Below are 144,179 nucleotides of genomic sequence, written 5' to 3'. Positions count from 1 at the left end.
GCAAGGCTGGCTCAATGTATGCAATAATCAGTAAACGTAATCCATCACATAAACAGAACCAATGACAAAAACCACATGATTATCTCAATAGATGCAGAAAAGACCTTTGATAAACTTCAACACCCCTACATGCTAAAAACACTCAATAAACTTGGTGTTGGTGGAACATATCTCAAAATAATAAGAGCTATTTATGACAAACTCACAGCCAATATCATACTGAAAGGGCAAAAGCTGAAAGCATTCCGTTTGAAACCCAGCACAAGACAAGGGTGCCCTCTCTTACCTCTCCTATTCAACATAGTATTAATAAATGATACTGATCAGGGCAATTAGGCAAGAGAAAGAAATAAAGTGTATTCAATTAGGAAGAGAGAAAGTCAAATTGTCTCTGTTTGCAGATAACATGATTGTATATTTAGAAAACCCCATCATCTTAGCCCCAAAACTCCTTAAGCTGATAAGCAACTTCAGTAAAGTCTCAGGATACAAAATGAATGTGCAAAAATCACAAGCATTCCCATACACCAATAACAGACAAACAGGAGCCAAATTATGAGTGAACTCCCATTCACAACTGCTATAAAGAGAATAAAATACCTAGGAATCCAACATACAAGGGATGTGAAGGACCCGTTCAAGGAGAACTACAAACCACTGCTCAAGAAAATAAGAGAGGACACAAACAAATGGAAAAACATTCTATGCTCACAGATAGGAAGAATCAATATTGTGAAAATGGCCATACTGCCCAAAGTAATTTATAGATTCAATGCTATCCCCATCAAGCTACCACTGACTTTCTTCGCAGAATTGGAAAAAACTACTCTAAGCTTCACATGGAACCAAAAAAGAGCCCACATAGCCAAGACCATCCTAAGCAAAAAGAACAAAGCTGGAGGCATCATGCTACCTGACTTCAAACTATACTACAAGTCTACAGTAACCAAAATAGCATGGTACTAGTACCAAAACAGATATATAGACTAATGGAACAGAACAGAGGCCTCAGAAAAAAACACCACAAATCTACCACCTTCTGATCTTTGACATATCTAACAAAAACAAACAATGGGGAAAGGATTCCCTATTTAATAAATGGTGTTGGGAAAACTGGCTAGCCAAATGCAGAAAACTGGCTAGCCAAATGCAGAAAACTGAAACTGGACCCCTTCCTTACACCTTATACAAAAATTAACTCAAGATGAATTAAAGACTTAAACGTCAACTTAAAACCATAAAAACCCTAGAAGAAAACCCAGGCAATATCATTCAGAACACAGGCATGGGCAAAGACTTCATGACTAAAACACCAAAAGCAATGGCAACAAAAGCCAAAATTGACAAATGGTACCTAATTAAACTAAAGAACTTCTGCACAGGAAAAGAAACCATCATCAGAGTGAAAAGGCAACCTACAGAATGGAAGAAAATTCTCGCAATTTGTCCATCTGACAAAGGGCTAATATCCAGAATCTACCAGGAACTTAAACAAATTTACAAGAAAAAAAAAAAAAAACAACTGCATCAAAAAGTGGGTGAAGGATATGAACAGACACTTCTTAAAAGAAGACATTTATGCGGCCAACAAACATATTAAAAAAAACCTCATCATCACTGGTCTTTAGAGAAATGCAAATCAAAACCACAATGAGATTTCATCTTATGTCAGTTAGAATGGCGATCCTTAAAAAAGTCAGGAATCAACAGATGCTGGACAGGATGTGGAGAAATAGGAATGCTTTTACACTGTTGGTGGGAGTGTAAATTACTTCAACCATTATGGAAGACAGTATGGCGATTCCTCAGGGATCTAGAACTAGAAATACCATTTGACCCAGCAATCCAATTACTGGGTATATACCCAAAGGATTATAAATCATTCTACTATAAAGACACATGCACACATATGTTTATTGAAGCACTATTCATAATAGCAAAGACTTGGAACCAACCCAAATGCCCATCAATGATAGACTGGATAAAGAAAATGTGGAACAAATACACCATGGAATACTATGCAGCCATAAGAAAGAATGAGTTCATATCCTCTGCAGGCACATGGATGAAGCTGGAAGCCATCATTCTCAGCAAACTAACACAGGAAGAGAAAACCAAACACTAAATGTTCCCACTCATAAGTAGGAGTTGAACAATGAGAACATATGGGCACTGGGAAGGGAACATCACACACTGGGGCCTGACAGGGCATTGGGGGCAACGGGAGGGATAGCATCAGGAGAAATACCTAATGTAAATGACAGGTTGACGGGTGCAGCAAACCACCATGGCACATGTGTACCTAAGTAACAAACCTGCATGTTCTGCACACGTATCTCGGAACTTAAAGTATTAAAAAAAAGTTATCCATATTGTTTCAATGTCTCATTTTATTTTGCCAATGTAAATTTTTTTTGTATCTCCATTCTCACTTGCAAAAAGAAATGTATATTTATTCTGGGAAATGAAACCAATGTATACAAATTCAAATACACACAATTAGCAGAAGAATTCATCACAGTACATGATATTTTAAAGAAGTAAGTTTTTTTTAAGGGCTTAAAATAATAGTTTATGATAATAACTAATTTAGAGAGTGACATAAATGACCTGATTGAGCTGAAAAACACAGCATGAGAACTCCGTGAAGCATATACAAATATCAATAGCTGAATTGACTAGGTGGAAGAAATAATATCAAAGTTTGAAGACCTTCTTGATGAAACAAGGCATGCTGACAAGATTAGAGAAAAAAAGAATGAAAAGGAATGAACAAAGCCTCGTGAAATATGAAACTATGTAAAAAGACTGAACCTATGATTGATTGGAGTACCTGAAGGAGACGGAGAGAGTGGAAACAAGCTGGAAAACACACTGCAGGATATTATCCAGGAGAACTTAACCAACCTAGCAAAACAGGCCAACATTCAAATTCAGGAAATACAGAGAACACCACTGAGATACTCCACAAGAAGATCAATCCCAAGACACATAATCTTCAGATTCTCCAATGTCGAAATGAAGGAAAAAATGTTAAGGGCAGCCAGAGAAAAAGGCCAGGTCACCTACTAAGGGAAGCCCATCAGACTAACAGCAGACCTCTCAGCAGAAACCCTACAAGCCAGAAGAGAGTGGGGGCCAATATCCAACATTTCTAAAGAAATGAATTTTCAACCCCGAATTTCATATCCAGCCAAACTAAGCTTCATAAGTGAAGGAGAAATAAAATATTTTCCAGACAAGCAAATGCTGAGGGATTTCATCACCACCAGGCCTGCCTTGCAAGAGCTCCTGAAGTAAGCACTAAATATGGGAAAAAAAAGGTACCAGCCACTGCAAAAACATACCAAAATATGAAGACCAATGACAATATGAAGAGACTGCATCAACTTGTGTGCAAAACAACCAGATAGCATCATGATGACAAGAACAAATTCACACATGACAATATTAACCTTAAATGTAAACGGACTAAATGCCCCAATTAAAAGATGCAGATGGAATTAAAAAGTCAAGACCCATTGGTGTGCTGTATTCTGGAGACCCATTTCACATGGAAAGACACACATAGGCTCAAAATAAAGGGATGGAGGAAAATTTACCAAGCAGATTGAAAGCAAAAAAAAAGCAGGGTTTGCAATCCTAGTCTCTGATAAAACAGAATTTAAACCAACAAAGATTAAAAAAAAGACAAAAAAGTCCGGGCGCAGTGGCTCACACCTGTAATCCCAGCACTTTGGGAGGCCGAGGCGGGCAGATCACAAGGTCAGGAGATCGAGACCATCCTGGCTAACACGGTGAAACCCCATGTGTACTAAAAATGCAAAAAATTAGCCGGGCGTGGTGGTGGGCACCTGTAGTCCCAGCTACTCAGGAGGCTGAGGCAAGAGAATGGCATGAACCTGGGAGGCAGAGCTTGCAGTGAGCCGAGATTGCGCCACTGCACTCTAGCCTGGGTGACAGAGCGAGACTCTGTCTAAAAAAAAAAGACAAAGGCATTACATAATGGCAAAGCAGTCCACAAGAATAGCTAACTATCCTAAATATACATTCACCCAATACAGGAGCACTCAGATTCATAAAATGAGTTGTTAGAGATGTAGACTCCCACACAATAATAGGTGGAGACTTTAACACCCCACTGTCAATATTAGACAGATCAACAAGACAGAAAACTAATAAGGATATTCAGGACTCGAACTCAATTCTAAATCGAGTGGACCTAATAGACACCTACAGAACTCTCCACCCCAAATCAACAGAATATACATTCTTCTCAGTGACACATGGCACTTATTCTAAAATCAACCACATAATTGAAGGTAAAACACTCCTCAGCAAATGGAATAGAACTGAAATCATAACAAATAGTCTCTCAGACCACAGTGTAATCAAATTAGAACTCAGGATTAAGAAACACACTAAAAACCACACAACTACATGGAAGTCGAACAACCTTCTCCTGAATGACTCCCAGGTCAATAATAAAATTAAGGCAGACATCAAGAAGTTCTTTCAAACCGATGAGAACAAAGAGACAATGTACCAGAATCTCTGGGACACAGCTAAAGCAGTGTTAAAAGGAAAATTTATAGCACTAAATGCCCACATCAGAAAGCTACAAAGATCTCCAATCGACAACCTAACATCACAATTAAAACAGCTAGAGAAGCAAGAGCAAACAAATCCAAAAGCTAGCAGAGGACAAGGGATAACTAAGTTCAGAGCAGAACTGAAGGAGATAGAGACATGAAACACCCTTCCAAAAAAATCAATGAATTCAGGAGCTGTTTTTATTTTTTTTAATTAACAAGACAGATAGGCCATTAGCTAGACTAATAAAAAAGAAAAGAGAGAAGAATCAAATAGACACAATAAAAAAAGATAAAGGGGATATCGCTACTGACCCCACAGGAATACAAACTACCATCAGAGAATACTGTAAACACCTCTATGCAAATAAACTAGAAAATCTGAAGATATGGATAAATTCCTGGACAAATACACCCTCCCAAGACTAAATCAGGAAAAAGTTGATTCCTGAATAGACCAATAACAGGCTCTGAAATTGAGGCAATAATTAATAGCCTACCAACCAAAGAAAGCCCAGGACCAGGTGGATTCACAGGCAAATTCTACCAGAGGTACAAAGAGGAGCTGGTACCATTCCTTCAGAAACTATTCCAAACAATTGAACAGGAGGGATTTCTCCCTAACTCATTTTATGAGGTCTGCATTATCTTGATACCAAAACCTGGCAGATACATGACAAAAAAAGAAAATTTCAGGCCAATATCCCTAATGAACATCAATGTGAAAATCTGCAATAAAATACTGGCAAACAGAATCTAGCAGCACATCAAAAAACTTATCCACCATGATCAAGGTGGCTTCATCCCTGGGATGCAAGCCTGGCTCAACATATGCGATAGTAAGTAAACGTAATCCATCACATAAAGAGAACCAATGACAAAAACCACATGATTATCTCAATAGATACAGAAAAGTCCTTCAATAAATTCAACATCCCTTCATATTAAAAACACTAAATAAACTAGGTATTGATGGAACATATCTCAAAATAATAAGAACTATTTATGACAAACCCACAGCTAATATCATATTGAAGGGGCAAAAGCTGGAAGCATTCCCTTTGAAAATCAGCACAAGTCAAGTATGCCTTCTCTCACCACTCCTATTCAACATAGTATTGGAAGTTCTGGCCAGGGCAATCCGGCAAGAGGAAGAAAGAAAAGGTATTCAAATAGGAAGAGAGGGAGTCAAATTATCTCTGTTTGCTGATGACATGACCCTATATTTAGAAAGCCCCATAGTCTCAGCCCAAAAACTCCTTAAGCTGATAAGCAACTTCAGCAAAGTCTCAGGATACAAAATCAATGTGCAAAAATCACAAGCTTTCCTATACACCAACAATAGACAAGTGGAGAGCCAAATCATGAGTGAACTCCCATTCAGAATTGCTATAAAGAGAATAAAATACCTAGGAATCCAACTTACAAGGAATGTGAATGACCTCTTCATGGAGAACTACAAACCACTGCTCAATGAAATAAAAGAGGACACAAACAAATGGAAGAATATTCCATGCTCATGGATGGGAATAATCAATATTGTGAAAATGGCCATACTGCCCAAAGTACTTTATAGATTCAATGCCATCCCCATCAAGCTACCAATGACTTTCTTCACAGAACTGGAAAAAACTACTTTAAAGTTCATATGGAACCAAGAAAGAGCCCGCATTGCCAAGACAAGCCTAAGCAAAAAGAACAAAGATGGAGGCATCATGCTACCTGACTTCAAACTATAATACAAGGCTATAGTAACCAAAACAGCATGATACATGTACCAAAACAGAGATATAGACCAATGGAACAGAACAGAGGCCTAAGAAATAACACCACACATCTACAACCATCTGATCTTTGACAAACCTGACAAAAACAAGCAATGGGGAAACGATTCCCTATTTAATAAATGGTGCTGGGAAAACTGGCTAGCCATAGGTAGAAAGCTGAAACTGGATCCCTTCCTTACACCTTATACAAAAATGAATTCAAGATGGATCAAATACTTAAATGTTAGACCTAAAACCATAAAAACCCTAGAAGAAAACCTAGGTGATACCATTCAGGACATAGGCATGGGCAAGGACTTCACGACTAAAACACCAAAAGCAATGGCAACAAAAGCCAAAATAGACAAATGGGATCTAATTAAACTAAAGAGCTTCTGCACAGCAAAAGAAACTATCATCAGAGTGAACAGGCAACCTACAGAAGTGGAGAAAATGTTTGCAATCTACCCATCTGACAAAGGGCTAATATCCAGAATCTACAAAGAACTCAAACAAATTTACAAGAAAAAAACAACCCCATCAAAAAGTGGGCAAAGGATGTGAACAGTCACTTCTCAAAAGAAAACTTTTATGCAGCCAACAGACTATGAGAAAATGCTCATCATCACTGGTCATTAGAGAAATGCAAATCAAAACCACAATGAGATACCATCTCATGTCAGTTAAAATGGCAATCATTAAAAAGTCAGGCAACAACAGATGCTGGAGAGGATGTGGAGAAATAGGAAGGCTTTTACACTGTTGGTGGGAGTGTAAATTAGTTCAACCATTGTGGAAGACAGTGTGGCAATTCCTCAAGGATCTAGAACTAGAAATACCATTTGACCCAGCAATCCCATTACTGGATATATACCCAAAGGATTATAAATCATGCTACTATAAAGACATATGCACTCGTATGTTTATTGCAGCACTATTCACAATAGCAAAGACTTGGAACCAACCCAAATGTCCATCAGTGATAGACTGGATTAAGAAAATGTGGCACATATACACCATGGAATACTATGCAGCCATACTAAAGGATGAGTTCATGTCCTTTGCAGAGGCATGGATGAAGCTGGAGACCTTCATTCTCAGCAAACTATCAGAAGGTCAGAAAACCAAACACCGCATGTTCTCACTCATAGGTGGGAACTGAACAATGAGATCACTTGGACATAGGGTGGGGAACATTACACACCAGAGCCTGTCGGCAGGTCGGGGGCAGGGGGAGGGATAGCATTAGGAGAAATACCTAATGTAAATGATGAGTTGATGGATGCAGCAAACCAACATGGCACATGTACACCTATGTATCAAACCTGCACATTGTGCACATGTACCCTAGAACTTAAAGCATAATAAATAATAATAATAAAGTCAAGAAACAATAGATGCTGGCAAGGCTGTGGAGAAATAAGAATGCTTCTACACTGTTGATGGGAATGTAAATTGGTTCAAACATTGTGGGAGACAGTGTGGCGATTCCTCAAGGTTCCAGAACCAGAAATACAATTTGACCCTATAATCCCATTACTGGGTATATACCCAAAGGAGTATGCATCATTCTACCATAAAGACACATGCACAGGTATGTTTATTGCAGTGCTATTTACAATAGCAAAGACATGGAACCAACCCAAATGGTCATCAGTGATAGACTGGAGAAAGAAAATGTGGTACATATACACCATGGAATACTATGCAGCCATAAAAAGGAATGAGATCATGTCCAGGGACATGAATGAAGCTGGAAACCATGATCCTCAGCAAACTAACACAGGAACAGAAAACCAGACACCGCATGTTCTCAATCATAAGTGGGAGTTGAACAATGAGAACACATGGACATAGGGAGGGAAACAGCACACACCTTTGGGGAATGGGGGGTGACAGGAGGGAAATTACATGAGGGTCAATAGATGCACCAAACCACCATAGCATACGTATACCTATGAAACAAACCTGCACGTTCTGCACATGTATCCCGGAACTTAAAGTAAAATAAAAATTAATTAATTAATGATGCACTTTTTCATATCTTCTTGGTATGTATAGAGAGGTAAAGTTTTGTGGTCATTTAATTTCAAGTTGCATGGATGCTGCTCAGAGAATCTGTCAGCCAAGATCTCTCCCTTCTGATGAGTTAGGTAGACAGAAAAGAAAGCTTTCTTTAGAGGCTATGAGAGGAAAAGAAGAGCATTGTCCTGTTGTAGATCCACAGTGTCCTCACAAAGCCGGCTGTTTGCACACTGCTGGACCAGCACATCCTGTCTGGAATTTTGAAGGTCTTTGCCCTAAGAATCTTTTCAGTTCCCTACATTGCCCTGAATCTATAATGCCTGATGTTCTGAAATCATGGTGTGAGATGAGTCTCACCGATTTTGTGCTCTTAAGATTCTGGTTGAGGAAGTCACTAAGTTCTCTAGGGATATAGAAGTCTGGGAGAAAAGTATCGTGTGGAAACCTGCTTATGTATGTCTCTCAAAGTTCAGGGGCAAAAAATCAGGCTTGGAAGCATCACAAAAATTATTTCTAATAAAATAACTGTACCCACTTACACAAGTTTGAAGGACAATAATGCATCTTTTTCTTTAATCACCTTAATTCAATAAAATTGTAGTTTGTGATATCCTCATCTTTAACTCTTTTATGACATTACCATCAGTGATAGAAACAAGAACTAGAATGCTTCTGTTACCCCAAGAAAGCAGGACATGGAAAAAAAAAATCCAGATGCTTAAGATTGCAGGCTTAAAAAATTCTTGTTTACATTTTAGCGTGTAGTTAGCTTCTGACCACCTTAATTTAAATAGTATCTTTGTGGGGTAGAAAGAAACCCCAGGAATTTTGGTTAAATACAGCTCAGTTACTATAGAAGATGGTCATTAAATATTTTATAAGGTATTTTATGTAGCATGTATTTACAAAGGATACATACAGTGCTACTTAAGAGCCCCTATTATGTACACAAAACATGTTGTTGTAGGATGCTATGTTCAGATCATAAGCTACAGCCTAAACGTCTAAAATAATTAAAATATCCAAAATATATTTAATGGTGTGATATTTAGGACTGTGTAAACACGTAAGAAAGTGTGCTTTGGGCTTCCAAATAATCCACTATATTAAAAGCTACATTCTAAAACAGTGAACAGAGAACTCTGGAGTTCTGCTGTCACAGTAAACCTGTGACATATGCAACTAAATCGAACACTCCAGGTCAGATATTAAATGATTAAAACATTTACAAAATCACTTGAAAAAGAACAAATCCATCACATCATTATGGCTAAGTTTACTGCTTAAGAAGCAATATGGCCGGGCGCGATGGCTCACGCCTGTAATCCCAGCACTTTGGGAGGCCGAGGAGGGTGGATCACGAGGTCAGGAGATCGAGACCATCCTGGCTAACACGGTGAAACCCCGTCTCTACTAAAAATACAAAAAATTAGCCGGGCGTGGTGATGGGCGCCTGTAGTCCCAGCTACTGGGGAGGCTGAGGCAGGAGAATGGCATGAACCCGGGAGGTGGAGTTTGCAGTGGGCCGAGATCGCGCCACTGCACTCCAGCCTGGGTGACAGAGCAAGACTCCATCTCAAAAAAAGAAGCAATAGCACCGCTCTGCATACAGTACCTCAGAAAACCCAGTGCTAAGGAGGGAAGCTGTATTAAGAAGCAAAAATGCAAAAATAGCAGCCTGCTTATTTTAAAAATTATAACATACCCTCAGGTGAGTAGCTTGAATTTGCCTCCCGGCAGAGATTGGATGTGGAGGAGAGCTGAGTTGGGAAGCATTTTGGCTGCAAGTATTAGAGATTCTAAATTTTTCTCCTGAACGGAAAAAGTTCATTGTAAGCCCACTGAATACTGTGCATCTAACCTTGAGGCAACCTAGCAACAGTGACATCTAGTGGTCACACTAATTGCATCTCCTCACCTCTCTTCCTCCCCAAACCCTTCCCAAAAGAGTGATATCAGAGTTAAGCATTTAAAGTTGAATCTCTCTGCTAATATCTACCCTTAAATGTTCTTTCTGGGTCTCTAAGTTGTTTCAAATACAAGTATTGATAGATCAGGACTAAAATGTTCAACTGAGTCTTTCTTTGATTTGTATGAAAGTCACCTTGCAATATAGCAAAAGAACAATCGGGCCCAAATATTAAAAAAAAAAAAAATGACAAAACAAGTCTGACAGCCCGAAGACCTTCGTCATGGGTAGAATGCTCAGAGTTGCTGTGTCCTGCCCCTATACTCCATCACACAGAAGGCTGCCACCAGACTAATCTCCCCAAATGGTAACTGTCATCGATGCTTCAGTTGTCCCCCAGCTGCCCACCACATTGAATTCATATGTACCTGCCTGGCTTTCAAACCACTCATAAGAATCACCCACTGTACTTATTTCTCACAATTCCTCATTTCTCTACTCCAGCCAAATTAGTTTCTTTTCTGTTCTCTGGATCCATCATAGTCCTTTCTCTTTTCTTGCCATTTTTCCTCCTTTTCTCGCTCCCTTTCTTCTCTGATATCTATTTTTCAAAGCTCTTTTTAAGTTCATCCCTTCTACGAAGCTATATCTTCATTATTCCTCAAGCCTATGCCGACCTCTCATTTCTCTGAATTTCCATTTCACTTACACTTAGTACCACACGGTGAAGCATTAAATGGCTTCACTGGTGTTTCATGCTTCTTGGTCTTGTCTCATCTGCAAGTTTTAAAACTCTGCCAAAGCAAGAGTTGATATCTTATGTCTTTTTGTATTTTCCATAGTCGTTTATTTTGTTTGTTTGTTTTGTTGTTGTTGTTGTTGTTTAAGACGGAGTTTCGCTCTTTCACCCAGGCTGGAGTGCAATGGAACCATTTTGGCTTGCTGCAACCTCCACTCTCCAGGCTCAAACAATTCTCCTGCCTCAGCCTCCCAAGTAGCTGGGATTATAAGCGTCTCCACTACCACACCTGGCTAATTTTTACATTTTTAGTAGAGATGGGGGTTTCACCATGTTGGCCAGGCTGGTCTTGAACTCCTGACCTCAGGGGATCCATCCACCTCGGCCTCCCGAAGTGCTAGGATTACAGGTGTGAGCCACCGTGCCTGGCCCATAGTTTTTAAATGATATAACATATGTAAAACAAATCCTCATCTAAAGCATTCCTTAATCTCTCCTCAAGTTTCAGTGGAACAACTCTATCTCTTCTTGTACAACTAGTTGCTGGACTCTAGTTTTTAGTAACTGTTAGTATAATGTTAAGCTGAGATACGAAACAATAAATAAGCCTTAGACCAACTTGAGTTGTTGTAAAAATGTATTCCCAGAATATTTTCTTTTTTTTTTTTTCTTTTATTATTATTATTATTATTATTATTATTATACTTTAGGTTTTATGGTACATGTGCGCAACGTGCAGGTAAGTTACATATGTATACATGTGCCATGCTGGTGCGCTGCACCCACCAACTCGTCATCTCGCATTAGGTATATCTCCCAATGCTATCCCTCCCCCCTCCCCCCACCCCACAACAGTCCCCAGAGTGTGATGTTCCCCTTCCTGTGTCCATGTGTTCTCATTGTTCAATTCCCACCTATGAGTGAGAATATGCGGTGTTTGGTTTTTTGTTCTTGCGATAGTTTACTGAGAATGATGATTTCCAATTTCATCCATGTCCCTACAAAGGACGTGAACTCATCATTTTTTATGGCTGCATAGTATTCCATGGTGTATATGTGCCACATTTTCTTAATCCAGCCTATCATTGTTGGACATTTGGGTTGGTTCCAAGTCTTTGCTATTGTGAATAATGCCGCAATAAACATACGTGTGCATGTGTCTTTATAGCAGCATGATGTATAGTCCTTTGGGTATATACCCAGTAATGGGATGGCTGGGTCGAATGGAATTTGTAGTTCTAGATCCCTGAGGAATCGCCACACTGACTTCCACAAGGGTTGAACTAGTTTACAGTCCCACCAACAGTGTAAAAGTGTTCCTATTTCTCCACATCCTCTCCAGCACCTGTTGTTTCCTGACTTTTGAATGATAGCCATTCTAACTGGTGTGAGATGGTATCTCATTGTGGTTTTGATTTGCATTTCTCTGATGGCCAGTGATGGTGAGCATTTTTTCATGTGTTTTTTGGCTGCATAAATCTCTTCTTTTGAGAAGTGTCTGTTCATGTCCTTTGCCCACTTTTTGATGGGGTTGTTTGTTTTTTTCTTGTAAATTTGTTGGAGTTCATTGTAGATTCTGGATATTAGCCCTTTGTCAGATGAGTAGGTTGCAAAAATTTTCTCCCATTTTGTAGGTTGCCTGTTCACTCTGATGGTAGTTTCTTTTGCTGTGCAGAAGCTCTTGAGTTTAATTAGATCCCATTTGTCAATTTTGGCTTTTGTTGCCATTCCCAGAATATTTTCAAGGGAACACCAACATAGAATGAATTATTTTACAAACATTAGATACTATGCAACAGAGCAAAATGACTAAATAGTGTGCAAATCTCTCTTTGTATTTGAAAAGCTCTATTTCCTTTCCTTTAGGAAGATCATCTACTATCTACTCCAAAAATGTTATTCTATATCTGTAACTCAAGTTCTGTTCACTATTGTTTGACGGCTCCGTGCTTTTCAAATCGATGGTACACTATAGTGGATTATCTAAGGAACACTGAGTGCCAAAATAAATTCCTAGTTTCTATTATGTTTTAAATAAAGGGAACTTACATATCAGAATTTGGATAAATAATATTTAAGATTCTATTCCATATCCACTAAGCATTGGCCGGGTTAATACCATATTGGTTAAGATTCAACTGAAGGATTGAATTTTCTCCTGGTCACCACGTTTTTAAAGAGACAGACAAATTGGAGAGAGTTCAGAGGGGAAGAACAAAAATGATCAAAGGTTTGGAAAATCAGCTCTGTGAGGAAGGGTTAAGAGAATCAGGCCTGTTCTGCCTAGAGAAGAGAGAACTGAAAAGGGCCATAATAACTCTCCAAAATACATAAAAGAATGTTTCCAGGAGGAAAGGGACCAATTATCCTCATTAGTCAACAAGGACAGGACTAGGGATAATGGGACTTAAGTTGCAGCAAAAGGAAGAAAAAAAAAGATTAAATATTATGAAAACCTTCATTTCAAGGCTAGGCCTAATGCTTTTTCTGAGTTAGGGATAAAGAAATCATCCCTCTGTGATGATAGGAAAAATACCAGAAAATTATCAGAGAAAACCTTGGCAACTCATGAATTATAAGGAAAAAAAAGATGGAATTTTGATGTTACGCTTAAAATGTGCATAACATTCTCCACTCAAACCCAATGAGGTAGTTATTTTCACCAAAAACCATAAAAATACATACAGAACACATAAACACAAAGATGCACAAACAAATCACAAATGAAGAAAGACAATTACCTATTCCCATACTCTCTTGGCTTATCTTTCACAGGATTAATGCATAAAATAGGTTTTATCTTAAAATAATAAAACATTAGTGCCCTTTGTTCCTTGATTTAATATCGTCATCATACTAAAAAGTGGTGGAACTGATAGAGTTTTAAATACAGATAAATCAAGCATGCATAAAATAATGATGGAGTGGAAGAAAATATAATACATCTGAAAAAAAATCAGCATTCGTTTGCATATGATTTGTTTTTGTTGCATGTCATTTACCTTGGCATTTTCTTAAGGCCCTACTTCTCTGAGAATGTGGGAGTTATCCAGTTGAGTGCATTATCTTCTTTCCTTTCTATCTCAGCACAAATCTGATTGTCAGTCTCCATTTCTCCATTGCTTTCTTCTCTCAATGCATATTTATTGACAACCTGCTGTTTGACCAGGAACTAGGCCAGTGTTTTCACCCACCTTTATTCAATCAATCATTCAATCATTTAGCCAATGAATACTTATTGAATGTCTTCCATATCCTGGGCACCTTGATAAACACTCTGGCTAAGGCTGAGGACAAGACATATTTTGTCCCTGCCCTCATGGAGTGTACATTTTGACTTAAACAAATACATATGATGTATGAGGAGTGTTGAGGAGGGGAAGTAAAGGGTGCTATGAGAGTACATAGCGGGAGAACCTAAGTTAGTCTAGGGAACACTGCCTTACAAATGAAAGTTAGCAGGTAAATAGTGGGGTGTGGGTAGAGGAAGGGGCAAGTATTCCACGTAAACTGGTAGATGAATAGCATGTGCAAAATTTCAGAAAGAAGAGAGACAGCAATGGTGTTTATGAATTTATATATTTTATGAAATTACCTTAACCAGCCTGTTTTATAAAGTGAGATTGGGCAGTACAGTAACTATGTCTGTACTTGGAAACATTGAGATTATAATATTTTTCATTTTTAAGATGTCAGTGATTATATGATGAACTGCCATTTTAATCATAGTTTTTTGGGTTTGAAAAACACCTCTACATTAAAATGGGAAAATAATATGTCTTGAATATATTTGCACTTGGTTTTACAAAATGGGATCTTACCATATACATTGTTCTAAACTTTATTTTTTGGAAAATGATCATATTTTCATTATTTGGGGATAAATTTGATTTTCGGACACAAAAATACTCATTTGGCACTTGGTCTTTTGATGGTCAAAAACAAAATCAAGACTAGCTAATTCTAACAGAGGTTTTACACAATATTTTTTGCACTATTCCCATAAATGTATAGCATCTTGAGATGTGTAGTTTAAATGCTATTCTTTTGGATTTATTCATTTTGCTACTGCTTTTCAAGGTCTATATAGTTACATTTTGATATTACAAATAATCTGGAAAATAAAACATTTATTTGAAAGTCTCTAGTGAAGCTAGAGGAATTTTGTTTCTCAGAAGATCATCATGAAAGGAGGGCTGATTGGGCAACAGCTGAAATGGACATAGCCACTGCTTTATCAACTCCAAGTCTTCCTTGCTCCTCTCCATCAGAGAGTCCTATGTTGAACTGGCCTGAGGGATTCAGCTCTCAGTTACAGGACGAAGAAGAAACCTCAGAACACTGAGACCACGAGGGAATGGCTCCTCAGTTGTAGACATTCTTTTTTATTTAATCAGGGTAATATTTTTATTTTTATTTTTTACTTTTTTTCATGTTTCCATAATTTATTGGGATACAGGTGGTATTTGGTTACATAAGTAAGTTCTTTAGTGGTTATTTGTGAGATTTTGATGCACCCACCAACTGAGCAGTATACACTGCACCATATTTGTAGTCTTTTATCCCTTGCCCCCCTCCAACTCTTCTCCCCAAGTCCCTAAAGTCCGTTGTATCATTCTGATGCTTTTGTATCCTCATAGCTTAGCTCCCACATATCAGTGAGAACATATAATCTTTGGTTTTCCATTCTCGAGTTACTTCACTTAGAGTAATAGTCTCCAATCTCCTCCATGTCACTGCAAATGCTGTTAATTCATTCCTTTTTATGGTTGAGTAGTATTCCATGATATATACCACAGTTTTTTTATCCATTTGTTGATTGATGGGCATTTGGGTTGGTTCCATAATTTTGCAATTGTGAATTGTGCTGCTATAAACATGCATGTGCAAGTTTCTTCTTTGTATAATGACTTCTTTTCCTCTGGGTAGATACCCAGTAGTGGGATTTCTAGATCAAACAGTAGTCCTACTTTTAGTTCCTTAAGGAATCTCCACGCTGTTTTCCATAATGGTTGTACTAGTTTACATTCCCACCAGCAGTGTAGAAGTGTCCGCTGTTCACCTCATCCATGCCAACATCTATTATTTTTTAATTTTTTTTATTATGGCCACGCTTGCAGGAGTAAGGTGATATCGCATTGTGGTTTTGATTTGCATTTCCCTGATCATAAGTGATGTTGAGCAGTTTTTCATACATTTGTTGGCCTTTTCTGTATATTCTTTTGAGAATTGTCTATTCATGTACTTAGCCCACTTTTTGATGGGATTTTTTTTTTCTTACTGATTTGTTTGAGTTAGTTGTAGATTCTGGATATTAGTCCTTTGTCAGATGTATAGATTGTGAAGATTTTCTCCCACTCTGTGGGTTGTCTGTTTACTCTGCTGACTGTTCCTTTTGCAGTGCAAAAGCTCTTTAGTTTAATTAGTTCCCAGCTATTTATCTTTGTTTTTATTGCATTTGCTTTTGGGTTCTTGGTTATGAAATCCTTGCCTAAGCCAATGTCTAGAAAGGTTTTTTCCAATGTTATCTTCTAGAAATTTTATAGTTTCAGGCCTTAGGTTTAAGTCCTTAATCCATCTTGAGTTGATTTTTGTATAAGGTGAGAGATGAGGATCCAGTTTCATCTTCCTACATGTGGCTAGCCAATTATCCCAGCATCATCTATGGAAAAGGATGTCCTTTCCCCACTTTATGTTTTTGTATGTTTTGTCTAAGATCTGTTGGCTGTAAGTGTTTGGGATTATTTCTGGGCTCTCTATTCTGTTCCATTCGTCTATGTGCCTATTTTTATACAAGTATCATGCTGATTTGGTGACTATGGCTTTATAGTATAGTTTGAAATCAGGTAGTGTGATGCCTCCAGATTTGTTCTTTTTGCTTAGTCTTGCTTTGGCTATGCGGGGTCTTTTTTGGTACCATATGCATTTTAGAACTGCTTTTTGTAATTCTGTGAAGAATGATGATAGTATTTTGAGGGGGATTACACTGAATTTGTAGATTGCTTTCGGCAGTATGGTCATTTTCACAATATTGATTCTACCTATTCATGAGCATGAGATGTGTTTCCATTTGTTTGTACCATCTATGATTTGTTTCAGCAGTGTTTTGTAGTTTTCCTTGTAGAGCTCTTCCAACTCCTTGGTTAGGTATATTCCTAAGGTTTTTTTTTTTTTTTTTTGCAGCTATTGTAAAAGGGGTTGAGTTCTTGATTTGATTCTCTGCTTGGTCACTGTTGGTGTATAGAAGAGCTACTGATTTGTGTACATTAATCTCGTATCTGGAAACTTTGCTGAATTATTTTATCAGTTCTAGGAGCTTTCTGGAGGAGTCTTTAGGGTTTTCGGGGTAAACAATCATATCATCAGCAGATAGTGACAATTTGACTTTCTCTTTATTGATTTGGATGCCCTTTATTTCTTTCTCTTGTTTGATTGCTCTGGCTAGGACTTCTAGTACTATGTTGAAGAGGAGTGGTGAGAGTGGGCATCTTTGTCTTGTTCCATTTCTCAGAAGGGATGCTTTCAACTTTTCCCGACTCAGTATAATGTATGCTTTTTCTGCATCTATTGAGATGATCATGTGATTTTTGTTTTTAATTCTGTACCATATTTATTGACTTGTGTATGTTAAACCATCCCTGCATCCCTGGTATGAAACCCACTTGATCATGGTGCATTGTCTTTTTGATATGTTGTTGGATTCAGTTAGCTAGTATTTTGTTAAGGATTTTAGCATCTATGTTTATCAAGGATATTGGTCTGTAGTTTTCTTTTTCGGTTATGCCCTTTTCTGGTTTTGGTATTAGGGTGATGCTGGATTCATAGAATGAATTCTGGAGGATTCCTTCTTTCTCTATCTTGTGGAATAGTGTCAAAAGGATTGGTACCAATTCTTCTTTGAATGTCTGGTGGAATTCTGCTGTGAATTTTTCTGGTCCTGGACTTTTTTTGTTGTTGGTAATTTTTTAATTACCATTTCAGTCTTGCTGCTTGTTATTGGTCTGTTCAGGGTATCTAATTCCTGATTTAAGCTAGGAGGTTTGTATTTTTCCAGGAATTTATCCATCTCTTCTAGGTTTTCTATTTATGTGCATAAAGGTGCTCATAGTAGCCTTGAATGATCTTCTGAATTTCAATGGCATCAGTCGCAATATCTCCTGTTTCGTTTCTTAGTGAGATTATTTGCATTTTCTCTCTTCTTGTCTTGGTTAATCTCGCTAATGGTCTATCAATTTTATTTATCTTTTCAAAGAACCAGTTTTTGTTTCATTTATCTTTTGTATTGCTTTTTGTTTCAATTTCATTTAGTTCTGCTCTGATCTTGGTTATTTCCTTTCTTCTGCTGGGTTTGGGTTTGGTTTGTTCTTGTTTCACTAGTTTCTTGAGGTGTGACCTTATAACATCAGTTTGTGCTCTTTCAGTCTTTTTTCTGTAGGCGTTTAGGGCTATGAACTTTCCTCTTGGCACTGCTTTTGCTATATCCCAGAGGTTTTGGTAGGTTTTGTCATTATTGTTCTTCAGTTCAAATAATTTTTTAATTTCCATCTTGAGGCTGGGCATGGTGGCTCATGCCTGTAATCCCAGCACTTTGGGAGGCCGAGGCGGGTGGATCATGAGGTCAGGAGATTGAGACCATCCTGGCTAACAGGGTGAAACCCCGTCTCTACTAAAAAATACAAAAAATTAGCTGGGCGTGGTGGCGGGCGCCTGTAGTCCTAGCTACTGGGGAGGCTGAGGCAGGAGAATGGCATGAACCCGGGAGGCAGAGCTTGCAGTGAGCTGAGATAGTGCCACTGCACTCCAGCCTGGGCGACAGAGCAAGACTCTGTCTCAAAAAGAAAAAAAAATTTCCATCTTGATTTCATTTTTGACACAATGCTCCTTCAGGAGTAGTTTATTTAATTTCCATGTATTTGCGTTGTTTTGAAGGTTCCTTTTGGAGTTAATTTTCAGTTTCATTCCACTGTGGTCTGAGAGAGTGCTTGATGTAATTTCAGTTTTCCTAAATTTATTGAGACTTGCTTAATGGCCTATCATGTGGTCTATCTTGGAGAAAATTCTATGCGCTACTGAACAGAATGTGTACTCTGAGGTTGTTGGATGAAATGTTCTGTATATATCTGTTAAGTCCATTTGTTCCAAGGTGTAGTTTAAATCCATTGTTTATTTTTTGACTTTCTCTCTTGATGACCTCTCTAGTACTGTCATTGAAGTACTAAAATCTCCCACTATTATTATGTTGCTGTCTATCTCACTTCTTAGATCTATTAGTAATTGTTTTATGAATTTGGAAGCTTCAGTGTTAGGTGCATATATGTTTAGGATTGTGATATTTTCCTGTTGGACAGGAATATTACCATTACATAAGGTCCCTCTTTGTCTCTTTTAACTGCTGTTGCTTTAAAGTTTGTCTTGTCTGATATAAGAATAGCTACCCCTGCTCAGTTTTGGTGTCTATTTGCATAAAATGCCTTTTTCCACCCCTTTACTTTAAGTTTATGTGAGTCCTTTTGTGTTAGGTGAGTCTCCAGCAGATAGTTGGTTGGTGAGTTCTTATCCATTCTGTGGTTCTTTATCTTTTAAATGGAGCATTTAGGCCATTTACATTCAACGTTAGTATTGAAATGTGAGGTACCATTGCATTCATCATGCTCTTTGTTGCCCATGTATTTTGTTTTTGTGTGTGTGTTTTAACCTGTATTTTTTGTTTTTTTAACCCGTATTTTTGTTTTACAGGTCCTGTGTGATTTATGCTTTAAAGACATTCTGTTTTGATGTGTTTCCAGGATTTGTTTCAAGATTTAGAGCTCCTTTTAGCAGTTCTTGTAGTGGTGGCTTGGTAATGGTGAATTATCTCAGCATTTGCTTGTCTGAGAAAGACTGTATCTTTCCTTCATATATGATGCTTAGTTTTGCTGGATACAAAATTCTTGACTGATAATTATTTTGTTTGAGGAGGCTGAAGATAGGGCCCCAATCCCTTCTAGCTTATAGGGTTTCTGCTGAGAAATCTGCTGTTAATCTGATAGGTTTTCCTTTATAGGTTAGCTGGTGCTTCTGTCTCAAAGCTCTTAAGATTCTTTCCTTCGCCTTAACTTTGGACAACCTGATGACAATGTGCCCGGGCAATGATCTTTTTGTGATGAATTTCCCAGGTGTTCTTTGTGCATCTTGTATTTGGATGTCTAGGTCTCTAGCAAGGCTGGGGAAATTTTCCTTGATTATTCCCCTAAATGTGTCTTCCAAGCTTTTAGAATTCTCTTTTTCCTCAGGAATACCAATTTTTCTTAGGTTTGGTCGTTTAATATAATTCCAGACTTCTTGGAGGCTTTGTTCTTATTTTCTTATTCTTTTTTCTTTGTCTTTGTTGGATTGGGTTAATTCAAAGACCTTGTCTTCTATCTCTGAATCTTTCTTCTACTTTTTCAATTATATTGCTGAGACTTTCCAGAGCATTTCACATTTCTAAAATTTGTCCAAAGTTTCCTAAATTTTTGACAGTTTTTTCTTTAAGCTACCTAGTTTCTTGAATATTTCTCCCTTCACTTCTTATGTCATTGAGAGACAGAACTAGCTGGATTTCCTAGGCCGACTAAGAATCCCTAAGCCTAGCTGGGAAGGTGACCGCTTTTACCTTTAAACCTGGGGCTTGCAACTTAGCTCACACCCGACCAATCAGGTAGGAAAGAGAGCTCACTAAAATGCTAATTAAGCTAAAAAAAGAGATAAAGAAATAGCCAATCATCTATCGCCTGAGAACACAGTGGGAGGGACAATGATCAAGATGTAAACCCAGGCATTGGAGCTGGCAACAGCTACCCTCTTTGGGTCCCCTCCCTTTGTATGGGAGCTCTGTTTTCATTCTCTTTCACTCTATTAAATCTTGCAACTGCACTCTTCTGGTCCGTGTTTTTTACAGCTCAAGCTGAGCTTTTGCTTGCCATCCACCACTGCTGTTTGCCGCCATCGCAGACCTGCTGCTGACTTCCATCCCTCCGGATCTGGCAGGATGTCCGCTGTGCTTCTGATCCAGCGAGGCTCCCATTGCCACTCCAGATCAGGCTAAATGCTTGCCATTGTTCCTGCATGGCTAAGTGCCCAGGTTGATCCTAATGGAGCTGAACACTAGTCACTGGGTTCCACGGTTCTCTTCCATGACCCATGGCTTCTAATAGAGCTATAACACTCACTGCATGGCCCAAGATTCCATTCCTTGGAATCCATGAGGCCAAGAACCCCAGGTCAGAGAACACGAGGCTTGCCACCATCTAGGAAGTGGCCTGCTGCCATTTTGGAAGCAGCCTGCCACCATCTTGGGAGCTCTGGGAGCAAGGATCCCCCAGTAACATCATTTCTTAGATTTCCTTGTATTGGGCTTCGCCTTTCTCTGGTGCCTTCCTGATTAGCTTAATAACTAACCCCCTGAATTCTTTTTCAGGTAAATCAGGGATTTTTTTTCTCAGTTTGGATCCATTGCTGGTGAACTAGTGTGATTTTTGTGGGGGGCTGAAGAGCCTTGTTTTGTCATATTACCAGAGTTGGGTTTTCTGGTTCCTTCTCATTTGGGTAGGCTCTGTCAGAGGGAAGGTCTAGGGCTGAAGGCTGTTATTCAGATTTTTTTGTCCCACAGATTATTCCCTTGATGTAGTACTCTCAGCCGTTTCCTATGGATGTGCCTTCCTGTGAGCCGAACTGCAGTGATTGTCGTCTCTCTTCTGGATCTAGCCACTCAGCGAGTCTAACCAGCTCCTGGCTGGTGCTGATGGTTCATTGCACAGAGTCCTGTGATGTGAACCATCTACGGCTCTCTCAGCTGTGAACCATCTACGGCTCTCTCAGCTGTGAATACCAGTGCCTGTTTTAATGGAGGTGGCAGAGGGGTACAACAGACTCCATGAGGGTTCTTAGCTTTGGTGGTTTAATGCTCTATTTTTTGTGCCGGTTGGCCTCCTGCCAGGAGGTGGCACTTTTCAGACAGCATCAGCTGTAGTAGTATGGAGAGAGACCAGTGGTGGGTGGGGAACTAGAACTCTCAAGATTATATGCCTTTGTCTCCCACTATCAGGCTGGGTAGGGAAGGACCATCGGGGGTGGGGGCAGGGCTAGGCATATCTGAGCTCAGACTCTCCTTGGGCAGGTCTTGCTGAGGCTGCTGTGGGCTATAGGGGTGAGAGTCCCAGGTCACTGTAGTTGTGTACCTAGGAGGATTATGGCTGCCTCTGCTGAGTCATGCAGGTTGTCAGGGAAGTGGAATAAAGCTGGCAGTCACAGGCCTCACCCAGCTCCCATGCAAACTGAAGGGCTGGTCTCACTCCCGGCCCCGCCCCTTCCCTGCCCCCCACCCCCCAACACCCCCTAGTCTGTCTCCAGGCAGTGGGCAAGACAGGCTTGAAAACTTGCCCTAGGCTACCCATCTCCCAGCTGCAAAAGAAAAGGGCTTGGTTCTTCCTCTGCCTGTGGAGTCCGCTCACTGGATTTGTGACCTTCCCCGAGTTCTGGCCAGAAGGCTTCTCAACCCATTTGAATTGGTACAAAGTTCAGCTAGAGATTTTCTTCTACCTGTGGAGTTTTACCTCCCCCACCTGCTCCTCTGGCCACCCTCCCAATGGATCCCTGTGGTGCCAGGCAGGAATCGCCTGCTTGGGGACCCAGCAAATTCCCAGAGTTTTTCTCTTGCTTCCTCTACCCCTGTATTTCACTTGGCTCTCTAAATTGACTCAGCTCCAGGTAAAGTCAGAAACTTCTCACACAAACAGTCCTTCAGTTTCTCCAGTGGGGGTGTGTGTTTGGGAGAGGAGGGTCTCCCTTTCCCGCTTCCACAGTTGGGGCAATCACAGTATTTGGTGTGACTCTCAGGTCCTGAAGGAGCAGTCCGCTACCTTCAGAGGGTCTGCGGGTCCTCTCAGGATTGCCGGTTTGTCCTTGCAGTCGATCTGGAGCTAAAATTCACAATGTGAGCCTCCACACGCTGCTCTGTCCAGAGCTGAAATCTAGTCCTGCCTCCCATCTGCCATGATGATCTAAAGTTATAGACGTTCTTAACATCAATCAGAAATGTGTTTAAGCAGCCTCCCTTTGGACTAATAGCAAGTTTAATGGCTGCTCAAATGGTGCTGGGGTGTGTGGAGGGTCCTGGAAGAAAAAAATAGAATATTCTTTGCACTATCTTCTATTTTAAAAGACACGAAAGAAAGAAGTGACCAGAATTACATGCATTACAGAGTTTCTCCTTTTTTAAAATTAAAATTTTAATTTTTAGAGACAGGTCTCATTCTGTCACCCAGGCTGCCAGTCTGTGGTGCAGTGGTGCAACCATAGCTCACTGCAGCTTCAAATTCCTGGGCTCAAGTGATCCTCCCACCTTAGACTCCCAAGTAGCTAGGACTACAGGCATGGACCATTTCACTCAGCTAAAAGGTTTTCTCTTTTTAATTATATTATTTCATAACTTTCCTTGCTGTGAAATTAAATACTATTAAGTATTATAAATAGTATGTATGTGTGTATGTATTTATTTATTTAATTTATTTTTTTAGACAGAGTCTCACTCTGTTGCCTAGGCTGGAGTGCAGTGGTGCGATCTCGGCTCACTGCAACCTCTGCCTCCCGGGTTCAAGCAATTCTCCTGCCTCAGCTTCCTGAGTAGCTGGGACTACAGGCACGTGCCACCATGCCCAGCCAATTTTTGTATTTTTAGTAGAGACAAGGTTTCACCATGTTGGCCAGGCTGGTCTCGAACTCCTGACCTCAAGTTACCCACCCACCTCAGCCTCCCAAAGTGTTGGGATTACAGGTATGAGCCACTGCGCCCGATCTATTCTAAATAGTACTTAAATTAAAAAGGCACAAAAGCTGTATGAAGTAGAGTTCTTTGGTTGCAAGCAGCAAACACAAATCAACTTTGGCTAACTTAAACAAAAAAGGAAATTGCTAGGACATTGTTGCCAGAACCCAAAGATTATCCAAAAGGATGGAGAGCTTAGAATAGTTCCAGGAGAGCTTCCAGGTTGGTGAACACATCCACGTGCCTGAGTGGAGGTGGGGCAGCCTAGCCCACCTCCACAGGCACAGAGGCTCCCACGCTTGGGACCCTTCTAGACCTTGCCATGTGTATCACTTCATCTGGCTTTTCATGTCTATCTTTTATAATATCTTTTGTAATAAACCTACAGGTGAGTGGAGTGTTTCCCTGAGTTCTGTGAGCCTTCCTGGCAGATTATTGGAATCAAAGGAGGAGGGTCATGGGAACCCTGATTTGTGGCTAGTAGGTGAGAAGCACAGGTGACAACCTGGGACTGGCAATTGGTGTCTGAAGTAGAGGGCATTCCTGTGAGACTGAGGCCTTAACCTGTGAGATCTGACAGTGGATAGTGTCAGAACTGAATTCAGTTAGAGGACAGGACACTTGGTATCTACTGGAGAACTGCTTTGCATATGGGGAAAATTCCCCACCCGTGTTGTCACAGAATTGTTCTATATTGTGCGAGTACAGAGACATAGTGTGTGTGTTGCCACCAAACTCTGTTGCAGACAGTAACTTTTCTGTAGGGGGTAAGAAGTGCTCATTTACTCGTTGCACAAACACATGTGGAGCCCATTTTGGATGCAAGGCCTGGCAGATGATCTTTTAAATAATGGAAGCCCCAGAGGCAGGATTTTTTACTTTCTTCACGGCTCATACTCAGAGCCTAGAACCACGCCTGGCACAGAGTTGGTGCCCAGTAAATATTTGTTGGATGAGTAAATGAATCTTTCTCACACCCTGTTTTCTCATCAAAGACACTTTGATTCTCAGGACCCTTGACTTGTATTCATGGGGAGGAATCTGACCATGCCATGAGGAGGGACAAGTGACATGCTGAGGAATGAGTGTGACCACTGTGCACATAACAACTCAGCACCAAAGGGAAGAATCAGACACCTGCACTTTGCACTGCTGGGGAAAATCTGACTGGGTCTTAAATGTAAGTAGAGAAAGGGTGCTATCCTTTCACTTCCTGGTGCAATGCAATATAATTCTGACATTAACCTTCTGGAGTTGGTGCCCACAGGTTAAAGGGCATGGTCCCCAGTGAGCCCTCCCCCACTTTAGAGGCCAACCACAAGTGGAGTTCTCAGGGCACCTGCACTTTTGACAGACTGGCTCAAGATTCAGAGAGTTCCCTTGAGGCCCTCAGATAATTCGCTCAAAAGGCTAACCGAACTTAGGAAAGTGCTGTACTTATGACTGCAGTTTTATCATAAAGGATACAAATCAAGACCAGCCAGATGAAGGGACATGTGGGGCAAGGTTTGGGAGGGAGGCTTCCACAAGCTCTATGCCCTTTCCCATGGACACGAGGCTTGTCTTCCTCCCGACACAAAGCCACCACCTTCTAATTATTATATGATTGGTCATTCTGATGACCAGCCTCCATCCTGAGTCATCGCATCTTTTAGTATAAACTAAAAGAGTTTCTTGGTGTGATCCAAGAGGCTCAAAAGTAACAACAATACTTGTATGACTTGTGAAATCCCAAGGATTTAGTGTCTCCCAAGAAGCAGGGACAAAAGCCAGTCAGATTCTTCATTACACAATAAGTGTTTTGGTTTTAGAATAGAGTCTTACTTAAAAGCTTGTGAGATGACAGAGATTCTTTGCTTGACCAAACTTTAGTCAAGCTCCTGAACCATCTGCTAGGTGCTTTTGTGTACTTCCTCATAAGATTCAGTTTTAGCAAGAACTTTGCCACATCAGTTTAGCAAGATCCTCCCACTCTCACTATCTGATTACCCTTAGAATCTGATTGGTTTCCTCTTTTCTATCATCCACCTAGCAAGGTCTGATCACCTTGGCTTGTCTTTAGCAAGAATCTTGTTCGCATCTGTGATCCCTCCTACTCTGGAGGCTGAGGCAGAAGAATCACTTGAACCCGGGAGGCAGAGGCTACAGTGAGATGAGATTGCACCACTGCACTCCAGCCTGGGTGACAGAGCGAGACCCTGTCTCAAAAAAAAAAAAAAAAAAGAAAAGAAAAGAAAAGAAAAAGAAAAGAATCTTGTTATTTTGATTTAGCCAGAATCCCCCTTAACTCTGATGTTTCCTTCTAGTAATTTTCTATCCACTGTCTCCATTCTGGTCCTTGGTTCTAAATTCCCATTTGCCCTTTCTATATTTAGTGTTAAGGCCAATTTCTCTGCCCTACTGCAAACTCCCAGTGCAGTGGGCCCTATACCTATCTTGATAGTCCTGAATAAAGTATGCTTTACCACATTTTAATAAGTGTCATTGAATAATCTTTTTCTTTAACACAGATACTCAGACAACTGGGCCTTCAGTAGTCAAAAATGTAAAGTCTTATTTTACAAAGATCAAAGACATAGCTATCTTGGCATGGGGAGCTTTTATTTGTTTGTCAGCTTTTAATGTAGTGATGAATTCATTCTAAATGTAACCAACCACACTGAAAATAAAAGTTTATTTGACTTGAATTTTTAAAGAAGAATATTTCCAGAAATATAGTTAGTGGGAGCCATTACCATCAGGATGAATAAACATGAATTTTTTAATTCTTTGTTACTTGTTCCAGATTCAGATTCCAGGAAGAGACCTTCTGATTGGACTAGCCTGGATCACATGCTGATTTATTTGATTTACATCCTCTCAAGTATATAACCAATGAGTGAAGCATGGCTCTGGAAAGAACAGTTGCTGGATGCTTAGCAGGCAAAAACAACAGATATGTGCTTCGCCAAAACATTTTCTCTTGCAAAAGTATGAAGTGCAATGTAAGTGGCATTTCTGTTGTACCATGCAGAGTGATTCTTGAGCTTGAAATTTTAATTGATTCATGAATATGAAGCTGTGACCTTTATGGCTTTTTTTAATCTATAGAACTTAGTTCTAGATTCTAATTAATATAGAAATGCAGAGCACCCAGAGGCACTTCTGTACCAAACAATAATGTTACATAAATGAAAAAAGTCACATGCCTACCTTGAAAACCAGAAAAAGGCAAACTGTTTTCCAGAATCACATGTTAAAAACTTTTAAAAATATACAGCATAGTTTTGTTCAAATTATGTAGAGGATTAGGAGAGGGAGCTATAAACTTTTCATGACTTCAAGTCTTTAAAGTCAACCCTCAGCAAAAAAAAGGAGGTAGAGATATGAGTTGGGAGATGGTTGCAGCAGTCTGATTATGCAATCATGCCATTTTAAATTGAGACAATGAATTAGTGACAATTAAAATGAACATAAATAGTCAAGAAATATTTTGGATGTGGAATTTATATGATTCTACATTGTAAATAATTTTAGAGGTAAGAATCTGTCATGATTGTAATACTGCTACTAAGTATTTGCTTTTAAAATCCTCTTACCTGGTAACCATAAAATGTCCTTCTGAGTAAGAGTAACATTGTTATTCCAACTCTGTAAATAAAAAAAAACCTGCACATATTTGTGATTTATCTAAGGTGAAAAATCAAATCCTATCCCCTTCCTGATTCTCAACTTGTTTTATATTGTACAGCACATGTGGTATCTCATTTTTCTGCATTTTTCTTAACTATAGGTTTTCAAGGCATTTGCATGTACTCTGCTATTTCCAAAATCAAGAAACATGTGTTCATCCATCTGCTTAAAATCTCCTCCTTTTAAAAATGATGTCCATTTTGGAATAGGTGACAACTGCATATGTGTTTTGAATGAGGAAATGGACAGAATATCACCGAAATCAGGACCTTTTCAAAAGACTACTTGGAAATTCTATTCCTTTTATATATATTTTGTCATATTTTGTTCATTCTGCTAGTAGTTAAGAACAGTGATAATTTTCATGAAAAATGTTTGCTAGGGAAGAAACCAATCATGATTTCTTTTACCACTTCAACTATACAGAGACTCTACAATTGCAAAAGACAGATGGCAGAAACCATGCTTGCTCCACTGAAAACATGAGGTTTCTTAGCATTTGTTTAATTAAATACGGCTGCTTCCACAGCTTCTAAACCAATGTTTTGAAGAAATAAACTCTTTAAAAAAATGTATTCGTTTCACTTTATTTGCACAGTTGATGCCAAGTTTTTAACCAACTCTCCTTCCAGAGCTAAAATAATATCCAGGAGAACTCAAAAAAATTATGTGAAACACAGATTGACTACAGAGTATTTAGAGTTGGGATTTGGGTTCAGCTCTGGGTGCTCACTGGTTCATATTTAGCACTTGCTGGTGGCATTTACAGTTTGCCTGATTTCTAGCCATTGGAATGCACACCCAGAAAAATCCAATTGCTGAGGTTATGACGCTTGTTGGAGGGATTTAGTGGATTAGACTAGAGGAAACAGGATTTTGTTTCCTGGCTCTGTTAGTCATTGTCTGTGTGACTTCAGACAAGTTACTTAGCTTCTTTGTGCATCCCCATACCCCCCACACCTTCACACCTCCCCATTCCCCACAGCAATGAAAGGGGCAGTGAAAAGTAGAAGGGAAGAACATAATACTAACTTACATTTCAGGGCCAACATAAGTAACAATTGATGCTTCATGATACTTGGTCTCTTTGTGATCAAAATATAAGCAGAAAGAGTATACTAAAAAGACCAAATAAGCAAGAGGTAATCTTATGTAATCACTCCTTTTGTTTACACTTTCAGAGAAGTCTTTTATTGTATACTTCTCTGCGCTGTTAAGCTTCAAGTTTTCAAAATTCATTTCAATCAACTTCTCATGGTTTACACCTCTCTGAACACTGTAAGCTGAAAGTATATCTCTTAAAAGAGATACTTTTCCATGTTTTGTACAAAGGTTTTTATTGTTCTACTTCAATCCAGACAAATTTTACTCAGAGGAAAAGATAATAATGGCTGATGTGTCAAGGTAAGTTTTGTTTGGACATGCATTAAAGATACAACTTAATGTTTTCATAAAATACTGTATACAATAGATCTCATCCAATGCTTGCTTCTAACAGATGCCTAGTTCTAAAAGGGAGCATTAGTTTTTATATGTAGGAAGTTAAGTACTTGATAATTGATCACCTGCAAGGACATTCTGTCTTTTACAAATGTTCACTTTGTGATAAGCTGTTCCACAATTCCCTTTAGCTCAGGAGCATTTATACCCAATTGAAGGTGTGGAAATACATTGAACACCATACGCTATGATGTCTAAAGTTAGAAGACTGTGTAGTTTTCCTGAGTCTGTTTCAGGAATTTGTATTGGGCAGTGATGTTTGTTGCTCCCAGTTCAACTAGGGCTGACTCCATCCACCAGCATAATGGGTTGGGCATATGACCAAAACCTTGAAAATGAAGGTACTACTCTAGCCTTTACCCATGATGACTGGTCAAGAGTGTGTGTGTGTTTTCGTATCCAATCTAGTGATCATCAGTTTGGGAAAGAGAATTTATTTTTGCCAGCATTACTATGCTGGTAGGATGTAAGCCTAGCACTAATGTTGTAATATCCTATTAATTTTTTAAAGGTATATACATATATACAAAGACAGTCTACTAAAGAGGTATTAAAAAATGATAAGTAAATGTTTAGTCTTACCAGTAATCAAAGAAATGCAAATTAAAACAATAAGGTATGATTTACTTTTTGAATTGGGAAATGATTAATTAATTGATAATTAGGTGACAAATTTAAGTGTTGGAAACGATGCTGTATTGCTATGGTTTGAATGTGTCCCCCAAAAGTTCATGTGTTGGAAAATTAGTTGCCATTGTGGTAGTGTTGAGAGGAGGGCTTTTGGGAGTCAATGAGGTCATGAAGGCTACTCCCTTATGAATGGATTACTGTTCTTATTGTGAGAGTGATTTAGTTATTGCGGGAGTGGCTTTGTTAGAAAAGCTAGTTGTCTCCCACACTTACTTTCTTGCCCTCTGTCTTCTGCTCTCCCACCTGTGATGACCCTCACCAGATGCCAGGTGTCATACTCTTGGACTTCCCAGCCTCCAGAACCATGAGCCTAGTAAACTTTTCTTTATAAATTACCCAGCCCTTGATATTCTGTCATAGCACCAGAAAATGGACCAAGACACTGTGAAATGCTCAAGTTTGTGGACTAGAAATTTCTGTAACATTTTTTAAGAGCAATTTGAAAATACCAATTTTTTTAAATCAATATCATATTATGTGTCCTAAGGGGAATATATCATAAGGAAGTAATTCTGAACATGGGAGTTTGAAGCACAAAACCAGAAACAACTAATATCAGAAGTAAGAAAATAATAAGCTAATTATAGTAGATACATTGGGAGAAACATTTAAGTATTAAGTGAAGAATGCAGGATACAAAATTGTAAGCACATGGTTCCTTAATGATACATAGCGTACAAGTGATTTGTTTCAAAGTTTGTATAGTATTTTTCTTTACAAATATATTAAGTGAAATCATGATTGTGCATGTTTAATATATTTTTCCCATGCTCTAAGTATTAATGCACTCTCTCAGTCAATGACACCTAGTGGGGTGTATTATTAGGCCAAGGAGGACTAGGGCTCTGCTATCCCAAATTGAGAGTACTGTGTAGTAGATACTGTTTATTCTTTTTATTTTATTTTTTATTTTTTGAGATGAAGTCTCGCTCTGTCGCCCAGGCTGGAGTGCGTGGCACAATCTTGGCTCACTGCAACCTCTGCCTTTTGGGTTCAAGTGATTCTCCTGACTCAGCCTCCTGAAGAGCTGGGATTACAGGTGCATGCCACCACACCTGGCTAATTTTTTATATTTTTGGTAAAGACAGGGTTTTACCATGTTGGCCAGGCTGGTCTTGAACTCCTGACCTCAAGCAATCCGCCCGTCTCAGCTCCCCAAAATGTTGGGATTACAGATGTGAGCCACTGTGCCCAGCAATACTGTTTATTCTTTTAGGGGATCTCTGTCTCCCATTTAGCTTGTATTTAGTGAATATTTTTTACTCAAAATGACTGACAAAAATGGTGCAAGTGATAGTGGAACAATTGTTTCCAAGAATCCGATATTAAAACTCAGGTTTTCTGGAAACTTGAGGAGTCTTCAGAGAAACGGTGAGGTGACAAATTAAAAAAAAAGAGTAGGAGATTAGAAATGATTGGAAATCCTTAAACTTTTTGCAATTATATAAACATAACTGCAAGTAAATAAACGTTTTAAAGACAGAATTCCTCTTACTCTTTGTGGAGCTGATTACATAATTTGTAAAGCCTAGTGCAAAATAAAAATGGGGAGTCCTTGTCAAAAATCAGGGAGGAAAGCACCGTATTAGTCCATTTTCACACTGCTATAAAGACATACCTGAGACTGAGTAGTTTATAAAGGAAAAAGGTTTAATTGACTCACAGTCACACATGGATGGGGAGGCCTAAGGAAACTTACAATCATGGTGGAAGGTGAAGGAGAAACCAGGCACATCTTACCATGGTGAAGTAGGAGAGAAAGAGAGTGAGGGGGGACCTGAAAAACACTTTTAAAGCATCTAATCTTATGAGTATTCACTTAGCATCACGAGAACAGCATGGAGGAAACCGCCCCCATGATCCAATCAATCCCACCAGTCCCTCCCTCAAGACATGGGAATTACAATTCAAGATGAGATTTGGGTGGGGACACAGCCAAACTATATCAGTAGATATGAAGCTTTTTTCCTTCTTCCATGGTGTCCCTCTCAACCTTTTCTTGGTGTTTTTACTTGCTATTTAATGTCATTCTAAGTAAAGAAAAATTTGGATATTAAATGTTTATTACAAAATTTCCATTTATTTTTATATTGTGTAATGGCAGTTTTAAATGCAAATGTCAGAACACAATATAAAAGTGAACAGAAAATTTCCTGCCTCTAGTGGGCCAGAAGAGACAAATATGAACCATACTCGGGAAAAGTGGAAGGAGGAAGAGAAGATTCCTCTCAGGCATGGAGCAGAGGGTACTTGTGGGGTGAGTGTGAATCCTCACAGCTGCACAAGGACATGTGTGCTTGGTACTGAGTCAGTTACCAGGTTCTGCTCCTGCCAGCCATGAACCCATACCACTCAGTGGGGCTAGGGTCTATGGAAATTGAGAGTGCTGCCTCAATCCACATGAGATGGGTGATTCCCAAGCATCTTTAAACCTCAGGGCTGAAATGTGCTCAGGATCTAGGTGGGATAGGGGAAAGGCTGCCCCCCGCCTCCCACTCAGCCCACCTAGATGCAGCCTCTGATGGGCTGCTCAACAGATGTGTGGGCGGTGGTGATGTCAGCCCAGAGCTCAGGGGCTGCCACCATGCCCTATCCTGAGATGCCAGAATGCAGATACCTAACTCTATCCTCTTTATGTTACCTCCATGCTCCCACCAGGAGCAGAGGATGGCAGTCATTGTGGGGAGGAGAGGGGGAAACGAACTGGGGTGGAGAATGACAGGTGGGAGAGCAGACTCCTGAGAGCCTCTCCAGGGCAGGTAGAGGGAGGCAGGACCACGTGAAGCTGAAGCTCCAAGGTCCTGACGCATGCTCCATTGTCCCATTGGACTTCACTCACAAAATCCATATTCAAAGATAATGTTATTAAGAATTTCAAGGCAGCAACCACAGAGCATTAAAACCCAACTGTGGGGCCCTGTGTGACTGCACTGGTTTCACTGTCTATCTACGTGAAAGAATACTTTGGCTGCTCTTGCTACAGTCTTCCAGTTTTAGGATATGTGTTTCTAGTCTAGGTCACATTTTTCTCCCTCTGTATGCCTACAGAGTTCAAAGATTATGTAGCCTAGCTTAGTACTTGTTTAAAAAACATTACCCAAATAAAACCACCTGGACACCAATTAGACCCTTAACATGGACAGTGACAATATGAACGTTACTTGTTCTCTTATAGATGGGTTCTCTTTCCCCAGCTGGTTTGTTAAAGTCTTTGAGGGCAGAGAACATGTTTTACATTTCTTTTTTCTTTTTTTTTTTTTTTTTTTTTTGAGACAAGGTCTGGTTCTGTCACTTAAGCTGAAATGCAGTGGTACAATCACAGCTCACTGCAACCTCTGCCTCCCAGATGCGAGAGATTCTCCCATCTCAGCCTCCCAAGTAGCTGGGACTACAGGCGTGTGTCAACACACCTGGCTAAATTTTTTTTGTATTTTTTGTAGATATAGGGTCTCACCATGTTGCCCAGCCTGGTCTCAAACTCCTAGGCTCAAGTGATTCTCCTGCCTCGGCCTCCCAAAGTGCTGAGATTACACATGTTAGCTACTGTGCCTGGCCTTATGTATCTCTTTTTATCCCTTCAATCCCCTTGGTGCCTAACAAGTCACTTGAGTCTTTTATTCATGATAGTGATAACATGGTATGTTAAGTTTGCTCTCTCTAAATGAGATAGCTACCTTTTTTAGAAAAATAAATGCCCAGATAGCGTTTAATAACTATTTGTGACTTCATTAGTGAAGGGTATTGAGCCACATAATCTTAAAGTTGGAAGGGAGATGGGATATCACCACTGGCTTTGCACAACTAGTCCAAAATCACACAATTTCTTATTGACAGGTCCAGATCTAGAAACCATGTCTCCTAATTTTCAGTTCAAATGCTCTTTATAAGACACAATACTGTTTCTGCAAAAAGTGTAATTAGCAATCTATTTTGAAATCTCATAAGCTCAGGGCTAGTTGTACCATATACAATAGGGAGATGATTTAAGTTATATCTGAGAAAGAAGGAACAAATTTTGAGAAAGAGAGTTAGACATGATTTATTAGCAACATGAGAAGGATAATGAGAAAAAGGAATGGCTTATCCACATGATGTGAATAATACTGCTGTTTGTATTTTCCTGTTAAGTCTCTATTGCCTCCATGTGGATTATTCTTTATGGTCTGGAAATGGAAAATGTGAATTCCAAACCAGCTTCCTCCTCTATCATTATCCACCTGGCTAACAGCTTTCCTTCACCATCCGTAATGCTAATATTAACATTAATCTGCTGTTTCTCAAAAGATAACATCAGTTAATTTCTCTAATTATTCAGTGCAATTAACACATTTTTGCTGAAAAAATGTACACTATGTTGGATGATGCAGAGTATATAAAAATAATTAAACTAACAACAAAACAGTCCCATTTTCAAAGAGCCAAAGAACAAAGAAAGGGGCAGGAGGTCTATTTGCTATTTTCTTTAATCCAGGCCACTGCCACCTCTTATTATGACTAACCAAAAGCTGAGATGTAATAGAAGAAAACAAACCCCCTAATGGGAAAGCAGGGGACATGATATCTAGTTCTTGCTTAGCTTTTAATTAGCTATATGACCTTGGGCAGGTCATTTAATCATATTGGATTCGCCATTTTTTTCATCTCTAAAATGAGAGGTTTGGATGGGAAGTAACTTCAAAGCTCCCTTCAAAGTCTGAAATCCCAATTTATGATTACAATATATTTATTTGAACTAAACAATCATCTAATTTATTCCAGATTATGGCAAAATTAACTTATAATTAACTGATGTTCTCCTCACTTTAATTCAGAACACTGAATAAAATTGAAATTACAAATTGGAATAAAGACAAAACAAAGTTTTTATTGCTGGTGATGTTGGCAAGAAAGTTAGTAGCTAAGGTTCAAATGACTACTATATCTTCTTTTTGTTTAACTTTTGTCTAATCCACAGTTGCTGAATGGGGAAGCCCCTATGGTCTCATGTCTTTATGTTATGGTTTAAGGTACAAAGTTTGCATGCGCATACAGCACTCTCACACACACAAATCCTATTTAAGTATTGAGGAAGGTAAAAGAAGGTGTTTTGATCCAAGGCTCAAAATTCACCTACTTTTTGCAGCAGATGACAGTTTCCTCTTTCAGGCTGTGGTTAGTCTTGATTTTTTTTGTTGGGCAGGCTGGCAACATATGTGGCAGCACTGGGCAGGCTGGTACATACGTGCATACAACTTCACCACAGGTCATGTCCAGAGCCAATAGCTGCTGCAAACTGTACATAGGTGGTCTTGAGCGTTCGGACTCAGATTTGACAGAATGCAGTATAGAAGAACTCACATTCTTGTAAGTGTCCTCAAGGTTTTTTAAAAAAACTTTTTAAAATTTCAGCATATCTTTGCTTTCCTTTGATTCTTTTGAGGTTTAAGGGTGGTCACTGGCAGAATTACACAAATAGAGTGTTCACAGCTCAGCAATCCTTGGATCCACATTTGGAGTTCTACGTGGGTGGCACAGGAATAAATGCCAATAAGAAGCCAGGACAGATCTGTTAACAGAAGTTAATGCCTTGGGATAGAGCCCTGAAAGCTTCCATGAAAAGACCTGAAAGACTTAAAAATTATAATAGTAGAAAAAAGTAAATCTAAAAATTTCTAGTAACTTGAATACATTATTTTTTTCAAAAAAAGTATCTTTTCATTTATCTGAAAATTATTTTTGATACTTTCAACGTTAAGAGTCAAGGTAGGCTTTAGAATTGAGTTTGCTTCACATTCAATTTTTAAAAATTGAAGGGAGCCTACACAAGCCAGAAACAAAATGTCTTTGTGTTCCTACTCTAGCAGAAATGGGGTTGTGGAAAGGGTGGAAAGTGAAGAAAACATCACCTAAAATATACTCTATGAAATATAACATGTTCTTCTAAATTTACCTCTTTCTATGCGATGTTATCAGTTACCCTGATGCAATTAAAACCAATTTCACTAAATTCAACATAACTACTTAATTACATTTCCAGATTCCTAGTTAGTGCAGTATCAATGATCTGTGCCCATCTTTCTTGTTTTTCAAAAAAATTGAACATTCTTGTCCTTACTGTTAATAAATAGCCTGCTCAAGGTTTTCAAGAAAATTTACGACAATTGAACAATTCATATTGTATATAAGTAAAAGTGCATACCTATGTATTTTTAAATTTTTTCAATTTTAGGTTTTAGGGTAGAAGCTATTCCAGATCCTGCTTCTGTCTGATTGGAGACATGATAAAATCTGAATAGACAGTAAAATAATTAATTTTTAATATTTCCCTCTTACCATTGAACATTAGAAGTGACCTAGGTTAAGAACTGTCCCTGCAGTTGCTTTCTACCTGGTTGTCAGACCACCCAGGCTGAGCAGCCACAGGGCCTGATTTCTCTATCAAGGCAATATTTTCCTTCAGGAGTCACATTGTATAGAATTGGCATTGAATGAGGGTCTCCGACATGGCTTTCCTGGGACAAAGTTATGTGTTCTTCCCTGCCTCATTGCCAGGGTGATTATTCTCAGGGAAAAGCTATTTCCAGAGGGATTATAAGAGACTTGCTGGCTGCCAAAGGAGGGATTTTGAAAAAGTCTGTGGTGCTGGAAGAAACGATCCTAACCACATATGTTCCCTGAGATCTCACAGAGAGCAAAGTCATAAAAAGAGGCCCTTTGAAGAGAATTTTTTATCCTGTTTCTCCTATTGAAAAGTAATGGGGACTGACCCCATGGAGTTACAGAAGAGAGATTTAGCATGGGAAGCAGCATTCCTCTGTACAATTATGGAGAGGCTAGTGCTTTCCCCTATAATTTAACAAGTCAGGAGGTAACAGACTCTCTGGAGTCTCTATTGAGTCTGCTGGAGTTGTGCTGGAGGTAAATCCAGTTAATGAACTATAATAGTATCCACTTCACACTACTTCAGCGTCTTACAAGACCTTCATGAAGACGGGAAAGCGTGAGGAAATCAAGTCACAAGTGACATTTACGGAACACCTGCCTTGGGAGGATTGTTCCTATGACGTCCTGTTGACCCTCACAGCCTTCTTAAGAGCCATGTAGAAAACAAGGACAGATTCTCTTTACTTTGTAGATGTAGAATCTGAAAAAGTCAAGTGAATTGCATGAAGTCATTCTTCATAATCAAGTTGGAGCAAAGAATAAAGACTGAGACTCTTGACTCCAAACCTATGGTCTGTAGGCTAAAATTCTGAGGCAGCAAAGCCTCTGAGCAGAAATACCCTTTTTCCCTCATGGGCCCAGGCAAAATTGGGTAGTGGCCTCTGTACTTCTGGTGACGGTTCTGGTTATCTAGGCTGTGTAACAAACTACCCCAAAACTTACGGACTTAAAACAATAACAAGTATTTTATCATCTTTCATTATTTTTATGGGACTGCAATTCAGGAAGGGCTCAGCTTGGCAGTTTTAGCTCTGGCATTTCTCATGTGATTACAGTCAGACAGTGGTTTGAGGTGGAGCAGGAGGGAAGCAAGGACAGCTGGGAGCTGGCTAGGCATATCTCTTTATATAGCTCAGGGCCTTTCCATGTGGACTCTCTGTGGGGCTTGGTTTGGGCTTCCTCACAGCAAGGTAGCCTCAGGGTAAGAGGGCTTTTTACATTGGCGTCCTAGGGCTCCCACAGAAGTGTTTCAGCAAGCAGGGACAAGCTGTATCTGAGGCTGGGACTTAGAGAGATGCAGCTTTGGCTTCTCTAATTGGAATGCTCCTTTGTAGAACCCACTTAGAAACCCCCCCACCCACACCTGCCTTTTAAATAGACTGTTTTTGGAGCAGTTTTAGCTTCACAACAAAACAGCAGAATGTACAGAGATTTCCACTATACTCCTTGCCATTCCCCTGCCCCCCCAACTTGTTTAGCATTCCCTACTATCAAAATCTGGCATCAAAGTGGCACATTTGTTACAATCAATGAACCTACAATGATACATCATTATCACCCAAAATCCATAGTTTATATTAGGATTCAGCATTATACATTTAGTAGGTTTTGACAAATGTATAATGACATGTATCCACCATTATAGCATCATACAGAGTATTTTCACTGCCATAAAAAGCCTCTGTGCTCTACCTATTCATCTCTCCCTTCCCCAACCCCTGACAATCACTAATCTTTTTACTGTCTCCAAAGTGTTGGCTTTTCCGGAGTGTCATATAGTTGGAATCATACAGTATATAGCCTTTTCAAATTGGCTTCTTTCACTTAGTAATACACATGTAAGTTTCCTCCATGTCTTTTCATGGCTTGATAGCTAATTTCTTTCTGGTGCCAAATAATATTTCATTGTCTGAATATATCAGTTTATTTATTAATTCACCTACTGAAGGATATCTTGGTTGCTTCCAAGTTTTGGCAGTAATGAATAAAGCTGATATAAACATACCAGTGAGGGTTTTTGTGTGTACATAATTTTTAATATATTTGGGAGGAAGTGCAGCTGCTGAATCATGTGGTAAGAGTATGTTTAACTTCATAAGACAGTTCCAAACTGTCTTTCCAAGTGGTCATACCATTTTGAATTCTCAACAGCAATAAACGAGAATTAGGAGAGTTTCTGTTGCTCCACATCTCGCCAGTGTTTGTTATCAGTATTCTAGATTTCAGCTATTCTAACATGTGTATTAATTAATATACACCCAAACTATAAAAGGAGTCTGGCTAAGAGTACAAAGAGGGTGTAGCTGGAGAGCTGACCAGCTGCAGATTTATAAGACACATTTTTTGCTTTGAGGTATCTCTATGGGAACACTTTGTTATTGATAGTGTTGAATATGAAATACATCAACAAACACATATTTATTAAGCACCTAACATGTGAAAAGCATTGCACTGGGAGTTCTAATTGATGAAAGAAGAATGAGATCATCCTTCCCTCCAGAAAGCACAAAGTCTATTTGGATAGACTCAATCTTGAAAAGTTGAGCAATTAGATCATTAAAAAATGATTTAATATTTAATTACCCATTATGTACTCTGCAATACAAGAGGGGCTTATGGCTCATTGAAGACATAACTAAGCTCTGTATTAGATTGGCTGTCTTATGGCAAAGACAGCAAAATCAAGGTGCTACTGAATGGTAAGAAGCTAGAGAGAGAAGACACTCTGAGAGTGTGTAGACTGGGTACTGCACCCCACTCAATCCAAACCATCTGCCTCCGTACACCTATTCATGGCCCAATGAGGTCTACAGAGAGAAGCACAGTGGAGTCCAAGGATGGAGACACGCTGGGGGTTGAAGTCCTCTCAGGAAGTTTCCTGAAGAAATGAATGTCGTGTATTATTGGAGAATAGATAAAATGGAGAAAAGAAAGGATGGCTTTTGGGATTAAGAGACAAAAATGGGAAAGTGGAAGGAACTTTCCAGGACTGGCTAGTTATCCCAGTTAACTGATGTGAAAGCCTATGCAGGAATGAAGTGGGAGGAACAAAGGCCAGGATCAGTTTATCAAAAACCTTGACTATGCAGTCAAGGAAACTTTGAAATGTGCTGCCTATTGTGGAAAGCAACAGGGTGGGCTTGGCTGGAGATGTTTTTAAATAACACGCTACACCTAGACATTGAAGAAGCACCACTTAGCTATATTAGAATTTAAATGTTAGATGGATGGAACTTGCTAATCACAGAGGTTTCTTCTGGAACCTGGGGCATATACAAAAGTTCCATTATGAAGATCTATATTTAACTAGCTAAGCATCTTTTACAGACTTTGGTCTTTGAGTGTTTGATCACTTCTTGTTTATTCTGTTGGTGAGCCTGGTCCCACACAGCTTTCTCCGGGGCTTCCTAAATACAGTACAGGTGTCTTCAGAAGGGAGAGGGAAGTGGTTCACTGCCACCTCTCCAGGCCTGTCCCTGCCTCAGAGGAGTGTGGGGGCTGCTCTATCATTACCAGTTCTTGGCACAAAGCTCTGAAAAGATGGACACAAGACTCGCACATTCCTGTTTTCATGGCTGAAGGCAGTTACCATTAGGTGACTTTTTTTTCACTAAAGATAAAAACAAAGTGATAAAAAAGCTTGCTTAGTCAGACTAATTCTACTCTCAGTTCCGTTAAGGAAAGGTAGAGAATAAGGGGTAATTTCGAAGAAGATCAGTGTACCTTGGAGCCTGCATTTCTAGTACCCTTCTGTAAGCCAATGGAGAGTATTTGGTAAGATATTTGTTTGATGAAAATATATAATGTATGTATATTCATGCATTCCCAATGCCCAAGCACAGTGCCTGGTACATAGGAGATTCTTAATAAATTGTGTTGAATGACTGAATTAAGTAATCTATGTAAAATAGTTGTGGAACAAATATCAAGAAAAATCATTAACATACTTCTGCTTGTAATACAGTCTTTTTCATTTGTTTTTGTTTCAAAGCACTTAGAAATTTTGGAAGGGGTGGGGAGAAGAAAAACAACTTTTTTAAAAATGAAAAATCAACTCTAATTTTACTTTTTAGAAATAATCACCATTAACATGTAGGTGTATTTCTTCCAGTGTTTTTTCTATGCATATCTTTGTTCATATATAAATTTTAATGTATTTAAACCAAGTACCTAACCTGAAGAAGAGAAGCATAAATTAAAACATACTACATGGATTTATTAAATTTTTTTCCTTGATGTAGTCTTAGAACATAAAAGGGATATACAAATATATACCTATATCTTAATTACACGTTTGGACCCAGCTGTATCTACATACACAGGTCATATTATCCATATGCTACTTTTTGTTCTCAATTTTAGCAGCAGTTATGGTTTAATTAATATTAAACTAAAACAAAACAAAATTTAAAAAGGCAGATGAAAAACGCACATAGTTTTGAAAACATTCAGCTTTCTAATTTAAATAGCATTCAGCAGTGTGTGCCATTTGTCAACCCTGGCTTTCTTCACTAAGGCTTTAATAAAAGAAGAGAGAAACCAGAGGCCTCTATGTTGTCCCATGTTGGTTATTTTGCTAGCACATGATTGCAGCCCCTGATCTAGGAGCCTGCAGTCCAGAGATCTATGTTGAAGATAGCACTTGGGCCAGCAGCATATTTTAATACATTGGCATTGTGTAATTGGACACTATCCTTGTTTTCCATAAGCCTTGGAAAGCCATCCACATACTTGGAGAAGTGAAAGCTTTCGAGTAAAGCCCCTCCTCCCACCATCAATGTGCTAGATAAAATAATGGGCTTTTCTTAAGCATGACAGGGGATTTATATGAAGGTCATCTATTGTTTGGTTGGGATGTTTTCCCTTCCAATTTCTTCTACTTTCCTATCTAGCTGTACAGGGGGTGTGATTAGGAGGGGTGAGGGGAGGCTGGTATGCGTTATCCCAACCCTTCACCACAAACCCAGCTGCCAGAGCTGAAGCAGCCACACAGAGAGCTAAGGAAACTTAAAAAACTTAATTAAGGAAAAAAAAAAAACAAACAAAATAGTATTAAAGTGGATTTACTTAGTGCCTTAGCCTTGCCAGGGAAACCACAGAGTCTGTATTTATATATTTCTTATATAAGACATATCTAATTAAAACAGGAGAGGGGACAACAAGCTTTCTTCCAAGTTCATTTAAATACATGTTTATGTTATGTTTAAATTCCCTGTGGGGTAATGTAATGATGATCCAACGGCATAAAAGCAATTCGATTAAGCAACTGTAGACTTTCATGAACACTTTTAGCCTTAAGTGCTTAGGATTCAGTTGCCCTGCCATACCCTATATAAAAGCTATCTGCCCTGGCTGGGCAGGCCCCCAAACCTGAAGACCATGCTTCCAAGGTGAGAATGATTGGCCTTCACCCTTCACCTTTGTGGTATCCTTCTCCTGCCTTAGCTCTTTAACTCAAAGAATATACTGGAGGCCAGGCGCGGTGGCTCATGCGTGTAATCCTAGCACTTTGGGAGGCCAAGACTGGCAGATCACTTAAGCCTACGAGTTTGAGACCAGCCTGGCCAAAGTGGTGAAACCCCGTCTCTACAAAAAATAAAAAAATTAGCCCCGTGTGTAGGCACAAACTTGTAATCCCAGCTACTCCGAGGCTGAGGCATAAGAATCGCTTTTGGGAGGCGGAGGTTCCAGTAAGCCGAGATGATGCCACTACACTCCAGCCTGGCGATAGAGCGAGACTCTGTCTCAAAAACAAACAACAACAACAACAAAAATAATATACTGAAGCTTTATTTTTGCTTCTTTGTTTAATGATTTTATTTTATTGTATTTATTTTCTATATATTTTTTTGAGATGGAGTCTTGCTCTGTCTCCCAGGCTGGAGTGCAGTGGTGCGATCTCGGCTCACTGCAACCTTTGCCTCTCGGGTTCCAGCGATTCTTCCGCCTCAGCCTCCCGAATAGCTGGGATTATAGGCACGTGCCACCATGCCCTGCTAAATTTTTAAAATAGTTTTAGTAGAGACGGGGTTTCACCATGTTGGCCAGGCTGATCTCGAACTTCTGACCTCAAGTGATCCATCCGCCTCAGCCTCCCAAAGTGCTGGGATTACAGTTGTGAACCATCGCGCCCGGCCTGTTTAATGATTTTAAATTGCATGTCAGTTTAGAGAAATTATAATTGTTTACAAGTCACCTAAAATATCTACATTATACACACTATAATAAACAGAATTTAATTGGGGGAAGCAAAATGTCACTCTCTTTTAGCTTATAAAACAGACTACGTTTTAGGATTGTGCTTCTCAAAGTGTGGTCTATGGTTCAGCGGCATCGGCATCGGCATCACCTGAGAGCTTGATAGAGATGTAGCATCTCAGTTCCCTCCCTGAACCAACTGAATCTGCATCTGCATTTAAACGAGATACCCAGATGACTGGTGAGCACACTACAGTTTGAGAAGCACCAATTTAGGGTGAAGGCATTCTAGGAAAATTCTTCTTTTCTCAGACACAACTTCTTGAGACATTAGGTAGCTTCTCCAGTAGGAGTACTATGGAAAACATTCTGTGTGCTCAAGAATCCCTTAGGAATACTGGCAGCCCGTTTTGATCTGATGGGCTCATTAGGAGCCTGATAAAAAAATTAAAAATGAAGAATAGGCCAGGCGTGGTGGTTCACGCCTGTAATCCCAGCACTTTGGGAGGCTGAGGCAGGCGGATCACGAGGTCAGGAGATCGAGACCATCCTCACTAACACAGTGGAACCCCATCTTTACTAAAAATACAAAAAAGTAGCTGGGTGTGGTGGCAGGCGCCTGTAGTCCCAGCTGCTTAGGAGGCTGAGGCAGGAGAATGGCCTGAACCTGGGAGGCGGAGCTTGCAGTGAGCCGAGATCATGCCACTGCCCTCCAGCCTGGGCGACAGAGCGAGACTCCGTCTCAAAAAAATAAAAAATAAAAATAAAAAATAAAAATGATAGTAGGGTATAGTAAATACATAAACCAGTAAGTCATTTATTATCATTATCAAGTATTATGTACTATACCTAATTGCATGTGCTGTATTTTTATAGGCCAGGCAGCACAATGGGTTTGTTCACACAAGCATCACCACAAACAGGTGAGTAACATGTTACTTTATGATATTATGACTGCTACTACGTCACTAGGCAATAGGAATGTTTCAGCTCCATTATAATCTCTTAGGACCACTGTTGTATATGTGGTCCATTGTTAACTGAAAGATTGTTATGCAGGGCATGATTGTATTTAAATTTGGTACCTGTGAACAAAAAAATTCATTTAATATTATATTCCTATATATGGCAAAATAGAGTCTCTATAGAATGTTTATTCCGCTAGAGTTCCTGAAAAGGCTGTAATTCCATCATACATCCATAAAGGAAGAATACATCTGTGTTCTTTTTCTTTTTTGTTTTTGTTAGTATAGATCCCATTTGACATAACTTTGAAATGTATATTTCATTAATGGATGCATATGTTGTGACATTGTTACATTTTAAAATAATCTCATCGATTAAGAACATTATTATACTATCCGAAAGGCCATTTGGAGTTCAAGTAAATAAGATAATTAAAATGAATGAAATAATTTTGTGATTTGCTCTAAGCATAATTCTAAGATCTTTGTAACACTTGCTAATATGTTTGTAAAAAAAATACTGTAGTCATTAATTGTCAAAGTCTTATTTTATGGGGGAGGAAAAAGTGTTTGTTTAAACACTCTCAGTCCAGCCTGGAAAATATTTAAGGGCCGGGCGCCGTGGCTCATGTCTGTAATCCCAGCACTTTGAGACGCCGAGGTGGGCAGATCACTTGAGGCCAGGAGTTCAAGACCAGCCTAGCCAACATGGTGAAACCTCCTTTATTAAAAATACAAAAAATTAGCCGGGCATGGTGGCGCACGCTTGTAATCCCAGCTACTCTGGAGCTGAGGTGAGAGGATTGCTTGAGCCCAGAGATGGAGATCGCAGTGAGCAGAGATCATGCCACTGTACTCCAGCCTGGATGACAAAGTGAGACACTATTTCAAAAAAAAAAAATTTAGACAGTCATATATGGTTATATCAATCATTATTTCAGTTAATTTTAAGCTGTATATATCTAACAGTAATGTTATGTTCTGAAGTGAAAATTAGGTTTAAAAAACGTATTTTTTAAAATAGTGAGTGAAGTTTCTACTGACTACCAATTTATATCATCATCATCGTTATCATTGTTAACTCTAATAATCACTTTTTATGTGCTAGTCACTAACTATTCTCAATTTTTTTTTGTTGTTTGTTTTTTGTTTGTTTTGAGACAGGGTCTCACTCCGGTTGCTCAGGCTGGGGTGCAGTGGCACAATCTCAGTTCACTGCAGCCTCAATCTCTCCGGCTCAGGTGATCCTCCCACCTTAGCTTCCCGAGTAGCTGGGGCTACAGGTATGCACCACCAGGCCTGGACAATTAAAACAATTTTTTTGTAGAAATGGTGTCTTGCTCTGTTGCCCAGGCTGGTCTCAAACTCCCAGGCTCAAGAGATCCCTCTGCCTTGACCTCCCAAAGTGCTGGGGTTACAGACATGAGCCACTATGCCTGGTCTTCTATATGCTTTTTACATATTAAATAGCTAAATTACACAGATGCTTTTTTTTTTTTTTTTTTTTTGAGACAGAGTCTCGCTCTGTTGCCCAGGCTGGAGTGCAGTGGCGAGAACTCGGCTCACTGCAACCTTCGCCTACCAGGTTCAAGTGATTCTCCTGCCTCAGCCTTCCGAGTAACTGGGATTACAGGGGCCCACCACCACGCCCGGTGGTGTGTTTTTAGTAGAGACAGGGTTTCGCCACGTTGGCCAGGCTGGTCTCAAACTCCTGACCTCAGGTGATTCTTCCGTCTCTGCCTCCCAAAGTGCTGGGATTACAGGCATGAGCCACTGAGCCCAGCCTCACAGATGCTTTTTAAGTACCTACCAACATTCTCATTTTAAGAGGAGGAAACTGAAGTCCAGAGAGTTTAAACAACTAGCCCAAGGCATAGACTTCAAAAGTGGCAGAGCTGGAATCTAGCTGAATATGACTTAGTCACCTTAAATTTGTAATAATGAAGGATAGATACTGTATTTTTATATCAGACAAAACAGACTTCAAAGCAACAACAGTTTAAAAAGACAAAGAGGAACATTACATAATGATAAAAGGATTAGTCCAACAGGAAAATATCACAATCCTAAATATATATGCACCTAACATGGGAGTTCCCAAATTTATAATACAAGTATTACTAGACATAAGAAATGAAATAGACGGCAACAAAATAATAGTGGGGAACTTCAATACTGTACTGACAACACTAGACAGGTCATCAAGACAGAAAGTCAACAAAGAAACAATGAACTTAGATTATATTCTAGAACAAATGGACTTAACAGATATTTACAGAACATTCTACCCAAGAACTGCAGAATATACATTATTTTCATCAGCATGTGGATCATTCTGCAAAACAGATCATATCATGGGCCACAAAACAAGTCTCAATAAATTTAAGAAAATTGAAATTATATAAAATAGCTTCTCAGATCACAGCGAAATAAAATAGGAAATTAATTCCAAAAGAAATCCTTAAAACTATACAAATACATGGAAATTAAATAATCTCTCCTGAATGATCTTTGGATCAAAAATGAAATCAAGATGGAAATTTAAAAATTCTTTGAACTGAATGATAATAGTTACACAACTTACCAAAACCTCTGGGACACAGCAAAAAAAAGTGTGAAAAGGAAAGTTCATAGCATTAAATCCTTACATCAAAAAGTCTGAAAGAGCACAAATTGACAATCTAAGGTCACACCTCAAGGAACTAGAGAAACAAGAACCCAAATCCAGCAGAAGAAAAGAAATAACAAAGATCGGAACAGAACTAAATGAAATTGAAACAAAAAAAATACAAAAGATAAATGAAACAAAAAGCTGGTTCTTTGAAAAGATAAATAAAATTGATAGGCCAGTAGCAACAGTAATCAAGAAAAGAAGAGAGAAGATCCAAATAAGCTCAATTAGAAATGAAATGTGAAATATTACAGCTGATACCACAGAAATACAGAAGATCATTCAAGGCTACTATGAACACCTTTATGCACACAAACTAGAAAATCTAAAGATGATGGATAAATTCCTGGGAATATACAACCCTCCTAGATTAAATCCGGGAGAAATGGAAACTCTGAATAGACCAGTAACAAGTAGTGATATTGAAACAGTAATAAAAAAATTACCAATCAAAAAAAGTCCAGGACCAGATGGATTCACAGCTGAATTCTTTTTTTTTTTTTTTTTTTGGAGACAGAGTCTCCCACCGTCACCCGGGCTGGAGTGCAATGGCACAATCTCGGCTCACTGCAACTTCTGCCTCCCAGGTTCATGTGATTCTCCTGCCTCAGCCTCCCGAGTAGCTGGGATTACAGGTGCACACCACCACACGCAGCTAATTGTTTGTATTTTTAGTAGAGATGGGGTTTCACTATGTTGGCCAGACTGGTCTAGAACTCCTGACCTCGTGATCCACCTGCCTTGGCCTCCCAAAGTGCTGGGATTACAGGCATGAGCCACCATGCCCAGCCTCACAGCTGAATTCTATCAGGCATTCAGAGAAGAATTGGTACCTATCTTACTGAAACTATTTCACAAGATAGAGAAAGAAGAATTCCTCCCTAAATCATTCTATGAAGTCAGTATCACCCTAATACCAAAGCCAGAAAATGACATAAGAAAAAAGAAAACTACAGACCAGTATCCCTGATGAACACAGATGCAAAAATCCTCAACAAAAATACTAGCTAATCAAATCCAACAGCATATCAAAAAGATAATACACCATGATCAAGTGGGTTTCATAACAGGGATGCAGGGATGGTTTAACATACACAAGTCAATAAATGTGATACACTACACAAACAATTAAAAACAAAAATCACATGTCCATCTCAACAGATGCAGAAAAAGCATTTGACAAAATTCAGCATCCCTTTATGATGAAAACCCTCAGCAAAATTGGCATAGAATAGACATACCTCAAGGTAATAAAAGCCATCTATGACAAACCCACAGCCAACATTATACTAAATGGGGAAAAGTTGAAAGCATTCCCCCTGAGAACTGGAACAAGACAAGGATGCCCACCTTTACCACTGCTATTCAACATAGTACTGGAAGTCCTAGTCAGAGCAATAAGACAAGAGAAAGAAACAAAAAGCATCCAAATCAGTAACAAGGAACTCAAACTGACACTGTTCACCAATTATATGTTTGCATACCTAGAAAACCCTAAAAACTCATCCCAAAAGCCCCTAGATCTGATAAACAAAGTCAGTAAAATTTCAGGATACAAAATCAATGTACACAAATCAGCAGCACTGCTATACACCAACAATGACCAAACTAAGAATCAAATCAAGAACTCAACCCCTTTTACAACAGGTGCAAAAAAAAAAAAAAGAAATATTTAGGAATATACCTAACCAGGGAGATGAAAGATCTCTAAAAGGAAAACTATAAAACACTGCTGAAAGAAATCATAGATGGCACAAATAGAAACACATCCCATGCTCATAGATGAGGAGAATCAATACTGTGAAAATGGTCATACTGCCAAAAGCAATCTACAAATTCAGTGCAATTCCCATCAAAATACCATCATCATTCCTCATCGAACTAGAAAAAACATTCCTAAAATTCATATGGAACCAAAAAAAGAGCCTGCCTAGCCAAAGCAAGACTAAGTAAGAAGAACAAATCTGGAGGCATCACATTATCCAACTTCAAACTATACTACAAGGCTATATTACCAAAAAAGCAAGGTACTGGTATAAAAATAGGCATATAGACCAATGGAACAGACTGCAGAACCCAGAAACAAAGCCAAATACTTACAGACAACTGACCTTTTTTTTTTTAAAGACAGGGTCTCGCTCTGTTGCCAAGGCTGGAGTGCAGTGGCGTGATCTCGGCTCACTGCAAGCTCCACCTCCCAGATTAATGCCATTCTCCTGCCTCAGCCTCCTGAGTAGCTGGGACTACAAGCACCCGCCACCACACCCGGCTAACTTTTTGTATTTTTAGTAGAGACGGGGTTTCACTGTGTTAGCCAGGATGGTCTCGATCTCCTGACCTCGTGATCTGCCCACCTCGGCCTCCCAAAGTGCTGGGATTACAGGCGTGAGCCACCAAGCCCAGCCGACAACTGCCCTTTAACAAAGCAAACAAAAACATAAAAGTGGGGAAAAGACACTGTATTCAACAAATGGTGTTGTGGTAATTGGCAAGCCACATGTAGAAGAAAGAAGCTGGATCCTCATCTCTCACCTTATACAAAAATCAGCTCAAAATGGATCAAAGACTTAAATCTAAGACCTGAAACCATAAAAATTCTGAAAGATGACATCAGAAAAACAATTCTAGATATTGACTTAGGTGAAGACTTCATGACCAAGAACCCAAAAGCAAATGCAATAAAAACAAATAGATGGTACCTAATTAAACTAAAAGGCTTCTGCACAGTAAAAGAAATAATCAGCAAACAGACAACCCACAGAGTGGGAGAGTATCTTTGCCAGCTATGTATCTGATAAAAGACTCATAACCAGAATCTACAAGGAATTCAAAAAAATCAGCAAGAAAAAAACAAATAACCCCATCAAAAAGTGGGCAAAGGATATGAATAGACAATTCTCAAAAGAAGATATACAAATGGCCAACAAACATGAAAAAATGCTCAGCATCACTAATGATCAGGGAAACGCAAATCGAAACTGCAGTGCAAAACCACCTTACTTCTGCAAGAATGGCCATAGATGTTGGCATGGATGTAGTAAAAAGGGAGCACTTTTACATTGCTGTTGGGACTGTGAACTAGTGCAACCCCTATGGAAAACAGTATGGAGAGTCCTTAAAGAACTAAAAGTAGAACTACCACTTGATCCAGCAATCCTGCTACTGAGTATCTACCCAGAGGAACAGAAGTCATCATCCAAAAAAGACACTTGCTCATGCATGTTTATAGCAGCACAATCTGCAATTGCAAAAATATAGAACCAGCCCAAATGCCCTTCAATCAATGAGTGGATAAAGAAACTGTGGTGTATATTTATATATACACACACACCATGGTATTATATTATATATATATGTGATATATATATATAAATTACATCAGTTTTCTCCAAAGACTTTTCTCTCTCCACGCATCTGTGACATATTTCCTTCTCTTGATATATGTCATTGTTGAGGAATCCTTGTTTTGACGCCTCTTTTGTAAATCAGTTGCTTTTTCTCCTTGCCATTGCCCCACCTGCTTAGACTCTGTATCTCTCAGTTAAAGGATTGCAACAGTCTTCTAATTGCATTTCCTTTCTTTAGTTTTTTTTCTACCTCCAATTAATAGGATATAACGTATATAGTATTCCATGGAATATATAGTATATTTTATATATATATAAAATAAATATATAAAAAGGAAAAAAATAATGGCATTCACGGCAACTTGGATGGAGTTGGTGATCATTATCTAAGTGAAGTAACTCAGGAATGGAAAACCAAACATCATATGTTCTTACTTATAAGTGAGAGCTAAGCTATGAGGATGCAAAGCCATAAGAATGATATAATGGACTTTGGGTACTTGAGCGGAGTGGTGGGAGGAGGGTGAGGGATAAAAGACTATATATTGCGTACAGTGTACGCTGCTCAGGTGATGGGTGCACCAAATCTCAGAAATCACCACTAAAGAACTTTTCTGTGCAACAAAACACCATTTGTTCCCCCAAAACTATTGAAATAAACAACAACAACAAAACAGAATAGACACTGTAAATTCATTCTAATTTGAGGAGGACAGAGAGAAGGGAGATAATGTCCCTTGTCAATTTTTTTGCATTTGTTTATATATTTACTGACTTTTGCTTTCTGTAGGTTAAATGACAATGGCATTATGAAGGTGACATCTTTGTCTGAATTATTTAGATTTTTTTCCTTCAATTTTAAGAGTGCTACGTACTATGAAAGTACAGTGCTATGAAAAAGTGAGTTAGTAATAGTGTGGCTGCCAGTTGCCTTTGATTACAATGCGACTTTATATCCTGGGGGCACAGGTTGTTCTCTGAGGACAGTGGGAAAGCTTTGGAAGATGGTGGGCTGTGGGAGACACCTGAGTGAAGCCATGTTTTAAAAAGATCAATTTGAATATGTTATGTCCTATTAATTGGAGGTAGAAAAACAAACTAAAGAAAGGAAATGCAATTAGAAGACTGTTGCAATCCTTCAACTGAGAGATACAGAGTCTAGGCAGGTGGGGCAATGGCAAGGAGAAAAAGCAACTGATTTACAAAAGTAGCGTCAAAACAAGGATTCCTCGACAATGACATATATCAAGAGAAGGAAAGATGTCACAGATGCGTGGAGAGAGAAAAGTCTTTGGAGAAAACTGATGAGTTTAGCTTGGAACAGAGACTCTGAAAGGATGACAGGACACCCAGTTTGAACTTCCCCCGTGGTTATATAGAGAGCAAGACTCTAACTGTAGAGAGGTCAGAGGTGTGTGTATGAGGCTTGGAACGGCTTTTTGAGAAGCTATGCTGGCGGTTTTCCAGATAAGGGTCCAGTGAGGCCTTTGAAGTGGTTAGAATGGGCTTGGCCAGGCGGGGGCAGCAGAACATCAGTAATTGCTGGGGACAGCTGGCCGGGACAAGAGCGCTGACAGGGAATCATGTTTGGATTGGGTCTTCGGACATGTTCACATTTGTGGGCTGGAAGAACTACAGCCAGTTAAGGAGATAGAGGGAGTGGGGTCCTGAAGGTGGGATCACCTGGGTAGCACAAATGTGTGGAAGGCAAAGATGCAAAGGCTTCTAGGAAGGCAGGAGAGGGTAGGCGTGTGAACAGAAGCAAATGACTAGTGACTTTGAAGAAAGAGATTTCAGAGGAATAGTGAGGCCAACACCAGGTTAAAAGGGGTCAAATGGGCTGGGCGTGGTGGCTCAAGGCCTGTAATCCCAACACTGGGAGGCCGAGGCGGGTGGATCACTTGAGGTCAGGAGTTCAGGACCAGCCTGGCCAATATGGTGAAACCCCGTCTCTACTAAAAATACAAAAATTTGCTTGCAATCCCAGCTACTTGGGAGGCTGAGGCAGGAGAATCGCTTGAACCTGGGGAGGTGGAGGTTGCAGTGAGCCAATATCACACAACTGCACTCCAGCCTGGGCGAAAAAGCCAGACTCCGTCTCAAAAAAAAAGAGGAGGTGGGGGATTAAATGAGGAGTGGGTATGGAGATGGAGGAAGTGGGAATAGGAATGTATATTTTCAAGTCAATGAAAAAAAGCAGAGTAACAGGATGCTTGCTTAAAGGGGAGGCAGAATAGAGAGATTTTCTTTTAACCTGAAGTATTCTTGTGAGTGTTTCTGAGCTCAATGAAATAATATCATGAAGAAAATAATTGAAAATGCCTGTGAGAGAAAGAACAAGGGGTTATGAAGACACTCCTCAGAAGAGTTGGGATATAATCAAGAGTTCTGGTGGAAGGTTTGGGTTGAAGGAGAGTAGGAAGGAAGAAGATATAGAAAATGGAGATTTTATGGATCTTTATTAAGAGTGCCAACATTGTACAGTCAGCCCTTCATATCCGTGCGTTCTGCATCATGGATTTAACCAACTCAGGATCAAAAATATTCAGAAAAACAATTGCATCTGTACTGACATATACAGACTTTTCTTTGTCATTATTCCCTAAACAACATAGTATAACAACTATTTATATTGTATTAGGTATTATAAGTAATCTAGAGATTATTTAAGGTATACGAGAGGGTGTGTATAGGTTATATGCAAATAACTATGCCTTTTTTTATCATAGACTTGAGCATCTGCAGATTTTGGTACCTGGGGAGCAGAGGAGAAGCACTGGAACTAATTCCCCATATATATCAAGAGATGATTGTATAAGTAAGCTGTATTCCAAATGTTCATTAGTTATCTGAAAAAGTTAAATTGTTTTCCTAGAGAAACGTGGTATTGCGGATGTGGCATGTGGAAAGATTCTGGGGTGTGCTCTTCAGATCGTGACATTATAATCACCTCCCCCTACTTTATAAATGCGGATATAACTCAAAGTTATGTTTTTACTGTTTTCACTTTACATTCTCCTCCTCAGAGAGAAGTTTCACTTTTATGGTTTAAAATATTCTTAACTATATAACAATATTTTTCCCCATTGTTGCAAGGACTCTTTAGTACAGAAAAGGCTGAATATTTAATAATTAGTTTTTAACACAGTGCCTTAATATCTTGTGTACTTTCCCAGAACTCAAACGTCTCCAAGATGGGAATTTAGATCACTGGTTCTGAATCCTGGCTGCACATTAGAATCACCTTGCCCAGAGCTTCTAAGCAATATCAATGTCTCAGCCCACCCTTGGAGGTTTGAATTGAGGCCTCATTCAAGCAGTTTAGAATGAAGCCTAAGAAACAGTATTTTTTTTTTTTTTTTTTTTTTTTAACCAGTTTCACAGGTGAATGTAATATACAGCAGATGTTGAGAGCCACTGACTTAGACGATTAAAGGAACTGCACTGACACTATTAGGTAAATTTTCAATGCATCATTTAGGGTAGGCTGCCCCATTCAAACTCAGTGTGATTAAAATAAAATGCATTTCCACAAGCAGTTTTCTCTCCAGACTTTCTGTCTTCAATTGTACATTCACAAAGGAAAACATGAAAACCTCTTAGATTCAGCCTTTTTTCCCTTTCCTCATATCCGGTCAGTCCTTAAATCCAATGTCCTTCATAGTCTCATGCCCATGCTCCCAGAGCTCTGCCTGCCTCTATGTTATGAACTTCTGGAAATCTCTTGCTGTCTTCTTTGGCTCAAGTGCAGACAGTTGAGTTCATCATGTTCTTCAGGCATATTGTCATTGTGGATTCATGCAAGGCCCCTTGTTTAAATGAAGGTATTTATTCATTCAGCAGTCTATTTTGCACATGGCTGCCAGATTGCTTTTAAAAGACTGCTTTCACCAATTCTCTTGACTCACATCTCCCAGTAACTCCTCATTTCCTACTCTGTAAATGGTGAACTACTTTGTGTGCCTTTTAAGGCTTTGTATAATTGGTATTGAAACTCCAGGGATTCAGTCTAGGTCCTGCTGCTCACCACACAGGAAGCCAATCACTGAGACAGAGTATTGCCAGGGAAGAAGGCTTTATTCAGGTGCTATAGCTGAGGAGATCGGAGATCGGTCTGAAACCATCTCCATTCATCTCCCTGACCAACTAAAACTGAAAGTTTATATACCAGGAAAGGAAAGTAACTATGTGTGGGAAAACAGGAATTAGGGAGGGGTAAGGAAGAGGAATTGGTCAACAGGAAGCAGGTGGTCAGTTAGGCAATAATAATGGCTAAGGGATCTGGCATCTCATTGTCCAAATGCAGTGATTTAGTAAGTTTCAGTACCTTGATACTATGTGGAAGTCCTGATGTTTGGTTTCCTGAGAAAGTAACTCAGATAAGAAAAATGTAAATTTCTTAAGTCTTAAGAATCTCCCAGACATTTTTTTCTTGCCATTATCCCTTAAACAATATAGGGAATAACTAAAAAAGTCTTGTGAGGGTCAATTTCTATGTTTATTCAAAAGAAACCATAAACATCAGTTTTATGGGACAATTGGACAAGTTTCATAATCGACACCCATTCAACTTAGGATGTCACTTAACTTCTCTGGCCCATTTTACCACCTGTAAAATTATACATTAATAAATATATAAAGATATGTAATTATATAATACTATATGTTATACATATATAATTGTTTTTAGATCCAAACAAATATTCCTATTTTTTAAAGGACTATTTCCTATCCTGCCTGCAATAGGCTATTCATTATTCTAATCAGTTTGGTTTCTTCACTGTTTTAACAACACAAGCTCAGTGTTGCTTTTCATGTTGTTTTTCTCTTTTGAAAAACCCTCAGGTCTTTTCTTAACCTGTCTATATGATATCATTATTCAAGGCACAGATTAGATTTCACTCATCTATAATGTCTTCCTAGATGAGTGCGTGAGTATACAGTCACACAATTTGAAATATAATCCATTTTGTTTTGTGTTGTTCCCAGCCCTCAAGTATCTCTTTTTAATATTTTCTAAATATTCTGTTTCTATGTTCCTTTCTTTGTTCTAACATTTATGTATAAGGATGCTTTAGAATTTTTGAGTGGTTGTACTTTTGTGTTGTTTTAATTTTTGTGGCTACATAGTAACTATTATGATTTTCTAATTTTGTGCATTGTGGTCAGAGAATAAGATCTATAAAATTCCTGGTTTTAAAAAAATGCATTTACATTTTTGTTTGCGATATCATCTAATTTTTGATCAGCTTTTGTCAAGATTTTTATGGAAACTTGAAAGTAATATGAATTCTTTGTTTTCCACAGTTTTTAAGCCAGTAATGTACAATATCTTTTTACATGTAAAAGAGATATAACTTATTGTTCAAAACTGGGAACTACATTCATAATCTTACCGGTAAGTATTTTAGCATGTTTGCTTCTAGAGTTTCTATTTTTTAAAAATGACTAAAATCCATATATATTATATATATTTGTATCCTGCTCTTGGTTATTAACAATAATTTGATGTGTTTTGTCATTAATATATCATACTTAATATCATTTTTAAAAGCATATTTAATATTCTATTATATGGCTATATCATAATTTAATTAATTCCTTGGTGTTGGACATTTATATTTCATTCTTTTTTTTACAACTGTAAACAATATATCATTCTTCAAATATTAAAATAATAGACTGGAAACACACCCCAACCTCCCATTCCTACTAATCTTTAGAAATGAGATAACATATATTTTAAAAAGCTGTAACTGGATTGGAAAAGATGGGGAATTTAATATTAATAATTTAATAGTAATATGAATTCTGTTTTAAAGTTTTTAAACAAGTTATGTAAAATATCTTTTTATATGTAAAAGAGATAATGTGTTGTTCAAAATTGGGAACTACATTCATAATCTTACCAGAAATAACAGTACTGTAAGTATTGAAACTTCAGAAACTGTGAAGATTCCCTGAGTGATGGAGAGTAGCTCTCATTGAAAAAGAAAGCTCAGCCCAAAAGGTGAGTACATGAGTACTGCTAGAAGCAGGTAAGAGTGATTCCCAGAATGTACCACACCTGGAAGAGATAAACACTATGAGCAGGGAGGGTCTTGGCAGCAAACAGGGTGATTAGTCAGGGTACCACAGTAGGAGCAGCCAGGTGGCTGCCTCTAGGTGAAGGCAATGGGTATGGGAGATTGGGTCAGAGAGATGAGAATGTGCCCTTAAGTGGATAACAAGGGCACACAAGAGGGTAGGAATTTCCCCAAGTGTAAGACTAAGATACCCACTAAGATACTCAGACTGGCAAGATATCCTAGTGGCGCATTGTCTCTACTCCCCTACTCTTACTGAAAATTGATAGACATACAATCCTTGGTAGCCTGTTTTGTCTTTCCTTTGAGAGAAGAGACACACTAATTGGGCATCTGAAATATAAAAGTAAGTACCTAGTCAGAATTGTTCATATTTGTGGAAAGCCAATACCAGGAAATACAATGAACTCAACAAATATAAGTACTTATACCTCAGGAAACAGTTAACAGAGCAAGCAGAACAGGATGAGAACAGAGGATAGTGTATCACTAACTAAGAATAGGGAAACTATTCTTAGTTGAACAATAATCTGAACCTACAATTGGAATAGACATCAACATAGGACATTGCAGAGGACAGGCAGGGAGGGAAATAAAATCATGCTAATGTTCCTGTCTTATTTCGAGGAGCATATAGGAACTGATTAACCTTAGATATTGTTTGAACAATATGATATTATGGATATGTGTTGAAAATGCAAGGGTGATGACTAGAACAACAGAAACAGAATTTAAAATGCCGGGCGTGGTGGCTCACACCTGTAATCCCAGCACCCTGGGAGGCCGAGGCGGGTGGATCACAAGGTCAGGAGATCGAGACCATCCTGGCTAACATGCTGAAACCCCGTCTCTAATAAAAATACGAAAAAATTAGCTGGGGGTGGTGGCAGGCACCCGTAGTCCCAGCTACTCGGGAGGCCGAGGTAGGAGAATGGCATGAATCTGGGAGGCGGAGCTTGCAGTGAGCCAAGGTTGCGCCACTGCACTCCAGCCTGGGTGACAGAGTGAGACTCTGTCTCACAAAAAAAAAAAAGAAATAGAATTTAAAAGTTTCCAACTGGTAGTTCAATAAAAGGCAATACAGTCAAAAAAAATCTGGAAATTGTGGTTAGTAGAAAACACAAAATATGACATCAGGAAGTAGTTCAAACAGACCATGAAACACAATAATAGGCTAAATTGATCAACTGAGAGACTGCATAAAACCCAGTTATAATAAAGAGGAGAAAAACAAAATGACATGTAATGGTTGAACATAAAAAGACACTTGAAGCAAATGTTAACAAAACAAAAGCAATTATAACTATATTAATATCAGATAAAAAAGAATTTTTTGTTTGTTTGAGATTGAGTCTCTGAGGCTGGAGTGCAGTGGCGCGATCTTGGCTCACTGTAACCTCCATCTCCCGGGTTCAAGTGATTCCCCTGCCTCACCCTCCTGAGTAGTTGGAATTACGGGTGTGTGTCACCATGCCCAGCTAATTTTTTGTATTTTTAGTAGAGATGGGGTTTCACCATGCTGGCCAGGCTGGTCTTGAACTCCTGACCTCGTGATCCGCCCCCCTCGGCCTCCCAAAGTGCTGGGATTACAGGCGTGAGCCACCATGCCTGGCCAGATAAAATACAATTTCTGACAAAAATACTGAAAGGAACTTGAACTATTTCATGTTATTGAAAGGTATAAGAAAGTATAACAATCATAAGTCAATGTGTCTAACAACATAGTTCCCAAAACCACAAACCAAAAACAAACACATTCATGTGGAGAAACTGACAAATCCACAATCATACTGGGTGAATCCAAAGCTCTACTTACTGAAATGGAAAGATTGAGGAGGCAAAAAAAAAAAAAAAAAAAGTATAGAAAATTTGAATAATATAATCAACTGAACCAGATAATGCAGTTTTTAGTTTATTCTTTTTGCACAGCTAAGGAAATACGGTTGACCCTTGAACAACATGAGTTTGAACTGCACGGGTCGACTTATATGTGGATTTAAAAAAAAATACATTGAAAATTTTTTGGAGATTTGTGACAGTTTGACAAAACTCACAAACTGCATAGCCTAAAATTATAAAAAAATTAAGAAAATGTGAGGTATGTCATAAATTCATAAAATACAATGCAGACACTAGTTTATTTTTATCATTTGTTACCATAAAGTATACCCAAATCTATTATAAACAGCTAATATTTATCAAAACTTACACATACAAACAGACTGTATATGGGGTCATTCCCAGTAGAGAAAATGTAAACAAACATAAAGGTATGGTATTAAATCACAACTGCATAAAATTAATGGTGGTTCATACTGTTCTACTGTGATAATTTCATAGCCACCTCCTGTTGCTATTTTGGTGAGCTCAGGTTTGCAAGTATCTGCTTAAAACTCTGTGTGACGCTAGGTCCAGGGGCAGTGGCTCACGCCTGTAATCCCAGCACTTTGGGAGGCCGAGGCAGGCAGATCACACAGTCAGGAGATCAAGACCATCCTGGATAACATGGTGAAACTCTGTCTCTACTAAAAATACAAAAATTAGCCGGGTGTGGTGGCACACGCCTGTAGTCCCAGCTACTGGGGAGGCTGAGGCAGGAGAATCACTTGAACCTGGGAGGCGGAGGCTGCAGTGAGCCGAGATCGTGCCATTGTACTCCAGCCTGGGTGACAGAGGGAGACTCCATCTCAAAAAACAAAAACAAAAAACAATAAAGCACTGTGTGACGCTAATAATCTCTGCGTGAAGAGTTCATCTCTCCAGCAAACTGCATATCCCAGTAAAAATAGATCTGTCACAGTTCTTGTATATTTTTTATTGCATCCAGTGCAATACAGTAAATCTTGAATAACGTCAAGGGACCCATGTGAAGTGCCACTAGCAATGCTGGAAGGGCTCCCAAGAAGCAGAAAAAAGTTATGACATTAAAAGAAAAAGTTAAGTTGCTTGATATATACCATAGATTGAGGTCTGCACTTATGGTTGCCAGCCATTTCTGACATACAATTCATCTTGGAAACAGATGACATAAACTTATGGCATTGATAAATATAGTACAGTACTGTAAATATGTTTTCTCTTCCTTATGATTTTCTTAACATTTTCTTTTCTATATCTTACTTTCTGTATCTTCCTTATGATTTTCTTAACATTTTCTTTTCTGTATCTTACTTTATCATAAGAACACAGTATACAATACACATACAATATGTGTTAATCAACTGTTTACATAATTATAAGGCTTCTGATCAACAGTGGGTGAATCCAAAGCTCTACTTACTGAAATGGAAAGATCGAGGAGGCAAAAAAAAAGAGAAAGTATAGAAAATTTGAATAATATAATCAACCGAACAAGACAATGCGTTTTTAGTTTATCCTTTTTGCACAGTAATTATGTTTTTGGGGAGTCAGAAGTTATATATGAATTTTTAACTGGCATCCCTAACCCTTGCATTCTTTAGGGGTCAGCTGTATGTGCATTTTTTTCCCTTTTTACACAAAATTTTGCCTACTTTGTCAGATGTTTTTCTATCAACTAAGATGCTGGCTTTTGTATTGCAGAATTCATTGATTTCTATTTTTTTATTATTATTATTATTTTGGAGATGGAGTCTCACTCTGTCACACAGGATGGAGGGCAGTGGCGTGCTCTTGGCTCACTGCAAGCTCCACCTCCCAGGTTCATGCTATTCTCCTGCCTCAGCCTCCCAAGTAGCTGGGACTACAGGTGCCCGCCACCACACCTGGCTAATTTTTTGTATTTTTAGTAAAGACGGGGTTTCACTGTGTTAGCCAGGATGGTCTCGAACTCCTGACCTCATGATCCGCCTGCCTCGGCCTCCCAAAGTGCTGGGATTACAGGCGTGAGCCACTGTGCCTGGCTATTATTATTATTTTAAAATCAGGAATGGGTGTTGAATTTGTCAAATGTTTTTCAGCTTATGAACAATGGTCATTTTTTTTCCTCCTTAGATCTTATAGTATATCATTAATGCTTTAAATTATAAAATATAACATTTTATTTGGACTTTCGGTTGATTTTCTGTTCTCAGTAATCAACAATTACAAACATTTAAAAACATTCCTTATGGTTTGCTTTTTCTCTCCAGATGCAAACACATTAAGTTTCTCTTTGATTTTTTTTTTTTTTTGAGACGGAATCTCGCTCTGTCACCCAAGCTGGAGGGCAGTGGCGCAATCTCGGCTCACTGCAAGCTCCGCCTCCCGGGTTCAAGCCATTCTCCTGCCTCAGCCTCCCGTCTCTTTGATATTTTTTATGTAACACGTTTCAGAAATGCAGAAAAATGCTAAAGACTATTATGCTTTCTAAATTGACTTTCAGAGAATGGACTTTCCATGAATGTATTTGCTTTTCTAATTCCTTGAACAGTATGTTTAAGCTTGAAATTTTGGTTTTAAGACTATCTGCTATCTTACCATTGCATTTCAATAATTAGACATATCAGATACCATTTAAAAACGTTAAATAATTCTTTCCTTGTTATAGTTTTCATCGTCACACAATGATGTACCTAACTTTGAGACTCCAAGGTAAGGTGGGAAATGAAAGACAATTTCTGGTGGTGTTTTGGGGGACTATGGGTAGTCACAATGGCTAGATCAGGTTTGTACATCTCTCTAGGCCTCTAAGCATGTGAGAGCTGTTTGGGTTAAAGATGTATCTTGTCCCAGACTTTTCATTGTTCTCAGTAATTTAGAACTTGAAATTTGAGTAACTATAATTTGAAAACTGAGCCACTTGTGCAACTGAATTCAAGACTGTAAAAACGTTGTTTTCTTATCTAATGATGTAAAGCAGCTTCCAAATCTTTTGTCATCAGTTTCTCCCCCTCCCCACTCCTTTCTCACTTCCGTTTGAGAGAAAAAAGCTTTAGCATTATTTGCAAGCAAGACTTATTTTCAACATTTTAGTAAAGACTAGAGTATAATACAAAGTAAAAATTCAGTACCCTCCATACAGGTGTTTCTTCTCCTTTAATTTATTTTTGCTCATTTACCAATTCTCTCCATCTCTTTTGACCTCAAAATTCTCTATCTGCTTGCCAAAAATTGTCCCTAGCTGCCTCCTTCCATTTCTAGTTGTGTGTGAGGTAGTCCACAGAAGCAGTACACTGAATAGTGCAGTTGCTGTGTTGATGATCATCCCTACGGCTATAGGTGGTTATTATATTTTGTGTGCCCTGAAAGGCTTAGGTGATGTGTTCCATATACAATTTTAAGGCATTTACCCCACGTTTTTTTAAACAAAAAATTTTAAAGCAATTATTTAAGAGTGGATATATGTTCTCTTTCACTTTACAAAAAATTTTGGAGGGAATCTGAGAGAAGTCATGGTTAGAGATTAGTAAAGTTGGAAAGTACTGCAAATTACCTAACCCAGCTCATTTACAAGTGAGAAAATCTGGGCACAGAGCGGTTAAATCACTTGCAGAGTAACATATAAGAAAAAGAAACACATGAAGGAAGGATAAAGGGAAGGTCTGCATGAAGTGTAGTGGTCTAGATTGGTGGCCAGAAATATAACTGTGATTTTATTTTCAGTTCATGGCTATTTTTACCACAAGAGGAACACTGATCAGCCTAAATTGGTCAGTGAAACAGAGGAAGTTTTGTCCTCAAAACATAGCTCACTGTCCAGCTTGTTGTAAAAAAAATAAAATAAAGGTTAACTGTCATTATTCTCACTGTTATTGTTTGATTCCACTTCTCAAGGCCTAACCACACCACTATGTCTTGGCTTCTCTTTCACCCATCATCTGCCATTTTTGAGTATTGATTCTCCAATGCTTTGTGGACCCTTTCTACTCTCTTTAGGCTCAATTAATTCCTTTATTTTTTAATTTATTCATTGGCAGAATATTTGCTCACATTTTTATAAGAGTGTTGGCTCTTGAAAGAGGTATTTATTACACATGTTCTTTAACTCCAAAGGAAACCAGAAAAAAACAAACGGGGACAAGAAATTAATTTTCAATTTTACAGGGATATTAACAGATGAAGTATAGTTAGAAAAAAATTTCCTGAAGCAAAATAACCATGCTGCCATTCAATCCTTGCCATTAATGCAGTTTGTCATAATACCAAATTAAATCAATTTTTAAAAAGTTTTGTGTTTTTTAAAACACATATTTTCCCTAAATTTAAGCAAAAGGAGAAGCTCTATTCAAGGCAATAAATATTGAAGTGCTTACTATTTGTATGGCACTGTGGTGGGCCCTGAAAAGGATAATAAAATGAGTAAGTACCTGCCTTCAGTAGCTGAGTGTGTCTTGTTTTTCTTTCAGAAAGTTTTTGCACAGAAAGAAGTCTGGGGTCTGTGAGACAATCACACAAATTTCAACATTTCTGCCTCTTCTTCACCAGCAGGAATATGAGGCATCTGACACCGTTAGTGAGTTTCACACATTAATTCAACACGTATTTATTGAGTGCTTATTACAGACCTAGTGCAGGTCACTAACAAATCACAAAATCCCTGCCTCCATAGAATTTGTACTCTAGTTGGGGGACAATAAATGGAGAATAAGCACATGAGTAAATTATGTAAGTAATATAGAAACAAAGCAGAGGAGGAGCATAAGAAATTCTTGGTTTGGTGAGGTTGCAACTTCAAGCAGGGTTTCAAATAGGGTTGCCAGGGAGAGTCTCATTAGAAGGGGACCTGAAATAATGCGCTGAGTGAAATAAAAGTGTTAGCCAAGAAAATACATTTGGCAAAGCATTCCAAGTAGACCGGACAGCAAGTGCCAAGGCCTCAGTTGGGAGTGTACCTGGCTTTTTAAAAGATGAACTAAGAGCTAGGAGGCCAGTGTGGCTGCAACTGGCTAACTAGGGAGAAAGCAATAGGAGAACATTTAAACCTTTAAGGGCTAGAGACTGGGCTTTACTCTGATGAAAATCCCTGGAGGCTTTTGTTGAGCAGAGGAGTGAAATGATCTGATTTACAGTTTAGATTGTTTAAAGAAAAACTTTAAACAAGTTAAATCTAAGAGTTTATTTGCACAAGCATGCACACACACAGACACACACACACACGATTTATAAGGCATTCATCAGGCAGCAGCACTTAACAGGGAGAGGTTCAGAGAGCTCTACCCAGCACTGTGGGCAGGCAGTATTTATAGACAGAAAAAGGAAGCGCCCCACAGAAACAGCTTGATTGCTTATAGTTGGGCTAGTCTTATCTGGGCAGGAGATTATGAAGTATTTGCCTTATATGCACATAGTCTGATCAGCTGGCAGCCTGTGATTGGCTGAAGCTCAGCTATTTGTCACAAGAATATACTCTCAGTTGCAGTTTATTTACATACTAAGTTAGTTTGCATTTCCCTACATAGCAACTCAGAGTAGGGAGGAAATTTTAGGCAAAATTTATGTTGGAGCATGACCAAAGTTGGTCATGGCCAGAAGCTGAACACAGATATGGAAGCTAACACAATATCCAGTGGAGAGAGATTGTGGTAGGGTACATGGGGCGAAATGGTTGATTTCTGCATTTTTGTTGGTGACGCCATCAGGATTTGCTGAAGAACCAAACGTGTGACAGTCAAGGACAACACAAGGAGCTGCCAGCTTTGGAAACCAGTTCTACTCTCAGTATTACCTTAGCAAAAGATAGAGCTTTGTAAATTTCTAGATTCCTCGTTCTTATTATCCCAGACTATTTAACCACAATCTCCAGGGTCGTGGCCCTGGAAACAATACGTTTAAAACGCTTCCCAAGGATCCTTCTCCAGCCAACTTGACTTCGGCTAAGGAGTCGGCCAGCTCTGGGCTCATTTGGGTTGTTTACAAGGAAGAGCCCACGCCCAGAGTATAAATTGGGAGAAGAGCGTGGGTTGGTGAGCTAGTGGATGGCGAGATTAATCTCACTCTGATCCCTAAAGCAGGGTGCAATAATACTCTAAATGCCTCAAATGGGTTGGGAACCATGGAAGGATTCCTGGAGGAGCCCGATTTTAACGAAGCTTTTCTCAGGCCTTTGGTAGGAGGACAGAAACGAAGTTGAATGAAAAAGACAGTGGAGTGGGTCTGAAAAGTGACAACGGCCCACGACAGACCTCTCTCTTTCAAGGCCTGTGTCGTCAGGACGCAGGCCAGAAAAAGCCACGACGAGGCGCAGGCGCGACTCCACGAGGGCCACGCCCCTCCTAGAGAAGGACCGACCCGTTTTCCGCCCGCACCGGAGCTTGGGTTTCCGGAAGGACCTGATTCTGGAAGGGACCAAACCGGATAGAGGTCGCGCGCCCTCTTTTGTCTGCCTTCCGGTTCACTAATACGCAAGTTCGCCGAAGGGCGGGAACGCGCCGTCCCTCTGCGCAGGCGCAGTTGGCGGTCGGCGCGGGGCGCTATGCCGGGGCGGCACGTTTCTCGAGTCCGGGCATTGTACAAGCGCGTCTTGCAGCTGCACCGTGTTCTGCCCCCGGACCTCAAATCCCTGGGCGACCAGTACGTGAAAGACGAATTTAGGAGACATAAGACCGTTGGTTCTGACGAGGCCCAGCGTTTCTTGCAGGAATGGGAGGCAAGTGACGCCCCCTTTTCTTTGCCCAAGCAAGACCTTTGGGGTTCCTCGGTGTCCCGGTTTCTCGTTCCAGTCCCCTATGCGGGGTTAAACAGAGCTGCAACCTGTTCTGTTTGAATTAGCGTAATGCTGTTCAGGTAACACTTTCCAAAGTTTCTCCCACGGGTTTCTCACTGGAGCAGACCCTATTCAGCGTCCCCAATTCAGTTCAACTTTTGAGCTCCTGTAGATGCCAGGTGCTCGAAGGGTGAGGGTAGGAGGTCACAAAAATGAGCAAGTCGTCAAGTGCTCAAAGACCTCAGGAGCTTTTTGTCCTTTTAAGTGCCTTTGCACCTAGTAAGCGTCCATTAATAAATTAGTGGTTCTCTTATTAGTTTTCAAATTTAAAGACTTCTTTCCGTAATTTATTATTTCTTTAATCTCAGTGCTTTTGGTTGGGTTTAAATAATTTTCTCACTTGGCTGATACAGAAATCAGATAACATGAAAAAGATTACAAAAGGCTGGAGATTACAAACTGTGAAGGAGAAAAATGCTGGTGGCAGTTGAGTCAGGCGAAAGTTGTTTCCTCAGGTCTCAAGTCACTGTTACTTCGCCCTGCACCATTGCGCTAAATATTAAACAGACGCATGCATTAGCAATAAGTCTTTTGACTTTTTTTTTTTTTTTTGAGTAAAGGAAAAAAGATATTCAGAGTATTTCGTGGGACTTGGAGCCCTGCAGGATTGCCCCTAGTTTTCATTTGCAAATATAAAGAAATGAATGGAATTAGAGATTGGAATGACAGCTCATATTTGAAAGCATGAGTTAAGAGCTGATATGAAAATAGAGGTAAGCGATTCTTCGGCCTAAAAAGTTGAAGGGGAGATGACTGAAGTCTGCTTTTTAAAAAAAATCAAAAGAATGGTTAGGGTGAACACAAACTTTGCACTGACTTCCAGAATTCTTTTTTGTATAATTATTGAAGCTTTTAAGAGCGACATTTAGAACAATCGGGAAATTTAGAACTTTCTTGAAAATCATGGTGTATTTGATGTAATTCGCTTGCCTGAAGCAGGGAAGTTGAAGCTTTTCAGACACAGAGCACTTTATTTTAATAAGGTAATTTGGTTTTGGAGCCTGAAGAACTGGATTCAGATTCAGTCTCTGACATTTTAAGTGTCAGATCACATAATTTTTCTAGTCTTATTTTCTCATCTATAAAATAATAAGTGTTTATGCATCTCAATTTACGTATGTAAATGTATTTACAAGCACTTGTGTATTGCTAATTGTTATGAAGCTATAAGATACTGTATTAAAGTATTTTACATTTTTTATGGTAGGTCATTTTGTGGCCGTACAGGAAGGAGAGTAGCTGTCTGTTGAGAGGAAATAAGGTTATTTTAAGAAGTCTTAAAATGTAAGCACTTGGAAGCCTCTTTGGGAAAAAGTAGGAAAGAGTAGCAACTCAGAAAAAATTGATAATAGGTTGTAGGAGAGAGAGAGGGTATAAAAAAGAACTGCATAAATAAAAAATGTGTTAGTTGACCTAGTAGGCTTGATAACTGGAATTGAGCTTTTTAAAACTTGGAATAATTTTAGACATACACGAGAGTTAGAAAGACAGTACAGAGTTCCCTACATCCTGTTTCCTCCTGTGTTAGCATCTTACATAATCAGGGTACAGTGATCAAAAACAAGAAATTAACATTGCTACAATACTGTTAACTACAGGCTTATTTACAATTTGCCAGCCCTTTCACTAATGTCCTTATTCTGTTCCGGGATCCAATGGGGATTCTACAACGCATTTAGTCATTCTTTTTCCTTAATCTGCATTCTGTGACAGTTCCTCCGCCTTCCTATCTTTCATTACCTTGATACTTTTTTGAAAAGTAGTGGTCTGTTACTTTGTGGAATGTCTCTCAATTTGAGTTTGTCTGATGTTTTCTCATGGTTAAATTGATGTTATGTATTACTGAGAATACCACATGGGCGAAGTGTTCGTCTCAACACTTAATGTCAGAGGGCACATGATACTAACATGACTTCTTACTGGTGATGATAACTGTGATCACTTGGTTAAAGTAATAATCCGCCTGGTGTCTCTACTGTAAACTTACTGTTTTCTCTTTTGAAATTAATACATATTTGGGGGTAGGTACTCTCGGGCTTTCAGATGATTACTAATTTTAGCATTCATTGATGGATTTTGCCATTGTGTTCCAATGGTGGTTCTTTTGTTTCCCTCATTCCTTCTGAATTTATTAGTTGACACGCGTCTGTAGAGAACAGTTTCTCTGTCTTCCCCGACCATTGTTGATCTACTGGAATTAATGAATTGGCAGCTGGGTAAAGATAAATTTAAACGTAGTAATCTCTTTGGATAACATAATTACCACAGTTACAAGGCAGCTTAATCTAAGCCTGGGAGTTAGACGTGGTAGGTTGGATCCTACCAGGAAAGATACTTGAAGAACTGGTCTTTTTGAAAGAGTAGGGCTACAGAAGATGCTAATGATTGGAGGGGAGAAAAACATGGCTAGAGAAGTTTTATCACCAGAGAGTAATATACTTAAGACTTCCAAGCCTTTTTTCCCCCCACATGTTCTTCAAAACATCTAATTTGTGATTATGTTATACTAGATACTGCTAGACATGACATGGATTTTTATGCCTTTATTTTTCAGTTAGTGCTCATTACAAACTTGGCAACTGTTGTTTGAATATTACTTAATGGTTACGTTTACATCAAACTAAGAGTAACTGTTGTGGACTTCTAACTTAATATGTTATGTAGAGTCTGGTCTACACAATCCCAATCCCTCACACACATCTAAACTTAATTATGGACTTGAATGGATTCTGAATTTGTTTTACATCAGTGGGCAACATTGGGTATGGTTGCCACTGGAGAAAAGAAAGGGATCAAGAACACTAAGAGGCCCTGTATTTGGAAGAGAATTCTCTAATTCCCTTCATCTGTGATCCTGGAAAACTGGCAATGTAATAGTAGAGAGAATTCAGCTGGGGGAAGTTTTTGTTCAAGGACCAATTGGGGCAACGTGGAAGGAAAGTATTTTAAGTCTAGAAATGTAAAAGCATGTTTACAGAATAAATAGTGAATTTATATAATTTCTCACCATAAGAGAAAAAATATAAGTTCAGGAAGAGTTTTTGGGCATCTATTAAGGGAGAACGTACGATAACTGGTTTGTAAAATGTGCATTGTAATCTCAACTCTTAGGAGTTAACTATTAGAAGTGAAATTGAGACTGCATAGATCAGGGGTCTTACTATGGCATTTTAAAAGTTCTGACTGTGCTCATTTTTGAGGAATAGTTGATTTAAGTAAGGCTTTCCATTTTTCTCTCTGTGCCTACCACTTATTTTCTAGGAAATCAGAATAAGCATTGAAGATTAAATAGATAAAACATGTTGGTGAGAGAATATGAGACAAAGAGCACAGAAGAGTGTGCTCTCAGGAGCTACCTGAAGAGACTTCATGTGTTTTTCTTTTTCTGTCCCATTTATTTTTCTCAGTTGTCTCTTGCCTAGTTCCTGTTGTTTTTCTTAAGTACCTGTTTTGTTCTGTGTCTGTTGGTGTTCATATCCTTTGCCCACTTTTTGATGGTTTTTTTTTTTTCTTGTAAATTTGTTTAAGTTCCTTGTAGATTCTGGATATTAGCCCTTTGTCAGATGGATAGATTGCAAAAATTTTCTCCCATTCTGTAGGTTGCCTGTTCCCTCTGATGATAGTTTCTTTTGCTGAGCAGAAGCTCTTTAATTTAATCAGATCCCATTTGTCAATTTTGGTTTTTGTTGCCATTGCTTTTGGTGTTTTAGTCATGAAGTCTTTGCCCATGCCTATGTCCTGAATGGTATTGCCTAGGTTTTCTTCTAGGGTTTTTATGGTTTTAGGTTTTACGTTTAAGTCTTTAATCCATCTTGAGTTGGTTGTAAAGTGTAAGGAAGGGGTCCAGTTTCTGTTTTTTGCATATGGCTAGCCAGTTTTCCCAGCACCATTTATTAAATAGGGAATCCTTTCCCCATTGCTTGTTTTTGTCAGGTTTGTCAAAGATGAGATTGTTGTAGATGTGTAGTGTTATTTCTGAGGCCTCTGTTTTGTTCCATTCATCTATATGTCTGTTTTGGTGCCAGTATCATGCTCTTTTGGTGCCAGTATCATGCTCTTTTGGTAACTGTAGCCTTGTAGTATAGTTTGAAGTCAGGTAGTGTGATGCCTTCAGCCTTGTTCCTTTTGCTTAGGATTGTCTTGGCTATGCGGTTTCTTTTTTGGTTCCATATGAAATTTAAAGTAATTTTTTTTTCTAGTTCTGTGAAGAAAGTCAATGGTAGCTTGAGGGGAATAGCATTGAATGTATAAATTACTTTGAGCAGTATGGCCATTTTAGCAATATTGATTCTTCCCATCCATTAGCATGGAAGGTTTTTCCATTTGTTTGTGTCCTCTCTTACTTCTTTGAGCAGTGGTTTGTAGTTCTCCTTGAAGAGGTCCTTTGTGTCTCCTGTAAGTTGTATTCCTAGGTATTTTATTTTCTTTGAAGCAATTGTGAATGGGAGTTCACTCATGATTTGGCTCTCTGCTTGTCTATTATTGGTGTATAGGAATGCTTGTGATTTTTGCACATTGATTTCATATCCTGAGACTTTGCTGAAGTTGTTTATCAGCTTAAGGAGTTTTTGGGCTGAGACGATGGGGTTTTCTAAATACACAATCATGTCATCTGCAAACAGACAATTTGACTTCCTCTCTTCTTATTTGAATACACTTTATTTCTTTCTCTTGCCTGATTGCTCTGGCCAGAACTTCCAATACTACATTGAATAGGAGTGGTGAGAGACGCCATCATTGTCTAGTGCTGGTTTTCAAAGGGAATGCTTTATTATTTTTATTGTGTCTATTTGATTCTTCTCTCTTTTCTTCTTTATTAGTCTGGCCAGTGGTCTATTTTGTTAATCTTTTCAAAAAAAGCAGCTCCGATTCATTGATTTTTTTGAAGGGTTTTTCATGTCTCTGACTCCTTCAGTTCTGGTCTGATCTTAGTTATTTCTTGTCTTCTGCTAGCTTTTGAATTTGTTTGCTCTTGCTTCTCTAGTTCTTTAATTGTGACGGTAGGGTGTCAATTTTAGGCCTTTCCCACTTTCTGATGTGGGCATTTAGTGCTATAAATTTCCCTCTAAACACTGCTTTAGCTGTGTCCCACAGATTCTGGTACATTGTCTCTTTGTTCTTGTTGGTTTCAAAGAAACCACTTTCAGGAGCCTCAGTCAATCGCAGGCTTGGTCTTTTCACATAGTCCCATATTTCTTGGAGTCTTTGTTCATTCCTTTTCATTCTTTTTTCTCTAATATTGTCTCCACGCCTTATTTCAGTAAATTGATCTTCAATCTCTGATATCCTTTCTTCCTCTTTATCAGTTCGGCTCTTGATACTTGTGTATGCTTGATGAAGTTTTCGTGCTGTGTTTTTCATCTCCATCAGGTCATTTATGTTCTTCTCTAAACTGGTTATTCTAGTTAGCAGTTCCTGTAACCTTTTGTCAGAGTTCTTAGCTTCCTTGCATTGGGTTAGAACATGCTCCTTTAGCTCAGAGGAGTTTGTTATTACCTACCTTCTGAAGCCTACTTCTGTCAGTTCATCAAACTCATTCTCCATCCAGTTTTGTGTCCTTGCTGGAGAGGAGTTGCAATCATTTGGAGGGGAAGAAGCATTCTGGTTTTTGGAATTTTCAGCATTTTTGTGCTGGTGTTTCCTCATCTTCATGGATTTACTTTGGATGGGGTTTTGTGTGAGGGTCTTTTTTGTTGATGTTCATGTTGCTGCTTTCTGTTTTTCTTCTAACAGGCCCCTCTTCTGCAGGTCTGCTGCAGTTTGCTGGAGGTCTACTCCAGATCCTGTTTGCCTGGGTATCACCAGCAGAGGCTGCAGAACAGCGAAGATTGCTGCCTGCTCTTTCCTCTGGAAGCTTCGTCCCAGAGGGGCACTGGCCTGATGCCAGCCAGAGCTCTCCTGTATGAGGTGTCTGTCAACCCCTGTTGGGAGGTCTCTTCCAGTCAGGAGGCATGAGGATCAGGGACCCAGTTGAGGAAGCGGTCTGTCCCTTACTGGAGCTCAAGCACCATCCTGGGAAAGCCCTTCTTGTCAGCATCCGCTGCTCTCTTCAGAGCTGGCAGGCAGGAACATTTAAGTCTGCTGAAGCTGCGCCCACAGCTACCCCTTCCCCCAGGTACTGTGGCCCAGGGAGATGGGAGTTTTATCTGTAAGCCCCTGACTGGGGCTGCTGCCTTTGTTTCAGAGATGCCCTGCCCAGTGAGGAGGAATCTAGAGAGGCAGTCTGGCCACAGCCGCTTTGCTGCATTATGTTGAGTTCCTCCCAGTCCTTAGTACTGTCAGAGGAAAACAGCCTACTCAAGCCTCAGTAATGGCAGATGCCCCTCCCCCCACCAAGCTCTGTCATCCCTGGTCGACTTCAGACTTGTGCTGGCAGCGAGAATTTCAAGCCAGTGGTTCTTAGCTTGCTGGCCTTCATGGGATTGGGACCTTCTGAGTGAGACCACTTGGTTCCCTGGCTTCAGCCCCCTTTCCAGGCGAGTGAACGGTTCTGTCTTGCCTGGGTTCCAGGCACCACTGGAGTATGGAAATAAAAAAAAAAAACCCTGCAGCTAGCTTGGTGTCTGCCTGAATAGCTGCCCAGCTTTGAGCTTGAAACCCAGGTCCTTGGTGGTGTAGACACACGAGGGAATCTCCTGGTCTTCGGATTACAAAAATCATGGGAAAAGCATAATATCTGGGCCGGATAGCACAGTCCCTCATGGCTTCCCTTGGCTGGGAAAGGGAGCCCCCTCACCTCCCCACACTCCTTGCACTTCCTGGGTGAGGCAACACCCCACGCTGCTTCTGCTCGCCCTCCATGGGCTGCACCCACTGCCTAACCAGTCCCAATGAGATGAACAGGGTACCTTAGTTGGAAATGGAGAAATCACCTGCCTTATGTGTTGGTCTCGCTTGGAGCTGCCAACCAGAGCTGTTCCTATTTGGCTATCTTGCCAGATCCAAGAGAATCCATTTTCTTTTTCTTCTTTTCAAGTAAAGGCAATGATCCCGGTATCACGGACTGACTGTAACTGCTCGCTCTTCTTGATTATGTTCAATTCTTTATACTTGTGTGATAATTTAGATATTATAACATTTTCTTTCCCATTTTATTTTGTTGCATTTGTTCGAGAGGAGGAAATGCTTCAGACTTCAGGTAGCCATCCGTTTGTAACTCATGGGATGTCTTTTTCTTATATATGATTTTGAAGTGGATCATCATTTGTATGTATGTATCATACATATACATGTATTATTAATTGGCATGTCACCTATATTTAGAGTTTCCTTAACTTAGTATAATTAGGATTGGATGGGTATTTGGCTAGTTTTTATAAATGTGTGCTTCTCTTACCTAATTTGTGGACCTCATTTTATTGCTTTTGAACATCTTGATTTATAGTTTTAGCTTGCAGGAGAAAAGGAATGAATTGCTTCTCTGTTTAGTGAATGGATTGTATGTGTCAGGGATACATCTCCCAAGTATGAGTGGGTCAGTTGGGTCTCAGTCAAATTGTTAATTCTGCATTTTACTCATTGTCGGTGTTTTTGTGATAGTTTATTGAATGGTGATTTGTCACACATATATGTTTTCTACATCAAGTTTTTTTTTTTTTTTTTTTTGACTGAGTCTCCCTCTTGTCGTGGAGGCTGGAGTGCAGTGGCACTGCATAGGCTCACTGCAACCTTCTTCTCCTGGGATCAAGCAGTTCTCCTGCCTCAGCCTCCCGAGTAGCTGGGATTACAGGCGTCTACCACCACATCTGGCTAGTTTTTATATTTTTAGTACAGATGGGGTTTCACCATGTTGGCCAGGCTGGTCTCAAACTCCTGACGTCAGGTGATCCACCTGCTTCGGCCTCCCAAAGTCAAGTTTTAACTTTTAAAACATTTTAGCCATACTGTGGTCCTTAACTAATGGTTTAAAAAGGGGTACAAGAGAAGATACAAAACAGTTTATCCTTGCAACATAGAATGTTTTCTACTTTTTCATGTCTGAAACACTTGAATTATTAGTGAAGCTTTTAAGATATTACTACTTAGGAATACTTAATTTTTATTGGTGTTATAAAATGTGTTATAACAATGCTCAAGATAAAGTAACAAAGTATTTAAAAATTATAGTTTGATCAATATTGCATATATTATTGACTTTATGGTATGTTACTGGAAGACAGGTGTATGTTTCTTTTATTTAAATGGTTGAAAATTTATTTAAATTTTCAGATTTAAAATAATGGTAATAGCATGATAATGTTAATATGCTAGTGGTCATAGTTCTGAAACATTGTGTGTGTAGAGGTATGTGTATAGGTAACGTGCAATCTTAAAATTTGAAGTTTTTGTACAAAATTTAAGGTGATAAAAATTATATATGCATGAAAGGAAAATAAAAAAATTAAAATTCATGAAAAATATGAGAAAGAATATGTGGATAATATTAATTTTACTTATTCTTTCTATTTTATTAAATAAATGTAGTTTATGGTTGCTTAATAAGAACACTGTATACAACTGAAGTTTTACATAGGGAGTAGAATTAACTGAAAGAGAGCTTCTGATTGTTTTGTTAAGCCCCTGTTTTTCAGTTGGTGCACTTTTTTTTTTCCTTTGAGATAGGATCTTGCTCTGTTGCCCAGTCTGCTCTCGAACTCCTAGGCTCAAGTGGTCCTCCTGCCTCAGCCTCCTTAGTAGCAGAGATTAACTTTTTTCTTAAATTGAAGTAATAGATACATATGGCTCAGAATAATTAATTAGTGTAGAAGGGCTTATAATAAAAAGCAAGGTACTCTTTCCTGTCTATCTCTTCTGGGGACATTTTTTGTTTTATTTTGGTCTCTTTCATGTTCCCAGTGTCTTGAGAATTTTGGTTATCTGTCCATATTTATGAATAAAACAATAAGAAACTAACCAAGAACTATACATATAGATAGGCTTGTTGATTGGGAAATTTCTTTTAGGGTAATCTTGCCTGTAGTTGCTTCCTGCTCCTGATTTCCTACCTACCTGGTGTTTGAGTTCACTTGGTTTTGGCAGCTTGGCTGGCTCTTTAGGTGTTTTCTCTGTTTGTATTCCGAACTGTGGCCTCCTGTGTCTGCTTTGCTTCATTATTTACACTGTTCTGCTTTCCATCTTCAGAAAATCTGTTGAAATTGCTTGGCTGCTAATGGCTCCATTCTTGTTCTGTAGTCATTATGGATTATTCCTTTTAAAAATTGCTTTACTGCTAGTTTAGTCTGGCTTTGGAAGGGAGAGGAGATAAAAAATAAGCTCTTGTGATATCCCCAGTCTGCCATCTTTACTTGGAAATCCTTTCATGTTAAAGATGAAGAAACTAAGGCCTATAGAAGTAAAATGACTTGTTTGATACTGATGCAGGATTTTTTCAGTGCCGCTTTGCCAGCCGGAAATCTTCTCTGGCCGGCAGCACCCCTGCCCAGGCCTCACTTAGTTCTGAGCTGGCCACTAGTCTTGCTCTGCCCACCCAGGCTGGCAGGCTGTGCTCGGCTCATGCTACCAGCCTGGATCCCATGTCTGCTGAGGGCAAGCCAGGCACAGAGCAGCAAAGGATATGTGAGCAAGCGAGTGTGGGATCCAGCCATGGTGCACAGCCAGGTGTGTCAGCTGCTGTGGTGGGTCTGCGGTGGGATGGGCAGCTTCAGGCACTGGCTTCGTGCAAGGCTGTGGCTGGACCAGGCATACCACAGCAGCTTCCACCTTGGGTGTCAGCATCAGGATGAGGAGAAGGCAGTGGAGTCCGAAAACTTGGAGATGCCAGGAACCGTGGAGCCCCAAAGGGGGCGTTACAGCATGTGAAATCTCGTCTCTACTAAAAATATAAAAACTATCCGGGTGTGGTGGTGGATGCCTGTAATCCCAGCTACTTGGGAGGCTGAGGCAGGAGAATTGCTTGAATCCTGGAGAAGGTGGTTGCAGTGAGCCCACACAGTGCCACTGCACTCCAGCCTCGGTGACAGAGTGATACTCAGTCTCAAAAAAAAAAAAAAAAAAAAACTTGATGTAGAAAACATATATGTGTGACAAATCACCATTCAATAAACCATCACAAAAACACCGACAATGAGTAAACAAGACAGCTTGTTTCTGCTGTCTGCAGCCTAGCATACTGGGGCATGTTACAGCTCTGGCTCGGGAAGTCCTGGGGTCTGGTCCCCCAGAAGGGTCCTAGCTCTTCTTTTGTAGTCCAGCTAGTGGGAGTGTGTCACTGCCTGCAGCTGGGTGAGCTGGCCAGCTTGTTCATGTTATAGCTTGTTCATTCCCACTGCCCTGCTCTGCCCTGTGGCTCTTGGGCTGGCCCCGCCCCTCCAGTGCTTCCCGTCATGTGTGGCCGCAGCCCTGTGATGGCAGAGGGTGGGAGGGCTACGACCATTTGGCAGGTCCCAGGTTCTTGTCCCTCATCGAAGAAGAACAGGGTTATGGGGACAACCAGATAGTGAGTAAGGTGGAGAAGAGTTTTATTCCAGTCTCCACACAAGAGGGGACCTGAAGGGGGTAGTCTCCACCTGTGGCTGAGTCCAGGGGTTTTTATGGGCTCAGAATGGAGGAGTGTATGCTGATTGGTCCATGGGCAGGCCTGGAAAAAACACCATTTGATCGGCTAAAAAGGCAGGGAGGAAGTTCTCTATCTGGTCATGGGCTTTGCCAGGAACTGGCAGCTCGGTTTTCAGGCTCCAGGCTGTTTTTGGCTTGAAAGTCAGTTTCACTGGGCCTGCCCTTGTCTGCCTAGGAATTTGTCTGTCTCCTGCTGCTATCAGTATCATATAGCTAGATAGGACAAAAATGTTGTGTTCTTAGTTTATGAAGGTCTAGTCAAGATTTAAAATTAGTGTTTCCAAAAAACTATTAAACTTTTTTGCTGTAAAATGATTACAGATTTTTTTCTTTGAATCTTGCTTGTTTGCTTGTTACAATTTGTCTATTTGATTCTTCAGTTTTTATATTTTTCCTGAGGGAAAAGATATCTTCTTAATCATCTTTTTATCTTCTACACTTCTAGCACGATATCTTGTAAATCAATGTCTAAATATTATTTAAGTAACAATTTGTTTTTATGTTTATTAGCCTGAAGTGCTAATTGCCTGATATTTCTATTTGAAAGATTGTTTTCAGTAATGAGATGAGAATGGAAATTGCTGGGCTGTAACTGTTAAACTTTTTAAATAATCAGGCACATATTTGTTTTCTGTGTGATTTTTTGAAAGGTTTCTTTGGGCCTTAGTTGTCTCAAGAGGGAAAATATATTTTACCCCTGAATTAGGGATGGACCAAAAGTTCCTTTGTACCTCTTAAGATGTGATTATGTTATGAGGTGAGTTAAACTGTTGAATCAAATGGCTTGGTTAAAGTATAAAGACAAATGGAATGTTTGGGATTAATATGTGATTGGTCACATTAATATGAAAAGAACTTATTTAGCTCAATAGGAAAAAACTTAAAGCTTTACTAAAAGAAATGGGCAAAGAGACTCTAATAGGTCATTCTGTGATTTACGTACAAAGATATTAATTGCCGTGTTGCATATCTATAGTAAAGTGAGAATTTTAAATTACTGTAGATATCCAATGATAGAATAATGAAATTATAGTCACATGATGGATGGGGTTAGTATGCAGTTACTAGAAATGATGTTTCAGAAGAACTAATAACGTGGAAAAACTGTAACAATTACATATAAACTTTATCTTTGGATGATAAGATTAAGAATGGTTGTAATTTTCTTCTGTGTATCTCAGATTTTCTTGATTATCTGCAAAAATCAGGTGTTACTTTAGTAATTAAAAGAAAGTTAAGGATAATTTTTAAAATGCACTGGATATAGTTAATATTTTTACCAGTCTTTCACAAAGGACTTGAGGCAGACATGCTCAGTGAGTCAGCTACTAGCGCCTTATATATACATTTCCTAATTTTGCCTTTAAAATTTTGTAGGTTCAACTCAGATTTTTTCATGTTTAATAAATGTTAATGTCATCTGTATATTTTGTATGATTTCTTGTTGAGTTTTGTAAATGAAATAAATGAAAATCTAAATGTGTATATTCAAAATTTATGTAAATATTTCTTTTTTACCTAACCATTAGAAAAAATATTTGGAATCTTTAGGGCTCTAAACTGAGATCAGAAAATCATGGTTATCTATTTGGTACCTATCATCAGTGTCATCTATCTGGTCTAATATTATGTCTTGTTAAGCAACATGAATAATCTTATGTTTAATTTCTTAGAGATCAAACTTAAATATTCAATGATTTTCCACTAAATTTGATAAAAATTAAGTTACCATGTAGTAACTGTATTCTATTTTAATTTTTTACCTTTTCCCCCTATGTTTTATAGAAGGTGAATGAAGGCTGTCAGTGAGGTAGGATTGGGAGGGGATATAGGTTAACTGTTGGTTTGTCTTCTTCTGACACATCAATCAGGGAGGGTGGAAGACAGGTAAATAGGCTCCCCTTGGCTTAGAAACCAGTAGGCTTCAGAAAGCTATTCTAGGTAGGTATGTGCCACCTTGATTGTGATCATATAGGGTTTGGTAATTGATCTTGTAGTCTGGAGTTGGACTTTACCAACATAACCAGAAATGATCAGATTTTTGGCGGCAGACTCACATTATTTAAATTTATATAACATTGAAATATAAATAAGAATACTGATTTATTTTTTCTGCTGCTAGGGGAGTGGGGACTAGTGAAAAGGGCTCTCATTTCCAGGAGTTAGAATATTTATATTTACTTCCAGGGGAAACCTTTTCAGATATGTCTCAGAATCATGTTTTTTTTTTAGATTTTAGAAAGTGAAGAAGTATTTAGTGAATTTTAAGAAACACCGAGTGGGATCTAGGGTGGTACTGTAATCAAATACATTAGTATGTCTGCAGAAAAAATTTGCAGTAAGTGGAGTAAATAAAGACTTTATGTACATTTATGTCAGGATTTGCTGCCAGATAAGTTCTGAAAGAGCTTTTGTTTTTAAGAACTTCTTTGACTTCAGGGGATTGTGGACCTCTATTAAGCTTTCTGGGAAACTGAATTAGTATTTAGAAGGTTGCCTGGTAAACATGGAATTAAAATGACAGGGAGTGGGTAGGCGTGAGAGCTTTTTTTTTTATCAGACCTCACTGTGTCTGCAGTAGAAAACATCCCTTTAGTGATTATTTTTGTGGGTCCTACAGCTTCATTGCCCTTTTTTCCTGAACAGTACTGAATGCATATTGTAAGTTTGCCCTCAATCCTTTATGTTTATGTTAACTACCTTCTTTCTGTTGAGGTATCATTGTTACTCTTACACATGTTAATGGATTAAACTACTTCTTACTTATTTTTCCTAGGCCTGAAAAATTTCAGATTCTTCTCTTTGTGTGTAAATTTAGTTAGCTTAACCCTAGAGGAGGGAGAATGATATTTGCCTCATTTACAAGTTTTTGCTCCTTTACTCCTAAATCAGTGTAACTCAAAGCATTTCTAAAGTAAATTGCACTTTGCTTTCAGAGCTCTAAAACACTAAAATATTTATGCTTTATTCGGATAGATTTAAAAATTATAGTATGGTTTATTTTCCTTTAAAAGACATATTATTGTTATAAACACACAAACAAAAACCCAAGGCCAAAACCGGAATATTATTGTACATGTCATAAGTTAAGTAGGAACGGTTTCTGGACTTTGGTGCAATAACTCTTTACTGATGAAGAGGTCTATAGTTCAAAAACTATCCCACTTAAAAACAAATCCATACACTTTTCATGCAGCTGACTCCCTCCCCCCTTTCCAAAGCTCAGATGGCAGCAGATGATATAGCAAACACATAACTGCAAAAACAGCTACAGCAGCTGCCTGGGTGAGATGGCTGCCAGCTGCAGCCTCAGTGGATCTGGCTTCACACCACATGCCTTGAATGTGGCCCCTCCAAAAAGTAACATGTTTATTGCCTCACACTTCCAATCATGGGCCTCGAGTTTGTGATTTATTTTATAAGCTATAGATATATATAACTGGTAACTCTGGATTACTGGTGAATAACCAGAATGAACACCACTTTAAAAGAAAAATGCTGTGACTATCATTAAATGCTTTTATAAGGCTAAGAGAAAGATGCACAGAGTGAAAAGAACTTCTTTTGTTTTTGAGACGGAGTCTTGTTGTGTCTCCCAGGCTGGAGTGCAGTGGCATGATCTCGGCTCGCTGCAACCTCCACCTCCCAGGTTCATGTGATTCTCCTGCCTCAGCCCCCCAAGTAGCCGGTATGCCTGCCAACATGCCGGGCTAATTTTTGTATTTTTAGTAGAGACGGGGTTTCAGTATGTTGGCCAGACTGGTCTTGAACTCCTGACCTCAGGTGACCTGTCTGCCTTGGCCTCTCAAAGTGCTGGGGTTACAGGTGTGAGCCACCTCGCCCAGCTGAGAAGATGTTCTTACTTTAAAATGTTTGGACATTTGTGCAAGTTTGATACAGTTTCTGGGTGCTCATGACACCCCTGACTGTTTAATGCACATACTTAAGATTTTCAGAACACTTTTAGAGAAACTGCCATGTGATCATATTCTAATTTTGTAATTAAATCTAGTAAGGGCAGAGACATTCTCAGAGAGGTGTATTATGATGTTTTCCCTACTCTGGAATTTACATGGAAAGAGATGCTCAGTTTTATTTCTTTTTCATACCCCCTTCCTTAACTGTCTCTTTCTCCTGTCTGTCATCCTGTTCATCCTACTCTTCTTTTTTTTTTTTCCCCAGGAACTTTAGCTTTCTCCTTTGCACTGTCAGATTTTCCTGAAGTGGCTACATCCTTGTCATATTTCTCATTCATCTTTACCCCCTTATTGTTGTAAGGCTGCTTTTTGTTATCAGTAAGGTTACTCTACATCATACCTAACATTTTGGTCTTCAGTTAAGATGCCAGTGTTTGTGGATTTGTTCTTAGGTTACAACTCTAAACAGAACAAGAAGCTAGCTGGCAGTGATAGTTTGTGGACATTAGGATCCTTCTTCCTGCCTCTCTTAGCTGCTCCAAAATGCTTCATTTCCAGATCATCAAATTTAGATTTCCTTTCTTAGACGTTGTCTCTGACCTGTAAGAGCACTTCTTAAAAACCTGCAACACTAATGGGGATCTCTGGATTTTTCTTTTTGTATTTCTGGCCTATACAAAGAAGGGAAAGTAGATCTTAGCCCATTGGTTTCTTGGGGTCACCTTTAGTCATTATTGACTGCATTATTTGCTAGTCCCCACGTGTGTGTGTGTATATATATAATTTTTTTTTTTTTTTTTTTTTTTTGGAGACAGAGTCTCACTCTGTCGCCCAGGTTGGAGTGCAGTGGCTCAGTCTCGGCTCACTGCAAGCTCCACCTCCCAGGTTTACGCCATTCTCCTGCCTCAGCCTCCCAAGTAGCTGGGACTACAGGCGCCCGCCACCACGCCTGGCTAATTTTTTGTATTTTTAGTAGAGACGGGGTTGCACCATGTTAGCCAGGATGGTCTCGATCTCCTAATCTCGTGATCCGCCTGCCTCGGCCTCCCAAAGTGCTGGGATTACAGGTGTGAGCCACTGTGCCCAGCCTAGTCCCTGTATATATTTTTAAAGAAGAATTTGGTAGGTTCATGATTATTAGGATAGATATAAATGTATTTATCAGAGACTATCTTAAATATGCATTTCTATGCCATTTTCAGTTAATGTATTTGGTTTCACCTGCAATATTTGTCGAGCTGTTGGGACAAAGACTAATAGGAGTTTCTGAAGCTTGATACTCTTATAACTAACTAACTAATTTTATACCCTTGAATGTATTTCTGAAGAATTGTTTATAACTGATTTTTTTTTGAAATATAACTTTTAAGTATATTGGCAAACTTACTAATTAAAAGAGTTCTTTTGTGAATCCTTTTGAAAAGTGAATTATCAACCTGTAATTTGTTTCTTTGTGTAAACCTGTATTTGCATAAATCAAATTTGTTTTGAATAGGGTATGTCTAGAAATCTTGATGCATGTATCTGAAAAGGAAATTTCTGTTTCATGTGAAGAATTCAGATTTGGTACTTTCAATAAGTAAGACCTGCCAGATTATTTTAGTTCCACTTTTTTTTTTTTTTAACAAAATGCTATCAAAATATTCTTTACAGCCTAAATTAAGGGGGTGGCAAGAGTTTATGTAAGATTGAACTACATATAGTATGTTTTTAAACTGTATTTTCTTAAATAGTAATGGGTAGTGTGAAGTTTTGCAAAGTTTAAAAAGTTATTCAGAAGTTTTTTTCTCTTTTAAAAGCATAATGAATCTGAAATTATTTTGCTTTAGCTTAGTCTGTAGTAAGCTACTTAAAGAAGTAGATGTATATGGTGCATTTAAATATGTTTGTTCACTTACTCCTTATTATAGTTTGATTAATATCCAGCAATTTATTGCTCTGCTTAATACTTGGAAGATAGTAATGATAATTCATCTTCTTAGTTTGAATGCTTGAAATAGCCATAAACAGTTATCTAGTCCTTAATATAATATAAAATGGTAGATTTATACTGAAAATATAAAATAAAATAAAATGTGATTCCTATTGTGTAATATTTAGCTGCACTATTTTCTTTAAGTATAGGGTTTTTTTTTTTTTTTGGTTGTTTGTTTTTCAGGGCTGTCTGGGAGCCTCACTAGTATTTATTATATTCTTTCTTTGGGAAAGTATATACAAACTAAAGCTGAGAACATTGGGAACTTGTCCACATCTCTCACATCGTCTGCATAGCCTACTAGATTTAGATTGTCAGTCAAAGGAGAACCCTTTCATGATCTAACATATGTTCTGTTAGAGCCCATGGAAATTAAATCCTTTCCTTGATAATTGAGGAGGGAGTCTGTGGGTTAGGGAACTCTTGGAAATTTCCTAGAAACTGGGAGAAACACTTGTAATATAAATCAGGCCAGCTATATTTGTCCGTGACCTTAACAAGTTGAGAGTCAAGGATAATGCACAGGACATTATTAAGTTCAAAACTAGAAAGGAGACAACGGATCAGGAGCAGAGTTTCAGGATCAAGCTCAAGTCAAGGACATGGAGAAATTGTTCAAAATGTAGGCCTTGAAACTATGTGAGGCTGTTCACACTATGTTGGAGAGAACTAGACAGAAGCAGCCCAACTGAGTTCAGTTGTTTACTCAGTTATTCAATGTCTACTATTTTTTAGGGGTTACAGATATTAATACATAGTCAGGATCTTTAAGGACTTTATGAGCCTGCCACAAATCAATATATGATAGGGTGAGACACATTGTGTCTTAAAGAATAATAGTTGTGAATGCTGGTCTTTTGGCAGCATGACAGTGATTTGGAGTATGAGTAGTATGAGTACAAGAGGGAAAGCATTATCTCCTTCTTTGCTGTTGAATGTATGATTATCTGCCCAATATATCTACCATGTCACTTGCCATTCCTTCATATTCCCTCATTCCATTCGCTTTTTTTTTTTTTTTAAGATGGAGTTTCGTTTTGTCGCCCAGGCTGGAGTGCAGCGGCACCATCTTGGCTCACCACAACCTCCATCTCCTGGGTTTAAGCAATTCTCCTGCCTCAGCCTCCCGAGTAGCTGGGATTACAGGCACGTGGCACCACACCCAGCTAATTTTGTATTTTTAGTAGGTTTCACCATGTTGGCCAGGCTAGTCTCGAACTCCTGACCTCAAGTGATCCACCCGCCTTGGCCTCCCAAAGTGCTAGATCACAGGGGTGAGCCACTGTGCCAAGCCCCACTGGCATTTTTTTTTTTTTTTTTACTTAACAGAGTCTTCCTTTGTTTCCCAGGCTGGAGTGCAGTGGCGCAATCTCAGCTCACTGCAACGTCCGCCTCCCACATATAAGCAATTCTCCTGCGTCAGCCTCCTGAGTAGCTGGGATTACAGGTGCCTGCCACCACACCTGGCTAATTTTTTGTGCGTTTTTAGTAGAGACAGGGTTTCACCATGTTGGCCAGGCTGGTTTCGAACTCCTCACCTCAGGTGATCCACCTGCCTTGGCCTCCCAAAAGTTCTAGGATTATGGGCATGAGCCACCACTGCCCAGCCCTCATTGGCTTTTGAAGATCATTTTGTCTTTGAGTTTATTTTAAAAATATGTATACCCATATGAGAGATTACATTTTAAATTTAATATGACTAACACTTTTAATGATTATCTGACATTGATTAACATCTAGCCACTTACTCTGTGACCTTGGGTAATTTGATTAACCATTCTAAGCCTTGGTTTCCTCATCAGTAAAATGGGCATAGCAACAGTACTTACCTCTTAAGGTTAAGGATTAAATAACATAGTATATGCATAATAGTTGTCCAGTGCCTTACACGTAGTAAGTGTTCAACATATGTTAGATATTTTAGCTTTAATATTGACACAATATTTTTTTGGTGCTGCTTTGCCAGCTGGAGACCTCTGTGGCCAGTGACACCCCCATCTGGTCCCTGCTTGTGCCCAGGCTCACTGCAGGAGGTGCCTACCCACTAGGTCTATTGGACCATGCCTGGCTTGCACTCTAGCCCAGATCCTGTGCTTTTCATAGGATCCGCACTCAGCCTGTGTCTGGGCCAGGTGTTCCCCAGCCTGCCTGTGCTACAGCTCATTCAGTCCCACTGCCCTGCTCCCAGCAGTGCCTCGGGGGCTGGCCTGGCCCTGCTGCTGCTTCCCACTGCATGGGGTGGCTGCCCGGTGCCAGCAGAAGGCCACAGTGTTACAGCCTTTTTCCTACCTGTGTTCGGTGGTTCCTGAGTTCTTGTCCTGTGTCCAAGAAGAATGAGGTTACACTGACAACCGAAGGGTGAGAAGGGCAGAGAAGAGTTTTATTGAACAACAGAACAGTTCTCAGTGGAGAGGGGACTCAAAGTGAGTGGTCCCCCATCTGAAGGTGGGTAGTCCCCCACACCCGGAGACAGGCAGTTCCAAAATGTGGCTGAGTCTGGGGCTTTTATGGGCTCAGAATGGGGGAGTGTATGCTGATTGGTTTGTGAGTATGCAAAAAAGGCTAAAACAAAGGCACCACTCAAAGGTAGGCATGACACTGTAAAAAAGCCAATTAGGGAAGGGTGGGTATATGTAAAATAGGTGAAGGGTGAAGATCAATCAGAGGAAAGAGCACCAGACAGGAAGAGAGGTTCTCAGTCTGGCCTGTAGATGTATCTGAGACTCATAGCTCGACTTTTAGGCTTTAAACTGCCTTTGGTTTGAAATTGAGGTTTCACTGTGGACCTGCCCCTATCTGCCTAGGTATTTGTCTGCCTCCTGCTGCTATCAATGTGGGGTAGGAAGTAGGTTGACAGGAAGGAGACAAGAATTCCAGGTAAGAGTGCTCTGAAAACAAATTTTGTAATTTTTTTATTCTTAATTAAGTCTTTCTTCTTTCTTATCTTCTGTATACTGTTAGTTGCCAAATCCTGTTGATTCTGTTTTCTTTTACGGTATCAGAACTCTGACCTATTATCTCCATTCCAATTGTCAGTACCTCTGGATGTTTGTAATTATTTCATGAATAATCTTGCCTTTAGTCTCTTTTAACTGTCACTTTATAAAATACAACTTTGATCATTTTATTACCCTTGTCAAAACCCATCAGTGTATTCCCATTGACCTCTCTTTAACGTGACGTTCAAAACTGCAAAATCTGGCCCAAATATATTTTTCCTACCTTTGTCTCAATGTTCTTTGTCATGAATTCTACGTTCTAGTCATTTAACTGAGCATCGCTCTCTGAAAGTGGCCTCAAGTTGTTTTGACTCTGACTGTTCATTTGGGTTAAATGTTTTACTGTCTTTGTCTGCATGGCCAAACCCTAAAGTGTCTTTCAAAACAACCTTCATATGGTGCTGTCAATTCTTAATTGATTAATTCTTCAAATGGAAAGAAATCTCTATGTCTTAAATTTCCCTCAAGTTGTATTTTTCTCTTTTGGTACTATTTTTTTTTTTTTTTTGAGATGGAGTCTCGCTCTGTCACCCAGGCTAGAGGGCAGTGGCGCGATCTTGGCTCACTGCAAGCTCCGCCTCCCGGGTTCACGCCATTCTCCTCCTTCAGCCTCCCCAGTAGCTGGGACTACATGTTGCAGGAAGTCAGGGACCCCAAACGGAGGGACCGGCTGAAGCCATGGCAGAAGAACATAAATCGTGAAGATTTCATGGACACTTATTAGTTCCCCAAATTAATACTTTTATAATTTCTTATGCCTGTCTTTACTGCAATCTCTGAACATAAATTGTGAAGATTTCATGGACACTTACCACTTCCCCCATCAATACCCTGTGATTTCCTATGCCTGTCTTTAATTTCTTAATCCCGTCATCTTCGTAAGCTGAGGAGGATGTGTGTCGCCTCAGGACCCTGTGATGATTGCGTTAACTGCACAAATTGTTTGTAGAGCATGTGTGTTTGGACAATATGAAATCTGGGCACCTTGAAAAAAGAACAGAGTAACAGCAATGTTCAGGAAACAAGGGAGATAACCTTAAACTCTGACTGCCGGTGAGCCGGGTGGAACAGAGCCATATTTCTCTTTTTCAAAAGCAAAGGGGAGAAATATCGCTGAATTCTTTTTCTCAGCAAGGAACATCCCTGAGAAAGAGAATGCATCCCTGAGGGGAGGCCTCTGAAATGGCCACTTTGGGGACGGCTCTCTTTTATGGTTGTAGCTGAGGGATGAAATGAGCCCCAGTCTCCCATAGCACTCCCAGGCTTATTAGGATGAGGAAATTCCCGCCTAATAAATTTTGGTCAGACCGGTTGTCTGCTGTCGAACACTGTCTCCTGATAAGATGTTATCAATGACAATGCGTGCCTGAAACTTCATTAGCAATTTTAATTTTGCCCCGGCCCTGTGGTCCTGTGATCTCGCCCTGCCTCCATTTACCTTGTGATATCTTATTACCTTGTGAAGCATGTGATCTCTGTGACCCACACCCTATTCGTACACTCGCTCCCCTTTTGAAAATCACTAATAAAAATTTGCTGGTTTTACAGCTCAGGGGGCATCATGGAACTTGCCAAAATGTGATGTCTCCCCTGGACACCCAGCTTTAAAATTTCTCTCTTTTGTACTCTTTCCCTTTATTTCTCATACTGGCCAACACTTAGGGAAAATAGAAAAGAACCTACGTGAAATATCGGGGGTGAATTTCCCTGATATCTGGCGCCCAGCATGGGGCTCGAACCCACGACCCTGAGATTAAGAGTCTTATGCTCTATCGACTAGCGCCTGCCACCACGCCTGGCAATTTTTTTGTATTTTTAAGTAGAGATGGGGTTTCACTGTGTTAGCCAGGATGGTCTGTATCTCCTGACCTCGTGATCGCCCTGCCTTGGCCTCCCAAAGTGCTGGGATTACAGTCTCTTTTGGTACTTAATGTTATCTACATTGTATTATAGTTACTTATGTACACCTTTTTGCCACTAGTTGATGGTAAGTTGGTTGAGAACACAAACAATGTTCTACTTATCTTTGTGAAATTAATGGGACAGTAGTATGTTTTAATAGATGTTCAGTAAGTCTTTTTCCCCCCCAAAAGAAAAATGAGTGATTATTTTTTGACAAAGACCAAATATGCTAATTACCACAGCTGGATAAAAAGTTGAGCAATGAAATGTGTGAATTGTAGTCTTTTTTTTTTTTTTTTTTTTTTGAGACAGAGTCTCGCCCTGTCGCCTGGGCTGGAGTGCAGTGGTGTGATCTCGGCTCACTCCAACCTCCGCCTCCCGAGTTCAAGCGATTCTCCTGCCTCAGCCTCCCGAGTAGCTGGGATTACAGGTGCATACCACCACACCTAGCTAATTTTTTGTATTTTTAGTAAAGACAGCATTTCACTATATTGGCCAGGCTGGTCTCAAACTCCTGACCTCGTGATCTGCCCACCTCGGCCTCCCAAAGTGCTAGGATTATAGGCGTGAGCCACCGTGCCTGGCCCGAATTGTAGTGTTTATAAAGATTAATAATGTAAACAAAGTCTTAAATTCTGAAATTGTATTTTATAAATATATGAGAATTTAGGGCATTAGGCTTATTCCACGCACTTTAATTCATGTCTTTATGTAGGTAATACTGTGAACCCATTAGGCATATGATTGTATGCATAGCTGGTTCAGTTTTTAATTTTGTTTTTTTGCTATTTGGCTATTAATAAGCTTTTGTCTTTATAAAACTAGTATCAAGCATCTCTAGTTTCTGATTATTCAGAACAAGTTAAAGTAGCTTAATACTCCTGTTTCTTTTCCCATTTAATATAGGGTTTTAAGTGCCTAAAGTGGGGGAGAGAAAAGGAGATAGTATTTAAGGAATTTAAGATCTTGAAGTGGAAAAGACCTAGAAGAGCCATAACTGCTGAGTCTTGGAAAGAAAATGAAACGGAGTGTCTGCATGCAATTTCCTTAAGGTATAAATGAACACCACTATCTTCTCGCAGGAAGAAGGAGCAACTTTACAGGATTATTTTCTTCTTAAATTCTTTTTTTTTTTTTTTTTTTTTTAGACAGAGTCTCACTGTGTTGCCCAGGCTGGAGTGCAGTGGTGCGATCTTGGCTCACTGCTGCAACCTCTGCCTCCTGGGTTCAAGCAATTCTCCTGCCTCAACCTCCCGAGTAGCTGGGATTACAGGCAGATGCCACCACATCTGGCTAATTTTTGTATTTTTAGTAGAGGGTTTCACCATGTTGGCCAGGCTGGTCTGGAACTCCTGGCCTCAAGTGATCCACCCACCTCCACCTCCCAAAGTGCTGGGATTACAGGCATCAGCCACCACACCCAGCCCCTTCTTAAATTCTTCTAAGAATATTTACTTTGTTTAAAAACTGGATTAATCTTTTCAAATATTAGAGACTGCTAGGGTAAGCTAATACCCTAGTCTGATACATTAATTTTTTTTTTCTTTTTCCATAAGTTATTGATGTACCTGTGGTATTTGGTTACATAAGTTCTTTAGCGGTGATTTGTCAGATTTTGGTCCACCCATCACCCGACCAGTATACACTGCACCATATTTGTAGTCTTTTATCCCTCACCCACCTCCCACTCTTTCCCCCAAGTCCCCAAAGTCCATTGTATCATTCTTATAGCCTTTGCATCCTCACAGCTTAGCTCCCACATATCAGTGAGAACATACAGTATTTGGTTTTCCATTTGTGAGTTACGTCACTTGGAATGATAGTCTCCAGTCTCATCCAGGTCATTGCAAATGCTGTTAATTCATTCCTTTTTAGGACTAAGTAGTGTTCCACTGTGTGTTTGTGTGTGTGTGTGTACATACCAGTTTCTTTATCCACTCATTGATTGATGGGCATTTGGGTTGGTTCCACGATTTTGCAATTGTGAATTGTGCTGCTGTAAACATGCATGTGCAAGTATCTTTTTCAAATAATGGAAAAGATTATCTTTTCCTAATAATGAAAAAGATAATCTTTTCCTCTGGGTAGATATCCAGTAGTGGGATTGCTGGATAAAATGGTAGTTCTACTTTTAATTCTTTAAGGAATCTCCACACTGTTTTCCATAGTGGCTGTACTGGTTTACATTCCCACCAGCAGTGTAGAAGTGTCCCCTGATCACCACATCCACGCCAACATCTGTTTTTTTTTTATTTTTTTTATTACGGCCATTCCTGCAGGAGTAAGACGGTATCACATTGTGGTTTTGATTTGCATTTCCCTGATCATTAGTGATGCTGAGCATTTTTTCATATGGTCATTGGCCTTTTGTATATCTTTTTTTGAGAATTGTCTGCTTACATTCTTTACACTTTTTGATGGGATCGTTTGTTTTTTTTCTTACCGATTTGTTTGAGTTCGTTGTTGATTCTGGTTATTAGTCCTTTGTCAGATGTATAGATTGTGAAGATTTTCTCCCACTCTTGTGTGTTGTCTGTTTGCTGACTGTCCTTTTCTCTTTAGTTTATTAGGTCCCAGCTATTTATCTTTGTTTTTATTGCATTTGCTTTTGGGTTCTTGGTCATGAAATCCTAAGCCAATGTCTAGAAAGGTTTTTCCAGTGTTATCTTCTAGGATTTTTATAGTTTCAGGTCTTAGGTTTAAGTCCTTGATCCATCTTGAGTTGATTTTTGTATTAGGCAAGAGATGAGGATCCAGTTTCATTCTCTTACATGTGACTAGCCAATTATTCTAGCACCATTTGTTGAAAAAGTTGTCCTTTCCCTACTTTACTTTTTTGTTTGCTTTGTCGAAGATCAGTTGGCTGTAAGTATTTGGGTTTATTTCTGGGTTCCCTATTCTGTCCCATTGGTCTGTGTGCCTGTTTTTATACCAGTATCATGCTGTTTTGGTGACTGTGGTCTTACAGTTTAAAATCAGGTAGTGTGATGCCTGCAGATTTGCTCTTTTTGCTTAGTTTACTTTGGCTATGTGGGCTCTTCTTTGGTTTCATATGGATTTTAGAATTGTTTTTTGTAATTCTATGAAGAATGACAGTGATATTTTGATGGGGATTGCATTGAATTTGTAGATTGCTTTTGGCAGTATGGTCATTTTCACAATATTGTTGTTACCCATCCATGTGCATGGGGTGTGTTTCCCTTTGTGTGATCTGTGATTTCTCTCAGCAGTGTTTTGTAGTTTTCTTTGTAGAGGTCTTTCAACTCCTTGGTTAGGTATATTCCTAAGTATTGTTTTTTTTTTTGCAGCTATTGTAAAAGGAGTTGAGTTCTTGATTTGATTCTCTGCTTGGTCGCTATTGGTGTATTGAAGAGCTACTGATTTGTGTACATTAATCTAGTATCTGGAAACTTTGCTGAATTCCTTTATCAGTTCTAAGAGCTTGATAACATTAATTTTGTGTGTACATGTAATTTCAGAAATTTCCACATGATGGCAGAAGATACTTACGTCTGGGAAGATGTAACTAAATGAAAACTTTAAATTTTATCTGAAGTAGTATTTGTCTTTTTACATTCTAACTAGTACATTTCATATTTGAATTGTCTGTTACAGATTTGTTGCCACTTTAACTATTTTATATATATGTTTTAACTAATTTTAAAAGGGAGTAAATATTTTTTCTACTATATACAATGTTAATCCATTTTTGAAGGCTTCATGGGTAATCACTGAATAGTGTTTAAATAATTGGTTTGGTAAAAGTCATTTTTCTTAGTAAGTTTAAGGGATACTGAAGGCATTTATTTACCAGTTCTAGATGAATATATGAAACCCAATATGTGAAATTTTATTTGACTTTATTTTAGAAATTAAGGAATTGGTTCAACATACATTCTTTTGTGTTACCTAGAATTTTGAATGACCACTTCATGGTCTCATTACCATTTTGAATCTTGCTTCCTTTCCCTGTCGCTGTCAACTGTTCTCTTAAATTTTCTTTGTCTTAATTGAAGAAATTATTTCATTCAATAAACATTTATTAAATGCCTTCCATGTTTCAGATCCTGCTCTATAGCCTGATGATTCATAGTAGTTCAAAACCCCAACAGAGAGAGAATCTTTGTTTTTGGGATTTCCCAGTCTTGGAAGGCAGATAGCCATCAAACACATGATTGTTTTTGAGTAAATTTTTGTGGTTCTTACTACAATAAAATATATTTATAATAAAAATTTTAAGGAAGATGCAGCTTTATAGTTAGCAGATTAATTGTGAAATTATGAATTATATCGTTGATGACCTGGAAAAGATAAAAATAGAGATTTGGAAATTTTGTGAAAACTTAAATAGGCTTTTTTCCCCCCTGTTTTTGAACGCTAGATGCCAGATAATTTAGTTTAAAAAGCAAAGAGATAACATGACATTTTTTATTTTTGGCCAGTAATATTCTGGCCTTTTTAAATGTGCTGATGTTTTGTCGTGTCTATTATTAGTTTGGTTGTATAATCTGTTGTCAAAACTGGGACACTTGTGGGAGTAAAAGAAGCACTAAGATCACATCATGCACACATTTTTGAAATGTATATTTATTGACATATAAGTTGTGTTTATTATGTTGTTAGAACTATGAAACAGTTCTTTATAACTTCTCAAAAATTTTCCAAACTATAAAACATTTGTATACTTGAAGGCAAAACACTTTATTGTGATTGTATAAATGTTACAAAAAGAACATAAAATAATTGTTCTTGAGACATATTTATGTACTTTCTATCTGTTTCTGTCTGTAATACAGTGTCACTTTTTTTCTCTGAAGAATAATACATTTTGCAATTTGGTTTTAGTTAATTTTTTTAATTGCCTGATATCTTTTTTGAAGTTACATTTTATGATTCATAGAGAAAACTATTTTGCTATAGATATTGGGATACCAAAGAAACTCGGCAAATTTTGCCCAATGGAAGATATTCTCAAATCAGTATTTTTTTGCATTTAAATTATAAATATTTAAGCCCAAAGATTTTAATAGGTACCTTTTTTTTTTTGAGATGGAGTCTCACTCTGTTGCCCAGGCCAGAGTGCAGTGGCGCGATCTGGGCTCACTGCAAACTCCGCCTCCCGGGTTGATACCATTCTCACGCCTGGCTAATTTTTTGTATTTTTAGTAGAGATGGAGTTTCACTGTGTTAGCCAGGATGGTCTTGGTCTCCTGACCTCGTGATCCGCCTGCCTCGGCCTTCCAAAGTGCTGGGATTACAGGCGTGAGCCACTGCGCCTGGCCAACAGGTACTCTTATTGTCTCCATTTAGATTAGTTTTCTCTGATAGATATTTCTGTAAGATAAAACTTGTCAGATAAATTATCTGTATTTAGGATTATTTTAAACGTTTTGCCAAATTCACATGCTTCAAAATCATAGGCCTTTTCAATTTTCTTCTATTTGGGTATGAATATAAGTATACGCAGTTATAACTAGGAGTTCCTTCAAAAGATTGTTTTCAGAAGTTGAGATAGATACGCAATTATGGAATTTCAAAATTAGATCTTGTGCATTATTTGTGCTCTCATAATTCATTGTTTCTTCTTTTAGTAAATTTGTCTTCTAGTTATAAGCTTTGTTTTCAAAAACACTTTATTAAAAGCTTAAGCTTTTTGTTCATTTGTCCAGTACTTTGATTAAATAATTCCTACTGATTTGAACAAAATGCAACCAAAATCTAGGGAGCTAGTTCATAAGAAATTTCAGCATCATTGTAGGATAATTAGGTTGATTTGCAAATTAGTTCTGAAAAGGCTTCAGGATTTCTAAAATCTGTATGATAGGCAGCCCAAAAGGAAAGCTCATGCTGCCATGGGGAAGTGTTTGTGCTCAATAGCAGTCTTGTTACAAAAATTTTGTATATTACTCTGACTGTATAAATACAGATTTTTAGCCAAGTGTCAATTTGACAGCAGATTCTGTTTTGATTATTAGAATGTCACAGTTTGGGCATGGTTATAAATTGTGTACGCACCACTAATTGCATGTACATTCCTCTCAAAGACTCTAATGAGAACATTGTTTCTTACTTTGGTACTCTGCTCTACCAAAATGTGTTATCACTTTAAAAAATAATTTTATCTTCAGTGGTGAACTTTTTATTTATTTATTTATTTTTATTTTTATGTTTTTTGAGACAGAGTCTTGCCGTGTCTCCCAGGCTGGAGTACAGGCTCACGGCAACCTCTCTCACTCCCAGGTTCAAGCAATTCTCATACCTCAGCCTCCCAAGTAGCTGGGATTATAGGCGCATGCTACCATGCTCAGATAATTTTTGTAGAGACGGAGTTTCACCATGTTGTCAAGCTGGTCCCGAACTCGGGACCCCAAGTGATCCACCTCAGCCTCCGAAAGTGCTAGGATTACAGATGTGAGTCACTGCTGAACTTTTTAAAAACTGAACTTACAATAACACTCGCAATAACATCAGATGTTTCACTTTTAAGAATGAATTTCCAGCCGGGCACAGCGGCTTGCAACCATAATCCCAGCACTTTGGGAGGCTGAAGCAGGAGGACCACTTGAAGCCAGGAGATGGAGACCAGTCTGGGCAACAAAGTGAGACCTTGTCTCTACAACAATGTTTTAAAAATTAGCCAGGCATGACAGCTCATGCCTGTAGGCCCAGCTGCCCAGGATGCCGAGGCTGGAGGATTGCTTGAGCCCAGAAGTTTGAGGCTGAAGCCAGCTATGATTGCTCTACTGTACTCCAGCCTGGGCAAAAGAGCAAGACCCTGTCTCTTAAAAAAAAATAAAAATAAACAAATAGTCACCAATAGTTTTACTTTGACTCCATGAATTTGATAAACAATTCAGCCTGTTCCTAGATGTAATTTAACTGGTTTTTCCATTTGAAGCATCTACTATCACTGATATAAAGCTAACAGCATTCAACTTTTTTCAAAGTAGTTCTTTCGTTAACAGTCTAACAACTATTGCTTTACTTTTTATATGTGCGTAAGATAACCTAGAATAAAAATGAGTGAAAATAACTTAGATGATTAGTGATTTGATCTAAATGAAAAAATTGTGCTTCTCAGTGTAATATGTAAATGTATATTATCTGTAGCTATACCTATTGTCTCCATGTACAGTAATTTAAAAAGTAGATTGTGATGCACAATCAGTAGATTTGTGTCTTTTTTTTTTTTCTTTTTTCTGAAACAGGATCTCACTCTGTCTCACAGGCTGGAGTGCAGTGGCATGATTTTGGCTCACTGCAGGCTTGACTTCCCAGGCCAAAGTGATCCTCCCACCTGCGTCTCCTGAGTAGCTGGGACTACAGGCGTGCGCCATCACACCTGGCTATTTTTTTTCTATTTTTTTTTGTAGAGACACGGGTCTCACTATGTTACCCAGGCTTTGGTCTTGAACTCCTGGGCTCAAGCGATTCTTCTGCTTTGTCTTCCCAAAGTGCTGGGATTACAGGTGTGAGCCACCATGCCTGGCTGATTTGTGTCTTTTGATTTACATTTAGTCAGTGAGATTGCAGCAGTCTCCATGTTGCATGTTTTATTATCAACTGGTTTTTAGAAATAAAAATTTCAGTTTTTCACTCAAGATACACTTTTTTTTTTAAAGTTTACTGGTGCCAGAAGAGTTACTTGCAAAATAAAAAGCATTGCCAAACAATACATAGTTGCAGATTTGTACTATATACTAAATGGCAAAACCACTGTAGCAGGAGCAAACTGCACATGTATACCTTGGAGATATTGTGATAAAAAGCAAATATTGCAATAAAATGAGCCATGTGGGTTTTTTGGTTTCCCAGTGCATATAAAAGTTATGTTTACACTATTATCTACTAAGTGTGTCATAGCATTGTCTTAAAATGCAATATACATGCCTTAATTTAAAAATATTGGTGAAAATGCTAATGATTGTGTGTCAGCAAGTCATAATATTTTTACTGATCAAGAATCTTCCCTCAATGTTGATGGCTGCTGAATGATGAGGGGGGTAGTTGCTGAAGTTTAGGGTAGCTGTGGCAGTTTCTTAAAATAAGACCACAATAAAGTGTGCTGCATTAATTGACACTTTCAGGAAAGATTGATCTGTAGCATGCAATGCTGTTTGATGGCATTTTATGCACAGTAGTCATTTTTTTTCAAAGTTGAAGTCTATCCCCTCAAGTCCTGTTGCTGCTTTATCAATTAAGTTTATGTAATATTCTAAATCCTTTGTTGTCATTTCAACACTGTTCATGCATCCTTGCCAGGAGTAGATTCCATTTCAAGAAATCACTTTCTTTGCTCATCCATAAGAGAGAACTCAGCCATTCAACTTTTATAATCAGATTACAGCAAGTCAGTTACATCTTCAGGCTCCACTTCTGAAGTGTAGAGTTCTCTTACTGTTTCCACCACATCTGCAGTTACTTACTCCACTGAATTCTCAAACTTTTCAAAGTCATCCATGAGGGTTGGAATCAACTTCTTCCAAACTCCTATTAATGTTGATATTTTGACCTGCTCCCATGAATCACAAATGCTGTTAATCGCATCTAGAATGGTGAATCCTTTCTAGGAGTTTTTCAATTTACTTTGTCCAGATCCATCAGAGGAATCACTATCTATGGCAGCTATAGTCTTTCAAAATGTATTTTTAAAATAAGACTTGAAAGCCAAAATTACTTCTTGATCCATGGGGCTACATAATGGATGTTGTGTTAGTAGGCATGAAAACATTATTAATCTCCTTGTATAGCTCCATCAGAGCTCTTGGGTGACCAGGTGCATTGTCAGTGAGCAGTAATATTTTGAAAGGAATCTTTTTTTCCATTTTTTGAGATGGAGTCTCGCTCTGTCCCCCAGGCTGGAGTGCAGTGGCGTGATCTCGGCTCACTGTAAGCTCTGCCACCCGGGTTCACGCCATTCTCCTGCCTCAGCCTCCCGAGTAGCTGGGACTACAGGCGCCTGCCACCACACCCGGCTAATTTTTTGTATTTTTAGTAGAGACGGGATTTCACTGTGTTAGCCAGGATGGTCTCGATCTCCTGACCTTGTGATCCGTCTGCTGTGGCCTCCCAAAGTGCTGGGATTACAGGTGTGAGCCGCCGCGCCCAGCCTAGGAATCTTTTTCTGATCAGTAGTCTGAATAGTGGGGTTAAAATACTCAGTAGCTGGGACTACAGGCATGCACCACTGCGCCTGGCTGTCAGTTGTTTGTTTGTTTGTGTGTTTTAAGACTTAATATATTAAGATTAGTTTTAGGTTCATGGCAAAATTAAGAGGAAAGCACAGAGATTCTCCGTATACCTTCTGCCCCAACATGTGCATAGCCTCTCCCATTATCAGCATCCCCCACTGGAGTAGCACATTTGTTACAATAGATGAACAAACTGTAGGGGTGACGGGAACTTTTACTGCACCCTCCGAAGTTTCTGTAGTTGAATCTGTGATAAACTGAAAGCAGACAGATTAATAGGAGAAAGGCATATGGATTTATTATGTGCATATACACAAGAGTCTCACAAAATAAAAGACTCAGAAAGGCCAGATGATTGGAATTGTTATAGTATCTGTAGCTGCAGAAAGAAATAGGGGCTTGGGGCTTCTAGGGAGTGGAGGTGAGGACAGACAGGCTTTGGGAGGATGAGGGGAAGAAATCTAGTGAATAAAGGTTGTCTTGTTACATAGATTAAAATATCTTGGGGAGCAGCCCTCCAAAGAATGGGTAAAGCTGCTCTGGGTGAGGTTGTTAACCCTTAGGCATTTTTTTTTTTTTTTTTAGTTGGAGTCTCCCTCTGTTGCCCAGGCTGGAGTGCAGTGGCACAATCTCCGCTCACTGCAAGCTCTGCCCCCCGGGTTCATGCCATTCTCCTGCCTCAGCCTCCTGAGTAGCTGGGACTACAGGTGCCTGCCACCATGCCCGGCTAATTTTTTTGTATTTTTAGTAGAGACGGGGTTTCACAGTGTTCGCCAGGATGGTCTCGATCTCCTGAGCTCGTGATCTGCCCGCCTCGGCCTCCCAAAGTGCTGGGATTACAGGCATGAGCCACCATGCTCGGCCAACCTTTAGTCTCTTTTTCCTGTGGTACGGTCTTTCCAGATCCATCTTTAGGCAGATTAGGGGTCCTCAGAGAAAACTGCAGCTTGCATCCACTGGTTCCCTGCTGTTCCCCAGTCAGGATACCAAAGAGCCTTACTTTGGGGTATCATTTTCTGAGCCCCAATACTACATTGACACATTAAGATCACCCAGAGTTCATCATTTACATGTAGGGTTTACTCTTGTTTTCTTACTTTCTGTGAGTTTAGACAAATGTATAATGACATGTATCCATCTTTATAGTAGTATATAGTATATTTTCACTGCCCTAAAAATTCTCTCTGCCCTGCCAGTTCATCCCCCTCACCAAACTCTCATAACCCACAACTGTAACCCCCAATGGGTTCTACTTGCCTTCTGCCAGATGAAGCCAATTTATCAAGATGGGAATTGCAATAGAGAAACTGTTTAATACACATAGAGCCAACTAAATGGGAGACTGGAGTTTTGGTATTACTCATATCAGCCTCCCTGATAATTTGGAAGCTAGGGTTTTTAAAAGATAGTTTGGCAGGCATGGACTAGGGAATGGGAAATGCTGATTGGTTGTTAGGGATGAAATAATAGGGAGTTGAATCTATCCTCTTGCATGGAGTCAGTTCCTGGGTGGGAGGTCACAAAACCAGATATCCCAGTTTATGGGTCTGAGTAACGCCAGTGGATCCATTAGAATGCAGGGTCTGAAAAATATGTCAAACATCAGTCTTAGGTTTTACAGTAGTAATGTTATCCATAGGAGCAATTGAGGAGGTTAGGAAGTTTATGGCCTCTGACTGCGTGACTCCTGAGCCATTACTTTGTTTATTTATTTATTTATTTTGAGATGGAGTCTCGCTCTTTCGCCCAGGCTGGATTGCAATGGCACAATCTCAGGTCACTGCAACCCCAACCTCCCAGGTTCAAGCGATCCTTGTGCCCAGGCTGGAGTGCAGTGGCACAATCTCGGCTCACTGCAACCTCTGTCTCCCGGGTTCAATTGATTCTCATGCCCCAGCCTCTTGAGTAGCTAGGATTACAGGCGCCTGCCACCACGCTGGCTAATTTTTGTATTTTTAATAGAGACGGGGTTTCACCATGTTGGCCAGGCTGGTCTCAAACTCACCTCAGGTGATCTACCCACCTCAGCCTCTCAAAGTGCTGGGATTACAGATGTGATCCACTGCACCCAGCGAGTTTCCCCATGTTTATGAGTAATTTTTTGAAATGGAAAGATGCGTGACCAGTGTCATTGGAAAAAATAATTTAAAAATAGTATAGACCAGGATCACTATAAGAAACCCAGTGTATAGAATATGACCTTAAACTGTGATAAAATAGGACTAACAGGAGATTTTTAACTTCAGCTTACTTTTTAGGAGTAAACTATTTCATTGTGTAGTTAATTTAAAATACTTCAACTTATAAAAATTTGATTCATGCAGCTTTAAAATTGTTACAGTGTAAGGCTCAATGTAAATTATTGAAAAATGTATATACGTGTAAACAACCTGTTTTCTTTTTTCTGTTTACTGTTGTTAGCAATTCAATGATATAAGGAAAGTATTCTTGCTGAGATTCTAATTGAACAGAACATAGTATAAAGTTACACATTTTTATTTAAATAAGTTCTCTATTATTTTCTGGCAAAATGGCATACATGTCTTTTAGATTCCTTCAAGTCTGTATTATTCATGTAATTAGTGCCAGCTTCTATAATAAATAATTCCAAAGTCTTAGTGGCTTAATATGATAAAAATGTATGTCTTGTTCTTAAAATATAGTTTGTAGATGTTCCTGTTGAGGCAGCTCTCCTGGGGGGAATCTCCTCTAAGCAGCGATGCTAGAATCTAAACTTCCTTAACATTTTAGACTTGTAGCCATGTGTATGACCTTTTAGATTTCCAGAAATATGTGGGTGCTTTTCAAAGCCTTTATTCACCAGAGCATCTCATTCACCAGCCTTTCCTCCCAAGTTTTCTGGTTAGTCTGTTGTTTTCCCCCAATATCCCTTGCCCCAGGCAGCACTGACTAACATTTGCTTTACATATTTTTGTTGAAGTTTCCCAAATAGCCCCCTCAGCACAGGGAGAGTTCTAAGTCAAGCAAGAGAAAGGCAGTCCCTTTGAGCTGGTCCTCCAGGAAATCACCAAATAAGTCATAACAAACAACCCCAATTTTTTTTTCTTTTTATTAAAAAATAAGGCCTATTCAGTTCCCTCTGGTACTGAGTATGTCTACCAGGAGTGTGGGCTGATGTCTTCAAGGCCACTGGTCATCTGGGGAACATGGAAGTAGATAAGAGTGAGTTAAAAAGCCACAAAACTGTCCTACTGAGATTTAGTTCTTTTTTTCTTGACTAAACATTTACCTGGTTGCTGTAAGCTTTCCATTAGTTTCTGGAGTTTCGAGAAGGTTGGTTCTGACAGTATTTGCCAGTTTATTTGTTGCTTTTTGGAGGGTTAGACCATTGGTGTTCTCTACTCCGCCATATTTGCTGCCATCTGATTCTATGATTTTTGTCTGAGGATGGTACTATCCCGATGGCATTAGGAAAGGAAAGATAATGACAAGGATTTGTTAAGAATAGGCCAATGGAAAAGTGTCCAAATGGAGATGCGCTGTAGGCAGTTGTAACTATGTGACTGTGGTGAAAGGCAGAGGTGGTTAGACTTGAGATTAGGTTTTGAATTTGGCAATGCTGAAGCTCTGGAACATAGAGGTGTATTTGTGGAAGGAATGACAAATGGCTGTTGAAGCCTGAGCTTTGGAGAACAGTCAGTGTAGGCACAATAAGACTTTTCTTTTTCTTTTTTAAGTAGGAAAATTATTTTTGGAATTTAGTATAAACATTAATTTCTACTTGTTTCAGTTTCTTTGTCATCTCTTAAAAAGAAGTACAGATGGTCCCCCACTTAACAATGGTTGGACTTAAGATATTTTTACTTTTACAGGGATGCAAAAGTGAAACACATTTAGTAGAAACTGTGCTTTGCATTGTGATCTTTTCCTAGGCTAGCGATATACAGTGCGATAGCCTTTTGTGATGCTGGGCAGTGGCTGGGTCCCAATCAGCCACTCAGTCACAGTACTCTACAGTATACTGTGTTGCCAGTGTTTATTTTGCCTGTCTGTAGGCTAATGTGAGTGTTCTGAGCATGTTTAAGGTAAGATAGGCTAAGCTATGATCTTGGGTAGGTTAAGTGTGTTAAATTATTTTCCACTATTGGTATTTTTACCTTACAATGGGTTTGTCAGGACACTACCCTATCATAAGTCAGCAAGCATCTATATAGTCTATGGGACTCGACTTCACAATTAGCTGCTGTTTGGTTGGGATTACACGAAGAATGATTACAACAGTAAGTTTCTCTGCTGGTTTCTTATTATTCATTTTATTATACTTTAAGTTCTGGGGTACATGTGCAGAATGTGCAGTTTTGTTACATAGGTATACACGTGCCATGGTGGTTTGCTGCACCCATCAACCGGTCGCCTACATTAGGTGTTTCTCCTAATGCTATCCCTCCGCTAGCCCCCCTCACCCTCTGACAGGCCCTGGTGTGTGCTGTTCCCCTCCCTGTGTACACATATGTTCTCCTTGTTCAACTCCCACTTATGAGTGAGAACATGTGGTGTTTGGTTTTCTGTTCTTGTGATAGTTTGCTGAGAATGATGGTCTCCAGCTTCATCCATGCCCCTGCGAAGGACATAAACTCATCCTTTTTTATGGATGCATAGTATTCCATGGTGGTATGTGCCACATTTTCTTTATCCAGTGTATCATCGATGGACGTTTGGGTTGATTCCAAGTCTTGCTATTGTGAATAGTGACGCAGTAAACATACATGTGCATGTGTCTTTATAGTAGAATGATTTATAATCCTTTGGGTATATATCCAGTAATGGGATTGCTGGGTCAAATGGTATTTCTAGTTCTAGATCCTTGAGGAATTGCCACACTGTCTTCCACAATGGTTGAACTAATTTACACTCCCACCAACAGTGTAAAAGCGTTCCTATTTCTCCACATCCTCTCCAGCATCTGTTGTTTCCTGACTTTTTAATGATTGCCATTCTAACTGGCATGAGATGGTATCTCATTGTGGTTTTGATTTACATTTCTCTAATGACCAGTGATGATGAGCATTTTTTCATAGTCTGTTGGCTGCATAAATGTCTTCTTTTGAGAAGTGTGTGTTCATATCCTTTGCCCGCTTTTTGATGGGGTTGTTTTTTTCTTGTAAATGTGTTTAAGTTCTTTTTAGATTTTGGATATTAGCCGTTTGTCAGATGGATAGATGCAAAAGTTTTCTCCCATTCTGTAGGTTGCCTGTTCACTCTGATGATAGTTTCTTTTGCTGTGCAGAAGCTCTTTAGTTTAATTAGATTGCATTTTTCAATCTTGGATTTTGTTGCCATTGCTTTTGGTGTTATGGACATGAATGAAGTCTTTGCCCAAGCCTATGTCCTGAATGGTATTGCCCAGGTTTTCTTCTAGGATTCTTTATGGTTTTAGGTCTTACATTTAAGTCTTTAATCCATCTTGAATTGATTTTTGTATAAGGTGTAAGGAAAGGGTCCAGTTTCACTTTTCTGTACATGGCTAGCCAGTTTTCCCAACACCGTTTATTAAATAGGGAATCTTTTCCTCATTGCTTGTTTGTGTCAGGTTTGTCAAAGATCGGATAGTTGTAGATGTCTGATCAGATAGTTGTAGATGTGTGGTGTTATTTCTGATGCCTCTGTTCTGTTCTATTCATCTGTATATCTGTTTTGGTACCAGTACCATGCTGTTTTGGTTGCTGTAGCCTTGAAATATAGTTTGAAGTGAGGTAGTTTGATGTCTCCAGCTTTGTTCTTTTTGCTTAGGATGGTCTTGGCTATGAGGGCTCTTTTTTGGCTCCATATGAAGCTTAAATTAGTTTTTTCCAATTCTGTGAAGAAAGTCAGTGGTAGCTTGATGGGGATAGCATTGAATCTATAAATTACTTCGGGCAGTATGGCCATTTTCATGATACTGATTTTTCCTCTCTCTGAGCATGGAATGTTTTTCTTTTTGTTTGTGGCCTCTTTTATTTCCTTGAGCAGTGGTTTGTAGTTCTTGAAGAGGTCCTTCACATCCCTTGTAAGTTGGATTCCTAGGTAGTTTATTCTCTTTGTAGTAGTTGTGAATGGGAGTTCATTCATGATTTGGCTCTCTGTCTGTTATTGGTGTATAGGAATGCTTATTATTTTTGCACATTGATTCTGTATCATGAGACTTTGCTGAAGTTGCTTATCAGCTTAAGGAGATTTTGGGCTGAGATGATGGGGTTTTCTCAATATACAATCATGTCATCTGAAATAGAGACAATTTGACTTCCTCTCTTCCTGTTTGAATACTCTTCATTTCTTTCTCTTGCTTGATTGCTCTGGCCAGAACTTCCAATACAGTGTTGAATGAGAGTGGTGAGAGAGGGCATCCTTGTCTTGTGCTGGTTTTCAAAGGGAATGCTTCCAGCTTTTGCCCATTCAGTATGATATTGGCTGTGGGTTTGTCATAAATAGCTCTTATTATTTTGAGATACATTCCATCGATTCCTAGTTTATTGAGAGTTTTTAGCATGAAGGGGTGTTTAATTTTGTCGAAGGCCTTTCTTTGCATCTATTGAGATAATCATGTGGTTTTTGTCATTGGTTCTGCTTATGTGATGGATTAAGTTTATTGATTTGCGTATGTTGAACCAGCATTGCATTCCAGGTATAAAGCCAACTTGATCTTGGTGGATAAGCTTTTTGATGTGCTGCTGGATTCGGTTTGCCAGTAGTTTATTGAGGATTTTCACATCGATGTTCATCAGGGATATTGGCCTGAAATTTTCTTTATTTGTTGTGTCTCTGCCAGGTTTTGGTATGAGGATAATGCTGGCCTCATAAAAGGAGTTAGGGAGGATTCACCCTTCTTCTGTTGTTTGGCATAGTTTCAGAAGCATTGGTACCAGCTCCTCTTTGTACCTCTGGTAGAATTAGACTGTGAATCTGTCTGGTCCTGGACTTTTTTTGGTTGGTAGGCTATTAATAACTGCCTCAATTTCAGAAGTTGTTACTGGTCTATTCAGGGATTTGACTTCTTCCTGGTTTAAACTTGGGAGGGTGGGTGTGTCCAGGAATGTATCCATTTCTTCTAGATTTTCTAGTTTATTTGTGTAGAGGTGTTTATAGTATTCGCTGATGGTAGTTTGTATTTCTGTGGGATCAGTGGTGATATCCCTTTTATCATTTTTTATTGCACCTATTTGATTCTTTTACCTTTTCTTCTTTAGTAGTCTGGCTAGTGATCTGTTTCGTTGATCTTTTCAAAAAAACCAGCTCCTGGCTTCACTGATTTTTTTTGAAGAGTTTTTGTGTCTCTATCTCCTTCATTTCTGCTCTGATCTTAGTTATTATCTTCTGCTAGCTTTTGAATTTGTTTGCTCTTGCTTCTCTAGCTCTTTTAATTTTGATAATAGGGTGTCAATTTTAGATCTTTCCTGCTTTCTCTTGTGGGCATTTAGTGCCATAAATTTCCCTCTACACACTGCTTTAAATGTGTTCCAAAGATTCTGGTACATTGTGTCTTCGTTCTCATTGGTTTTGAAGAACATATTTATTTCCGCCTTCATTTTGTTATTTACCCAGTAGTCATTCAGGAGCAAGTTGTTCAGTTTCCATGTAGTTGTGCGGTTTTGAGTGAGTTTCTTAATCCTGAGTTCTAATTTGATTGCACTGTGGTCTGAGAGACTGTTTGTTACGATTTCCATTCTTTCGCATTTACTGAGGAGTGTTTTACTTCCAATTATGTGGTCAATTTTAGAATAATTGCGATGAGGTGCTGTGAAGAATGTATATTCTGTTGATTCGGGGTGGAGAGTTCTGTAGATGTTTATTATATCCTCTTGGTGCAGAGCTGAGTTCAACTCCTGAATATCTTTGTCAATTTTCTGTTTCATTTATCTGTCCAGTATTGACAGTGGGGTGTTAAAGTCGCCCACTACTATTGTGTGGGAGTCTAAGTCTCTTTGTAGGTCTCTTGAGAACTTGCTTTATGAATTTGGGTGCTCCTGTAATTGGGTGCATATATATTTAAGATAGCTATTCTTGCTGCATTGATCCCTTTACCATTATGTAAATGCCCTTCTTTGTCTCTTTTGACCTTTGTTGGTTTAAAGTCTTTTTTTTTTTTTTTTAATTTTTAGTGCAGTGAAATCTCAGCTCACTGCAACCTCAGCCTTCCGGTTTCAAGTGATTCTCCTGCCTCAGCCTCCCGAGTAGCCAGGATTACAGGCACCCGCCACCATGCCCAGCTAAATTTTGTGTTTTTAGTAGAGACAGGGTTTCACCCTGTTGGCCAGGCTGGTCTTGAACTCCTGACCTTGTGATCTGCCTGCCTCAGCCTCCCAAAGTGCTAGGATAACAGGCATGAGCCACTGCGCCCGGCCTATAGTCTGTTTTATAAGAGATTAAGATTGCAACTCCTGCTTTTTTTTGCTTTCCATTTCCTTGGTAAATATTCTTCCATCCCTTTATTTTGAGCTTGTGTGTGTCTTTGCACGTGAGATAGATTTCCTGAATACAGCACAATGATGGGTCTTGACTCTTTATCCAATTTGCCCGTCTGTGTCTTTTAACTGGGCCATTTAGCCCATTAACATTTGAGGTTAATATATTTATGTGTGAATTTGATCCTGTCATTATTACGCTAGCTGGTTATTTTGCCCATTAGTTGATTCAGTTTCTTCATAGTGTTGATGTTCTTTACAATTTGGTATGTTTTTGCAGTGACTGGTACCAATTGTTCCTTTCCATGTTTAGTGCTTCCTTTGGGAGCTCTTGTAAAGCAGGCCTGGTGGTGACAAAATCTCTCAGCATTTGGTTGTCTGTAAGGATTTTATTTCTCCTCCACTTACGAAGCTTAGTTTGGCTGTATATGAAATTTTGGGTTGAAAATTCTTTTTTTTTTTTTTTTTTTTTTGAGACACAGTCTTGCTCTGTTGCCAGGCTGGAATGCAGTGGCACGATCTCAGGTCACTGCAACCTCCGCCTCCCGGGTTCAAGCGATTCCCCTGCCTCAGCCTCCTAAGTAGCTGGGATTATAGTCACGTGCCACCATGCCTGGCTGTTTTTTTATATTTTAGTAGAGACGAGGTTTCACCATGTTGGCCAGGAGAGTCTCGATCTCCTCGCCCACCTCAGCCTCCCAAAGTGCTGGGATATCACAGGCACGAGCCACTGCGCCTGGCCTCTTTTTTTTTTTTGAGACGGAGTCTCACTCTGTCACCCAGGCTGGAGTGCGGTGGTGCCATCTCAGCTCACTGCAACCTCCGCCTCCCGGGTTCAAGCAATTCTCCTGCCTCACCCTCCTGAGTAGCTGAGACTACAGGCAAGCGCCACCAGGCCCAGCTGATTTTTTGTATTTTTAGTAGAGACGGAGTTTCACCGTGTTAGCCGGGATGGTCTCAATCTCCTGACCTCGTGATCCTATCGCCTCAGCCTCACAAAGTGCTGGGATTTACAGGCGTCAGCCACCGTGTCCGGCCCGGCCTCTTTTCTTTAAGAATGTTGAATATTGGCCCTTACTGTCTTCTGGCTTGTAGGGTTTCCGCAGAGAGATCTGCTGTTCGTCTCATAGGCTTCCCTTTGTAGGTAACCTTACCTTTCTCTCTGACTGCCCTGAACATTTTTTCCTTCATTTCAACCTTGGTGGATCTGACAATTATGTGTCTTGGGATTGTTCTTCTTGAGATGTATCTTTGTGGTGGTCTCTGTATTTCCTGAATTTGAATGTTGACCTGTCTTGCTTGGTTGGCGAAGTTCTCCTGGATAATATCCTGAAGAGTGTTTTCCAAGTTGGTTCCATTCTCCCCATCACTTTCAGGTATACCAAACGTAGATTTGATATTTTCACATAGTCCCATATTTCTTGGAGGCTTTGTTTGTTCCTTTTTATTTTTTTTTGTCTAATCTTGTCTTCTGACTGTATTTCATTAAATTGATCTTCAGTCTCTGATATCCCTTATTCTGCTTGATCGATTCAGCTGTTGATACCTGTGTACGTTTCACGAAGTTCTCGTGCTGTGTTTTTCAGCTCCATCAGGTCATTTATGTTCTTCTCTAAACTGGGTATTCTAGTTAGCAATTCATCCAACCTTTTTTCAAAGTTCTTAGCTTCCTTGCATTGGGTTAGAACATGTTCCTTTAGCTCAGAGGAGTTTGTTATTACCCACCTTCTGAAGCCTATTTCTGATTGGTGAAACTCATTCTCCATCCAATTTTGTTCCCTTGCTGGCGAGGAGTTGTGATCCTTTGGAAGAGAAGAAGCTTTCCGGTTTTTGCAATTTTCAGCCTTTTTCCGCTGGTTTCTCCCCATCTTCCTGGGCTGTTGTAAATCTGATTTTAAAAGTTTTGATTTAAAATTATTTGATTTAAAAAAAGATGTAACAATAATCCTTAGAAGCTTTGTTTTGATTTATTAGTATTCATGGACATGTGCCACAGAAAGCCTTCTGTGGTTTTATTTGATTTTAAGAATTAAGAGAACATGAATCAAAGTGGTCAAAAGTGAGTGGTATTGTAAGTACACCCGTCTTTTTAGTGTTAAGATAGATGTCTTTAACTTGCACGTAAGAAAGAGAGTGATTCTTATTTGTTGAAAAGGACTCAGGGACATCCCTTCCATATTATTACTTTTCATTAACCACTTAAAACATTTCAGATTTATTATTAAACATCTAGAAATTCATGGTATTTGAGAGCAGAGTAAAGAGTAGTGTTTATGATAATTGCCCCCTTTTCCCCCAGGCATTTATGGTATTTATTTTACATAGACTGTATCTTCTGTGTGGGTTGTGCACTGTTGTAGGTGTTTGTGTGGAAATTGAGAGGATGTAGCCTTTGTGGAAGACATCAGGAAAAGAAGAATGTTAAACCATTGTAGGAGTAGTTCTCAAATTTTAAGTTACACCAGAAAAATCTGGAGAGCTTCTTATAACACAGATTCCTGGCCTCCCAATCCTGTTCTCTCATTCAGTAGATCTCAGACAAAACCTGAGAATGTGCATTTCTAACAAAATCCAGGTAATGCTGATACTGACTTATTTCTCTCTTAGAAATTTAAACAGCAGAGATAAGGATGAACCAAGAAAACCAGAAGAAAGACTTCACTTCAGGAGGTGAAGGCAGGTTAGAAATGTATGAAGCAGGGAATAAGACCCTGGCAAAATGGGGCCTAGTTCAGAACTCCTATCCTACCTCCCAAAAGACATAATCATCAAGCATTCTTTTTAATTTTTTTTGTTTTATGTTTACATAGTCTCAAAAATCAGGTAGTATCAAAGTATTAAAAGCATCGTTGCCGTGTCTCATTCCTTCCCCATTTTTGTGTGTTTGCTTTCCAGAGGCAGTCATTTTATAAAACTAAGTCTTAAGTCCCATGTTCAGATATTCAGATGGATACACGGACACAGGAAGTATTTGGGCATGGTGGCATGTTAGTGTGTCCGGAATTGGTGGGTTCTTGGTCTCACTGACTTCAAGAATGAAGCCGCGGACCCTCGCAGTGAGTGTTACAGTTCTTAAAGGCGGCGTGTCCGGAGTTTGTTCCTTCTGATGTTTGGATATGTTTGGAGTTTCTTCCTTGTGGTGGGTTCCTGGTCTCGCTGGCTCAGGAGTGAAGCTGCAGACCTTTGCGGTGAGTGTTACAGCTCTTAAGGCGGCGTGTCTGGAGTTGTTTGTTCCTCCCGGTGGGCTCGTGGTCTCGCTAGCTTCAGGAGTGAAGCTCCAGACCTTTGCGGTGAGTGTTACAGCTCATAAAAGCAGTATGGACCCAAAGAGTGAGCAGTAGCAAGATTTATTGCAAAGCGCGAAAGAACAAAGCTTCCACAGCGTGGAAGGGGACCTGAGCCTGTTGCCACTGCTGGCTCAGGCAGCCTGCTTTTATTCTCTTATCTGGCCCCACCCACATCCTGCAGATTGGTAGAGCCGAGTGGTCTGTTTTGACATCTGTTTGACAGGGCCGATTGGTGCATTTACAATCCCTGAGTTAGACACAAAGGTTCTCCTCCTCCCCACCAGATTAGCTAGATACAGAGCGTCAACACAAAGGTTCTCCAAGGCCCCACCAGAGGAGCTAGATACAGAGTGTCGACTGGTGTATTCACAAACCCTGAGCTAGGCACAGGGTGCTGATTGGTGTGTTTACAAACCTTGAGCTAGATACAGAGTGCCGATTGGTGTATTTACAATCCCTGAGCTAGACATAAAGATTCTCCACGTCCCCACCAGACTCAGGAGCCCAGCTGGCTTCACCCAGTGGATCCCCCACTGGGGCTGCAGGTGGGGCTGCCTGCCAGTCCCGCACCGTGCACCCACACTCCTCAGCCCTTGGGTGGTCGATGAGACTGGGCGCCGTGGAGCCAGGGGGTGGCACTCGTCGGGGAGGCTCGGGTGGCACAGGAGTCCATGGACGGGGTGGGAGGCTCAGGCATGGTGGGCTGCAGGTCCTGAGCCCTGCCCCGCGGGAAGGCAGCTAAGGCCTGGTGAGAAATCGTGCGCAGCGCCGGTGGGCTGGCACTGCTGGGGGACCCAGTACAGCCTCCGCAGCCGCTGGCCCGGGTGCTAAGCCCCTCATTGCCTGGGGCGGCAGGGCCGGCCAGCTGCTCCGAGTGCGGGCCCGCCAAGCCCACGCCCTCCCGGAACTCCAGCTTGCCCGCAAGCGCCGCCTGCAGCCCAGGTTCTTGCTCACTCCTCTCCCTCCATACCTCCCTGCAAGCTGAGGGAGCCGGCTCTGGCCTTGGCCAGCCCAGAAAGGGGCTCCCACAGTGCAATGGTGGGCTGAAGGGCTCCTCAAGTGCCACCAAAGTGGGAGCCCAGGCAGAGGAGGCCCCGAGAGTGAGCAAGGGCTGTGAGGACTGCCAGCACACTGTCACCTCTCATTAGCTGCTTATGATTGGTTAAAGATTGACTGTTTGTGATTGGTTGAAACTGGCTATTCATTACAAAATTAGCTTGCAGTTTGTTACTTAGGACAGTCTCAGGCTAATGGCCTCCTGCTTATTTAACAGATTGTATGGTGGCAAGGTAATTATTATCTCTAAAGGAGTATTGGTTCATAGTTTTTTTTTTGTTTGTTTGTTTTTTTGACGGAGTTTCACTCTCGTTGCCCAGGCTGGAGTGCAATGGCGCAATCTCGGCTCACCACAACCTCCGCCTCCCGGATTAAAGCGATTCTCCTGCCTCTACCTCTTGAGTAACTGAGATTATAGGTGTGTGCCACCACGCCTGGCTAATTTTGTATTTTTAGTAGAGACAGGTTTCTCCATGTTGATCAGGCTGGTCTTGAACTCCTGATCCTAGGTGATCCACCCCTGTCAGCCTCCCAAAGTGCTGGGATTACAGGCGTGAGCCACCGCGCCTGGCCGGTTCATAGTTCTTTTATATAGCTGTGACATTTATGCCCCAAGTCATCTTGAGTTGCGTTAATTCATCACACACACAGTGAATAACTAGTGGTGGAGATTTGAAGTGAAACTGATCTACCAATGTGAGGATGGAGGGATGATAGACTAACATAATTTCTCATAATTTGCATCATACTGAAGCAATATATTATTATATAAACAAAATTACATAGTGAACTGAAACTATAGGAAAGATGGCAAGATAAACTTATTAGGGAACATAGTTTGAAATGATGTGTTATGGCTGTGACAAAATTGTAATGGAAAACAATAGCTTGGAGTTCTTTGAATATAACTCATTCTTTAAAAGATTAAACCCCCAGCACTTTGGGAGGCTGAGGCAGGTGGCTCATGAGGTCAGGAGATGGAGACCATCCTGGCTAACATGGTGAAACCCCATCTCTACTAAAAAAAAATACAAAAAAATTATCTGGGTGTGGTGGTGGGCACCTGTAGTCTCAGCTACTCGGGAGGCTGAGGCAGGAGAATGGATGAACCCAGGAGGCGCAGCTTGCAGTGAGCCACGATTGTGCCGCTGCACTCCAGTCTGGGCAACAGAGCGAGACTCCGTCTCAAAAATAAATAAATAAATAAATAAATAAATAAAATTTCTTGACTTCAGATCAGATCAAGTAAGGTATCTCAAAGGATTTTCCTTCTTTTTTTTTTTTTTTTTTTTTTTTTTTGCTTTTTTTAATTTTGGTTACCAGTTAGCATTCCATTAGCATGTTTTTTATGGGTATTTATTTGAAAATCAACATTTGACTTTCAAATGTGGGATTAAAGGGACTTTGCTGCCTTTTTAATAATACTTTTTTTGTGATTGAAGAATTTAAATGACTAGGTGAGATTTTGTAAAATGGTGTAAAGGAGAAACACCTCCAAATAATCATGTTTATACTAATCCTCACTGAGTATCCTCATTTTCTTGGGATAAACCTCGGTCTGAATTCTGATATTTAGATTTGCAAGCTCATCCATTCAAATTTGTTTAAGTTCTATGTGTTTTTGTGAAATTGAAGAGGTTAATATGTAGACTGCAAGGCTAAATTGGCAGTTTGCCTTGTAAAACAAAATTTGTCAGGTAAATTGTGAATACAGGTTTTAGCTGGTCAGCCCAGTTTACACATTTTATTCTCTTCCTTTTTTCTTTAATAAATGTATTTCAATGCCTGGTATTGCTAGACAGTGAAGGAATGTGGGTGTCTTGGCATGATCCTGTGTCTTGAGGACTTTGCTGCCAACATCAACAGTAAGAAGTCTGCTATAAAAAAACTGTGTACACATTGCCAGGGGAGCATAGAGGCAAACCTGGGGCAGGGGTACAGGTGCCCTCAACAATATGACATTTGAACTGAGTCTTGACATCTTGTTCCATGAAGTAAATAAGGACATTCCAAATAGAGAGAATATATGGCTGCTGATGCATGGATGGGTATAGAATATTTGGGAGTGTAAACCAGAAACTATCTGAGACTAGTCTCAACCAATTAATTTAGTAGTTTTTTGTCAAAGTTAAGGACATGCTCATGACACAGCCTCAGGAGGTCCTGACATCATATGCCCCAGATGGCTGGGCAACAGCTTGGCTTTATACATTTTAGGGGACAGAAGACATCAGTAAATACATGTAAGATATACATTGGTTCAGTCTGGAAAGCGGGGAGAACTCAAATTGGGGGTGGTGGGAGTTCCAGGTCATAGGGGCATTCAAAGATTTTCTGATGGGCAATTGGTTGAAAGAGTTTAAAGACCTGAAATTAATAAAAGGGAGTGTCTGGGTTAAGATAAAGGGTTGTGGAGAGGAAGGTTCTTGTTATGCAGATGAAGTCTCCTGATAGCAGCTTTTGGAGAGAACAGATTATAAGACTTAGAGTCTGTTCTGTTAGTTTTAAGGTTTCTGTTTTAATGTTAATGCTTGTCAGCTGTGCCTGAATTCCAAAGGGAAGAAGGTATGATCAGGCATGTCTGACCACCCTTTCCCATCATGGCCTGAACTAATATTTCAGGTTTACTTAAAAATGCCTTTGGCCAAGAGAAGGGACCAGTTAGTTGGCGGGGGGCTTAGAATTTTATTTTTGGTTTACAGGAATTATACGTAGTTTGTAATGATGCTGGTGAAATAAGGAGCCAGATGAAGGACCTTATAGAATAGTAGAAATAATAATTGCCTTCTAAAAGTTATTCATTCAGCATAGAACAATGCATAATGGACTTTATGACTAAACTTGAAATGGATTTTATGTACTTTTTCCACTATAGTGTGTCGCTCAGGGCATCAAAATACTAATTTGACTGATCTAGGCACTTTCTTTCTTGACAATGCTTGATAAAATTTTTCAACTTTCAGTGATTTTTTTTTTCTTTTCATGCCAAGGCATTTAAAGAGGAGTGTGTTAGGGTGGATTTACATGTAACCACCTGATATGGTTTGGATGTGTGGCCCCACCCAAATCTCATGTTGAATTGGAGGAGGGGCCTGGTGGGAGGTGACTGGATTATAGGGGCAGATTTTCCCCCTTGCTGTTCTCATGATAGTTCTCACAAGATCTGATGGTTTAAAAGTGTGTAGCACTTCCCCCCTTGGCTCTCTCTCTCTCCTGCTGCTATGTGAAAAAGGTGCTCGCTTTTTGTTCATCTTCTGCTATGATTGTACATTTCCTGAGGCCTCCCATTCATGTTTCCTGTTAAGGCTACCAAACTATGAGTCAATTAAACCTCTCTTCTTCAAAAATTACCCAGTCTCAGATAGTTTTTTTAATAGAGAAGTGTGAGAACAGACTAATACACTACCCAGTGTGTTCACCAGGCCTGCTGCCTAGACAGAGCCAATTTATCAAGACGGGAATTGCCATAGAGAAAGAGTAATTCACACATAGTCAGCTGTACAGGAGATGAGTTTATTATTATTCAAATCAATCTGTCCAAGCATTTGGGATCAGGGTTTTTAAGGAAAATTTGGTGGGTGGGGGACAGTGAGTCTGGAGTGCCGATTGGTGGGGTCAGAGATAAAATCATACAGTTGAAGCTATCCTCTTGCACTGGGTAGGGGGCCCACAGATCAGATGAGCCAGTTTATCGATCTGGGTGGTGCCAGCTGATCCAAGTGCAGGGGCTGCAAAACAAGCACTGATCATGATAGTGGCAGGAGGCAGACAAATGCCTAGGTAGATAAGGAAGGGTCCCTGGCGAATCTCTGATCCACCCACAAGTGTTTACACTGGATGTTTTTGTGCAGATAAGGGAATACCTGCACAGGGTCTTGCCTGGGCATGCCCACAGTGAACTAGAGGCCCACATGCACTGGGGGGAATGGGGTGGAGCCACCAGGAATTCATGCTTTATGCAGGGGGGAGGAGCCTGGTCTCTTCAGCTTATGTGTGGGAGCCCTGGTATTCAGTCTGTGAGGTGGGAGCTTGCTGGCGGGACCCCCTCTGTTTGCCTAACGAATTCTGCCCTCATCACCCTTCAACGTGTTCACGTGCCTAATTTTTCCTGGTCATGAGACAAGAACCTGGATTTAGCTGAACTAAGCTTAGAGCAAAAAATCCTGCATCAATCTTAAGTTTCACAATAGTGATATTATCCCCAGGAGCAAGTTGGGGGAGGGTCAGAATCTTGTAGCCTCCAGCTGCATGAGTCTGAAATCATAATCTTTTGGCTAATTTGTTAGTCCTACAACAGCAGTCTAGTTCCCAGGCAAGAAGGGGGTTGTTTTGGGAAAGATGTGTTACCTTTCTTTCAAACTGTAAACTAAATTCTCCCAAAGTTAATTCAACCTGTGCCCAGGAATGAATAAGGACGGCTTGGACGTGAGAAGCAAGATAGAGTTGGTTAGGTCAGATCTCTTTCACTGTATCAGTTATAATTTTGCAATGATGGTTTCAATCCCTTCCTTTGGGTTTTATAACACCTTAGTCTTAGGATGTGGGCTAATGAAGATGGAAAAAGTGTGACAACTGCTCTAACTTCTTCCTGCTAACCGGGGGTGTAATTGGGATAGGTGTTGACTCCAAGGTGAGAGGTTTCATACACTTGGCTTTTGTGTTTTCTTCATGCCTTTTACATTTTTTATTATGTTACTTAACTAATTTTTGTTCCCTCTTCTTTTAGCCTATAAATAAATATCCTGTTCACTTTTTATATACTTATTCTTATATTTTCCTTTAGTGAGTAAGCTGTCTTATTTGTTTGATATTTTAGTTTGATTACAGATATGTAGACTCTGGGTAACGTGAAATGTGATTGTGATAATGCTACACTCTTTCATTTGGTTAATTAGAATAACATGCAGAAGATAACTTGTAAGACATTAGAATATATTTAAATTTTCTGTTAAAACTTGCCTTTTAGGGCTGGGTGCGGTGGCTCACGCCTGTAATCCCAGCACTTTGGGAGGCAGACGGATCACTTGAGGTCAGGAGTTCAAGACCAGCCTGGCCAACATGTTGAAACCCTGCCTCTACTAAAAATACAAAAGTTAGCTGGGCATGGTGGCGGGTGCCTGTAATCCCAGGTACTTGGGAGGCTGAGGCAGGAGGATCACTTGAACGTAGTGAGCTAAGATCGCAGCGCTGCACTCCAGCCTGGGCAACAAGAGCGAAACTGTCTCAAAAATAAAAAAGTATTAATATCATGATCATCTGTTTTGGATCAGTATTACCCCAAATTGAACTGTGGAAGTACTGTCAATTTCAATATATATCAAATATAATTTTTAAAATATTTGATTTGCTGTAACTCACTTGATGTTATAATAGATTCCTTTGGAGAGTAAGAATTATGCAGATTGCTATACATTTTTTTGGTGACAGCTATAATGTAAATACTTTGTTATAAAATGTACTAATTTTATTTTCTCAATAAATTGGGGATTTTCTAAACAGATTACATCAAAATAGAATTTGAATGCATCATGTCCTTTAGTTTATATAATTTTTTTTAAATATAGAATTAACCTACATTACAGATGAACAGGTAGTTAAAAATCTATTGCTAAATGCAGTTTTTCTGTAGAGTGAAAAGATAAAGCCTGATTATAAAAAATGTAAAAAAAGAAAAATAAAATTATAGTTTTGAACTCTATGTTTTTAATGTCTAGGAGTGAACTTTTTTGTTCTATTTTCTTAACTATTACAATTTAGTTGTTTTTGATGATTAATATTGATAGTAAAATATTTGGAAGAATTTTTTCAAAAGCTTTTTTTAAGTTTTGTATATTAGCTTTATAAGCTGTTTTTTGTTCCCCATCAATTTTTAAATCAGTAGTGTATATACATTCTTATCTAACTGGATCATTGTCATCCTTAGGTATTACAGTTAAACTTATTTTCTTGCTACTTTGCTAGAACCCATCCTCACCTCCACTGAGGTATAAGTGAGTAAAGTAAGGATTTGGCTAGTTCATTTGTTTTTTGAACGTAACAGCTTTACTGTGGTGTCATTGGTGCACAGTGAACCTCACATATTAATGTGTATACTTGGGTGAGTTTTGAAATATGTATACACCCATGAAACTGTCACCACATTCAAGGTAACCAAAATGTATTACTCCAGAAAGTTTCCTTGTGCCTCACTGTATTCTAATATTACTAAAGAATAAAGTAAAGGTTTTAAAACATAAAATGTACAAATAGTCCATTCACCTAAATGATCAGGAAAATGTATTTTTAAAATTAGTTTTATGAATACATTTTTAGATGAAGTAAAATAAGTTGTGTAATATTACCTTAAGTACAATGCTATTATTGTTTCTGGGAACTTTTGGATGAATTTCATAAACAAGAATGTGCTTATTTTCTGTGCTGACTTCTCATTTCTGACATTATGACATTTGATTTGTAAGTGTCCAATATCATGGACATAGAGTTTATAGTAGACAAATGTAAAGAATATTTGTGAACTAGGTTTTCTATAACATTTCCTTACTACTTCCTTAGCCAAGAACTTTCTATGTTCTTGCTTTTTTTTCTTTTTATCTTTCCTGTGCTGTGTCACAACTAACACCTTCTTTTGCTCATCTCTGGGAGTCACAGGTGAATCTTGAGTTTGGTTTACAGAGGAACCTGGGGAATTTGACTTCACAGAGGCTAAGCTTCATGGCCACCTGAGAAATTCACTTGTTAGTGACACTAGTGTTACTTTCTATTCTTTGCACTCTGTATATCAAAGTGTTATATATTACAAGTGTTTGTGGGCTAAGAAATAGCATGTATAACCTATCATCTTTGACTTGAAAATCATAAAACCTCGTCAGAATGAGCCCAAGAAACCAAATTTATTATCATTGCCAACATAGGTTCTTTTTTTTTTTCTGTAATATATTCTGTATTAATGACTTGGGCAGATGTGCTTCAAATCCCCAAAGTGTCTTTGAATTTAGTTATTGTAATTCAGGTAACTTTCAGGTTTCTTGTGGAGAGGGGTATTTTTTGTTTTTGCTCCTCTAGGAGGCATGATATTTTTAATAAGTTCTCTAGGGAAGGCTTGACCAAATGCTCCTAACTTAGGTTTGTTGGTTCAGTGTTGCTAAAGAGTATCTTACAATAATTGAATAAATTTGGGGGGAAGTTACCTTTTTCTTTCCTAGATAATAGTTGGCTTTCCTTTGGGTTTTACATTGAAGAATACAAATAATTTTTCAAAACTATAAAAAATTACTGTCATTTTAGCTATCCAGGAAGTTGTGAGAATAGTAGCACAATTAATGCCTATTTTAAAGGGAATTTATAATTTTTGTAATTCAAAAGAAAGGCATCAGACTAATTCTGATTGTGACAGCATTTTTATGATTTAACCTAAAATCTTTTTTTATGCTATTGAGGAAATTCTTTGTATATAAAATATTTAAAAAGTCTAGTTTTTAATGGGACAGATGCCATATAGTTTGGTATTTTCTTGAACTCTATACAGTTGATGAGTACCTTAATAATGCTATTTTCATAAAATGTTTTAAACCATTTGGTTTTAGTATTAAAGGAGACCTATGCTACATGCTTTTCTAAATAAGAATAGCCTTTTGTGAGGCAACTAATTATCTTTATTTACAGAGCTTGACAGTTTGGATTTTCATATATCATTATTACTTTGGGGCCATTTAGTTGGAATTTTGTTTTAGAAAACACAGATGAGCAAATACTAGATATGTGATTAAACAAAATAATGAGAACTTAGATTTTCTTTTTTAAAGCTTGTGTTCAAATTACATTAATTACAATCTGCAAAATTGCTTTGATCTCTGCTGTTAAGGACAAATGAAATACTGGAGCTATAATTTCCTTATCCCCAAATTTTTCCTATAGCTATTCCTTCCTTTCTTTCCCTTTCATTTAGTTACTTAAATAATATTTATTATGATATATCAAAACAGTACAGAGTTGAGGTGTTCAGAACAACATGAAAAACTACTCTTCAAAAGTTTCTGGCCATCCTTTCAGCCTCTGTTTAAATTTGTACATGTTTTGAAGCATTATTCAAATGGCATATATCCATGATATTTTGCAAGTTGATTATTTTACTTGGGAAGCTTTTCATGTCAGTACATGTTTGACCTTGTTCTTTTTAACTATTGCATGCTCTTTTGTAGTCTAGATGAACTATAGTTAATGTGACCAATCCTTATACCTCTTTCTATATGCATGTATTTTTTAAGGGATGAATGGGTCCAGTAGCTTTTCTGCCTTCATAGTTCTGTTACTCAGAGTCCTCAACTCTCCGAAATCCATTGTTTTCTTGGTTCTTGTCTTTCTGTGACTCATCACCTTTCCATATTCAAATCCAATTCTCTTCTTCCAACACTGTTCATTATTGGAATCTTAAATTGTGGCCCAGATTTGTTTAAATTTTTGTATGTCAGTTATATAAGGAATTTTATGCCACTTTGGTTCTAGCCTGTGGGGAATTTCAATGATTTACATTATAAATAAAAATATTAATGGTACACAAAGTGAATTATTAAATAAAGGTTCACCAGCTATGTGCTAAAGTGACAGTTCTGAAATGCCACTGTTTTGATGAGGAAATTACTGTGAAACCTATTTAAAAATGATTTTGGTATGTCTTACTTGGATTTTATAAATGTATATTGTAAAAAATTATTGTAATAAGATGTTTAAGAAATATTTCTAGAAACAGAAGAAAAACTACTGGTAAATCAAGGCTTTATCAAAGAACTGTAAGCGGTCCCTTTTTGGGGATTGGTTTCGTGGAAGACAATTTTTCTGCAGGTTGTAGGGGATGGTTTTGGGATGAAATGGCTCCATCTCAGATCATCAAGCTCAGATCATCAAGCATTATATTTTCATGAGGTGCACATAACCTAGATACTTTGCATAGGCAGTTCACAATAGGGTTCATGCTCCTGTAAGAATCTAATGCCACTGCTGACCTGACAGGAGGTAGAGCTCAGGTGGTAATGCTTGCCTGCTTCCTAACAGGCTGTGGACTGCACCAGTATCTGGGAAGCTTTGTTGAGAAGAAATTTCAAACCCATAGTTGAAAGTGAGAAGTTTATTGAAATAGTTTTAGTTGAATGTTTCTAATTTTAAGTTATATATGAATGTGTGTATGCATGTGTATATATGCATTTTTTAAATTTAGAGAAATCTCAACCATATAAAATGTAGAGAAAATATAATGAACCACCGTGTACCTATCACTCGACTTCAACAGTTGTCAACTCATGGCCAATCAGGTTTCATCTGTACCCCCACTTATTTCTCTTTCTCCCAGATTTTTAAATCACAAACATAAAATTTTTCTTAGATATTTTAATGTAGACTCTTTAAAGTCATGACCATACTATTATGTCACCTCCAAAATTAGAATTTTTTTTTTTTTTTTTTTGAGGTGAGAGTTTCTCTCTCACCCAGGCTGGAGTGCAGTGGCGCGATCTCGGCTTACTGCAAGCTCCGCCTCCCAGGTTGATGCCAGTCTCCTGCCTCAGCCTCCCGAGTAGCTGGGACTACAGGCTCCCACCACTGCGCCCGGCTAATTTTTTGTATTTTTAGTAGAGAGGTTTCACTGTGTTAGCCAGGATGATCTCAATCTCCTGACCTCATGATCTGCCCACCTCTGCCTCCCAAAGTGCTGGGATTACAGGCGTGAGCCACTGCACCTGGCTGAAATAATTCTTAATACCAAACATCCAGTCAGTTTTTAAAATTTCCTGATTCTTTTTGTTAGCAGCTGTTTTTTTGTTTTTTTGTTTTTTAAAGACAGAGTCTTGCTATGTCGCCAGGCTGGAGTGCAGTGGCACAATCTTGGCTCACTGCAACCTCCGACTCCTGGTTTTAAGCAATTCTCCTGCCTCAGCCTTCTGAGTAGCTGGGATTACAGGCATATGCCACCACACCGGCTAAGTTTTGTATTTTTATTAGAGACAGGGTTTCACCATGTTGGCCAGGCTGGTCTCGAACTCCTGACCTCAAGTGATCCACTCAGCTCAGCCTCCCAAAATGCTGGGATTATAGGCATGAGCCACTGGGAGCATTTTTGTTCAAATAAGAAATAAATAAATGTATTATAATTAGTTGATACACCTGTTAAATCTAAAATTCTTTTGTTTAGCTCTTTGAGTTAATTTTAGAGTTACAGAAGAGAGTTGCAAAGATAGTACAGGTTCCCTATACCTTTCTGCAGCTACTTCCCCTGTTAATAGCCTACATAACTATAGTACTATTATAGAAACTAAGAAACTAACATTGATGCAATATTATATTATTAATTAAACTACAGAGTATATTCAGTTTCACCAGCTTTTATAGGAATTTTTTCTTTCTGTTCCAGGGTCTGATGCAAGATCCTACATCACATTTAGTCATCAGAGCTCGTTAGTTTCCTCTAATCTGTAATAGTTCCTTCCTTCCTTTTTCCTTGTCATTGATGGCCTTAAAACTTTTGAAAGGTACTGATCAGTTATTTTATAGAGTGTCCCTTAATTGAACTTTATCTGATGTTTTCTTATGATTAGATTGAGGTTGTGCATTATTGGGAAGAATACCACCGAGGTGATAAATCCTCTCAGTGCCTAATTATAGGGAGGTACATGAGGGCAGTGTGACTTGTTACTGGTGATGTTTACCTTGATCATTCCATTGAGGTGGTATCTTTCAGCTTTCTTCACTGTAAAGTTGCTATTTTTCCTTTATTACTTCTGAGACTGGCATTGTTATGTAGTTTTTCATAGTCTGAATCATGCTGATTGCATTCCCATGGTGATGTTTAACACTTAGGTCTCTTGTGTTTCCTGTAAATTGATAATTAGATGTAGCGGCTTATTAGGTGTATTTTTTGTTGTTGTTTTGGTAATATGTACTAATATCAGAAGGCACGTAATATCTGGTTGTTTCTCTATGTTATTCCTTGAAATGGTTTATTTAGTTTGATTCTAAATACTGGTAAGAAGAAATCTAATATAGTTCATTTCTATTCTTTAAAAACATCTGTATAATAGATAAATGAGTTCTAAAATTTAAGTAATTTAAGTTAATTTATAATTTGTTTTCTTAATGTTATTAAACTGACACTTTTTTAGATTTTAATTTTACGTTTGGGGGTACATGTGAAGGTTTGTTGCATGGGTAAACTTGTGTCACGGGGGTTTGTTTTACAGATTAGTTCATCACCTAGTCATTAAGCCCAATATCCAATAGTTATCTTTTCTGTTCCTTCTTCCACCCTTATGTAGGTGTCTGTTGTTCCCCTCTTTGTGTTCATGAGTTCTCATCATTTAGCTGCCACTTACAAGTGAGAATGTGTGATATTTGATTTACTAAAAACTAAGCAGTCCTCTTGCCTCGGCCTCCCAAAGCTCTGGGATTACAGGTGTGAGCCAGTGTGCTTGACCATACCAGTAATTTAGTAGTATCAATTTGATTCAGACTATAAGCAAGTTTAATATACAGGTAGAGAATTAGAGAGTACAGTGAAGGCACAGCTGGCCTCATAATATTTAATTGTTCCATCACTGACAAACTGGTACTACAGCTTCTCTGCTTTTTCAAAAACTCTAGTGGGAAACAGTATAGCATGAAGGTTAGTTTTTTTTCTACTAGGAGACTTTAAGACTGTGTTTCTGTAGTTCACTGCTGTATTAATTTCCTGTGTCTGCTGTAATAAATAACCACAGCCTGACTTAAAACAATGGTAGTGTATTCTGGAGAGGCCTAATTAAAGAGTGAGAGGCTCTAGGGAAGAAATCCACATCTTTCAGCTTCTGGTGGATCCAGGAGTCCCTTGAATTACGGCCATATCACTCCAAACTTATTTTTTCTTCATATCACATTCTCCTCTGTATGCCTAATTTCTCTCATCCACTCTAAGAATACTTGTGACCATATTTTCAGGACCATCAGGATGATCTCATCTCAGAATCCTTAATCACACTTGCAAAACGTATAATATACATATAAGGTAACACAGTTTCAGAGATTAGGACTTGACATCTTTTGGGGACACCATTCAGCCCAGTGCACCTGCTCTCACCATACTCAAAAGTGTCTCTCCGACAGCTTTCTGTTACTTGAAGCAGCTGCTTAACTTACCCTGAGGAAGCACTGCACATTCTCTTTGGTTCAAGAGAGCAATCATAGGAATCTTCTAACTTTTGGGATAGCTTTATTCTTAGAAGCCAGCATAATAGTTTGAAACCAAAGGATGCTGTTAGTTAATGTGTAGTGTAGTATTTTTCTGTTCTGAGTCTCTTCCCTCCAGGTACATATGCTTTGCAGGGTGACTTAGTCGTAAATTCACATTTTACTGTTGCTTCTTCCTATAGCTGGAAACCTCCAAATTGTGGTCCTGAAGTTATTTTTATTTTGGCCATTTTTCTCTCTTGCCAGGAAGGGAATGCTGTTGCAAGTACATGGAGTCAAAGACTAATCGGTAATGGGTGGTGTATGGGGGAAAGGTTGGGTTTTTTTTTGTTTCCTTTTCGTGAGTCTTTCTACCCAAGATGTTCATTCATTGATCATTTCTCACACATGAAATGTGTTTCTACTTTCCATAAGAAACATTATTCCCATTATTATAAATTATACCCTAACTGAAATGTTCTCTGAAATTATACACAAAGTTATGAAAATTTTCAAAAATGGGAAAGTTATGTATTCACCACTCAGATTTAACAAATAATATTTTGAAATATTTAGTTCACTTTTTTAAAGTAAATAAAAGGTACAGCTAAAATTCCATTCCCCCTTCTTATTCCTCAGAGGTAATCAGGATCCTGATGTTGGTTGTTTCCATGCTTGTTTTTATGTTTTATACATTTGCATATATTTGTAAATGATATATATATATTTTATTTGTAAATGATATATATATATTTTTAAACTTTTAAAAAAGATTTTTGCTTTATTTTTCAACAATTTAACGATCATATACTTAGGTATAGTATTTTGTATTCTGCTTGGAACTTGCTAAGCTTCTTGAATTTATTTTTCCTTAAAATATTCATTAAAATTCATAAAACTGTATAAAAATAAGATATCCAGCCAGGCACAGTAGCTCAGGCCTGTAATCCCAGCACTTTGGGAGGCCAAGGCGGGTGGATCATGAGGTCAGGAGATTGAGACCATCCTGGCTAACACAGTGAAACCCCATCTCTACTAAAAATACAAAAAATTTACCTGGGCGTGATGGCGGGCACCTGTAGTCCCAGCTGCTGGGGAGGCTGAGGCAGGAGAATTGTGTGAACCCGGGAGGCAGAGCTTGCAGTGAGCCGAGATCGCGCCACTGCACTCCAGCCTGGGCGACAGAGCGAGACTCCGTCTCAAAAAAAAAAAAATAAGATACCCATTAAAATTTATTTTTCTGCTAAGGCAGAAAATACCTCTTTTCTTGGATTCCACTTAAACTTGTGGTAAATTTTTTGGCATTGTTTCACAGATCACTGATCTTTTACTCATTTTTTTAATAGTTTTGTTCTGTTTAAAACTGGATAATTTCTATTGCTGTATTTTCAAGTTCATGAATCTTCCCTTCATCTCCAGTCTACTATTAAGTGACATTTAAAAAATTCCAGATAGTGCATTTTTGAGTTCTAGAATTTATTTGGTTCTTATAATTCCTCATTCTCTGCTGAGATTTATCTGCCCCATATATGATGACCGTGTTTTCTTTTGCATACTTAACATTTATAGTACCTGCTTTAAAATCTATCTCTGCTTATTCTAATGTCTGAATAATCTCAGGCACTGGTCTCCATTGATTGCCTCTTCATTGTGTTTGTAATAATTTTTAATTTTTTTCCTGGACACTGTAAATGATACATTGTAGAGACATTATTCTAGATTTTTCCTCACCCAGATGGAAACTCGGTGGCCATTAAAAAATAACACCCTCTCTTACCTCCTCCCAGCCCTTAGTATTCTCTATTCTTTCTGTCTATAAATTTTCCTATTCTAGATATTTCATGTAAGTGGAATCATACAACATGTCTTTTTATGTTTAGCTTCTTAGCATAATGTTTTCAAGGTTTATCCATGTTGTAGTATGGATCAGAACTTCATTCCTTTTAAGGGTGATAAATATTCCATTTTATGTGTATACCAAATTTTGTTTATTTTATCTGCTTGCTAGTGGACATCTAGGTTATTTTCCAAATGTCATCTATTGTGTATACAAGTATGTGTTTGAGTTCCTGTTCTCAGTTATTTTGGTATATACCTATGAGTGCATTTGCTGGATCATATGGTAATTCTGTGTTTAACTTTCTGAGGAACTGCCAATCTTTTCTGCAGTGGCTATACCATTTTATATTCTCATTATCAGTGTATGAGGATTCTAGTTTATTCCAACTGTTATTTTTCTGGGGTTTAAAAAATTATTACAGTAGACATCTTAGGGTGAAGTGGCATCTCATTGTGGTTTTGATTTACATTTTTCTAATGGCGAATGATTTTGATCATCTTTTCATGTGCTTGGCCATCTGTATATCTTTGGAGAAATGTCTATTCATGTGCTTTACCCATTTTTAAATTGGGCTATTTGTCTTTTAGTTGTGGTGCTTTATATATTCTGGATAATAAACCCTTTTCAGATATGATTTGCAAATTTTTTCTCATTCTGTAGTTTGTCTTTTTACTATTAAGTGTCCTTTGATGCACAGAAGTATTTAATTTTGATACTGTCCAGTTTATCTATTTTTGTTGTTGTTGCTTGGGCTTTTGGTGTCATATCTAAGAACCTATTGCCAAATCAAAGGTCATAAAGATTTACCTATATATTTTCTTCTAGGATTCTCATGATTTTAGCTCTTATATTTAGGTCTTTGATTCACTTTGAGTTAATTTTTGTATATGGTAGAAGATGGGGTGTCTAACTTCACTCTTGCATGTGGAAATTCAGTTTTCCCAGCAGCAGTTGTTGACTAGATTATTCTTTCCTCCACTGAATGGATTTGACATCTTTATAAAAAATCAATTGGCTATATGTGTAAGGATTTACTTCTGGACTCCGCATTCTATTAGTGTTATATATCTATTCTAATGCCAGTACCACAGTTTTGTTTAATGTAGCTTTCTAGTTAAGTTTTGAAATTGGGAGTTGTGAGTCCTCTGTTTTTGCTATTTAGAGCTCCTTAGTTGTCCATTTTTGCAAATGAATAATTTCTTAAAGCCTGCTTTTTAGATTTTATTTTTTGGAGTTTCATCCATGTTGATACATAGACTTGTAGCTTATTTGTTGTGACTTCTTTTTATTATCATCTGAGTAAATTTCAGTGTATTTGACTTTTCTCCTATTGAAGTACAATTATTTCCTTTTTTTTTTTTTTTTTTTTTGCTTTAACAATCAACATTCTTGTGCATGGTACTTGTTCACATGTTTGAAAGTTTCTTTAGGATGGTAGGGTGATTTTTGCCTTGCCAGGAAACCTTTGGCAGTGTTTGGAGACATTTTAGATTATCAAGATTGGGAGAGGGGTGTTACTGCCATCTGGTGGTCAGAGACAAGAGATGCTGCTAAACATCCTACAATGCAGACTCTCACTGACCCCTTCCCACCCCTACCCACCCTACACACACAAAATAGTGCCAAGGTTGAAAAACCCTGCCTGCCCTGAAGCATATGGAAGTGGAATTGATAAAACTTGAAGTGTTTTCATCTTAATAAGTGGATTTCTGTAAATCATGGAAAAAATATTTTCTCCATAGGTTTGGAATGTTTGGAATTAAAGTTGCTCTGGCAATGCTGCCATTCCAGCAATTACAAGCAATTTATATATCTCAAGCCAGATCAGGTAGCAGCATTATCCAGAGTTAGTCAGTTCATTCACTTTAACTTCATGAACTAAAATACTTTGGTACTTTGTCTGCTTAAAAGATTAATTTTAGAGTGAGTCTGTTTCAAAACAGTGGCACTTGTACAGATGGGGATAGTTGGAATATTATTAGGCTGAATGTACTTAATAAGAGCAAAATTAGAACATGAAAAAGTTTTTCTTGACACAGATGGTTGTTAAATATTGAAGGCTTAAAGGTTTAAGAAGTTTTTCTCTAGTAAAATTGTAATTGAAGACATAGGAGTGAACTTAGACTCACTTGAAGATGTGTTACATGTCACCGTGGAATACTATGCTGCCATAAATAGGATGAAAGCATGTCCTTTGCAGCAACATAGATGCCATGATCCTAGGCAAATTAGCATAGGAACAGAAAAATAAAATTTTAAGTGGGAGCTAAACATTGAGCACACATGGATGTAAACTGGGAACAACTGACAGCATGGACTACTGGAGGGAGGTATGGGTTGAAAAACTACCTGTTGGGTACTGTGCTTACTCCCTGGGTGACAGGATCTGTACCTAAACTTGAGCATCATGCAGTTATTCCCATCTAACAAACCTGCGCATGTACCCCTTGTATCTAGGGGATACATGTGCAGGTTTAAAATAAAAGTTGGGGGAAAAAAGACCCATGGTTCCTGTTTGAGAATCCATTGAAAGCTATGGCCCCATAAATGATGTCCATACTTGTGTAAATACAATTTTGCATATGGTTTGAGGTGGTTTATGCATGCTTCTTAAGCCCATCCAGGGACTCACCACTCTTTACTTATATCCAGGTTAAAAATTTTGCTAAAAAGTTGATTAAAACGCTTAAAGTGCTAAAAATAGATATACATGACATTATCAATGAATTGTATCTTCACAACTATATTTATGTCTCCTTAACCAAATGCTTCTGCATTTAGTGATGAGGAAAAAATAGGTGACTCAGAATTAGAATTCAAGTCCTCTAATGTTAAATATTAAAACTTTACATCTATAACCTTCATTCTTTATCTTTTTAGGTGTATGCAACAGTGTTATCGCAACAAGCTAACGAAAACAGACAAAATTCAGCTGGAAAAGCATGTTTTGGCACCTTCCTCCCAGAAGAAAAACTTAATGACTTCCGTGATGAACAAATTGGACAGTTGCAGGAGCTGATGCAAGAAGCCACAAAACCCAATAGGCAATTTAGTATTTCTGAGTCTACGAAACCAAAATTTTAGTCTGTACAACAAAGCTTAATAAGACATGCAAAAATTTAGAACCCCTACTTTAACTGTCGTTGGTTTTTGAAATATATTTAAGCTTTGAAAACACCTGTTATTAATGAAATACTCTTTTATTTTGGATATTATGATGCAATATATGGATCAAGATCACTAGTGACAATTGAAAAAACTATTGGAATAATAGCACTTGTATGAAATTCAGTTTTGGAACTAAACAGAAAATAATGGATCTAAAATGGACAAATTTCTAGAATTTTGCTGAAAACGTTTTAAAATGCTATTCTCATCCAGCCATATTAGCCTTCTGGCTTTTCTTTAGCTTCATCAAATAAGTATGTTGTGATAATGATAGATGTACAATTCCAACAAGGTTATTTTTTAAATACATTGTCATTCTGAACATTTTATCACTTCTACTTTAATAATACATACATGATTTTTCTTCTGAATGTCTCTTCTCCCTGCATCACTGTTCATTCACAATGAAAGGTTAGGGAGAAACTTTAAAATTCACTATTTGTATAATAAACTATACAAAGTATAATATGTTTCCTCCAGTGTTTGTTAATAACAACCCCTGAAATAATGTGTAGCTACCTTGAGACTCTCATTTATCAACTAATAGTTGAGGACATTACAAATCAACTTAAGTATAAGAAACTTTCCTAAGATCTCAAATTTAAAAAACGGTAACCCCATTTACAACATAAAATGTGGATTTTAAAAAATATTATGCTAAATGACTTGTATCTTTAGTTATTGAAACCTGATTCCCAGTGTGATACTATTTATTAGGTGGTAGAGCCCTCATGAATGGGATTAGTGCCCTTATAAAAAAAAAAAAAGCCCCAGGGAGATCTCTTACCCCTTCTACCATATGAGGATACAGTGAGAAGATGTTAAAGCAGAAAGTGGCCCCTCATGAGACACTGAATCTGCTGGTGCCCTGATCTTGTACTTTGCAGTCTCCAAAACATGAGAAACAGATTTCTATTTATAAGCCACCCAGTTTATGGTAATTTGTTATAGCAGCCCAAAGAGACTAAGACAGTTAGTTAGGGAGGCTTACTCCAAGATTCTGAAATGATCATTTTTTTAGATGCACTTGCAATTTATGTCATCTCTTTAGAAACTGATACACGTTTTCTCTGGGTTGGTGTCTCATGTGTTCTCTCTTTGTATATACCTGCTAGGGCCACCTTAGTCCGTTCTTCCATCCTTTTTTTTTTTTTGAGTCAGTCTGATCTGTTGGTCTTTCTCACTGAGAAAGATAATAATTATTCCGTCTATATTATAACAAACAGGCTTCAGGGATACAACAATGGATAAGACAAAGCTCCTGCCCTCAAGAAGTTTAAAATCTAGTTGTGCATTCAGGAGCCCTCTTTCATCATGAACAAATACATCTGCAAACTCTTTACAGCATTATCCTTTTCATCATGCTTAATAGAACCTAATACTTCTGAAGACGCTGCTTCCCTGTAGTCTTGTAAAGTGGGCCACAACTCCCACTTTACAAGAGACCCATCCTATTGTCCCTTTCAACCCATCACTATGCCACCCTCGCTTAAGAACTCGTTCCTTTGTGGCTTTTTTTCTTTTAGGGTATACTTCCCTTCTGTTTGTTGGCGCTTGACTTGACTTAACCTCAAATCTTGCCATTATTTTGGTGACTTAGTATTTACGTCGTTTACTTATCCAGCAGACTGAGATTTATCTGGCATTATTCACTTTGATTCAACCACTCACTCATGCCATGGCTACACTTAAACCTTCACTCTGTTCAGAACTGTTTTGCATCTGAAATTATGAATTTCAATATCCTGTGCTTTTGCCACTATCTGTCTCTTAACAATATAATGTTTCTTACTCCCACTGCACAATTCATTCAACAGATACTTATTAAAAACCTGCATTTGCCAGATGTCATTCTAGGTACTAGCGATATAGCACTTATCAAAGACAAAAAGTCTACTGCTACCCCCCATGGAACTCACATTCTAAAGGAGAAAAATAAAATATGTAGGGTGATAAGTACTATTGAGAAAAATAAAAGCAAGGATAGGGAATAGGGCTATGGTTCTGAAATTATAAACTGAGATTCCCTGGGCACCTCAGAGAACTCAGAGGTGCTGCAGGATATTTTAACTTTGAGGAAATCACAGTCACGTTTTTGTTTGCTGGACACCACACATGTTACTAGTGCAAGGATTTTCAGTTTTACAGTTATATTGCCACATTCTTTTAAATGACAGATCTTTGTGAAGCTGGGCTTTTAGTGGTTGCTGTGATAAAAATGCAAATATCACCGAAGATGAGTAACAGAAAATGTAGGTAGTGTTGGTCAATATGATTACAGTGTAAGTTGCATAGTGTCCAACGGGTGCTAAATTGTTTTAGCATAAATAAGTTGTTTGGACTACTTAATAAAACTAAGTTTTGTTTGCTGTTTTGCCTAGATGCACTGTGCAATTACTGGGACACCAAGTTCGTGAACTAAAAGTTTGGGAAATAGGGAGTGGTCTTTAACAGTAAACTGATACATAAACTTATCAGTCCTTTGACTACTTGGTGCCTTCAGTGTCATTCTACTAGTGCTTTTATTTCCATTACAGACTCCCTAGTTTCTGTGATCCTTCACTTCAGCCAGCCACTGAGCAGTACCTTCCATGTCTCCTTTTTCTTTTACTTCACCTGCTGCTCTAGCCAGGGTAACCACTCACTTGCCAAAATCAATGGGATATTAATCACTGTAAGGTTGATATGTTGCAGATTTGATAGTATTACTCTCTTCTGCTTTTAAAACACTTCTGCTTTTTATACTGCCTACTTCTTCAGATTATAAATTTTCTCCTCCCCACCCCCACTTTTAAAAATACGATGTTCTGTGGGATTTCATCCTCAGGACTCTCACGTTACACATCTGTTGCTTCAAATATTAGCTCTACTCTTAAATCACTAACACCAACCTAAATCTCATTTTTAAATTTTTAATTTTTGTGGGTACATAGATGTATGTATTTATAGGGTACATGAGATAATTTTAATACAGGCATGCAGTATGTAATAATCACATGGAACATGGGCTGTCCATCCCCTCAAACATTTATCTTTTGTGTTATAAACAATCCAGTTATACTTATGTACAATTATTGACTATAGTCACCTTGTGCTGTGAAATACTAGGTATTATTCATTCCTTATTTCACTTAACATACTGACCTCCAGTTCCATCCATGTTGCAAATGACAGGATCTCATTCTTTTTTATAACTGAATAGTACTCTATTGTATACCACATTTTCTTTATCCATTCATCTGTTGATGGACACTTAGGCTGATTCCATAACTTGGCTATTGTGAAGAATGCTGCAATTTGAGAGTGCAGATATCTCTTTAGTATACTGACTTTTCTTATTTGTCGTCTGTATCCATCAATGGGATTGCTGGATCATATGCTAGCTCTATTTTTAGTTTTTTTAAGAACCTCCAAACTGTTCTCCATAGTGGTTGTACTAATTTACATTCCCACCTAAACTGCGCAAGGGTTCCCTTTTCTCCACATTCTCATCAGCATTTGTTATTGCCTGTCGTTTGGATAAAAGCCATTTTAACTGGGGTGACGTGATATCTCATTGTAGTTTCGATTTGCAGTTCACTGATGATCAGTGATTTTGAGCACCTTTTTATATGCCTGTTTGCCATTTAAATGTTTTCTTTTGAGAAATGTCTACCAGATCTTTTGCCCATTTTTGAATCTGATTATTAGATTTTTTCTTATAGAGTTGTTTGAACTCCTTATATATTCTGGTTATGACTCTCTTGTCAGATGGATAGTTTGCAAATATTTTCTCCCATTCTCTGGGTTCTCTTCACTTTATTATTTCCTTTGCTGTGCAGAAGCTTTTTAAATGTACTATAATCCCATTTGTCCATTTTTGCTTTGGTTGCCTGTGCTTGTGGGGTATTACTCACGTTTCTGTCCAGACCAGTACCCTAGATATTTTCTTCAGTGTTTTCTTATAGTAGTTCCACAATTTGAGGTGTTGGATTTAAGTCTTTAATCCATTTTGATTTGATTTTTGTATATGGTGAGAAATAGGGGTCAAGTTTCATTCTTCTGCATATGGATATCCAGTTTTCCCCACTACCATTTATTGAAAAGACTGTCTTTTCTCCAATGTATGTTCCTGGCACCTTTGTCAACAATAAGTTCACATAGATGTGTGGGGTTTTTTTGGTTTTTTCCTTCTTTTTTTTAAACAGAGTGTCACTGTCACCCAGGCTGGAATGCAGTGGCATGATCTTGGCTCACTGCAACCTCCACCTCCCAGGTTCAAGTGATTCTTATGCTTCAGCCTCCTGAGTAGCTGGGACTACTCAGGCATGTGCCACCTTGCCTGGCTAGTGTTCACATTTTTGGTAGAGATGGGGTTCCATCATGTTGATCAGGCTGGTCCCGAACTCCTGGCCTCAAGTGATCCGCCCACCTCAGCCTCCCAAAATGCTGGGATTATAGGCATGAGCCATTTTGCTTGGCCAGTAGATGTATGGAGATGTGTGGATTTATTACTGGATTCTCTATTTCTTTCCATTGTTCTATGTGTCTGTTTTTATTCCAGTAACATGCTGTTTTGGTTACTATAGTTCTGTAGTAGAATGTGAAGTCAGGTAATGTGATTTCTCCAGTTTTCTTCTTTATGCTCATGATAACTTTTGCTATTCTGGGTCTTTTATGGTTCCACATAAATTTTAGAATTTTTCCTGTTTCTGTGAAGAATGGCATTGATAGGGATTGCATTGAATCTGTTAATATGGACATTTTAACAATATTGAGTCTTCTGATCCATGAATGTGGAATATCTTTCCATAGTTTGCGTCCTCTTCAACTTTTTTCATTGTTTTATAGTTTTCATTGTAGAGATCATTTACTTCTTGGTTAAAGGGTTAATTCCTGGGTATTTAATTTTATTTGTAACTATTGTAAATGGGATTAAAAAATGTTTTCAGATTGTTCACTTTTGGCATATAGAGATGTTACTAATTTTTATATGTTGATTTTGTATCTTGCAGTTTTACTGATTTTATCAGTTCTTGTAGTTTTTGATGGAGCCTCTTAATCTCATTTCTGAACTTCAGATCTGTGTTTGAGACTGACATTTCCAACTCATGTTTAAAATCAAATATACTTCTCTTCCCTTTTCAGTGAATAACAACATATGCGCAATGACGAGTTAATGGGTGCAGCACACCAGCATGGCACATGTATACATATGTAACAAACCTACACGTTGTGCACATGTACCCTAGAACTTAAAGTATAATAAAAAAATAAAAAATAAAAATAATAACATGTACACAGTTTACCAGTTCAGATTTTTGTAATTTTGCTTCGATTTCACCATTTCCCTACAGGCCTCTTCCTCATTATTCAGCAATTCTGACAACACTACATGGTGGATCACAAAATGCTCATAGTTCTTTACCACTCCTTGTACCCATGCCCCTTGCAAGGTAACTTTGCAGTGTCTCCTATTCATCTGTTTTTCAGTTATTCAAATCTGCAGGCCTTGTGACTTGATTTGCTCAAAAGAATGATGGAGTAATATTATGCAAACTTAGGTTCTAGGCCCTCAGAGCCTTGCATACTTCTGCCGGCACTATTGGACATCTGTCCAACTGCCATATGAGCAAACTAGGGCTGGCCTACCAGAGGATCAGATCATGTGGAGCAAAGGTGAGTCATCCTAGACCAGCCAGCTCTCAGCCAACCACATTTATATGAGTGAGCTTAGCCATGACAGCTAATCCCAGTCCAAATTGCCAATTACAAGCTAAATTAATGGCAGTTCTTTTAAATCAGTACATTCTGGGGCAGCTTATTATATAGTTAGGGCTGATACACTGTACTGTTTTACTGTCTCAAAATCACTCATTCCCCCTTTTCCGACTATTAGTCTGATACTTAGAATTTTTTTCTGTAGCAATCTATATGTGGCTTTCTTGTCTCCAGCCTGTTTTTTAGTATGTTATTTGCAGCCAGTCACCTTAGTGATATGCAGATCCTATTTCCCTGCTTAACATTTGGAGTGGAGGAGGGTGTTTGGATTGTACTTAATGGTAGTGATACATGGCACAATTAGCTCCTTACCATTGTACTTGGTGGTTGAGAGGAATCTGATACAGCTTATTGAAAATAAATTGGAAATATGTATTAAGAACTTTAAGAACAATGGTACCTTTTGAACCCGTAAATTTTATTTCTAAGATTCTATCCTAAAGAAAAGATATTCAGGAATGTGCACAGTTTTTCACATAATCATGTTATTAAAAGTGATATTTGAGTGAATTTGGAACAGCAGAACTCCCCCAAATACTTAAAAGGTTAAGTAAGTTGTGATGACATGTATAACGAAGTAGTTTAAATGTAGGTTTATGAAGAATTTTTAATGACATGGAACATTTCCTGACATTGATAAGTGAGAAAATGATGCTATGAAATATATGGGGTTTTAAATAAAATTTTAGATTTTCTTTTCAGTAATGTGGCAAACAATGCTAATCTGAGCAGTTCTGCTGAAAATGAAAACTTTTAGGTAGAGTAGAAAAAGTATTTTTTAGAAGCGTCTAGGAGCTGGCAATATCCTAAGAGATTGATTATAAGGCCAATATTGCTAAGTGAAACTGGTAAAGCCTCTTTTACCCTAAGATGAATTTCTACTTTGGTTTTGATGGTCCTTTGAACACAGTTGGCAGAAGACAAAGCACAGAACCCGCGTAAGTTGGAGACTCACAAATGGTTTTTCCAGAAAGACAAGACCCTAAAGACTATATAACCTCAGGGTTAGAGTGAGCCAGAAGAAAACTTGCTCCAGTACTTGTACAGAATTGCAGGCTATCCTGGATTCAAGTCATCTGTGTACTAAAACAAAACTTAAGCTATAAATTTAATATATGGCCGCAGAATGAGTACCTGACAAATGTAAACAAGTTTTTGAGGATACTCGGGTCACAGATAATTTCCAGAAAAGCGAATCCTCAAGTTTCAGTAAAGAAGCAGACTCCACATGGAAAGCTAGCAGCATGACTAAGGCAGCAGAGACAGACCACCAGAAAACTCAGATATTGGAATTAACACATGTATAATATAAAACGTGTTCACATGTTTAAACTTAAAAGTTATTTGGAAATATCTGCAAGAAACAAGGCATTATAAAAAGTAACCTGGCATATTTGAAAAAGAACCAAATAGAACTTGTAGAAAATAGAATAACTAAAATTAAAAAATAAACCCTAATGGACGAGTTTAAAAGACAAGATGGACTTGAAATGATGAGAATTAGTGACTGCAATATAGAACCAAAAGAAATTATCCAGAATTCCACATGAAAAGCAAACTTAAGAATATAAGAGGTGGTTAAAACACAAGAGTATAATGTATATCAAATAGTTTCAGATAGATACTGAGGCAGAACCAATATTTGAAGCTATAATTCCTGAGACTTTTTCAAATCAATGAAACACATTAGTCTATGGATTTATCCTAAGCAGGATAGATATAAAATCCTCATTCTTAGACATGCCGTATTGAAGCAGCAGAATGCCAATAACTTGTAAAAGCAGCCAAAACAAAAGTCACAAAGGAACCTCAGCTAGTACAGGACAAGTCCCTGGATGGCTTTGGTGACCCAGCTATTCTCCACTTTCTCACTTGTAGTTCTTGTAGAAATGTGCCAGGAATACAACATCCTAATAAAGAATTGTCCAGAACAGCCCAGGCTCTGTTCCTGTCCCTCCTAGAACAGGGTGTCCTTCACCACTTTAACCCAGCAGACCATGTCACCTCCTAGGGGGTACGGCTTTCAAAACCCAGGGGCCCTCAGTGACAGTGCAAGTAGAGTATGCACAGATGAGTACCAATCTGCCCTAGGCAGCTTTCCTCAGCCTTTGGAGACTTGCTTGTCATGAATCCTGGGCTACTGTTTGTCCTTACTGCCTACCTACAATTAATAAGATGACTTCATGAAACGTGTGTGTGAATGTCCTGTCTCACCAGACTCTTGGAAGTAGTAGAGACTGCAGTGCAAGATGCAGTGGGCTAAAGTGGTAAGCAGTGCACAGTGAATCTTCCTCACAACTAAATCTTAAGCTGACTTCTCAAGAACAATAATGGAAATCAGAAACCAGTTGAATGACTATCTCTAATGTGTTGAGAGAAATAAATTCCATTTTAAAATTATATACCTAGCAAGTGTATTTCAGGAATGAAGGTAGAAAAAAGATAGTGTCAGACAACAAAATATGAGCAAGGTTGCCACCTGCGGATTTTCACTAAAGGAAATTATAAAGGATGTGCTTTGAAAAGGCTTTCGATAAAATTCAACACCTCTTCATGTTAAAAACTCTCAATAAAGTAGGTATTGAAGGAACATACCTCAAAATTATAAGAGCCATCTATGACAAGCCTACAGCCAACATAATACTGAATGGGCAAAAGCATACTCTCTCTCTCACTACTCCTATTCAACATAGTATTAGAGTCCTGGCCAGAGCAACCGGGCAAGAGAAAGGGCATGTAAATAGGAAGGAGGAAGTGTATTTCTGTTTGTAGATGACATGATTCTGTATCTAGAAAACACCATAATCTCAGCCCAAAAGCTTCTTAAGCTGAAGCAACTTCAGCAAAATCTCAGGATACATAACATACAAAAATCAGTAGCATTCCTATACACCAACTACAGTCAAGCCAAGAGTGAAATCAGGAATGCAATCCTATTCACAGTTGCCACAAAAAGAATAAAATGCCTAGGAATACAGTGAACCAGGGAGGTGAAAGATCTCTACATGGATAACTGCAAAACAGTGCTCAGAGAAATCAGATGATACAAACAAATGGAAAAAAATTCCATGCTCATGGATAGGAAGAATCAATTTTATTAAAATGACCTTATAGCAGCCCAAAGCAGTTTGTACATTCAATGCTATTCCTATTACACTACCAATAACATCCTCACAGAACTAGGAAAAACTATTTTAAAATTCATACAGAACCAAAAAGGAGCCCAAATAGCCAAGGCACTCCTGTGCAAAAAGAACAAAGCTGGAGGCATTACACTACCCGACTTCAAACTACACTACATGACTTGACTACAGTAGCCAAAACACATGATACTAGTACAAAAACAGACATATAGACCAGTGGAACAGAATAGAGAGCCTGGAAATTAAACAGCCACAACCACCTGATCTCCCACAAACTTGACAGAAGCAAGCAATGGAGAAAGGACTCCCCATAAATAAATGGTGCTGGGATAACTGGCTAGCCATACACAGAAGATTGAAACTGGACTTCTTATACCATATACAAAAATCAACTCAAGATGGATTAAAGACTTAAATGGAAAGCCCAAAACTATAAAAGCCCTAGAAAAAAACCTAGGCAATATTATTCAGGACATAGGCACGGATAAAGATTTCATGATGAAGACACCAAAAACAAATGCAACAAAAGCAAAAATTTACAAATGGGATTTAATTCCAACTAAAGAGCTGCACAAACAGGGAGCCTACAAAATGGGAGAAAGTATTTGCAAACTATGTATTTGACAAAGTTCTAATATCCACTATCTGGAAGGAACTTAAATCTACAAGAAAAATACAACCCCATTAAGATGTGGACAAAAGACATGAGCAGACACTCTTCCAAAGACGATGTACCTGCGGCCAACAAGCATATAAGAAAAGCTTAACATCATGGATCATTAGAGAAATGCAAATCAAAACCACAATGAGAAACCATCTCACACCAGTCAGAAGGGCTACTATTAAGAAGTCAAAAAATAACATGCTGGTGAGGTTATGGAGAAAAAGGAATGCTTATACACTGTTGGTGGAAGTGTAAAAAGAAAATCTGGTACATATACACCGTGGAATACTATTCAGCCATAAAAGAGAATGAGATCATGTCCTTTGCAGGAATGTTGATGGAGCTGGAAGCCATTATCCTTGGCAAAATAATGCAGAAACAGAAAATCATATGCCACGTATTCTCATTTATAAGTGGAAGCTAAGTGATGAGAACACATGGACACATGGAGGGGAACAACAGACACTGGGGCCTGTTGGATAGTGGGGAGTGGCAGGGGGGAGAGGATCAGGAAGAACAACTAATGGGTACTAGGCTTAATACCTGACAAAATAATCTGTACGACAAACCTCTGTGACACAAGTTTACCTATGTAACCTGCCATACACCTCTGTACTTAAAGTTTCTTTTTAATAAAAAAGGATGTGCTTTATTTGTGCAATGAGAAGAAATAAAAGACCAATTAGATTGTAAAAATGGATGACTCTGAAGGAGCTTTTATTATATTGAATATTGATGTTTCATGGGGTTAAAAATGAGAGATTTAAAAATGTACAAGAATAATACATCAATTGGTATGGTAATGATTGAAGGAAGTGCTTTAAGTTTAGATGGTGTGAGTAGTGAATAAAATGTACTGATTAATTGTAAATATAGATGTGATTTCTAGTGTAAGTACTACAAATGACTGCTATATAGAAATGAATATATAACTTTCAAGCTAGTACAATGGAAAAATGAAATAGGAAAAATAATTATAAAATAAGAAAAAGAAAAAACCATAGAAGGAACAGAATAAGTAGGAAAAAAGATATTAACAGATGTAAGTATAGATGATGTAATTTCTAGTGTAACCACTACAAATGATTGTTACATAGAAATGAATATGTAACTTCAAAACTAGTAGAGTGGAAAAATGAAAGAAAAAAATTATAAGAGAAATAGAAGGAACAGAATAAGTAGAAAAAAATGAGACAGTATTAGTAGACATAACCAAAATGTCAGTAATTACATTAAATGTAAATGGACTGAGTTATCCAGTTAAAGGCAGATTGTTAACTGATTAAAAAATGAAACCAATTATATACTGTTATAAAAGACAACACCTAAACCATAAAATACAAACATTTGGAAAGTAAGGTGATGGGTAAAGTTATACAAACCAAAAGGAAACTGATGTAGATATATTAGTATTGGAAAAAAGAAATTGCTAGGGAAAGAGTCATATAATGAAAATTTCAGTCCACTAGGAAAGTAATTCAAAATTGTCATTACTGGCCAGGTGCAGTGGCTCACGCCTGTAATCCCAGCACTTTGGGAGGCCAAGGTGGGTGGATTGCTTGAGGTCAGGAGTTTGAGACAAGCCTGACCAACATGGTGAAACCCCGTGTCTGCTAAAATACAAAAATTAGTTGGGTGTGGTGGTACATGCCTGTAATCCCAGCTACTTGGGAGGCTGACTGAAGCAGGAGAGCTGCTTGAACCCAGGAGGCAGAGGTTGCAGTGAGCTGAGATCGTGCCACTGCACTCCAGCCTGGGTGACAGAGCAAGACTCTTGTCTCAAAAAAAAAAAAAAAAAAGTTTGGCATTCCCTGGTAAGTAAATGATTAAGCAGCCTCATATTTGAGGATGTTAATGCAATTCAAGGTCACCCATGTGTCAAAGAAATGCTCATCTAACCTAAAATATAAGTGGTACTGGACAGTGGTGAAAATACTTAAAATGTATGTGTTGCAGCTAAAACAGCACTTGGAAGAAATTGATAGATTTAAACATGTCTAGCAGAAGGAAAGATTAAATGTTAATGAAAGAAGCATATATCTTAAGTTATAGAAAAACAACATAAAATAAGCTGAAAGAAACTAGAAGGCAATAAAGACTAGAGCAGAATTTTATTTTAAGGTTTTGTCTTTGAAAAAGAGTTCTAACAGTGATAAACCTCTGACAAAGTTAAGGAAAAAAGCAGGCACACATATCCTGTATCTAGAATGAAGAAGAGGACATAAATATTTCTATTATGTTAAATATCTTATTATGAATAACTTAAAACCAATAAGTTTGTAACGTGGAAGAAATTGATGAATTTTAATAAAAACATAGCTTACCGAAATATACAATAGTTCAATAGCCATCAAAATAATTGAACCAATAATTTACAATATGCCCAGAAAGAAAATTCCATGCCTAAACAACTTATTTGGTGAGTACTAACAAGTATTCAAAAAGTAATTCCAAACTTAAGCCTTTTCAGAAAAGAGGGGTACTCGTTATCTATATGGGCCCAGCAAATACCTGAAACCAAATGAAGTATGAGAAAAGAAAATTACTGGCCAATTTCACTTAGGAACATAGATTCAAAATTCTAAACTAAGTATTGGCAAGACAAATTCAGCAAAGGATGATTCATCAGGAACTAGTTGGGTTTATGCCAGGAATCCAAAGTTGTTTTTACATAAAAAAAATCAATTACTATGATCACATAAATTAAAGGAGATTTAATTATGACCATCTCATTAGATGGAGAAAAAGCATTTGCTAAACATTCAGTATCCATTCATGATAAAAATGCTTTTAACAAACCAGGTATAAAGGGCACTTTATCAATGAAAGGGTTTCTACTGAACATGAGCAGCAAACATGATGAATCGTTGAAAGCTTTGTCTTTAAGATTGAGAAAAAGACAAGGATATCTGTCATTTCTTCTTCTGAATTCAAAGCTGATAGTCTCTGAAAATATAATTGTATATGTAGAAAATCTAGAAAACTCCACAAATTTCCACAAATTCAGATGAATAAGAGAAGTTTGCTGGATGCAATAATTGCTATCAATTGAATTTCTGTGTAGTAGCAAAAAGCAGCATGAAAATTTGTAAGCATTTTATCAACAAATATTAAATACTTAGAAACCAATTTAGAAAAAGATGTTAAAAATTCTCTGGAGGGAAAACCCCCATTCTCCCTGGGACAGAGCACCTGGGGGAAGGGGCGGCTGTGGGCGCAGATTCAGCAGACTTAAGCGTTCCTGCCTGCTGGCTCTGAAGAGAGCAGCAGTTCTCCAAGCACGGCGCTTGAGCTCTGCTAAGGGACAGAATGCCTCCTCAAGTGGGTCCCTGACCCCCATGCCTCCTGACGGGGAGACACCTCCCAGCAGTGGTCAACAGACAGGAGAGCCCCGCCTGGCATCTGGCAGGTGCCCCTCTGAGACAAAGCTTACAGAGGAAAGAACAGGCAGCAATCTGTGCTGTTCTGCAGCCTCTGCTGGTGATACCCAGGCAAACAGAGCCTGGAGTGGACCTCCAGCAAACTCCAACAGACCTGCAGCAGAGGGGCCTAACTGACAGAAGGAAAACTAACAGAAAGGATGAGAGCATCAACATCAACAAAAAGGACGTCCACACAAAAATCCCATCCGCAGGCCACCAGCATCAAAGAACAAAGGCAGATAAATCCAGGAAGATGGGGAGAAACCAGTGCAAAAAGGGTGAAAATTCCAAAAACCAGAAATGCTGCTTCTCCTCCAAAGGATCACAACTCCTCACCAGCAAGGGAACATAACCTGATGGAGAATGAGTTTGACAAATTGACAGAAGTAGGCTTCAGAAGGTGGGTAATAACAAACTCCTCCGAGCTAAAGGAGCATGTTCTAACCCAATGCAAGGAAGGTAAGAAACTTGAAAAAAGGTTAGACAAACTGCTAACTAGAATAACCAGTTTAGAGAAGAACATAAATGACCTGATGGAGCTGAAAAACAACACGAGAACTTTATGAAGCATACACAACTATCAATAGCCGAATCGATCAAGCAGAAGAAAGAGAATCCTAAGCAAAAAGAACACAGCTGGAGGCATCACGCTACCTGACTTCAAACTATACTACAAGGCTACAGTAACCAAAACAGCATGGTACTGGTACCAGCACAGATACATAGACCAATGGAACAGAACAGAGGCCTCAGAAATAACACTACACATCTACAACCATCTGATCTTTGACAAACCTGACAAAGACAACCAATGGGGAAAGGATTCCCTATTTAACAAATGGTGCTGGGAAAACTGGCTAGCCATATTCAGAAAACTGAAACTGGACCCCTTCCTTACACCTTATACAAAAATTAACTCAAGATAGATGAAAGACTTAAATGTAAGACCTAAAAGCATAAAAAGCCTAGAAGAAAACTTAGGCAATACCATTCAGGACATAGGCACGGGCAAAGTCTTCATGACTAAAACACCAAAAGCAATGGCAACAAAAGCCAAAATTGACAATTGGGATCTAATTAAACTAAAAATTTATTTTTCTGTGCAGAAGCTTATCATCAATGTGAACAGACAACCTACAGAATGGGGAAAAATTTTTGTTGTCTATCTATCTCAAAAGGGCTAATATCCAGAATCTACAAAGAACTTAAACAAATTTATGAGAAAAAACCCCATCAAAAAAATGGGCAAAGGATATGAACACACACTTCTCAAAAGATGACATTTATGCGGCCAACATATGAAAAAAAGCTCATCATCGCTGGTCATTAGGGAAATGCAAATCAAAACCACAATGAGATACCATCTCACTCCAGTTAGAATGGTGATCATTAAAAAGTCAGGAAACAGCAGATGCTGGAGAGGATGTGGAGAAATAGGAACACTTTTACACTGTTGGTGGGAGTATAAACTAGTTCAACCATTGTGGAAGACAGTGGCGATTGCTCAAGGATCTAGAACCAGAAATACCATTTGACCCAGCAATCCCATTACTAGGTATATACCCAAAGGATTATAAATCATTCTACTACAAAGACACATGCACACATGTTTACTGCGACACTGTTCACAATAGCAAAGACTTGGAAACAACCCAAATGCCCATCAATGATACACTGGATAAACAAAATGTGGCACATATATACCATGGAATACTATGTAGCCATAAAAAAGGATGAGTTCATGTCCTTTGCAAGGACATGGATGAAGCTGGAAACCATCATTCTCACCAAACTAACACAAGAACAGAAAACCAAACACTGCATGTTCTCACTCATAAGTGGGAGTTGAAGAATGAGAACACATGGACATAGGGAGGGGAACATCACACACTGGGTGCGTGTCGGATGGTGGGGGGCTATAGGAGGGATAGGATTAGGAGAAATACCTAATATAGATCACAGGTTGATGGGTGCAGCAAACCACCATGGCACGTATATACCTATGTAACAAACCTGCATGTTCTGCACATGTACCCCAGAACTTAAAGTATAATTTTAAAAAATTAAAAATAATAATTGTAATTAACTATACTAAAAAAAATTTTCTGGAGGAAATTGTAAACTTTTTACTTAAAGACACTAAAGAAGTCTCAAAGGAAGTGGCACTCCACAGTCAAGGATTAGAATATTTAATATTGTAAATACCTTGTTTCCAAATGGTCTGTAGTTTCAACACAGTCTTCATCTAATTTCTAAATGTTTTTATTTTTAATTGACAAGCTTATTTTAAAATTTATATGGAATTGTAAAGGGCCAAGGATAACTAAGTCACCCTTAAGGACAATATAATCAAACTTACCCTACCAGATGTCAAAATATAGCTTTAATTATTAAGATATTATAGCCTTTTATTATAGAGTGCCTTGACTTATGGCAATGATGTACTGCAGTACAATGGAGAAATGACTACTTTTCAATAAACTTCTGGAAAGTGGTATTTTTCTAGGAAAAAATAAACTTTGGTATCTCAAATTGGTTATAGGTTTCTTAAAGATCAAAATATGAAAGGCAGTATTACAACACTACAAGAAAATAATACAGAGTATCTTCAAAATATTGGAGTAGGAGAGAACTTTTAAAATAAGACAAGTTCTAAAGAACAAAATGAATGTCTGATTAATATAGAGCTTATTATTAAAAGTAGTAAAGAATGCAGACACAAGCCTCAGAGTATAAAAAGATCGTTGCTACACATATTAATGGCCAACAACATCTGAAGAACTCCTATAAATCAATGAAAAAGGGGTAAATTCCAATAGAAAATGGGCAAAGATATTGAACAGTAAGTTCACAAATAAGGAAATTTACATGGTCAGTTAACAGAAGAAAATCCTTGGCCTCATTTGTAATAGGGAAATTTAAATATAAATTACAATCAGATTACATTACACAACTTCCAGGTTTAATAAAATAAAGTCTGACAATAACAAGTGTTGACAAAGATAAGGAAATAATAAAAACTCTTATCCTGCTGGTGGGAGTGTAGATTAGTATAATGTCTTTGGAATACATTTTGATATTCTCTAGTAAATTTGAAGATTATTATGCATAATATTATTGCATTTTTCATGTTATTGCATTCATGGTATTACACTGTAGTATGATGGTTGAGTACAGACACTTCTGCCAGCTGCATTGATTTGAATTCCATTTTCCTAGCTTTTTGACCTTGAACATGTGACTTGATTCATAAAAGTAAAGTTTGTCTCCCCACCCCAAAACCAATTTTTGCTTTCATAGTGTTGTGAGCATTAAATGAGCTAGTCTGTGTGAAATGTTAAGAACAGTACCTGGAATGTAATAAACACTACAAAGTATTTATTATTGTTATTGCTATTACTATTACTTTGCAACCCACAAAACCAGTTCTAGACAATTTTGTGCATGTGTGAATTAGGATACTATACAAGAATGTTCATATAAGAATTATTTTAGCAGCTTCAGTTTTCTAGGGTTTTTATGGTTTTAGGGCTTATGTTTAAGTCTTTAATGCATCTTGAGTTAATTTTTGTATAAGGTATAAGGAAGGGGTCCAGTTTCAGTTTTCTGCGTATGGCTAGCCAGTTTTCCTAACACCATTTATTAGGTAGGGAATCCTTTCCCCATTGCTTGTTTTTGTCAAACCAGAAACAATGCTAATGTCCCTCAATAGTAGAATGGAAAAAAAGTTATGATATAGTCATATAGCAGCAAACCTGAATGAACTATTATTTTCATATACACTGAAGAAAGAAGTCAAATAAATATGGTGTGAATGCATTAGTACAAAATTGAAAAACAGGCAAAACAAAACAATATTGTGAGGAATGCAGGTATTCATGGTAAAACGTTAAAGAAAGCAAGCAAATTACTATCACAAAAATTAAATAGTGGTTAACTCCACTAACAAGGTTGTGACTGGAAATGGGCACATGGGGTCTTCTCGGATCCCAGGGGGCAATGTTTCATATTTTAAGCTGTGTTATGTTTATATGAGTGTTTATAATTATTCTTCAAATTGTATGTGTATGTCATTGACTTCCATTTTTAAGCTACTAAAAACTTCTGGAGTGGAAAAGATAATTGTTCAAAGTGTGGGTATGGGAAAGAGAGATAAAGTGTAATCTCTAAATGGACAGTCCAAAGGCATTTGGAGACATTTGCTCAAGATCAAGGAAAGAAAGAGTGGACATGATATGGAACCCCTCCTCCTTCTCCCAATGCATATTGAGCCTTATAAATGAGAGTGTTTTACCATTGAGTACAATGGTGGATTTTTAAAAAATACAAATTGCTGGGTGCCCACCCTGAAGAAACTGTGTAGGACAGAGCCTAGGCACTGGTAGTTTTTTTTTTGTTTTTGAGACGGAGTCTTGCTCTGTCGCCCAGGCTGGAGTGCAGTGGTACAATCTCCGCTCACTGCAACTTCCACCTCCTGGGTTCACGCCATTCTCCTGCCTCGGCTTCCTGAGTAGCTGGGACTACAGGTGCCCGCCACCACGCTCGGCTAATTTTTTGTATTTTTAGTAAAGACGGGGTTTCACTGTGTTAGCCAGGATGGTCTCAATCTCCTCAGCTCGTGATCCACCCCGCCTCAGCCTCCCAAAGTGCTAGGATTACAGGCGTGAGCCACCACATTTGTAGTTTTAAAAAAAGCTCTCTAGGAAATTCTGATGGGTTTCTGGGCTTGACTTTCACTGCTATATTAAAAACAAACCAAACCAACAACATACCTTGAGTGAGTAAAACTAAAAAAATAGGAAAATAATTATTTCAATTAAGGATCAACCACAGGTTCTTTCATTTATAGTGATTAGCTCCCTTTCAATGTAATACAACTCCCCCCAATTTTGAATTATTCATAACACTTCAAGAATTTGGTTAATATGTAATATAGGAATATATCTGCTTAAGAGGAAAAATTGATCTAATGGTTACTTTTGTGTTTGTATTTGTTGCTTTCATTTTTTATAAAGCTCCTTATTTTCTAGCTCTTGGCATTTTATGTTGATGTGTTTCAAAAAATTGGTTTTACAATGAACAACACTTGAGGGTTGTTTGCATTTTCCTTTTGTTAAGAGACCTGATAGAGGAAGGACTACAGGACCTTTGTTATATCAACTTGATTCCTATAAAATTATGGAATTTCAAGAGGCTGATAAATGTGTCTAGTTTAACCACATTTTTTGCCCTTTTATTTTCAGAACTTATTTGATCAAGGAATGCATTTTGACTCTCGAGATTAATGAATTTGAAATATAAATTCACTTATTCCAACTAGTTGAGTATTTTAGACATCTTTAAGTCTGACTTACAGAAACATGCAGAAGTGCTGGGGTCCGTTGGCAGTTATGAGCTTTAGGAAATGTATTATTTTTGTACAAATTGTAAGATTAGCTTATAATGTTTTAGCAAAGAAATAATAGAGTTCAAAGCTAGATACCTGAAATAGTACACCCTTTTCAGGATTTCAAAATATATCCGTGCAAAAGCTGAAAGGAGCTGAATGTTGAATAATTGTTGCTAAGCAACATTAAGAGAATAACTATCTGCATAGTAATGGCATATCTAATGAATGCTGCCACTCACATTAGATGACTGAAAGGAGAACAAAGCGCCAGGCTACAAGAATAGTAAAATTTTACATTTAAAATGTATATCATAATGAACTTGTAAGATAAGCTCACTCAATAGCAATTTGATTTTAAAATATGACTAAATAAAAAGATTATGGTAAAAACATTTGAATGAATGGGATTTGGAATAGATAATATTTTAAACCAACTAATCTAAAGTAGGGAGAAAGGCAACATTGTAACACTTCAATAAAATAGTATAGTGAATATCTTCAAAATATTGCAGTTGTTCTCAAAGCTTAGCTTTATGAAACATGTGAGGGTACCTTTGTGTCTTCTAGACCCAAAGACATATCTCACATTGTTTAACTCTGTTGCCCCAATCTCAGTCTTTTTTTAAAGGAGAATTTGTATTATTTTAATTATTTTTATGTACAGAAAACTCAACAGTGTACATTTAATCATTTGGTGGCAAGTTCTTTAGCCTTTGGCTTCTCCAGCTTGGCAATGCGAGCCAGACTTGGGACCCAGGACGTTGCCTCTCCAGTGTTGGGGAATCTCATCATATCTGTCGTGTCGTTATAATTGATCCTGATAGCTTCCAACAGTTTAGCCAGAACTCCTTTGTTGTCCAAGTTATCCTGTGTGAAGGCTACAATGGTGCAGGTCTTCCTGTGGACTAGATGCCCCAGTCTTGCCTTTCCCTTGATAATGCAGTAAGGGGCCCCCATGTTATGACACAGGGCAGGCAGGAAGACACCAGCTCGATGGGATCCATGTCCTGTGCAGTCACCACTAGCTGAGCCTTCTTGTTCCCTACAAAGGTGGTGATGGTGTTAATTCCTGCTTGAAGGACAGGTGATCTCTTAGCAGAGACATATCCTTTGCCAGCAGCTTTCTTCTTAGCCCAGGCCAACAGCCTCTCCTTCTTCTCTTGCTTTTTCTCTGGTCAGTGGCCAGCTTAAGAAGCTGAGTAGCTGTTTGGCAGTCCAAGGCCTGGGTGAACTGGTTAATCGCTGGAGGCGCTTTCAGCCACTTATAGAGGGTGGCTCTCTGGTGCTGCAACCTGATA

The 144,179-nt window shown here is 38.7% G+C and overlaps 1 protein-coding gene and 1 pseudogene across 2 annotated transcripts; one reads left to right on the top strand and one right to left on the bottom strand.

The window, feature by feature from the left end:
- Positions 1-63,580: 63,580 nt before the first annotated feature.
- On the top strand, positions 63,581-124,969 carry SDHAF3 (succinate dehydrogenase complex assembly factor 3). 2 transcript variants are annotated; one of them, XM_063726075.1, is made up of 3 exons: positions 63,635-63,912; positions 86,283-86,428; positions 124,216-124,714. In XM_063726075.1, the coding sequence occupies exons 1-3, from the start codon at positions 63,739-63,741 to the stop codon at positions 124,352-124,354; spliced, it is 459 nt and encodes a 152-aa protein (XP_063582145.1). In that variant the 5' UTR covers positions 63,635-63,738; the 3' UTR covers positions 124,355-124,714. The 2 variants fall into 2 exon arrangements, with proteins under 2 accessions (XP_002818278.1, XP_063582145.1); XM_002818232.6 differs by lacking the exon at positions 86,283-86,428 and having other exon boundaries at positions 63,581-63,912; positions 124,216-124,969.
- An 18,599-nt stretch (positions 124,970-143,568) lies between these two features.
- Positions 143,569-144,179, bottom strand: part of LOC100457344 (large ribosomal subunit protein eL8-like) — a 756-nt pseudogene continuing 145 nt past the window's right edge.

Source organism: Pongo abelii, chromosome 6 (genome assembly GCF_028885655.2).
Source record: "Pongo abelii isolate AG06213 chromosome 6, NHGRI_mPonAbe1-v2.0_pri, whole genome shotgun sequence".
In the NCBI taxonomy this organism is placed as follows: Eukaryota; Metazoa; Chordata; class Mammalia; order Primates; family Hominidae; genus Pongo; species Pongo abelii.
This window is presented reverse-complemented; position numbering and strand designations above follow the sequence as displayed.

Excerpts from the sequence above, each read along its gene's own strand:
- SDHAF3 (XM_063726075.1), top strand. The coding sequence starts at position 63,739 with ATGCCGGGGCGGCACGTTTCTCGAGTCCGGGCATTGTACAAGCGCGTC. Across the intron at positions 63,913-86,282 it reads GTTTCTTGCAGGAATGGGAG|GGTTTTAAGTGCCTAAAGTG; the intron begins GCAAGTGACGCC and ends CATTTAATATAG. Across the intron at positions 86,429-124,215 it reads CTGCATGCAATTTCCTTAAG|GTGTATGCAACAGTGTTATC; the intron begins GTATAAATGAAC and ends TTATCTTTTTAG.